The following is a 144,179-nucleotide window of genomic DNA, read 5'->3' on the forward strand; positions in this document are numbered from 1 at the left end:
GAGTTCCCTGACACCTCACATCCATTTTCCTTAAGTGTTAACACCTTACATTAGAATGGTACATTTACCACAACTGATGAACCAGTATAGATGCATTGTTATTAACTAAAGACCATATTTTATCCAGATTTCCTTAGTTTTAGCCTGATGTCCTTTCTTGGTCTCAGGATCCCACCCAGAGGACTGTGTAAATGTTTACCTTTATGTCTCCTGAAGCTCCACTGGGCTGGGACGGTTTCTGAGATGCTCCTTGTTTTTGATGACCTTGACAGTTTTGAGGAGTACGGGCCAAGTATTCTGTAGACTGTTCCTGAGTTTGGGTTTTGTTGGATGTTTTTCTCATCATTAGATTGGGGTTTGGGGAAGGAAGACCACAGGGGTAAAGTCCATTTCACCACATCATATCAAGAGTACACGCTAGCAGCATGACGTCATTGTTGACGCTGACCTTGACCCCCTGACTGAGGTCGTGTGTAATGTAATGTGGTGGCCTAGATGGGATTCTTGGACAGAAGAAGAACATTAAATGAACATAAGGTAATCTGAATAGAGTATGGGCTTTAGTTAATAATAGTGTATCAATATTGGTTCATTAGTTGTGACAAGTATACCATCCATAAGTAAGATGTCAGTAATAGGGTGTGGGTATATTAGGTCTCTTCTGCATTATATTTGCCATTTTTCCTGTAACCCCAAACTATTTTAATTAAAATAAACATTACTTATTTATTTAAATAATTAAGTAAAATCACGAAGGGAAAGAAAATCCCCTGTGCTTCATGTATTCAACACTTTGCCCTGACAAGCACTGATCTGTTTTCAATCTCCATGGTTTTGGTTGTTATGAAATGTCACGTAGTTGGAAACACACGGTATGTCTCCTCCTCAGACTTGTTTCTTTCACTTAGAATGATGTGAATCTAAGATTCCTCTACTTTGTCGCCTGGGTTGACTGTGTATCCTTTTTAAAGCTAAATGATGTTCCATCGTACAGATTCTGCTTGTTCAGTTACTGAAGGGCATTTTGTCTGCTTCGAATGTTTGATGATTATGATTATGGCTGCTATAAGTATTTGCATGGAGATTTTTGTGTGGACATACGTTCACCAGTCAGTTGGATAAATACCTAGGAGCATAATTGTTGGATTGTATGATTATACAATGTTCACCTTTGTAAGAAACTGCCTTCTGAAGTGACTGTACCCTACGGCATTCCTACCATCAAGGAATATAAGTTACTGTTGTTCCCTGTCCTCTCTAGCAATAGGTTTTTTTTGGGGGGGGGCGGATTTTAGCTCTTCTAGTAGGAGTGTAGTGTATTTCACTGTTATTTTCATCATAGACTTTTTGTGAGAATTAAATGAATGGTTGACATATAGTTTTGTATTGTTATTGTATTTTATCCAAGATTTCTATGTGTTTTAGTGGACTGAGTCTCGTCCACCGTGTACATGTTTCCTTCATGTAATTTTTTTTTGCCATTTAGCACGAACTCAGGCAAGGCCATTTGTCACGTCTCTCTACAAGTTACTGTTTCACTGACAGACACCCCCCAAATTAAACCTTGGGGATATTTTCTACTCATATGGTACCCAGTTCTCCGAAAGCTCATCAGTAAATGTTTGCTGAGCGATCCGGTTCATGATCCGTTTCTTCGTTCTTTAATTTACCCCGTCTTCTGTCCTCAGCTCTCTGTTTTACACTGAGTAATTCGAAGGATTTAGGATTCTGAAGATTATTCAGGTGAATTACACACACGCAGATGAAGATTGCGGACACCATCAAATCTGCCTGCAGGCGATGCTGGTGCTTTGAAAGCTGCCCTTGTCTCTTGCTAGTTTGTGATGAGTCATCCCCTGCCGCATCCTTACAAAATGACGAGTTTGTTAAATATGCCATCTTGTCTCTGAAGCTTTGATCTATTGTAGCTAGTGAGATACATCACAATACCTGCTCATCCCGTATCGAAACTGACATCAACACACTATCCTATTCTTTTCTGTTTTTATTTTAAAATGCAACAATTATTTAAAAATGCTTTCTGTCAAGCAGCTTTTCAATTAACCACTCCAGAGCTCCGCTGAGAGTGCTAGAATTTAGACTTTTGTCTACCGACATTAAGGAAATGCGAACATTGTGACAATGTGAAGTCTTCAAGGTAAAACAACACAGTGTCCAAATTCAACCAGCAAACAAGTATGAACATTCCTTATCCAAAATACGAGACGTGGAAGCAATAGCTAAATAACATTAGCGGCTGCTGTTAGCCCTGGCAAAGCAGTGGTGTGGGAAGTTCTTGTTGACTTCTCACGGGGGAAAATCAGACGAAAGCAATGCTCTGATTCACTGTAGACAAATAAACTTGGAACATTTTGTGCACTCCTCTAGTCAGTGAGAAAGCTAGCGTTTCCTGCTATGTCAAGACAGACCTGCAACAGGGAGTAAAGGCTAAATCTAGAGTTTGCCAGGACTTTGTATCTGCAGCAATTCAAACCTTCTCTTCATTAAAGTCATAGAGATATGAGTTCTCAATGTTCCAAAGAACTTAGAGAAAAGAGCAATAGAAAAGCAGGTTGGTTGAACTATGGTCATTACATCATGGGTATTGGTAAAGCATTCCATCCCAGGTAAGGAGATGAGCTTCATCCTATTAAAAGACTGAAGCCGAGAGATAATCTAGTCAGAAATAGTATATAAAGGAATTATTAGAAAACAAAAGAGAAACAACAGAACATCGATAGGACTACATCATCAGTTATCCACCTGAAAAAGCACCAACTCACATAAACTTTTTAAAAGTGAATAGATCAAAAGCTGAAAATACAGAGGAGGATTTTATTCCAAAGAATGGTGTAAGCTGGGATGGAAGAGATTAATCTATTATGTCTGAAGTAAGATCAAAAATAATTTTGTTTTGTTTTTTTTGTGATACGCGGGCCTCTCACCGTTGTGGCCTCTCCCGTTGCGGAGCACAGGCTCCGGACGCGCAGGCGCAGCGGCCACGGCTCACGGGCCCAGCCGCTCCGCGGCACGTGGGATCTTCCCGGACCGGGGCACGAACCCGCGTCCCCTGCATAGGCAGGTGGACTCTCAACCCCTGCGCCACCAGGAAAGCCCTATACATGCACTTCCTGAATTAACTCTGATACTGCTGAGATATTAAAGAAATCTTTGAAGAAAGCAACCAACATTTCTGTGTTTAGTTCAGGTGACCTACTTTGGACCCAAGTACGTGTATAACAAACGTAAAAGACAATACATGAAGGCAGCATCATAGTTGAGATTTTGTACACACAAAACCCCAGAGAATCAAATTTATGGTTCCCATGGCAACTGTAACTCTGCCACAGTGCATATTATAGTAATCACAGCAGTGAGCTCTATAGTTATAGTTGCAAGGTATTTGGGGCTGTAACTCTTTATTTTCCAATGCTTGCAATCATTTTCAGAAAAAATTCTCTTTCAGGGCTCTAACTTTTAAAGTTTGTCTCTACTGAATGGTGAATAATATTGGAAAGTTGTTGCAAGACTCCTGTGGAAGAGAAGCCTGAAAGTTTTCTTTTTCAAATGTATATATATATAACATACATATTAGTTTATATATATACTCTCTATATATTTGTATATATATATATATTTGTGTATATATACATATATAGAGAGAGTTTGTCCCTTCTCCTTGCAAGGTACCGTGTGAGCACAAATTGGGAGTATAAACAGTGTTGTCACCCAGCAACACAGAGCTGATATATATACTCACACAAGAAATACACAGAGGCATGCACCTACACCTAGAACATGAAATATAGTAGGCAAATCCATATAATTTTGCTGGAATAATAAACAAAGATAATTGCATACAAAAATGTCAGAGGAGCGCAAAGAAAGATGATTTTTATCTACATCTTTATAAAGAAACCAGATGTCATGTTCGGGAAGGTGGTACTTGATTATGACGGTAGATTGCAGGCTTTATCACCAACTAGACTGTGAACTCGGCAGCTCTATGGACACTGCCAGTTGCTTATCCATTGCCCATCTTTTCTTCTCTAACAGAACACCAAATGTGTTTGGATCTCTAGCTTGCTCCAGCGGAGCCCAGAGGACAGGGACTCACCCCGAGCACGAGGAGAGGATCCGTTTACCTGAGTCAGCCAAGCTATCCCATTCTCTTGCTCTCAGGTGTTCTGGCCTTGGACACATGACCCAGGTGTGGTCAGTGAGAAATGAGGTCAATCTCAGGGGGAGTTTCTGGGAAAGGTTCCTTGACCCTAAGTCATGGGCCAGGAGGAGATGTCTTTGCCCTTGCGCTGGCCATTGTCAAGTCCAGCTGGACTGCCTGAACCAGCCTGAATATCAAGGCAGAGTGTCCAGCCAACACCAAGAACGTCAGAGGAGAGAGGCAACGAGGAAGGGTGTTTAAACTCATCATGAGGGACACTCACAGTTCTGAAACCTGATTTTCCCTTTGGTGTCCCCGTTACAAAAGATATTAAACTCCTTATTTTTAAGTCAACTGAAGTAAGGGGTTTCTGCTATTGGCTGCCAAAATCATCCTTCTTGATACCATCAGTCATTAAATTCTCTGAGTTTTAATTTCCTCATTTATTAAACATCAATAATAATATTTCCGTGTCTTCCAGGAAATCTGTACAAAATATTATGAATTGAAAGGCATTATACAAATAGGAGGCCAATAAATTGACCTTTGTACGTCCATTATTTATATCCAGTGGCGTGCTAAAGGCAGCTTGTACCAGCTGACACAAGCCAATTTTCAAATTTTTAGGAATTTTGAAAGCTAGTTGACATCACATAGTTTAAAATCAGCTATGATGGGCCATTTCTACTACAGGCAAATGCTACATATTAAGGCTCGTCTTCGTTTTATTTTTCTTTACTGCAGAGAGCCAGTTGTTAAAAATGTACCAATGTGCCATTATTTATTTCTGTCTTGGAAACTAAAGGGCGACAACCTGGGATGTCTTGAGTATCCCAAAGAGAGTGAGAACTTCTGGTTTTAAACCATGCTTAGTTAAAGGGTAGTCCATGTCCTTTAGCACCTGTCCTCTGTTCAGAAGTCCCCTTTCTTTCTATTTTTCCCAGACCCTGACTCCTAGGTGTCATGGCCGCCATTCATGCCTTAGCCCAAAAGGAAATAAAAGGAAATATTAACAATAATGACTATAGGTAGTTCCCATCTTGATCTTCATTCATCCACCAAATATACGCTGAGGTCCTCCTACGGAGGGCCCTGTAACAATGGGCTGAACATCTGGTGCAAGATAGAAAGTGTATGACACCTGTCCTCAAGGAACTCACATTCCTACAGCAGAAGACACATAATGCAGAAGTTGCTTTAGGAACACAGATAGTTCAGAAACCCAGCCAGAAATGGTCTGGAAGGCTTCCTGGAGGAAGGAGCGTTTAGTAGGTTAAGAATAAAGCGAAAGGGGAGAGAAAGCAAAGCCATCTTCCATTCAAGAAATTCTAATTTACCGGCTGTCTAGTGACCTGGACACATATACCAGATGGTTGAGAGAAGAGAAAACCAACAGCAGGACAGGAGTGGCAAATAGAACCAAATTTCACGTACAGTGTAATAAGCTGTGAAAATTATCTATGGGATTTATTACCTGGGGTGTCACCACTGATCTCAGCGCAGTTTGAGGGAAATCATGGGCATGAGAGTCTCACAGTCATGACGGATGGTCATGAATTAGACAGGGAGTTGCAGTCTGTGCATATCTCTACATGTATACGTATATACGTGTGTGTATGTATAGATAAAATCACAAACCGTACGTATGTGTATGTGTATGTGAAAGAGAGGGAGACAGAGAGAGAGAGAGAGAGAGAGGGAGAGAGGGAGAGGGACCCAGGAGATAAAGTGATGGAAGTAAGAGAAAATATTTCATAGGCAAAGAAAAGGAAGTTTGAGGAGACAGCAGGGGTGTGAAAGGCTCAATCTTAAACGGAGAGAAGGATATCTTTTTCTCCAGGATGCAAAAGGAAATGGTAACTTTTTGTGTTGACATGGATATATTTTTACATTAGGTGGGTAAGGTGTTGGGGAAACCAGAGATAAAATCACCTAGGAAAGCATGTGACTCCTAGAGAACTAACATGAAACTGAATCAAGTGCATAAAATGCACCATTTACATCACAGGAAAGGGGGCAAGCTTCTTCTTCTTCTTTTCCCTGTTTTATAAGATTGATTTTGTGTTTTGGTTTTATTTCACCCCTACCCCCCCGACACACACACGCATTCACCCATATTCACTCTTTTGCAAACATACACACTCTATTTCTATCTTAGCGATTATCAATAAAATTTTTATCATCAAAATCTCATAGTTATTTCAACTCCAATCAGTATCTCCAACCTGCGCTAGAACAGTAGATGTGTTTTAGGACGTTTTAACTTTGGTCAAACCCTTTTCCCCTTACATTTATTGTTGACCAGTCTTTTAGTTCTATCTTGTTTATTTTTATTTTTAAAATTAATTTTTATTGGAGTCGAGTTGCTTTACAATGTTGTGTTAGTTTCTGCTGTACAGCAAAGTGAATCAGCTATGTGTATAAATATATCCCCTCTCTTTTGGATTTCTTTCCCATGTAGGTCACCATAGAGGACAGGTTTATTTTTCTAAATAAATTTCACTGCGGTATAATTTACGTACAGTTTTTTTCTTTTGTTTGTTTTTTTGTTTTTTGCGGTCCGCGGGCCTCTCACTGTCGTGGCCTCTCCCGTTGCGGAGCACAGGCTCCGGACGCGCAGGCTCGGCGGCCACGGCTCACGGGCCCAGCCGCTCCGCGGCACGTGGGATCCTCCCGGACCGGGGCACGAACCCGTGTCCCCTGCATCAGCAGGCGGACTCTCAACCCCTGCGCCACCAGGGAAGCCCTTCCGTACAGTTTAAGTGCACAGTCTGAGTCTTCACAATTATGCCCAGCCATGAAATCACCAGCCCATCAACCTACAGAGAATCCCCATAAGCCTCTACCTTTGAGCCCCTCCCCAGGCAAACTCCACCCCATCCCTGGCCCCCAGTGACCACCGATCTGCTTTCTGAAACTCCACGTTAGATTTCCTTCTTAGACTTTATATAAATGGAACTCATTCTTCATACAGTACATACACATTTTCGTGTGACTTCTTTTACACACCATAAGCTCTGTAATGTCTTTGAGGATTATCCACGTTTCTGCTTATAACAATAGCTTTTCCTTTTTATTGCTAAGCAGAGTTCAGTAGTATGGATACACAGTAATTCACGTATCCAGTCACCTGTTGATGGGTATTTGGGGCTATTATGAATCAAGCTGCTATGAACATTCATGTAGAAGTCTCTGCATGGACACGTGTTCTCATTTCTTTTCAGTAACAACTCAGAACCTGCTGGGTCATATTGACAGTCTATGGTTAACTTAAAAGAAGTTGCCAAACTGATTGCAAGCCGATTGTACCATTTCATACTCTCCCCACCAACACGGGAGCGCTCCAGTTTCTCCGTATCTATGCTCACACTTGGAACTTTAATTTTTCATTTTAGCCATTCTACTGAATTATAGCGGTATCACATTTGGGTTTCTATGTGTGTTTTCCTAATGCTACTGAGCATATATTAATGAGTCCATTTGGCATTCACATATCTTTGAATGTTCAAATCTTTTGCCTATTTTTTTATGGAGTTGCTTGTCTTCTTATTATTGAGTTGTGAGAGCTCTTTTTGTATCCTCGATACAAGTCCTTCCTGAGATGATACGTATTGCAAATATTTTCTCTCAGGCTCTGGCTTGCTTTTTATTTTTTTAAGTATAGTGTCTTTCAAAGAATAAATGTTTTAATTTTGATAAGGCTTATTTTATTGTTTTTCTTTTATCATTCATGACTTTTTTTTTTTTTTTTTTTTTTTTTTTTTGCGGTATGCGGGCCTCTCACTGTCGTGGCCTCTCCCGTTGCGGAGCACAGGCTCCGGACGCGCAGGCCCAGCGGCCATGGCCCACGGGCTTAGCCGCTCCGCGGCATGTGGGATCTTCCCGGACCAGGGCACAAACCCGTGTCTCCTGCATCGGCAGGCGGACCCTCAACCACTGCGCCACCAGGGAAGCCCTATCATTCATGACTTTTAAGTGTTGTCTATGAAATCTTTACATACCACAAAGTTACAAAGATTTGTTGTATTATTTCCACTATTGCAGTTTAACTTTTATGTGTAGGCGTATGATCCTTTTTAGTTCATTTTGGCACATGGCATATGAGGTAAGGGTCAAGGCATACTTATTTATTGTCTGTACAGATGTCCAGTTGTTCTAGGACCACCTGTTGAACAGATGACCTTTCTCCACTGACTCATAGTGCATAGTAAGGATCAAATGAGCTAATACATGTGAAGTGCTTAGACGATTGCCTGGTACATAGTAATTGCACAATAAGCATTTACTGCGGTCTTTGGCATCTACATTCCGTCTTGTAAATTCGACCTTTTGTCCAGCGTTGCACACTGTTCTCCTGAAATACTTTCTTTACAAAGTCCTTTAGAGAAAGTCTTTTGATGATCTGTTTTCATTAGTCTAAAAATGTCTGTATTTCACCATTCTTGCAAGACTTACTGTGAATAGAATTTGAGGTTGACAGCTGCTTTCTCTCAGCACAATCGAATATACTATTTCTCCATCATCGGAAACATCTTCCAATATCTGAAGAGAAGAGCAGCAAGCCTTTCCTTTGTGGTGATCTGTCTTCTCTCCCTTGTTCTTTTATTCTCTCTCTTTCTCTCTCTGTCTTTCTTGTGTGGATTTATTTTTATCTGGAGTCATTAGACTTTCTGGGTCTGAGGCTTAGGGTTTTTTTTTTTTTTCCTGCTTTTATCTTTTAAGTGCTTCCTCTCCTTTATTCTTTCCATTTTCTTTATCTAGAATTCCATTTAGACATATCAAACCTATGCATTTTATTTTTCATTTCTCTCTCATATTTTCTCTCTCTGTCTCTCTAGCCTGCTTTATGGGGAAGTGCTTCACATCTAACTTTCAGTTTAATACTTCTTTTATCATCTATGTCTGCTTTTACGTGTACTCATCCGTTGGGGATTTTTTTTTTTTTTTTTTTTTTTTTTTTTTTTTTTTCCGGTACACGGGCCTCTCACTGTTGTGGCCTCTCCTGTTGCAGAGCACAGGCTCTGGACGCGCAGGCTCAGCGGCTGTGGCTCACGGGCCCAGCTGCTCCGTGGCACGTGGGATCTTCCCGGACCGGGGCACGAACCCGTGTCCCCTGCATCGGCAGGCGGACTCTCAACCATTGCGCCACCAGGGAAGCCCGGGGATTTTATTCCAAGGGAAATGTTCTGTTTCCAGAAGTTGTATTTGAATCTTTACCAAGTTGGCTTGGTTATTTGTGAGAATAAATTATGCCTTGCTCATATATACTATTTTCTCTTTTACTGCCTCAAACATTTAATCCTACTTCTTTTATTTAGTATCACAGAGTTCCGAAGGCTGAATCTCTTAGCTAGTAAAGATCTGACTCCACGACTCTTTGTTATTTCTTTTCTCACTCATGGTGGTTTGTTTCCTTGTGTGTGCACGTGTGTGTGTGTGTGTGTGAGAGAGAGAGAGAGAGAGAGAGAGAGAGAGAGATTTGATTAAGAGTTCATCATATTCTGGCCACTATCTGTGAAGTGTCGTTTTGAGTTCAGCATGCGAATGTACTGAGGTTTTGCACCCTTCCAACCCAGGAACACGCTGTGATCAGAAGGCAAGTCAGCTCAAAATTTAAAACCACATAAAGTAGTTGTGGTTATAAATGAATTCTCAGGTAGATTTTTCTCGCCAGAGCCAAACCCAGATGGATTAATGCCATTTGAATCTCCCCACATTGGCAAGAAGATTTCTTTCTAGTCTATTTTTTCACAGAAGGTGTAGCTTATCAAAGTTCCTGGCTCTTTGTGTGAAGTTTCCTTTCTAAATCTCCATTTTTCTGTGTGTCAAATTCCTGTCTCCTCTGACCTACGTGGACCTGAAAGCCCAGTCACCTTGGATCACAGAGATCCTCACACATTTGAGGGTAGCAGAAGCTTCAGTGTCATTTTGTGGCTTTTTTGTAGCAAAAAAAATGTTCTCAGTTTCCAAACTTGCTCTGCCCTTATTGTCTCCAATCCAGTAAGTTGGGTAAAGCCTCCAGCATACTGAGCCCAAGTACTAAAACTTATAACTGATTCACATCTAAGTGATAACAGCTAGTAGCTAGTCAACCTTTCCAGAAGCATTTGGATCTTAGACTAGGAGTGTCTTAGCCTGAACCAAAAAAAAAAAGGTCTCTAATGAAGACGTTTCTATAGATACATTTGAGGGGAAGGAGATTTCTGGAACCCACACATTTTACCAGCTAATCCTTGTTGTGCAAGGAACGTTTCATTGGAGCCATCGCATTTCTTTTTCACATGTGCTGTGATGGAGATCATGGCACCTCTCCTTCAAATGTTAGCTTCTTCACTAATCTGTTCAATCAGTAAATATTTATCAAGTGCCAGCTCTGGGCCAGGCACTGAGCTGGAATAATGATGAGAAAAGTAGTGCTTGGTTCTTTCTCTAATGAAGGCTTTGGCCTTGTGAGGAAACAAAGAGCCTGATAATCACATAGATAGGAAAAAATGTAAAAGGACCCCTGAGAGATGCTTTGAAGTAGACGTAGCTGTGCTAGGAGAGCCGTGATGACAGATCCCAGGGTCAAAACCCGCTCCTTGGGAAGTGATGCTAGTGGCAGCATGGGAAGAGAGAGGGAGTCTGGTGAGCGCGTAAAGAGGGTGGCTGATGTGAAGGGAAAAGAAAGAGTGATGGAAATGATGCAGCCAAGGCAGCTGGGTCACGAGGGGAAGACGTTCCTCTATTTTCAGTCTCTTAATCAGGAGACAAGTATTCGGCTCTACACTAGAGGAAAGGGCGAAGGGAAAAAAAACGTCATGGTTAATGTCACCAGGACTTCCTTTCCCGTGAAAATAATTTAGTTGTCTTAGCCATGTCTTAGCCTTGGCTGTACCATGACACCCCATCTTGCTCTCTTTTAAAATATTAAAAGATATTGTGAACCTAAAATTAAAGGAATCTGATCAGTCAGTCAAAAATCCTTTCATATTTTCTCACATGCAAATTCTGCAAAAGAAGCCAACTGAAACTTTGCAGAGAAAAGCTACTTGGATACATTTCATTCCTCAAATACTGTGCAATCGAAGGGTCTGTCTCTCTCGTTCAGCATCAGTCCTGGTCCAAATGGTAGCCAAAACGGCTCATCAACTAGTCCACTGAAAAAAAACCTAACATTTAAGGATAAAGGAGCACGAATTTTACAATCATCGTGCATTTATCCATTCTTTTAGTTAGTGACAATAGCTCAGTAACTACTATGTGTCGGGCTCTATTCTCTACCCTAAAAAGGAAAGTTAATTAACTTCCAATAGTTTTATTTTTATTAGCAAATTTGTCAAGGTCTGCCAGAGCTGTCATCCCTCCAATAACAGCTTGTACCAAATTCCTTTCATCCCCTGTTTGGTGAAACAGCAAACGAATAGACACCAAGAAGACAGAAGCCAAAGCAGAGATAACTGCTTATGTTGAATTGCGTTATTCTGAGACAGAGCAGGGACATTTCGGGCCAGCACAGAGGTAATTAGTGGCTGGTCATGGACACCCGAGTATTGTATCAATCTGAGTTCTGTGCTTGTCTCACTTTGGGAAATGGCTCAGAAACAACCTACATGCCTGTCAATGCTCTGTGAGCAAAATTTTGCACAGGGCAAGGGGAGAGAGTAAATATCACAAAAGTGGTCACTTCCTGGTCCACAAATTTCAATAAGTTTCCTCCAGATGGACTCCAGCCTCACCTTATTTTTGTACAAGAAATTAGCTGAAATTAATATATGGGCTGACAGTTCAGCTTCAAGTCAAAAGGAAGAGATGCCAGGAACAAATACTGGCTTAAAAAACACAGAAAGAAACAGTTACGTCTCTACATTCCTACTGCATTTTTCTATTTTTTGTACCCAACCGAGACGTAGAAAGTGTGTGCACTACAGGTGTGGTTCCACTGCAAAAGCACATTTGGATTTACCCACTTATTTTGCAGCTGTAAGTTGCCTAAATTCCAACATCTTCAATCCTGGCTATTGATTGGGGCTGAATATGGACTTAGCTTTTATAAGGAGAAGTCATTTCTGTCCATGACAATCTTATGTTATCGTACAGTTAAATCTATCTACTATTTTTTTTCCCCTTGGCCATAAAGAGAAATCACAAACACATCATTTCTGATTGTCCTCAGGAAACGTGGAGCTGACTGTTCCCTGGAAACATTCAAACAGAGAACGTTCTTATCGGCAGTGAATCGTTTCTGTGGAGTCATCCCTGGGTGCAGGGGAAGGGCATGGAAGACCCCCTCAAATCCCATCCAGCAGCAACCTTCCTGGTAAGTCAAATGGAAGCATCTTTCCTCTAAGCTGCCTAGTGAGAAAAGCAATAAGCCGCGACTCCTATGGTGATTCCAGAAATGGAATAGCTGCCCACAGAGCGCTGTTGTCTGTCTCTCTAGGAGTGTCGCCTGTCGCCTTTGTAGGAATTTGCAGTAATGCAGATAACTGCAAAGAGGCAAATGCTTACCAGGATTTTCCCTGCCACAAAGCCCTGGACCTTGGCAAGATTATTTTCCTCCCACAGTGATGAAATAGAGTATTAAATGCATATCTCAAAATGAAAAATACGATAACAATCCCTTCTTAGCTGGCTGTTTATAGAAACTTTTCATTCTGGGTTCATTACTGATCTTTTCTTTCTCTTTTAATTGAAGGCAGATAAAATTAGAGATGCATGAACCCATGGCAGAGAATGTCTCTTTCCATGAAAAATGGGAGATCTAAAACTCATATCAAACAGAAAACACTTTCAGATCACAGATAACATCTCTTACCAATTTGTATCTCCATAAGCTAAAAGAATGGCAGATATAATCACTTATAAATGATATTGACCAGTGGACAGAAATGTTATTAAAGAGAGACAAAGAAAAAAGGTTGGGAGAGATGGAGACACTTTTCACTCGGTGGTTCGTATTTGACAAGAGTCTCTAATATAACACTTGTGGGAGCTGGAGGTGAGGGGGCTGGACCACCTCCCAAGGTGTCGAGGTGTCGCTGGAGTCGTTTGAAGTGTCCAGTCCCTGAGACACGTAAAATCATAGAGAAGCAGACTTTGGTAGGAGTTGTGGAGGAGTTAAAAAGCCAAAAGCTCAGTTTGGGAAGTTAATTTAGAGACGTCTATTAGCGACACGAGTGGAGTGGGCGTGGTTGGAAACAGGAGCTCTGGGGAGAGGGCGAGGCTGGGGATAGAAATCTGGGAGTTGCTGGTGTGTAACACACACTTAAAGGTGTGACCCCGAATGCAATCATCTTAGGAAGGAGAGAGACTACTGACGGGAGGTGGGGACATTTATCGCTGAGATGAGGAGGAACCGGGGAAGGAGACCAAGAAGAAGCATCAGCCAAGGGAGGCAAAGAACTAGGAGAGATCGGAGTCAAGACAAGAAAGAGCCTCAAGAAGCAAAGAGCAATCAGCTGTGCCATGTACCGCTGAAGATGAGTGAAGGGGACCCTTGGCTTTGGAAAGGCGGGGCTGGCTGGTGGTCTTGCTGAGAAGTGTTTTTCCACCGGCTCACCGGGGACCATGCCTGAAAGAATTGGAGGCGGAAGACAATAAAAGAAGAAAGATGGAGAGGGTTGAGTACACATGGACATTTCAAGAGGGGACCCAAGCAGGCAACCGGATGCAGACACTAAGTTGGCCACGGATGAACCATTATTGTAGAAAATTGGCCCACTGGAAATTGGTGATTCACGAGGTCCATTTGATGTGAAGACACAAATACTGTCCAGGAAAAAACGGGTGGAGAAGTTCTCAAAAGAATTATTCAGTATTCTCGCATCTGAAACACAGCCATGGTGAAACCAACCACAGACAACAGGGTTGAGTTAGAGGGTCTCCGACATCAGGATGTAATATTCAGATGCAGATAGACACTCAGCTGAAATGATACTAAAAATTAGTGAAAGCAGAGAAGTTAAGCAAGATGGCCGGGGCAAAGTGAATTTGTCCTGAAAGAAATTTCAGTGGGGGGCTTCCCTGATGGCGCAGTGGTTGAGAATCTGCCTGCTAATGCAGGGGACGCGGGTTCGAGCCCTGGTCTGGGAAGATCCCACATGCCGCTGAGCAACTGGGCCCGTGAGCCACAACTACTGAGCCTGCGCGTCTGGAGCCCGTGCTCCGCAACAAGAGAGGCCGCGATAGTGAGAGGCCCGCGCACCGCGATGAAGAGTGGCCCCCGCTCGCCGCAACTAGAGAAAGCCCTCGCACAGAAACGAAGACCCAACAAAACCAAAAGAAAAGTAAAATAAATAAAAGAAATGCATTTCCATTTAAAAAAAAAAAAAAAAGAAAAGAAATTTCAGCGGGGCTGAGTTCTAAAAATCAGGGCCAAATTTGTACTTCCAGTTCTGTCAATGTTAAGGAAACATGAATCAAAAAGTTAAAAGTTTGGTGTGATACTCCCTCTAAGAGGATAAACCTATGTGGGCCTACAGAAAGCAGATGCCTATCAGATGAGGTTGAAAGTCACAGGGCAAGATCCTGCCAACAAAATGTCCAGGGTACAAATCATAAATGTGAACTTGGACTCGTTGATTTTTCTGGACTTTGAAGCACTTGCTGGAAGGGTTAATACCTTAACCTCTTACCAGGGAAAATCTGAGCGAGGGTTAGTCTTACTCTGGTGGGAACTTTTTGTAGCTCATACTAATTCCCCAGGGAAGAGGTTAATCTGGAAGGAAAGAGAGGACAGGACGTGAATCTGCCACGGGTCTCAGCGCTGCTGAAGGCGGGTCGGTCCTCCAGTGGCTGCCCCCTCCTCAAGGTTTGGATGTGGCCGGAAAGCAATGAAGCAGACAGTCACCAGGGAAGCTGAGTCAAAGCACAACAAAGTCACCAGGGATTTCAGTGACAAAGTACAGGAAAAAGAAATGTTGTTTGTGGTGTGGTGAAACGCACAGCCTTCCAGCTGGATATTCCCATGCTTTGAAACGAAGCTGCCAGGAAACAGTTAACTTTGCATATCATTCAATGAGATGACTAGGGAATCTTCACAAATAAGAAATAGAAGAATAATGTTGTTCATCCTTTGTTGTTTGTTTTGCTTTTAAAATTGTGATGGAATTTTATTTGAGGCTTAGGAAGAAACCTTGGATTAGAAAGAGCTAGCATGCAGCAGGTATAACGCCTTTCAGGGAAAATCTAATATCCCATACCTCATAATAAACAAATACATCTTGCTTCTAAAGGGAAAAAAAAAAAAAACCCTGAATTGTTTATTTTGTCTATGGGGATATTCAATCCCTAGACCCTTTTCTTTTTGAGCATCTGTGTTTTCCATCACCTTCAACACCCATCTTGATTTTTCTCTTTGACTTCAGTGATTCTTCCTGGTTTTCCATTACTATATCCAACTTTCACTTACTTTTCTGCATTCTGGTTTCACCCGAAACCTCTGATGCTACATCACCTGGTTACACTAACTATAAGTTATGCTCCGTGCTCGGCGCAGGAGCTGCAAATAACACTTCTATCCTGTTTATACTTATTTTGATCTATAAGGCAGGCAGTTTCATTACTTTTGTTTGTATAGAGTGTCTATTAAATGCCTACATTACTTAGATTCCTCTACTCTACCTTGATGAAAGCACACTTTGGGGGTAATTCCTATCCATATGTTTCTTTCATTTTACAGGACTCTTTCTTCATTTAGGAAAGATTAAATTTACATCAAAATGTGGGAGAAACAAATTCTTTAAGAACAGCAAAAAGCAAAGGCAAGACAGTATGTCTGGATCTTAGAAGAGTCAACTATTCCTATATTTTAATTTCACGTTTTGTTTTTTACCTCATATTTCGAAGGGTAAAATATACCCTCTAGCTTGAGACTCTAGTTTCCTTTACATTGTATGGTAATTCCTTCCGTTTCCACATTGCTTTCCGCATTCTTCCTGATTTCTTCGTCTTCTAAAAGGATGCATTTTACAGTTTTGTTATTTTAAAGGTTTCTTTGTGTTTGATAAGTTCTCTTTCAAGATTATCATCTGTCTCTTCCATCTTGCTGGTTTCCTGTCCATCTCTCAACACACATATTCCTGTAGGAGCTTCGGAGCCATAGTTTTACATTCTGTCTGGGCTTCTTACCTGGACACCCAACTGGCTTGACGTACCAGGTCCGAATAATGTCATCATTTCGCTCCCAATCTAGTCACACGCTGATTTCCTTAGATCGGTCAGTGGCCACACAGGGAGGGTAGCTGGCCCAGGGCTGCCACAACGACCACCAATGAGATACACACACTAAAAGCAGTGTTTGCCTCTGGGGTGAAGCAAAGAACGCAGCCTTCAGAAATAGGGGCTCTTGGCCTGGGGGACGGTCTTAGGTAACGTGATACCATGGGAAGTACGGGGAGACTCCCAACCTAGAAAATAAACTCCAGGTGAATTCCAACTTAGTTCCCATCCTACTTGTCTCCTGACATCACCGAATGTGACATCCTTAATGTGGATCTTCATTTCTTCCCAGGAATCCTTGCTGTAAATGAGAAAACAGATGACACCTAGGAATTGATCCACCTTAGACTGTTATCTACAGACATTTACACATAAGAATCAAAGCCTAAGAGCAAGAGGTCAAATAAAAAAAAAAAAAAACCCTACAAAAACAAAATTAATAGAGTGGGAAAGAAAAACCCTGAAATAAATAGGCTTCCTCAGAAAGTGAGATATAATCCATTAAAAAAGAAACCAGGGCTTCCCTGGTGGCACAGTGGTTGAGGGTCCGCCTGCCGATGCGGGGGACGCGGGTTCGTGCCCCGGTCCGGGAGGATCCCACGTGCCGCGGAGCGGCTGGGCCCGTGAGCCGTGGCCGCTGGGCTTGCGCGTCCGGAGCCTGTGCTCCGCAACGGGAGAGGCCACAACAGTGAGAGGCCCGCATACCGCCAAAAAAAAAAGAAACCAAGGAGGGGGAGGAGCAGGAGGTAAAGGAAGAAGAGAAGGAAAAGAAGAAACAGATGGAACAAAAGTTGTTAATAGGAAGAAAAGAAATCTCTCAAGGGTTTTTGTTTTGGAGCTCTAAAATATTGCTGTGGAAACAAAAGACTAAAGATTTAGTGAGTGGATAATAAAGGGTCTTGGTGAGAAACTAATTTGTAAAGAGGAAACGTGTGTGAAGGAAATAAAAGGTGGGTATTGAAAAAAACATTGAAATATGGACAATAAATTTATAAGTTCTAAATCCACCTCTAGGAGTTCTAAAAGCCGGGTAAAAAGGTATGTAAATGATGAAAACATCACAGAAACTTATAGAAACATAAAATAAAACTTAAAAGTGCAGAGGAACGAAAGGGTCTGTCCACAGGGTGCAGAGCAGAGTAAATTCACATGCTCTGCAGAGTCTAACTATATGGCAGATAGTAGGATTAGGAAAACAGAAAGCAGCTGCTAAGAAATTATTTCTGAGTACTTAGAGGCCTAATGTAAAAATAATTGTCATCTGGAACTAAAATGCCACTGGATTTTAAGGAAACACAGGAGGTGGCTGAGTTGGAAGGAAAAGTAAAAGCATGTCAAAAATAGAGTCTTTCAGTGTGCAGCGGGGAGAGACACAAAGGAATATGTAACCAAAACATATTTTGTATAAAGCTTCTGAAAACAATAAACAAAAGGAAAACAACTCAATAGAAAACAACCAGGCAAATAGTATACAATCACAATTCACAAAAGTCCAAGGGCCAACGAACAAGTAGTTAAAGAAACAAAAATCATATAAAAAGTGACGAAATAGTACTTTTTGTTCTCCGGATTTCAAAACTTACAAATTATACTGCTTAACGCGTATTAAGTGCTTACTGGGTGCATGGTCCTGGAGTGAACGCTCCAAAGACATGACCTCACTCAGTGCCCGCGCTAAGCCTGCGTTATTTATATGAACAGCCCATCTGTGTGGATAGGAACGCTGCAGCGAAGATTGTGGAGATTTTCCACTCCTCCAGACATCCTGTCACCTCCTCTGCACAGCTGAAACTCTTGGAAGCCAACTCAGAACGTGTTACATCCACTCCTCACCTCCTTTTTCTTCACTCATCAATTTACAGCAGTCTTTTTCTCTACCTCCAGTGAAATTTTTATTTCCAAGCAAACCACTATTTTATTGTTCTGATTCCTACATTTCAGCCTCATCTTTACTGGTATCTACAGCTGTTTGACATTGTGTTTTTCTTGAAGGACCTTCCTCCCCGACTCTGTCCCAATGTTTGCATGTTTCTCTTGACCCTCTTTGCTCAACCCCTCACCCCCGCCTTTCCCTCTTTGCCTTGTCCCCCACCTCCCAAGCCCCACAGTGCTCTCCAAGAATTCGTTTTAAACAACTTTCCTTAAAATACACAGACTCTTTCAGACAAACATATTATTATATGAAATAGAAAATGAATATGCACTGGGGCTTCCCCGGTGGCGCAGCGGTTGAGAGTCCGCCTGCCGATGCAGGGGACGCGGGTTCGTGCCCCGGTCCGGGAGGATCCCACGTGCCGCGGAGCGGCTGGGCCCGTGGCCACGACCGCTGAGCCTGTGCATCCGGAGCCTGTGCTCCGCAACGGGAGGGGCCACAGCAGTGAGAGGCCCGCGTGCCGCAAAAAAACCAAAAAGAATATGCACAGAAGACAATTACATTTCTTAAGATAAAAAAATAAGTATGGCAGCTATGACCTTAGGCCACAAAATCAGACTATCTCGTATTAAACTTGTTTATGTTCAAAAATATACTCTTAACTATGATGGTTGTTTTGGTATAAATGGGGCTAGAAAAAGAATACAGCACAGTAACTTCCTGACTTGTACCAGATAATAATCTAGTAAATACTCCAAGAGAAAGAAACTAAAAAACAGAAGCAAGATTTTATCTTGTTAAAATCATGAAACACTCAATTTACCTCCATTTTTTTCAAAACTGGTCATGGAATTGAATCACAGTCTTTTTAAAGGAACGCCTCACTGGACCATCTAATACTATATAGTGCAGCAAAAGTTCAGAAATAACAGAAGTAAAAACAATAAATCACCAAATAATAGTTAATCAAAGTTTACTGTGCACACACCAAAGAGACGGTGTGCGTCCAGGGAGCACACGCCAACCAAAACAAGGAAAGAAGCTCTGGGGTGTGTTGTTATAAAGCAGCTTATATAGTGAAAAGCAGTGACTGCTTATTCTTCACGGTGATTGATTATAATAGTAGAATTTTCTTAAATGATAGGAAATCGGTTAGTGTTATCTCATATGAACCTTGGGGAACGCGGGTTTTCCTCATGATTTACAGAGACATAAACAAGAAATGACCCGGGTCAAGGTAGTCTTGCAAAATAAGCTAAATTAAGCTTTGTTTGTATGACTAAAATGGTATTGCACACTCAGGGAATTTTCGAGGCTGGTCGTCATTGGTTTTTTATTTTAACACCTGCAATCCAGCATTCTTGAATGCTATCTGTATAGGTAGCAAGCTTCAGAGGCTTTAGAATCTTGTCATAAATTGTTGACTTGCTTAGATCCATATAATTGAGATAAATAATATCTCAAAACAAACACAGCAAAGGGTAATCATTGCTTCTGTCATTGATTGAACCCCAGGTTAACGGTTGAAAAAAGATTGAGAAATATTAGACTCTATTGTTCCAGAGGTGCCGACAATAAATAATATTTTACCATCAAACTGCAGATTCTAGAACTGTGTTTAGTGTTTTTAAATCCCCAGTATTAAATATGAGGATTCAAGAAAGAGAAATTAAAATTCCCAGAAATTCTTTTTTTTTTTTTGGTGGTACGCGGGCCTCTCACTGTTGTGGCCTCTCCCGTTGCGGAGCACAGGCTCCGGACGCGCAGGCTCAGCGGCCGTGACTCATGGGCCCAGCCGCTCCGCAGCACGTGGGATCTTCCCGGACCGGGGCTCGAACCCGCGTCCCCGGCATCGACAGGCAGACCCTCAACCACTGCGCCACCAGGGAAGCCCCCCAGAAATTCTTAATATTAAAACTTACTCTTCATTTTTTGTAACTCTTTATTTTTGTATCTTAACATAACAAGTGACTGTGATGCTAATCTGTGGCAGAATTTCACTAAACCTTCTAGAGTTTTCTTTAAAAAAATTATAACTATGTAGAATATAATAAAAGCATGGCTTATTAACAAATAGATTTTGATGTATTTAAAAGTACTAAAAAACAAATATTCAAACAGTAAAAATATTTGGAAATATAGAAATGATCTCTACTCGATAGAGACATCGATTGGCTATAAAGGCAGTAATAGCAGGGAATATTGATACTAAAAACAATTTTGTAAAAATTGAAAGCTAATACTACAAATATTTAATATTAGAAGATTTCATTACCTTAAGTACAAAGGATTCATTGCCCTATCCTATAATGTTGATCTTTGTTTCATGACAAATATCCCAGGTATAGAAAATGTCCCATTTTGCGTTGAAGTTGGTGAAAAAGAAACATTGGTGAGAGAAATTAAAGAAGATCCAAATAAATGAGGAGCTATATACCGTCTGACTTCAAGACAATATAAAGCTGTAGGAATCAAGACAATGTGACTTTTCGGGCATGAAGAAGAGCAAATAAATTAATGGAACAGTATAAACAGGACATACAGCCCAGAAATAGAAACAAACTTAGTCATTTGATTTTCAGCCAAGGTGCCAGAGCAATCCAAAGGAAATTGAAAGTCTGTTTAAAGATGGTGATGGTAAATCTGCACACCCATAGGAAAAAAACACAAAGGAGCAAACTTTGATCCATGCTCTACCATGTACACAAAGTTATTTTGAGCTTGATTAACCTAAATATAAAAGCTGAAGTTATGAAGACTTTAGAAGAAAACATAGGAGAACTTCTTCATGACATGGAGGAGGAACAGCCTCTTGGCCAAAGACACAGAAAAAGCCATAAACATCACGGGAAAACAGCGATAAATTATACGTCATCAAAAGTAAACGCACCGACACATCAAAATACATCCTTAAAAACACATGGCATGCCACAGAATGAGAAAATATTTTCAAAAAACGTGTCTGACAAAGGATTGGTATTTATAATATATAAAAGGTTCTTATAATGCAATAAACAGTCAATTATAAGATCTTAACAAAAGATTTGGACAGACACTTCATAAGGAAAGAAATACAAATATCCAATGAGCATATGAAACATCAGAGGACATTAAGTAAAGGGGAATGAAAATTAAAACCATAGCAAGACTGTTTGCAGGAATGTAAATTGATACAGCCACTACGGAGAACAGTATGGAGGTTCCTTAAAAAACTAAAAATAGAACTACCATGCGACCTAGCCATCCCACACTACTGGGCATATACCCTAAGAAAACCATAATTCAAAAAGAGTCATGTACCAAAATGTTCATTGCAGCTCTATTTACAATAGCCAGGACATGGAACCAACCTAAATGTCCATTGACAGATGAATGGATAAAGAAGATGTGGCCCATATATACAGTGGAATATTACTCAGCTATAAAAGGAAACGAAACTGAGTTATTTGTAGTGAGGTGGATGGACCTAGAGTCTGTCATACAGAGTGAAGTAAGTCAGAAAGAGAAAAACAAATACCGTATGCTAACGCATATATATGGAATCTAAAAAAAAAAAAAAATGGTACTGATGAATCTAGTTGCAGGGCAGAAATAAAGATGTAGACATAGAGAATGGACTTGAGGACACAGGGTGGGAGGGCGAAGCTGGGGTGAAGTGAGAGTAGCATGGACATATATACACTACCGAATGTAAAATAGATAGCTGGTGGGAAGCAGCCACATAGCACAGGGAGATCAGCTCGGTGCTTTGCAATGACCCAGAGGGGTGGGATAGGGAGGATAGGGAGGCTCAAGAGGGAGGGGATATGGGGACACATGTGTGCATATGGCTGATTCACTTTGTTATACAACAGAAACTAACACGGTATCGTGAAGCGATTATACCCCAATAAAGATCTATTAAAAAAAAATAAATAAGTAAAATGGAGAACCAACAAGGACCTACTGTATAGCACAGGGAACTCTGCTCAATATTCTGTAACAACCTAAACGAGCAAAGAATTTGAAAAAGAACAGGTACATGTATATGTATAACTGAATCACTTTGCTGTACACCTGAAACTATCACAACACTGTTAATCAATATTTGCAGGGCAGGGATAGAGACACAGGCGTAGAGAATGGACAAGTGGACCCGGCGGGGGAAGGGGAGGTCGGGACGAATTGGGAAATTAGGCTTGACATGTGCACATACACTACCATGTGTAAAACAGAGAGCTAGTGGGAACCTGCTGTACCGCACAGGGCGCTCAGCTCGGTGCTCTGCGGGGACCTAGATGGGTGCGATGGCGGGGGGGGGGCGCGGGGGAGTGGAAGGGAGGTCCCAGCGGGAGGGGATATAGGTATACATACAGCTGATTCACTTCGTTGTACAGCAGAAACTCACACAACATGGTAAAGCCACTATACTCCAATTTAAACAACTGTACTCCAATATAAAATAAAAAGTTAAAAAACTAGCTCATGGTATGTGCTGATCTTGTCTACGACATAGCCTCTCTTGACTTCGTTTTCCCCATGGTGTCTATTTCGTAGGGCTGTGGAGAAAAGGAGCTAAGATGCCTCATCCAATCTGAGGACAGGTGAACATGCGCGCACGTGCTAAGATCATTGGGTATTAATACCACCTCCACGATCTCAGAGAGCTCTTCCATGAAGAGCAGCTCCAATTCTGCGAGATTCTTCACAAATATAAAGTGTAGCTGTGGTTTATTCGTGCTTGTCAAGCCCATGATCTCTTGCCTCCATGGCACCCCAAACCGAGGCTGGTCAAGCATGGGGACCGAGCGTGGAAAAGAGAAGAAAAAGCAGATCAGATGGAGAGTTTAGGTTTAGGCCTGGGTTTCAGAAAGTAAGCGCTCTGTCCAGGAGCCGCCCAGGGAACGCGGTGACCTTCTATTATGCTACATTGTATTTCATGGCGTCATTCCTGAGACTAAATTCTCTAGTGACATTTCATTTAGAAAGCAAGTCGCCTGAGTTGAACCTTGTCCATACGCACGCATCCGGTTTCAAAGAACACGGTCCCTTATTTACACTTTCCAAGTGACAGAGTAGGTGGCTTTAGCACAGGCCATGGAACGCCTGGAAGTTACAAAAGCTGCCGCCTGTGCTTCAGACAAAGGCAGCTGTCGAAAGTTCTCGGGATTACGCAAACTCTCTGCCACTGTCGGGCCTCCTCAAACAGCCAGTATTTAGTATGTGAAAGGTTGCCTCAAAATGAGCACTGATTTCACCCCCAGCAGTGAAGGACAGGACCCCCACGGGAGGCCAGAGGCAACAAGGATGTTCTGTCTGAGCCCAGGTCACTCCGTAGAAGGTTGCAGTCAGGACCGGTCTGGGCTGACATTTCAACACGAGAGACCTGAGACACAGCTACCTTTCTTCCTTTACAGAGTGTAACCCAAGTACACTCGCTCAAAGCACCGCTCTGAAAACACCCAGCAGACATTTTCCCGTTCCTTTGGCGGTGGGACTCTATAATTAAGCGCCCCCCGCCCCGGTTCTGTCTGTGATCAGAGATCGGCAGCCGGTGTTTAGCCCTGTGCTGTGAGGACGCCCAGCGCCAGGCCTGTGTCCCTGCTGGGGGGAGGGGGAGGCCCTGGTGTTAAATCACCCATCCCCCCTCGTCCAGGCCTCTCCCTGCGGTGGGTGCTTGTGAGGACATCAGCCTCGGGAGGTATCAGGGTGCGACACTCTGTCAGCGGACTTTAAAATAAAGATGAAGACACAGCAGGGCTGTCTGTCCACCGTTTCAGGAGAGGAGATAAAGCTGTCTCTTTCGTGGTTCAGTGGAAAACGTGTGGCAGTAACCGTTGGGGGGGTGTGATGAGTGCAGGCTCCAGAATGTTCTGTGCAAACCCCTTGGCCTCAGGACCCACTTTCCCTCAGGGTCAGTGGTCCCAGGGGAGGTTGCTAGCAAGCCATGAAGACAGGTCTTACTCTGTCATCTACGGCGGGCAGACTCTGAGGTTACCTGGGTTATTTTCTTCAGGAGTTCTCAAAGCCTTGAAAATGCTGAGTATAGGATGCTGCCGAAAGGCGGCTGTAGAACATCCAGCGCCACTGACGACACACGCTCCTCCCCACAAAGCACCCCGTGTGCCCTCAACAGCGCTGTGGACACACAGCCTCAAAAATACATGTGGAGTAGCTGATATAGTCCCAGTAACAGAAACAGGCTCCAGTCAGCTGGGACAATTGAAACCACAGGCTTCAGGCTGATTGCCCAGATCCCATGTGGGAGGCTGTCTCATAACCACGGGGGATGGGAAAAGCCAGTGTCCAGAGGACTGTCCTTGGGTGCGAGTGAGGTCACGTCTCCCTGGATGTCCAGGGAGTTAAGCCTGCGGTTGCACTAAGCACACAGGTAAAGAGGGAAAGGAACCGGGTTCTGACCCAGTCCCTGAGCCTGCGCTGCCTTGCAGCTGCCCACAGGGCCCCAGGCCCATGGGTCCATTGTCTGTCCTGATGGGAGGGATACTTCTGACTCCCTGGATAAAACCAAGTGCAGAGAAACGTTCAAAGGAGCCAGAGAAAATTAAATTCTCTCCTTGGACTTCTGTCTGTGTGATGGGGAGGACTCTGGGCTTGGCCTTAGGAGACCTACATGGTCATTTCCTGGTCTTTATGATGAGAAGATCACTTAAGAGAATCTCCAGGGTACCTTGAAGGTGAAAAATCTAAAACTCTGTGTCCGTATCAGACCACGTTTGCTTACCTTTGCCTACTCAACACCTTGTTGCTGTTTGTTGAGCGACAGTTACCCTGTGGTCCATTAGGGAAGGAGAAAAGGAAATAGAAAGCATGAGTTTTACAAGGAATTTCTAAGCTTCTCTGTGCAGTGCACTGTTCAGAGAAAGAGCTATAGCGACGCTGGCATGTTCCCCGAGGGCGTGACTTGGGTTAACACAGTGGCTCTTATAACGTCACCGACTCTTGTCTACAGCCATCGCCCTTTGGGGTGCTTAGGGAACAAGTAGGAATTCCCCCCTTTCCTTCCTTCCTTCCTTCCTTCCTCCCTCCGTCTCTCCCTGCCTTCCTTCTTCCCTGCCTTCTTTCCTCCCTCCCTGAAATAAAATGAATAAAATAAAGTGATAAAATAAACCTATAGGAAGTAATCAATTTCTTTCATGGCATTATTATGAAATTTTGTATGCTCTTGATTAAGGCTTGTGTCAGATTTCAATGCGAGTTGAAGCTCTGCACTTGATATAAGGCTCATATTTCTTCATCTCATATACTGTAGAGAAATAGGAATTATTACCCTCCTGATATGACAAAAAGTACTGGACTGAGTGTTCTAGGATTAGATTTCAGTGTGGCAAACGGCGCACCGCCTTACAGCTTCTTGGTAACAGCCATGTCCACAGAAACACACGATCACATTTACCCAAACACTGCTCCTAATGATCTCGGTTGCTGCTGATAGCAAAAGTTGGTGTTTCAGAATCACCTTTCATCTTGAGACTCAACTTCCTGTGAAATGTAAGTAGCCCCTCCACTCCCAAATGGCATTAGTGCGGCAGGATTAATACCTCACATGCTCTCCTTTGCGCTGGGTTGAGAACAATGTTCTCATGCAGTTGAACTGTTCATCTTGCTAGTTAATACGATTGCTATAACCTCCACAAATCGTGCGTCTTTCAGGATGCTCCCACCACCTTCCATGTTCCATCTTTTTTTTTTGTGGTTCGCGGGCCTCTCACTGCTGTGGCCTCTCCCGTTGCGGAGCACAGGCTCCGGACGCGCAGGCTCAGCGGCCACGGCTCACGGGCCCAGCCGCTCCGCGGCACGTGGGATCCTCCCGGACCGGGGCACGAACCCGCGTCCCCTGCATCGGCAGGCGGACTCGCAACCACTGCGCCACCAGGGAAGCCCCATGTTCCATCTTAATGGGTCTGACATTCAATTTTGTAAAGGGTTATTTCCAATTATTAGCAAAAAGATTTCTATTTCAGCATTTGATATCATTGCTGAGATGTGCTTACGAGGTGATAAAATAGGCATTCTGTTTCCCCAACAGTCTCTGTGAGGATGTTCTGTAATAAGACAGCCATTTCTGGATGGGTGTGCTCTCCGAGTGGCTCCGTACACCCGACTGACTTCAGAAAAGCAAACTGACTTCGATTCACTCATTAGGGAACAATATTCTACAACCCGTCAGAGAATAAAGAGCTTGAGTCATTGGATTCTGTTGCCAGAATCCAAATATCAGGACTATAGCTGGTGGATGCGTGCAGAGAGCAGGTGTCACTTCGACGAGGGCACTTGAGGAACTAACTACCAGATGCTCCTGATGCCTCTAAAATAGCCAGGAAATAATAAAAACTCTAAAAGCACGGTCACCGTTTGCTAGGGGATAGGATTTCCCATTACAGGTTCATTCTGTGGGGTGAGGGTCTCACGCCTTTGGAAGGGGTATCCTTACATCAGATCAGCCTTGGGTACCTGACTCTGAATGAGGTCAACTCTCCTTAGAAGAGCTTTTCCTGGAGGAGGCTCAGGAGAAGCACGGGGTTACTGGCGGGCATCTAAGGACCCAGAGCTCCCAGACCTAAAGCGAAAGGCCACCCACACCTTCTGACAGGATCCTGCTCTCACCCGGGGCAGCCTTATCCGGGGCTTCCTCGTGGCTGGAGAGAAAGCACCGTCCGGGGCTCCCGTGCCCACGAGGAGCTGCAGCTTTCCGTGACTTGCTGCTTCAATCGGAGGGCTTAACGGCCCCATGGCAGGAGGGCCTTTTAATGGGAACCGCTCCAAAAGCACTTTAAAGACCTCTTTAGAATAAATACTCTAGAGCTGAAGTGGCACTCAGTCCATCCCGCACAGTTGCACGTACACACACGCACACACGCACACACGCACACACAGTTACTCACCATTGTCCTATAATCAACCCCAGTAGTTGGCCAACTGTTCTAATAAATGCTGATGTTTGTCTACGCCCACACTGCTTGGCTCATGGCACACGGTTCTGACTCACCACTGCACCCCTGAGCCCAAGGCACCCACGTTTGCTGTGCAACCTAGAGGTTAGGGTCTGGGTCAGGTGGGCAGCACCTTGGCATAAAGGAGCACATCGTGTTGTGAGGGTGGAGGAGGCGAGGTGTAAGAAGAGCAAATAATTGACCAGAAAACCTCCTTCTTGCTTTTCGTTTGTTTGTTGGAAAGGAACCGTTAGGAAACATTTTAGCTGGCTGACTTCAAAGAGAGATTCGGGAAGCCAAAGGCCACTCAACAAAAATGTAGGATTCGAGACTGAGTTCGAGACCACAGCTGCCCCTCCTCCCCGGTCTCCTCACTAACCCTTCCTCCCTGGTCCCCATAACACTCCTGGCTCTGGTCCGGGGCCCTGTGTCCGCTCCGGGTTACACCAGGAACGGGCAGCGGTGTTTCATGCCAGGGCCCCGGCTCTGCGGCCGTTGCAGAGCTGACGCTATCGGAGCACGTGGCATCTGTGTTGGATAAACCACACGGCTTCTCATCTCACTGCTTTCTCTCAGCTCTGGCCTCTTGAGCCAGTGGTCTTTGAACCACGAGGAGCCCACCTGTCAAGTCAGAGCATCACGCAGGTGCCTGGCCCGGTTCTCAGAGCTGGGAGCTCAGGACCAGGAGGCCTGACGTCACTCCAGGTCACAGCCCACCTGCTGTCCACCGAGAAGGCGAGCACACCCATCACAAGCCTACCCTCGGCTCTGAACTTCTGGGGAGCACGAGGGACCCCCGGCAGCCTCTAATTTGGAGTCAAGGTGCTGAAAAGAATAGATGAGCAGTGAAGCACAGGCACATTGCTGTTACTAAAAATGCAGCCCTAAGCCTATGTCCTGTGGATGGCGTGTCCTACTGAGGGATCATCTTGGCTGTGGTTAAAAGTGACGTTCACTTCCTAACTCATTACAGGAGGCAAACATCGTCCTGATACCAAAACCAAAGCCATGACAAGAAAGGGAGGCTACAGGCTAATATCTTGCATGAGCATGGATACAAACATCCCCAACAAAATTCTAGGAAAACAAACCTAACAATGATTAGAAAGAATTACACACCACGACCAAGTTGGATTTACCCCAGATGTACAAGGCTGGCTCAGCACCCTGCAGTCAAGTCTTGTAACCCATCACGTCAACAGACTGAGGAAGCAAAGTCACGACTGTCAGTAGAGGCGCGACATTAATAATAGGGAAAATGCAATGGAGTGCGGGGAGACATTTGAAAATATAGGTTTTATAATCATTTAGTTAAAGCGAGGCCAGCAGACCAGGAGACGGTTGCCAGTGAACCATAGTTTGATACAGTTCCCGAGAAGCAGAGGGCGTTTCTCCTCCCTGAACCGTGGGAAGCACTGGAGTCTGTGAAGAGGCCGGAGCTGCCAGCAAGGGGCTTATTACAACTTCCATACAAAGGAACAAGCAAGGCAGGGTAGGCAGGCTTAGGAGCAGCCGGTCTCAGTGGTTCCGGTAGGCTCTGGGTCGTGGGACTGTCCCTAGCTGTGCAGGGCCTGCCGCGGTGTGATGAACTGTCGAGACTGGCGGGTCGGGGTGTGGACCCTGGACAGGGGCTGTGCAACTGGAAGGAGTCGTTTATTCTCCAGAACCGACCAAGGCTGGTGGAGGGCGGTGCTCTCTCCAGGGTCAACCAGGCCCCCAATGCCAGAGCATCCGATACAGGAAACAAGAGATGCAATCGTTAGAGGAACTCTCTGTACTTTCCACTCATTTTCCTGTAAACCTTAAATTGTTTTAAAAAACAAAAGCCTATTTTTTAAAAAAAGTAATGTACAACGAAAGACACATTTTAACAAATTAGTCTGGAATTTCCTCTGTGTTTCGGAGCTAAAAGAGGCACGTCATGCCTGGGCCTTTGCGTTTTATCCCCTCTCCCACATCTCTTTAAAGGGTGGTTGCTAGACCACGTGCCAAAGCTAGAATCCACCCTACCCTCCCTCCAAACTACGTAGCAAGGACTGAAGGGGCCTTTGATCCTTGAAAGATATAAGCAAATAAAAGTGGGGACCGATCCGGTTCATCTGTCCCATTTTTCTGGATTCCACATATATGCATTAATATAGGATATTTGCTTTTCTCTTTCTGACTTACTCCACTCTGTATGACAGTCTCTGGGTCCATCCCTGTCTCCACAAATGACCCAGAAATAGAGACACAGATGTAGAGAACAAACGTATGGACACCAAGCAGGGAAAGTGGTGGTGGTGGATGAATTGGGAGATTGGGGGTGACATGTAGACACTAGTATGTATAAGATCGATAATGAGAACCTGCTGTAGAGCACCGGGAACTCCGCTTCGCCGCACGCTAGAAACTAACACAACATTGTAAAACAACTCTACTCCAATAGAGAAGAAAGAGGGAAAAAGAAGTGTGGGCCGGGCGTGTGGTGTGGTAACAGGACGGCACTCAGGCTGCGTCTATAGGGGGTCTTCACTGGGATCCGTGATCAGAGAACCTCAGTGCAGCTCTTACAGGAAGGAGCAAAGGTGGGACACGGAGAGGACGCACCCCCTGCTGTCCCAGGTCTCCTAGACAAACGAGCTTCTCTCTTCCTTCTCGAAGTCTTGCTAGTTAATACTTCAGGTGAAACATTCCGGCTCCTACACACTTTGCAACGTTAAGTATTTAGCCTTTCCCCTCTTCCGCTCCCCTGCAGAGAGAGACAGAGACAGAGAGACAGACGATGGTATTTCTTTCCTGTGATTCTCGGCTCTGGAATCCCAGAGTTCTTAAAATCTCCTAATCTCTCGGCATTAACTTGGAAACCCTTTGGCTCGCAGAAATCCCTTTTCCGATGCGTTTCACACAGCCCTGCTCGCCAGGCAGGAAGAGGGGTTAAGAAGGTGGCTGACCGGCAGGTTCTGTTCTGCTGGGGTGGAATGTGTTTCCATTTGCTTCTTTTTGTTTTCAGAGAACAGCACTGGAGCCCGTGAATAAGACCCCTGTAATCCCTTCTTGGAAAAGTACATCTTACCGAAGGAAAATGACGGAATCTGTACAGGCCTCACTCCTTTCTGCTCAGAGAAGCCCATGTCCCTGAGGGAGGAAGATGTGGGTGTCTCTGAAGGGAAAGAAGGAGAAACCTTTAGCTACACTGCACCTTAAGGCGGGCTGCCTTCCTCCCAGCGGCTAGAGGGTCCTGAAAGCCTTTGTGGGTAAAAGCCCCTGAAAGTACTGACAGGCTCCAGTTCCGGAAGGATGATTAAGAGGAAAATGGAAATAGATATGGAAGGACAGGTGGGAAAAGTACAGGTCTCTTGTTAAAAACAGCTTTTTAAAAGATCAAGAAAAGAAGGGGTTCCAGGAATCAGGGCTCCCAGGAGGTGGGCGCTGGCCTCCTGCTGGGGCAGGAGAAGGTACCGGAGAGGCCCCTGGCATCGTGCAGGTATAGGGGGCCGCGCCTTCCTCTGCTCTCCCGTCCACTCCTGTTCATCTCACAGCGGGTGGAGGCATGCCCCGGTGCTGGACATGTGGACCTGGGCTCCCTTCTCCCTGCAATGCATTCTCGGTAAAAGGTGCCTCCTATAATCAGAAGCATTAGCTGTGCTCAGAATCCTATCAGATGGCAGCAGGCTCTTAATCCGTGTCTGAGGCTGAAGATTAATAACATTACAGACGCCTGGGTTGCGGTCCCCCATTCGCTTTCCCTGCGTTTGCTTGTCACGGCGAAGACCTTAGGAGGAGCTTTCCTTCTCCTGGAAAGCTCGGACCCCAGTGCCGCAGGGCTGGGTGGTTTCTGGGTCGATGCAGCTGCCCAGAAACAGGTGGTGGCCACTCCTCACGCCTGCAGGGACCTTTCCTTTCCTTCCATGAAGCGCTTCTATCTCCTGGAGTCGTCTTCATAGGCTTAGATGCATTCTGTGTTCATCGTTCATGAAATTCGGAAGGTGGAAGCCATCCTCGTGTCTTGGGCTACCCTGAAAGCAGAGGTGCTGTTGCTGGGAGACCAGGAACCCAATTCTTGGCTTCACTGATGGAGGGGGATACGGATGCCGTCCCGTGTACCCGGGATGGAAAACAACCCACGAGAACATTGCACGAGGGGACCCGGCCACGCAAGAGCGCTTGTGAAGGGAACTGAGAGCAAGGTGTTTGCAGCAGGGCCCCGGGGGCTCTCATCCGGCTCTTATTTGTGTGTTTCGTCTCCTCTTTTGATGGAAGAGAAGGATTTGAGAGAAGGGTAACTCCAGGAAGCTGCTTTTACCAAACTCGAAACTGGAACACTTTCCCAGGGAGTTGCAAGATACTTCAGGAGTTCCTGCTTTCACTTTTATTTTTGCGTTTTTGACATTTACCCTCATTTCAAAAATGTTCAATTAAAATACTCGGCGAAGACATTCTGTTCCTACGTCCCATTCCCTGCGACGGCAGGTCCCGGCTTCAGACCTGCAAGCTGAATTTTGCAGCGACCATTTTGTCTCCTAACAGCATTTAGTTGCTTTTATCTCCTTACTTTTGATTTAAAAAAAAAAAAAAGAATGTCTCTCTTCCACGTGAAATTTCATTTCAAAAAAAAAGACTGACGGCAGATGTTGAATCTGGAAGCTCTTCCACCAAGAATGACAAAAATAAAGAGTGATGCTGAAAGCTGCACTGCATGAAATCCTCTCTCTGCCATCCTTTCCCCAAAACCCTAACTGGCTCTTAAAAGATATTCTGAGAACAGAAATTGGGCATTGCCCGGACAGGCTTTTATGCAACGATCAAGCGATACCTCACCTCCTGCGTTTTCCAAATAGACAGCAGGGCTGTTTTCTCCAAAGTGAAAGAAAATATTGGCAAAAGTCTCACATCATCTGGTCATTTTCAAGGTCACTCACAGCCCTGTTATCTACTGCTTCCTGGTAGCCCGAGGGATGGGCTCAGAGGGCAGGAAAATATCCTTTAACCTTGGTCCGTAAAGGCATATCGCTGGACTTGGCCAGGTAGAGACAGGCAACCACAGACTTCTTTCTTGATGCAGATAAGGGGAGTCAGTCCCTTTGTTACCCGCTGGTGGCTGACGTTGGCATGTACAGCAGCAGGTAGGCGCTGGCACAGAGCAAACAGAATGGCCATTTTAAATGCTTTTGTGCGGTTGGGGCGCGTCCACAAATTGGAGTAGCGAAATCAAACCTCATGCATAGTAATGAGCCCAGAGGTCGAGTTTAGAGAGAACGCCCTCTTGGGTTAATGCAGACGGGCGGACGTGGGAACGACCTTGGAAGCAACACAGAGGTAGTGAGACAGAGAACAGCGGTGAGTGCAGGGGGGGGTCCTTCCAAAACGCTCTCACCCACTGTGTGTCGCTATCTGTGATGGAATGTAGGACAAGTCAGAACAGCTGCCTGCACTTCTCTTCGCCCTGATTACTTTCACCAAGGATGGAGATACATATGCTCATGGGAGACCTTGAGGGGTGGGGCAGACATCTCCCGATCGACAAGGATGATGACTTCACAAATGGAGAGAGACCCCAAAATGTCCCCCGACAGTGGATAATTCCATGAAAGTCCGCTGTCCAGGAACACTGAGGCCGACCTGGACCTGCGGAGCCGACAATCTCACGTTCACGTCACAGAGTGTGACAGCGGCAACAACGCATGCGTGATATCCTGGTTTCCATAGTAATCGAGGATTGGCTCTCCGATCCTTAATTGAAAATAATAATGGCCAACAGTTACTGAGCCCTCACTGAGTGCCGGCTGCTGTAACAGGTACCTTATGTACCTCTAATATCACAACACGACCACGAAGAGTAACTATTTTTATCTTCATTTTAGAGAATAGGAAGCTGAGACCCGGGAGGATAAATAAACCGCACAGCTAGAAAGAGGTGGAGAAGAATTACAAACCGAAGCAATTTCACTCTAAAACTCACGCTGTCAATCACTGCGTTAAATTCTCTGTCATCACGACTTTACAAACGACCCCAAATATATCTAAAATTACAAAAATTTGAAATGCTTTGACTTTGCAGTATTGCATTCTGATTTGATACGTCTCCAGATTATCTCCGTTACTGAATCTGGCTGCGTTGCGTTAGACGTTCACGAAAATTGAACAACGCTAGAACCTTGCGTCTCTTAAAAGAAACAAGCGAATACCCTCACTGACACCGTCTTAATCCTCCCTGAGTGTTGACTGAGCCGAAACTATTCTGAGTGCTGGTCAAGAAGACCTCACAGACCCCTTGCTGATGGGGTTTATCCACTTCTGATGCCACTTCAGGTGTGCAAACACGACAAGTGTGAATCACACAACTGGAAGTAAGTTGCTGGAGACCAGGCTTATTTCATCAGCCGTACTTATGCACGTGGCCGGAGCCTTTTAAAGAAGGTACGAGCTGTTTCCCTCAGCATCTCCCAGCCCTGATACCCGAAACGTGCTTTCCACAGAACTGCACGCTTAGTTGGCCGTGAGCTACAGGGAATATCTGTCCTTCCTTGAGAGAGGGAGTCAGCTTCCTCCGCCGTGCGCTGACGGACGGCTTCCTTCATCCTGACCTTGTACGCTATCAATGCAGCAGGCGTGCAGAGCTGGGCGATCCTCTGCAGAACTAAGGACAAATGGAGCATTTAGGGTAGGGGTGGCTGCTGTCACCAAGGTGCGACATGACTGAAGCTTTGGTGTGATTTGCGTAGCCGGACAGAAGCAAAATGGAGACCGGAGCGGTAGCCGTGAATCGTGAATCGTAGTTGATCTTTTTACTGATGTTGGTGGCAGATGCGCAATTCTATTTCCCATTCCATATGAACTAAAATAAAGAGTTTTGCTATCAGGCGTCAGGCAGAGATGCTCATAGACAAACTGAGCTTGTCTTAGTGATTTTGTCTTTTTCTTGCTATTTGTGGACCACAAAGCAATGTTTTAAAGAATATCCATAATATCTACTTACCCAGGAATTTCTGTACCAATGTATGCTAGGCTCCAGCCACTAAACAGGGGGAAGAGGGGGAGGTTATTAGGTCATGCGAATCACTTATTAAATCATCTTATTTCATCCTCTTGACAACCCTAAGAGTATGTAGTCCCGCTGTCACCAAGTACAGGCAAGGAAACTGACCCGCCCGAGTCAGCGACCCGTCCGAGTCCCATAAATAAAAAATAGCATAGCGGACCCTTAACACCTCTTTTACTGGCCTCAGAGCCCTCCCGTGGTCCTGAGCACTATTGCCCTGGCTCCCTAAAACACGGAATTGACCATGCAGTAGAGGAGAATGTGAACTGAAGGATTTTTCAAGGCTAAGGATATATTTACTTATTAATTTAAAATATCTATCTAGACGCTATCACATGCAGGCCATGTGCTGTAAGCTGAAGATATACAATCAGAGCATCAAAAGTAGTTCATAGTCATTGAGAACTGACTACGGACCAGATACTTTAATTCTCTATCTCATTTAAATCTTATAACAATACCGTGAGGTTGTTACTGTTATCTCCCAAACTAGTTTGTTATTTTTTCAGGTAAAGTCTTTATAATTAAGTTTAAGAGAGAGAGTAATAAAACATAATGTAACTAGACACAGAGACTTGATGCGGGATGTCCACAAGTATAATACGATTAATTTCTCATTGACCTAATTCATAATTTAGTAATTACAATTATCATATTTATTCTGACTTAATAGGATTAACTTTTACGATTTTGAGATTCTTTGGCTGCTCAGCCTGAGGCTCACATCAGCTGTTTTCACAGCTCCGATCGCTTACGTGCTTGTTTTCACAAACTTTAAGATTCCCTGAACTAAATACATTCTCAGTGGTGTGGACATGATATCTGAATAGAAGGCACACATGTTTTCCCTCCACCTGTAGCTGTATCAGACATCACCACTGTACTGAGGGAACATCGCTCCGGACCCAGGGAGGTAGTGACGAAAAATAGTAATACAGGCCTCTTCCCGGGCCCCAAACGATTTTGTTTACATATAGACAATGGAATACTACTCAGCCATAAGAAAGAACGGAGTAATGCCATTTGCAGCAACAGGGATGCACCTAGAGATTGGCATACTGAGTGAAGTCAGCCAGACAAAGACAGATATCATATGATATTGCTTATATGTGGAATCTAAAAGAAGTATACAGATGAACTTATCTACAAAATGGAAATAGAGACACAGATGTAGAAAACAAATTTACGGTTACCCGGGGTGGGGGAAAGGGGAGGCTTAAACTGGGAGATTGGGATTAACATTTACACACTACTACATATAAAATATTCAATAGATAACTAAGAAGGACCTACTGTAGAGCACGGGGAACTCTACTCAATACTCTGTAATGGCCTATATGGGAATAGAATCTAAAAAAGAGTGGATATATGTATATCTTTGCTGTATACAAGAAACTAACACAACACTGTAAATCAACTATATTGCAAATCAAATTAAAAAAATAATTTTGAAGGTAAGATAGTTTGGCCACTTGCTCAAGGCCAATGAAGTTGCAAGTGGCAAAGTCAAATCTCTGCAAGGCCAGAATCCAAGGTCTTCAATTTCAAATTAACAAAATGAAAACTCAGGAGGTGGCATGAAACTGGATGGGCATATGGAGAATGACTGGTGTCAGCGTTGAGACCTGAGTCTGATTCAGAGAGAGTTTATGCTGGGATACGGAATCATCAAAAGATCTGCATGCAGTGTAGATACATTGATAAGGTCTATGTTTTACTTTTTTATGCTATAGGCTTATGGTCAATACAGCCTAAATTTCAAGTTCTCTGTTCAATAGTGGTAATAGATTTTTATAACTTCACTCCTCAACTAGTGATCCATTTGTGCCTGATTCTTCTAGCTGTTTGTAATATGAATCCCCTCAAACCCACTTAAACTGAGCAGAAAAATAGACAAGCGCTAGATCCCACATCACTGTCTCTAGATGCTCAAAAGATGCCCTGAAAATCTCTCTCTCATTCACTCCATCTCTTGTCTCTACTTTGCTCTTCAGGGGACGGCAAAGGTGATTCACAGGCTTACCTGGTCCTTGGTGTTCAGGACCAGAATGAGATACGTTTCCTCTTCCTGGGCTCATATGGCTACCCGGTGAAGTGGTCTGCTTGGGTCACGTGTCCACCCCTGTCCCAGTCCCAGGGCAAGGAGGATTATACTGCTAGTGAGACTATTACATTGGTGAAACTTCCTTGGAAGGGAATTTGGCGTTATTTACCAAAATGTAAGATCACATGTCAATTGACTTCATCTTCAATATCAGTTCTACTTCTGGAACTTCATCCTAAGGATATATCCTCGTATTTCTCCAAAGATGCATTTTTTTAAATGTTCATTTCAGTCCCACATTTAATAATAAAAATCCCTAAAATAACCTGAGTTCCATCCATAGCAAAATGGATAATAAATCCAGTGACTCCAAGTAGGATGATACCCATCTACATCAGCAATTCAAAAATCCACACATTCTGGACTCTGAAGTTTTAAAAAGAGTTTGCAGTGTACGTCTTTGTTGGTGAATGTGTTCTGTGTTGTCGATAGCTTTTATTCATTCCAGTCAGTGTGAATATTCATTTGTTACGCTGCAGAAATATCAGTATGGCTGAAAAAGAAGTGCCTCCCCAGACCTTTCCGGGAATTTATTATGAAGAGTATTATCTTTCCAAACTTTGAAAAATTGTGACTACTGAAATACATCTGACCCTAAGGATGCAGAATAGGGGACTGTGGGCTTGTAGTCACAGCAGCCGAAATTTATGTAATAAATATATGTGGTGTTGATGGGATATTATTACCTGCTAAAAAGCAAAGATATAGAAGAGTGTATAGAAAAGATCTTTGGGCAAATGCTTCTATGTGCATAAACATAACTGGAAAAATATATAAAAACCTAATTCTGATGTTTCACTCTGGGAATTGGGATGGATCCCCCCCTAATTCTCTGCCAAAGCTGCCCTCGTTAACTACACACTGAAGTAAAGCAGGTCCGTAGCTCCCTGGGTTCTGGCTTCGGCACGAGGCTTTTACTGGCTGAGAAACTTGCTCCTCTGCTTGACCCTGGCAAAACTTAACCCAATTTATCTGACAATACATACCTTCTAAAATAATGCCTCCCGGGTATTAATAAGTTGCCTTCTTTGGGGATTAATATACATTAAATAAGCATCTCTAAAGAAGTTGATAAATAGTATTAGCATGTAAAGGAAAACATATTAGCTTATTATGCTCAATATCACCAAAAAAATAGAATACTTAACAAATGCTACTAAAAGAGGAACGTTGACAATAGCAAATACACACACACACACACACACACACACACACACACACACACACACGGCCCAGGAGGTTGTAAGAGCCCACTAGTAACAATGGAACATCATTTCTTACTATTTTGCCTTTACATGTAGTTGCTTGACAAGGACTCACTTTAATTGCATTGAGCCCCTGAGCCCTTAGAGACAGTCCATTAAGAAGGCACACGATGGGTTATTAAACAGGTATAATGAGGGAATTCCCTGCTGGTCCAGTGGCTAACACTCTGCACTCTTGCTGCTGAGGGCCCAGTTTCGATCCCTGGTCAGGGAACTAAGATTCCACAAGCTGCAAGGCGTGGCCAAAGTTTAAAAAAATAAAACAAACAGGTGTAATGATACAGATTCACCCTTGGAGGTTTAGATCTTAGAGATAACAGAGGTCAGCCCTCTCAGCTTCAGGATAGGGAAACTGAGGCTCCCTTGCGAAGGACCCAGCAGCCCGCTCAACCCCTCCGTCCTGCGCACCTGAGCTTCGGAAACCTGAGCAACGTTCACAGCCGTGAAAAGCTTGCTGCAAGTGCCACTCAAGCCCACCTGTCCCCAGGCACCAGCGCTCGAACGAGGCCCCCTTCCCACCCCACTGCTGTGAGTGGACTGGCTCCCACCTCAGCGTGTGCAAATGCAAACGGGGGTTGCGTTTGTTTGTTCATTTTAACTTGCAACTTCACTCCGGGATCTGGGACACTGCAGAGAATGAGATTATAATCTTACATGGAATAATACTATTTTCTGGCTGATATAGAAAAAGAAGTCTTTACCTCACGCTGACATTTTTTGGACATAAACTAGCTATTGGCTCAAAGCCACCTTTCACACTTCCTACTGGCGGTCCTCTTCTTTATCCAGGAAGTTAATTATATTAATTATAATAATATTATATATATATTATATATATATTAATTATACTTGCTCATGGTTTGGCTTTAAAAAAATCTCCATTTCTATGCTATGCCATTAAGATACTCTATGATTCTTTAATCCTTTCCTCACTGACTTTGATGTGATGTCGTGTTACCTCCAGGTACGCATTTCTTTTTTCTTGCTTTATTCTTTATTCTGGTCTTATGCACTCCCAGACCCACCTCCTGCCCATGCGGTCAGTGCCTTCCCGCCCATTTCTCTCCCCTCCCTATCCACACCCGGCCCCAGTCACACCTGTGCCCCAGGGCCCAGCATGCCCTTGGCCCTGACCTCCCCTCTAGGACTTTATAAGGGAGACACGGACAGACCACAGCCTCTCCTTGCTCTGTTCCTTCTTCTGTTGCCCTATTTAGTTATTTTACAAGCAGGCTTCATGAAATCCGCTAAAAACTCGCCTTTATTCTTTCATAGATCACACAAGATTCCCAAGTCTCTTTGTCTGTATCATCCGAATGTTTAGATTTTCCTACAGTGTCACCTAATACTTTTCTAACAGACCCGACCGGCCTGTGAACTCTTTTAGGGACATTGCTGATCATCGTGATCGCGGGGGTCACCTGAGCTCCCTGCCTCCAGCGAATTCCCTCCGGACACGCCAGCTTTTCCCCCAGTTCTGCGAAAGTTGTATTTGCGAACCTGAACACTACACAGCATTACAGACACATCAGACGCTGTACATGCTTTGGGACTATCCCTTCCTTTTCTCACAGCTGTGTGATCAGGAGTAGCTAAGGGGCACTGCTGTAGCTGCAGGATCCCGTCAGAAACACCGTGGTCCGGAGACAGCGTTTCTCATCCTTGGTTCTTCTTTTTCTTTGCCAGCTGGGGTCCTGTGGTCCCTGACTGTAGCACAGCCCATGGGCTCTGATCAGCACTCTGCCCGAGCTCTTTCTAAGGAGGATCAGGCTATGTGGACTTGAAAGTCAAAACACTAGACTTTATATCCAGCCTGTCATTGTTTCCTTCTGGGCTCCCAGACTCTGCGGATGTCGGAGTTCCTGTGATTAGGCCTTTCTGCGCTAAAACCCACAGAGTCCCTAAATGAAAGGGCTGTCTTAGCTGTGGTAAATGAGAACCCCCCAACTTAAAATGCCTAAGTCTTCTCCCCTGTTGCCTCTTCACCTATTTTCCCATCTCTTTGAAGAGCATCAGTATCTAGGCATTAAAGAGAAACCTGGAGGGGATGCAGACAAAAAGGGTAAGTTTGCACCATTTGGGAAACAGGCCAAATACAAAAGGACCTCGGGTAGATTAGCAATACCTGTACGAATTAATACGTGTAATCATTTCATCTTAAAAGTAAATAAAGCTCATTCCTGTGATTGTAGGTTAAACACCATTATAAAGGTATTTTGATGAAGCAGGTAATGTCTAATGTTGATGGACTTGAAAGGAAGCCTCGGATGTCCTTATACAGAGATTTGGGGGATTTATCAACTCCAGGGAATCTCGATGAAGTCCGCTGGTGTTCAGCCCTTTGTGTCAAGGAGCGAACAGGCCGTCCACTAGACATCGGGAAGTGTGTTCAATGTGGCACTCGGCCTGCCTGTCTTCTGATTAGCTCTTCTGGAGGAGGGCCGTATACTTCGTTTCTTAATGTAAAATTGTAAGGTGGTATACAACATGGATTAATTTTGCAAACTGAGAGATCTCCAGTGCAATGTGAGCCCTCGCTGTACTGGAACCTCAGGGACATTTCTGCAGAGTCTCTCTGGACTGACCAGAATGCCCAGTGCAGCCCCTCCTGCCCCTGGACGGATCCTCACACATCCTGGGATATAACCAGAGCAACTGGGACTGTGGACATCTCTGTCTGCTACTTAGACTGCTACTGGGGGGGCTCTGCTTTATTCCCAGTGTCTAATGCAGCGCCTGCCACGCTTGTGTGCTTCCTTAAAATGAAGTATTTACTGAATAAATGAAGAAACGCTTATTCCAGGCAAGTGCCTCCTAGCAGGTCAACACCACGCCTCAGCTCTTTAGGAATTGTGGGCGCACAAATGAGGTACGTTTCTGGCTCAGCAACTGTTATGTCCCTGGGCGCTTTGACAGAGATACCATTTCTCTGGTCCAGGCGACAGGATATGAGGGCTGGGGGCAAGTCAGTGCCACAGAAGCCACACAGAGTCAGTGAAAGTGAGAGGCTGTGAAGATAAAACTGCAGCCAGGCCAGGCTCCTGGGGGCCTGCCGGGAGTCTGCTGGGAGGTCATCGCCTCTTTTCTCAGTCATGGTTTATTACATAGAGAACACGCAGGAAGGAGCCCAGTTTTCAATCCTAGTGTAACCACTTCGTAGATCTATCACCTCATAAGTCACTTAACTGCTCTGAGTCCCCAAATCCTTATGCGTTTTTTCTTTTTATAAATTTACTTATTTATTTATATTTATTATTTTTGGCTGCGTTGGGTCTTCGTTGCTGCGCACAGGCTTTCTCTAGTCGCGGCGAGTGGGGGCTACTCTCTGTTGCGGCGCGTGGGCTTCTCTTTGCAGTGGCTTCTCTTGTTGCGGAGCATGGGCTCTAGGTGCGCGGGCTTCAGTAGTTGTGGCACGTGGGCTCAGTAGTTGTGGCACGTGGGCTCAGTAGCTGTGGCTCGCAGGCTCTAGAGTGCAGGCTCAGTAGTTGTGGCGCACAGGCTTAGTTTCTCCGCCGCATGTGGGATCTTCCGGGACGAGGGCTCTAACCTGTGTCCCCTGCATTGGCAGGCGGACTCTTAACCACTGTGCCACCAGGGAAGTCCTCCATATTTGTTTTTAAAAAAATAGTAACAGCTTTATTTTTGTCATGAAAAAAATAAATTTCATAACTGATTGTTGTAAGGATTAAATTTCATGAAGTATGTGAGCATTCCTAAAACACCACCAGACGTTTTTTCATTGCTCAGCCAATAAACATAAATAGAATCTGAATCTGAATGTTGTGTCTGGGGAATTTATAGTTTCTTTATAGGAATATAACGGCCTCAGGACAAGTTTACTTATTCAAGGAACTTTTGGTTATTCCTAAAGGTTAGACATATGTCTGAAAGTTTTCTTTTTAAAAATATTCTTTAATTTGGGATTGAAAATTCCCCACTGGATCTCTCACCCATCCCCCTTTACTTCTCATCTCCAAAGATGTCTGGATGGAAACTGGGTTCTTCAGCTACAAAATATTTGAAAGCCACAAACCTGCTGAGCCCCGTTTTTAAAAGTTAATTCTGAAAAGAGCCATGCAGCAGAAAGTCTAAGGGTGCATCTCTCTCACATACACCCATATCTGGCTAAGAAAAGGGTATTATTGTGGAGCCCAATTGAGACCATCAGATCTGAGACTATAAGTGCAAACCTCTTCCTCATCTATCGCAGAGGCGTTTTTCACTTCAAAACAAATAATCAAAGAAAAATTTTAACTAGATCCAACCAAGCCTCAAATCTATACCTGTGGTTTACAAACGAGAACAATATTGCCCTGTAGTGGACATGTGGCACCATCTGGGGAAACTTTGGTTGTTCCAACTGGGGTTGGAGGGTAGGTGGAAATCTGATGGGTAAAGGTTAAACATTCTGTCATCCACGGGAATTATCTGTCAATATGTCAATAGCCAAATGTCAGTAGTGAAGACTGTTGGGAAACCCTGATCTACACACATTGCTTGTGACAGTGGGTTGGTGTCCAGATACCTGGAAAGTGACTGAAAATTTAGGAAAATACCAGCATTAGGATGTTAAAATCTGATGTGTCATGATGGGATTGTGTGTACTAATCTCAGAGGTAAATTTTTGGTCTCTGATTTTCTTTTTATCTTTTCCTAATGGAGCTTCATAATCATTCTTTCATACTCCATGCAACCGAGAATCAACAGCAGAAGCTAATCAGAGCGTCTTTTTCAAGGGATCTTGAAACAATCCAGATAAAATCAATTATATGCTAATGTTCCATTCAGAGTCTTATAGTTTTGCAATATCTTGTCACCCATCTCATCACAACATTCATCTGAATTTTATACCAAGCTGAAGTAATCTTCCTGGGTTACACACAAATAATTTTTGTCAATGAAAAACCCATAATCTAAGTGAGAAGACAAGTAACTCGAGGTTAGTCACAAGACAACTAGCATGGTATTACAGATTAACCGTTCTGATACTACTACACATGTATAATGGATTTGAACAGTTAAACAAATCAATGCCAGATGGAGGGGGTCGCGTTCCTCATTGTTGGAGTGCGAAATTTCTGTTAAACAAGGGAGAAAAGCTAGAATGAATCATTTGTTCCTAAACTGGATGCAGAGGCATCAGTGTAAACTCATGTTTAACCTAATATAGATACAGATGGATAGATTAAATAACTTACAGATATGTGCGTACACATGCGTTAGTAAACATACATGTATTTTCCAGTTCTGTCCTCTGAGAGAGCCTAGACACAGTGACACTGCATTAGAAATGAGCACAGTTCTTGCTTTCTAATGTCATTCTCCAATAAAGGGAACCGGGACTCCTTAGAGAAAGCTGCTGCTAGGGCTGGAGAAGGAAATGTACAAGATGAACTGGGGATCCTTGTAGGTCCAGGAAGTAAGAAAGTCCTCAGAACACAAAATGATGGCAGCACGTGAAAGGGACACAACAGCTAAACTGAAAGAGCTTGCAGTGACCAAAGCTGGAACAATTTGAACAGCAAAATACAGTAGTACTGGATTGTAATGCAAAGTATTGAATGGATATCCACGAGTCCATGCGGAAATGGACAGGAATCAATGTCAGCATCGTATAGTCTCTGTCCTTAAAGAGGAGGTGCGGGCTTCCCTGGTGGCGCAGTGGTTGGGGGTCCGCCTGCCGATGCGGGAGACGCGGATTCGTGCCCCGGTCCGGGAGGATCCCGCGTGCCGCGGAGCAACTAAGCCCGTGAGCCGTGGCCGCTGCGCCTGCGCGTCCGGAGCCTGTGCTCCGCAATGGGAGAGGCCACAGCAGTGAGAGGCCCGCGTACCGCAAAAAAAAAAAAAAAAAAAGAGGAGGTGCACTGAAGATCAACGCACACCAGTGCTAAGGGTAGCAACTGAGGAACAATCGTGTGTTAAACAAAGAGAGAGGAATAAATAATGGGACTGCTCTTCACTCATGGCAAATAAACACAAATTCAAAGTGTAATCCATGAGAAATGAGTCGTAGGATTGTCACAAGTATTGTTTTACACACTGTAGGAAGATCCTAAACAGGGTTTATGAATTTTAACCACAATTAAGGTAAGCGTTGTCTCATTTCTCATCCAATAAATATTCAGTGAGCATTAAATATGCATCAGAGGATAAAACAGGTAATAATTTTCAATATATGTTGACATTTTATGTACACAACTCTCTGTCTATGACTATATGAGGGCAAGTTTTAAGAAGCCGGCTTGACAGGTAGGGGTAAATTCCCGCTCGTGGGAGGCCCCTAGTGATGCGGGGGGTCAGATCGAGGCTGGTCCCGCCGTCCTTGACATGTTTACGTGTTTGCTTCTAAGCAAGCAAATAAGGTCGTGGCTTCTCTAGCCATTTAGCTGGTTAAGGGGGGAAAAAAAGATCGTGGCCTCCATCACTTCCTCTCACTTTCTAGGACAGAACTTGAACATTTGGCCGAATCCATCAGCAAGGGCAGGGGTTGCAGGAGTGCTGGGGAAAAAGATGAGAATGAGAATGGAATTGGAGCCATTCTTGATACCTAATATGATAGATGCATTCTGGTGTGGACGGCTTGAAGTCCACACCACAGCACATCTGTCATATTAGGTATCAAGAACATGCCTTAGTTAAAATGTCTCAGTGGGTATGGTAACTCCTTTACCTTCTGAATACATTATTTGAGCAAATTTACCCCTCTAAATCTGTTTCTTGTCTGTCTATCTATCTATCTATCATCTATCTCTCTATATATTCATATACTTTAATATTTAATTATATAAAATGATATTTAATATTTAAAATTTATTAGCTAATATATGTTAAATCATCACATTAGGTACCTTAAAAATCACATTGTACATCCTAAATACATACAATTTTTATTTGTCAATCATACCTCAATAAAGCTGGGATTTAAAAAAACGTAGAAAAGTAATAAATACAAAAATAAAGATAAAACGGGACTAATAGCATTCCTGCTGTGCCAGTTTAATTTACTGCCCTCAGCTGGAAATCCATCCTTTTAAAAGTTCCTTCTATATCTTTTTTTTTAAATTTTTTTAAATTTTTTTTTTCTTCTATATCTTTTTTTTTTTTTTTTTTTTTTGCGGTTCGCGGGCCTCTCACTGCTGTGGCCTCTCCCGTTGCGGAGCACAGGCTCCGGACACGCAGGCTCAGCGGCCACGGCTCACGGGCCCAGCCGCTCCGCGGCACGTGGGATCCTCCCGGACCGGGGCACGAACCCGTGTCCCCTGCATCGGCAGGCGGACTCTCAACCACTGCGCCACCAGGGAAGCCCCTCCTTCTATATCTTTAGTCCTCTTATAATTGTTTTAAACTTCTTTATAGGAAATTTCTATTCAAATTACTGTGAAGTTTCTTTCTCCTGATTGGACCCAGACCAATGAGCCCAACTTTTAATGATTCTGTATTTCATAAATTCATTCACTCTAAGCCCCGACCACAATCGCCGGCCTTTATTTAGCTTCTGACAATGCCGTCATCACCATCATTATCAGCACCACAAGCCTTATCTTCATCTTCATCAAGAGCTGCAGAAGTGGCACGGATTCCTTTATTCAGATGACTACTTATGGTTTTAAAAAAGGTGCTTGTGAACAGACATAGGAAGCAAACTTATGATTACCCAGGGGAAAAGGGGAGGGGGAGGAATAAATTAGGAGTATGGGACTAGCAGAGACACGCTACTATATATAAAATAGATAAACAACAGGACCTGCTGTATAACACAGGAAACTACATTCAATATCTTGAAATAACCTGTAATGTAAAATAATCTGAAATATATATATATATTATTATCAGTTGTATACTTATATAACTGAATCACTTTGTATACACCTGAAACTAGCACAATATTATAAATCAACTATACTTCAATTTAAAAAAAGGTATTTGTTGAGAGCTACCTAAACTTGCCTTTCACACCCCTTGGCCCCTACCCCTACCATAGCCACTGTTGATACTGTGAAAATCACCTCCAATACCACTGTCAGGGGAATTCACTTCTAATAATTAGTACGACCAACGCAAATCAAATTGCTCTATATTTCAGTGTCTTCATTTTTTAAAAAAGCCTTGTAAAGCCTGCCTGCCTCCCTGGGTGAATAAAATGAGTTAATTCTTTATGTAACAAAGCTTGGAGTGTGAAGTGCTGTCCCTACACAAGACCTTATTACTAAGGGACGAGAGTCCATTTAGAAAGAAGGGTCCCCTGTAGCAAAAAGAGTTCCCATCTTAGCTGCCTTTTGATTAAAAATCAGTATAATGGATTTTAGATGATTCACTTTTGAATACAAATCAGCCGCACCATGAATCTTTTTTGTTTCCTTGAAAATTTTACTGTGTCTTTCTGTGTATGAAAAACTCATGAAACCTGAATGAAAGGAGAGGAAATTCAGTCTGGATGTGCTGGAATTTCCATAAGTACTGTAGGGGGTTAACAGCTAAGGTAATGAAACGTCCTCTTCATCAGGACACGAAAGGCAAGGTCATACCTGGCCCTTCCAGGTGAATGAGAGGGTCACTAGGGACCAGGATAGATCAAAATGAGATTTGCATCTACGATGTCCAGTGGAGCAAAGCGTCATGTTCAAGCTGATTGGGTCCTTATAAGCATCCTGTCATTGTCTTTTTTACTTCCTTTGTAAATATGGCTCACACTGCATGTATATTATCCAGCTCCACCAGTAAATTGTGGTGTGCGCTTATCGTGTTTGTTAAGTAAATTAAACACAATCTAGGTCATTATCATTAAAAAAAATTAACTCACCATCTACTACATACTGAATATCTTTTACTTGCTCTCAAGAAACTCATAGTGTAATTAGACCTTACACATGAATCATACTCCATGGTATAAAAATGTGCTGTAGGAAATTTTATGTAAGGGGGAACAGCAATGGAACCTCCTGCACATAAATGTGACTGTGAATATTTAATGGAGCAGGAGACTAAGGTTGAGTGGGTAATTGCTTCCAAAATAGGTTAGACCTTATTACATAGAAGCAATTTTTTTTGTTTTTATAGACATTTTGATGAGTTTGGGTATGTAACGGAGAGCCTGAAGGTGAATCGCGGGATAAGAGCTGAAGAGAACTGACTAACTGATCATATTGTCTGAAAAGAAGTAGGAGATATTGGAGGAGATTCAGCAGGGAGATGGTAAGGAGGGAAGTAGAAGTGAGAGAAAAGAGAGGGCCAGCCAGATTCTAATGGCTGCAGCATCTTGGAGTTGCCAGTAAGCTGTGAAAATCTCTGATGGTGATTAGACAAAGAGTTTGATAGCTGTGGGGCTCAGAGTACTTGGGTGCACATTTCTGGTGTGAGAAATTCTATGTTTCATTTCAGGGACTAGATTGATGCCATGACTGTTAGAAATAATCCAGGATAAGGAGAATACATGCACAAAAAATAAAAACAGATAGTCTAAATATCTTGGATCTGACAAGATATCAAATGGCAGAAACCATAGGGGCCAAAGGCAGTGAGTGACTTATTAAAAGCCCTGAAAGAAAAAAAAAAAAAAACAAAAAAAAACTGCCAAACAAGAGTCTTGTAACAAGCAAAGCTATGCTACAGAAAATGAAGAAGAAATTAAGAAGTCCCAGATAACCAATAATAATCAGACAATCAGATAAACAATATTTAAGAGAGTTCAGTGATAGCATATCTATCCTACAAGAAATACTATAAGCAGTCCTTTATTTTGAAAAGAAAGAACACCAGACATTAACTTGAATTCATTAAAGAAATAAAGAGCACCCGGAAAGATAATTACACAGGTAAATACAAAAGGCAGTATAAATACATTTTTTTGTCTGTAACACTGTTTTTCCCTATCTGATTTAAAATACAAATGCATACTGCAATAACTATAAGCCCAAGTTGATGGAAACAATGCATAAAGATATATTTTGTGACAATAAGTGGGGAAGGGAGACCACATCTATACAAAGTTTTTTGTAGAGCATTGACTTTAATTTGAGAGTAATCCAAATAAGATTGGTATAAATAAAGATGTTGACAGTAATCCCCAAAATAAACATTAAAAACTTTAAAAATATACAGTAAAATGAACAGTAAGGGAATTAAAGTACTCAGTAGAAAAATATCTAGTTAACAAAGAGGGAGGTAATAATAGAGAAATCGAGGTACAGAAAAGACATGGGGTATATAAGAAACACATGATAAAATGGCATACATAAATTCTACCTCAGTAATTACACCAAAAAAAAAAGGTGTATTGGCAGAATGGATATACAGACAAGATCCAACTACATGTTGTGTAGAGGAGATAGTTTATATTCAAAGGCACAAAAGGTTTGAACATAAAAGGGCGGAAAATGATACACCATAAAACAGTAACCGAAAGAGAGCTGGAGGGGCCGTACTGATATCGGTAAGAACAGGCTTAAGACAGCCACTAGAGACAAGGGCACACTGTAATGATGAAATGACCGATCACCTAAGAAAATATGACAATCATAAACATATACGCACCAACAAGAGTCCCGAAATACAGAAAGCAAAACCAGACGGAACTACAGGGAGAAATAAACTAATCAGCAACAAAAATTGGAGACTTTGACAAACCACTTTCAATCATAGACAAAACAACCAGGCAGACAATTAGCAAGAGAATAGGAGACTCAAAACAGCTCTGTAAACAAAGACCTGACAGACATGCAAAGAACACTCAACAGCAACAGAATCCACGTTCTTGCCAAGTGTACATGGGACATTTTTCAGAATAGACCATATGTTATGCCGCAAAACAAGTCTCAATAAATTCAAAAGGATTGAAATCATAAAAAGTATGTTCTCTGACCACAAGGTAATGAAATTAGGAATCAACAGCAGTAGGAAATTTGAGAAACTTACAAATTTGTGAAAATGAAGCAACACACTTCAAAGTAAACAATGAGTCAAGGAAAAAAAAATCACAAAGAAATTTAGAAAATAATTTAAGATTAAAGAAAACAAAAGCACACTGTACCAAAAATTATAGGATGCAGCAAAAGCTGTGCTGAGGGAAATCTGTAGCTGTAAATGACTAAATGAAACAAGAAGAAAGGTCTCAAATAAATAACCTAGGCTTTCATTTTAAGAAATTAGAAAAGCAAGAGAAACTAAATACAAAGCAAGAAGAAGGAAGGAAATAAGAAAGTCTAGGGTGGAAGGAAATGAAATGGAGAAAATCAGCAAAAGCAAAAGTTGGTTCCTTAAAAAGATCAATAAAACTGGCCAACACTTAGCTCTACTGACCGAGGGGGGCAAAAAGACTCAAATTACTAAAATCGGGAAAGAAAGAGGAGACATTATTGTTCATCTTACAGGAAAAATAAGGATTATAAGGAGATACTTACAAAAACATAACGAGACGCCACTACACAACCACCAGGATAATAATAACGTCAACGCCGGACAAGGCCGTGCCCTGGCTAGGGTGCGGAGAAATCGAAACCCTCATGCCATGATGGTGCGAATGTGAAACGTCACAGCCACTTTGGAAAAACCCTTAGACAGTTCCTCAAAAATCAAACGTAGAATTAACCGTATGGATTCATTTCCCAGGGCTACCAGAACAAAGTATTATGTTCCGCCACAACAGAATTGTATAGGCTTACAGCTGTGGAGGCTGGAGGGGTGAGACCAAGGGTTGGTTCCTGCCTAGGGTTCTGTGGGAGGATCTGCTCCCTGCCTCTCTCCAGGCTTCTGGTGTTTGTTGCCGTGGTTGGTGGCCCTTGGGTTTGTAGACACATACATCCCTGTCATCTCTGCCTCCTTGTTCATGCAGTGTTTCTGTGTCCAAATATCCCCATTTTGTATGGACACCAGGGCTACTCCAATGAAGATGACTTTATCTTCACTAATCACATCGGCAATGACCCTATTTCCAAATGAAGTTGCATGAGGGTTACAACTTTGACCTATGGATTGGGTGTGGGGAGGTAGACAGAATCCCATCCCTGATACCTCATGATCCAGCAATTTCACTCCTAGGTATATGCCACTCCAAAGCATATACCCATGAAGACATATGTTTATGTAATAACTTGTAAATGAATGCTGATAGCAGCATTATTCAGAATAGCCAAGAAATGGAAACAGTCTAAATGTCTATCAACTGATGGATAGATCAACAAAGCATGGCATACCAATACAATTGAATGTTATTCAACCATAAAAGAAATGAAGTCATGCTACAGTGTGGATCTACCTTGAAAACACTTTCTACCTGTAAGGAGTCAGACACAAAAGGCCTATTATGTTATTCCATTTTTATAAAATGTTCGGAATAGGAAAATCCATGGAGATAGTAAATAAATTACTTTTGTGCTCCAGGAGGGTGGGATAGGCGAGTGGGGAGTGACAGTAACGAGTGCGGGTTTCTTTGGGTGCTGAAAACGTCCTGGAATCAGACAATGGTGATGGTTGCACAACCTCGGGAGTATATGAAAAACCGCTGAAATGTAAACTCTAAAATGGCGAACTTGGTGGCATTAGAATTCTATCCCGATAAAAATACATACATACGTATCTTGCTTCTGTATGATTCCCTTCCTTAGTGAAGCCCGTAGCAAATCCAGCTGCACTCACTGCCCTGTGTGTCAAGGGTACCCCCACTTCTTTGAATATATTTCGCTTTTGCATAAAGTAGCTCCGGAACATTATCTTCTTTGCAACCCAATAATTTGTAATTAAGAATGGAATCTTGGGACATACGTTCACGGCAGTTTGAAATGAGTAGCTGTGTGCCGTGGAGAACTATTGAAGTGTTTTGGGCAAGGTCCGGTGTGCCCAGGCTGTCTTGTAGGAAGATGAACGAGGCCCTGGTGTGGGGCATGAATTAGAGGCATACCCTTCTTGCCCTTAACTTGCTCTGCAGGCTACTTGTCAAGTGCATTACTTTCCACAACTGCCATATGGAATTTTTCATCTGGAATAATCTCCAGGGATCTGAATATGGGTGACAGAAGAACTCTGCTTGTTTTGATAAAAGAAAATCCCTGTCTTTCTTCAAATGTCATTTTTGCCGGATGGGAAACTCTGTCAGAATCACGGCATCAAGCTTTAGAACAGGAAGGGAAAGGTTAGCTTAATTTTCTCATTTTCAGATAAGGAAAGTGAGGTCGGGGGGGGTTAAATGACTTTTTCAGAGTTATAAAATAAATTAATTATTTAATATTTAGCTTAGGAAAAAAAAAAAAAAAAACCTGTGAGAAACCTGTATGTCTTCAACCCAATTTTCTTTCCTCTTCATTTTCAACCTTCAGTGATTCTGAATAATTTATCTTCAACTTGATTTCATGTGCTTGTACTTTATTTTTGCTCCTTGAGTAAGTTTTATTTTTCTTTATAGATTATAATCTTTGAAGTTAGACCCCTTATGCTTTATTCATTTATTATTTAATTCTTCACATTGTTTAGGATATTAGTTTACCTGCAGTCACTGCTCAGTGAATGTGAATTAATGAGTGACTGGATATAATTCAAGACGGTACAGTTTCAGTGCCTAGGCTAACACCTTAATTTCCTGAAAGCTCTCCTAAGTATCGTACAGATTAGTGAAACACTGGAGAACGTGACGTGTTCCAGGTTCACAGTTCTTACTAGGGGAGTTCTGAGGTTAAATGTACGTGGACAGTAGCTGGACAGAATTAATCAGGTTTTCTGGTCCAGCGTGGCAGTTTCTCAGAGCTTCCATGCATCACAATTCGTCATGAAACTCCAGACATCACCGACCAAAAGTGGTCTTTGGCCACTTTTCACGGAACAGCTTCTGAAAGTCGTGCTTTATGCAGCATACTTTTGGAAATGTTCATCAATCTTTTTTATCTTCATTTCCAGATTTCTGTATTTGTTAGGGATGATGGCAGCAGAGCAGATGTGTCTGTTTTTATCTTTTCTAGTCCCCGATGACCCTATTCATTCATCTGGAAGGAGCAGAGCTTCCAATGAAGATTTTTTTTTTTCATTTTCTGATCTTTTCCATAAACGGTGCTGAGTGAAGTGTCAGCCCTTTAAATCAGCGATTTCCACACAGTAATAAAACTACCCAGGCTATTTTGTGATAAGGTTTTCATTTCACAAGTAAGAGCTTATAAAAGAAATCAGAAAAATACACTGCACTTCTCATAAAGCTAAACTCAATTAATTTAAAAATTAAGAAATTTTTTTAATTTAAATATTCTTATTCTGAGATCATGCTTTTTTGTTGTTTGGTGTGTTAATTTTCCTCACTTGTTTTTTCTTACTTAGTAAAATCAAAAGTAGGTAATTTGGTTCAATTCCCTTGAAAGATTTTTCCAGGTGTTTCTGGTCTATGACTCCTCCAAGCTGGAAACCACCATGGTAGCTCATGACTGAGCATGTACTTTCCTGCCTTTCCTATTTGAATATGTGGTCTTGTGAACATTTTAATATTTTAAAAATAATTTATGGTATTAAAACTTGAAGAAAAAAATTTCAGTCCAACTGATTGAATTTTTCAAGTGAATTTCTTAAAAGCATATTCAACTGACATAATTGAAGAGACATGTAAGTTAGTTCTTTCTCTTTCTCTCTCTCTCTTTCTTTCTTTCTTTTCTCTTTCCTTTTCTTCCTTCTTTCCTTCCTTCCCTCTTTTCCTTCTTTCCTTCCTTCCTTCCTTTCATTCCTCCTTTCTTAAAAAATTATTGGCAGTTCCTAAATGACTTGAAAGAGTTGGTGGAGTTAGATTTTTTAAAAGTTCTTTGTTTCTGAGAGAACCCATCTAAGTAAATTTTTGTCTTTATTTAACAAAAACATATTAATTGTACTTCAAAACTGTTCAGACACTGTGATACTGAACTTCACTTTCTCCTTGTAGAGAGGAGGTCAAGAGAATGTCAACTTAGAAAAAGCTAAAATCAACATATTTCCCCATTATATTAACAGTGAAAACTGGTACGAGTATTATTTCCCCTGTCACACACCTACAGGTAATGAGAGGAAGACACATTCAGACAATGGGTGAGAGTGAACTTTGAAACAGATCATCCACCTGACCTCCCTGGTTGTAAACAGCAAGGGCTGCTATTGCCCCCGATGTCTCAGGAGACAAAAAGCCTTGGAATATGCAAACAAATGCTGATTCCAAGGCTCCAACAACAATGACTCTTATTCTTATTGAAAGGTGGAGAAATAAAATGGGATTTAATTGATTCACAAGTTGTCAGAAATTTTACTTAAACGTTACTCAGCAGGATTTGAAGAAAACATGGAAAATAGGGCAAAAGCCATCGTCACCCCGGAGCTGGACACATCATAGGTTTTCAAGAGATGAAGGAAAGAAGATTCTGCTGACAGCAGGCCCGTGAGCCTGAGGATAGAAGTGGAAAGGATTCTGAGTTATTTGTGAGCCTACTGACACAAAAGCAGAGACTACTAAAACAAAATACTGAATCAATAATAAGTGAGGAGAGAAAATTTTGATTTCACTTATGGCTGGATTACTCAACTGATGGGAAAACAAAATGGTGTCATGGACACTGATGACGTGACCATCAGATGCTGGGCATTTCATCACTTCCCTGATGGCAGCCGTGTGGAGAAGACTGAGAGTAATTACACAATTCACTGACAACGTTCTCTGAAGTTTGAAACAAAACATTAGCCTTGGTCTCAATGTTTTTACCTTACCTGTTCCTCAACTTCCCATTTCTATGTCCCATGACTTGTCACCTGGTACATGCCTACTCCATCTTTTCTCCTGCGTGGGAATGACAAGTTTTCTTGTCTTTTTTTTTTTTTTTTTTTTTTTTTTTTTGCGGTATGCGGGCCTCTCACTGTTGTGGCCTCTCCCATTGCGGAGCACAGGCTCCGGACGCGCAGGCGCAGCGGCCACGGCTCACGAGCGTAGTTGCTCCGCGGCACGTGGGATCTTCCCGGACCGGGGCACGAACCCGTGTCTCCTGCATCGGCAGGCGGATTCTCAACCACTGCGCCACCAGGGAAGCCCTCTTGTCATTTCTTGACAGCTGATATCACGTGTCCACATATGATACATTATCACCAACGTGATATTCTTGCCCAAACTGTGTAACATGAATCTATACTTTAAAAAAAAATTAGAGGACATTTAAAAAAATAACTGGCCTTGACTCCTTAAAAATGTCAGTGACATGGAAGATAAAAGAAGTAGGGAGACCGTCTTGGATTGAAAGATGTTAGATGTCAGGCAATGATTGATCCTGGATCAGGGCCATAAAAAGCTATAAAGTGCCTTGCTGGGAACACTGGGGAAACAAGGCGAGTGACCGTGTATCACCTACTAGGAGGCTCCACATACTGTCACCTGTGGGTCTCTTGCCGGTGACGGTGCTGAGGTCATGTAGTAGAACATCCTGGTCCTTAGGAGACACATTGTGGATCTGGAGTACTGATGAGAAAGGACCATGATATCCATGACTCACCACCTGATCATTCCGATGTACGTGCACACACACAGGTGGTAATACGTTAACAGTTATTAATGTATTAATAATTGTCGGATATGGACAAAGTGTATTTGAGTGTTTATGCTACTAGCCTTTCAGTGTTTCTGTAGGTTTGAAAATTTTCAAAATAAAAGTTGGGGGAAACCTGTTACTGCCCCAGATAATTTACTTGAAATAAATGGCTTTATTTATTCAACTTCCCAAATCCTTAATCGCGCTCACAGGTCCTGTGGCAGGCCATCGCACTCTTGCTGGTAAAGACAAGAACGGCATTGGCTTAGTTAAAACAAATTAACAGTTTTATTGAGATACGACTCACATACCACACAATTCATCCTTCTGAAGTGTACAATTTTGTATTTTGGTTTCTTACTTTTGGTATATTTGCAGAGTTGTTTAACCTTCACCATTATCTAATTTTAGGATACTTTTTCACTTGAGAAAAAAAATCTCACACACATGAGTAATCACGCCCTGTTCTCTCCCTCGCCCACCCCCTGCGGCTCCTAATCTACTTGCTGTCTCTGCGTACTCGCCTGTTGTGGCACGATAAACGGAAACAGCGTAGACTTTGGTGAATGTCTTTTCACCAGAGACTTTTCTTTCACTTGGCGCGATGTTTTCAAGGTTCAGCCACGTGGTAGCGTGCGTGTTGTTTATTCTTCTAATTGCCGGTTATATTTCGCAGTATAGATATGCCGTATTTCTTTTATCCATTCCTCGGTAGACAGATATTTGGGTTGTTTTTATTTTTTATAAATTGGTAGTTGCCAGAGTCCAAGGGGTGGGGGAAGTGGTAGATGGTGATCAAAGGGCACAAATTCCTAGTTATAAGATGAATAAGTTCTAGGCATCTACTGTACAGTATGATGGCTATCGTTAACAATACTGTATTATATACTTGAAAGTTGCTAAGAGAGATCTTCAATGATCTCACCACACACACACACACACACACACACACACACACACAGATGGTAACTATGCAATGGATGTGTTAACTAACCTTACCGTAGTAATCATTTCATAATGTCAATACATAGCAAAGCATCACAGTGTATACCTTAAACTTACACGTTATATGTCAGATATATTTCAATTAAGGTGGACAAAATTCACAAAGAGCTTGAATAGACATGTATCCAGAGAAGATCTATAAATGGCCAATCAGCACATGAAATAATACTCAAAATCATTAGTCATTAGGGAAATGCTAATCAAAACCATGATGAGATACCACTTCACATCCACTAGGATGAATAAAAAATGCAAACAGTAACAAATGCCAGCAAGGACGTAAAGAAAATGGAACCCTTATACATTGTTGAGGGCGTTGTAAAAGGGTGCAGCTCCTTTGGAAAGCATTTTGGCTGGCATTCAAGATGTTAAACATAGAGCTTCCTATATGACTCAGCAATTCCATTTCCAGACATATACCTCAAGGTGATGAGAACATACTTTCACTTAAAGTTTGCTTAATTTTGTATGTAAATATGTTGCCATAATTTTGTTGTATTAATATCAATCATGCAATATGTACGTGCAAGAATATTCAGCCCTTTTAAAGTAAGAATATTTTATTTGGGGATTTTTTTTTTAAAGTTCGAAGTTATTTAACTAGACATCAATAGATACTTAAAGAAGGCTGTGCTGTGAAGAATAAAAGCAGACACAGTAGCTCACAGAAGAGACAGTATCACAAGCAGCGGCTTCGTTATGTGTGCGTCAGGGACAGACATTGGGACCGATGAGATTGCAGGTCATACCGGTAACCACAGCTTGGAATCTGAATAATAGGATCATTTATGAGGCATTTCTAGAAGTAAAAATCAATTGAAAAAATGCATTGCCTGCAAAATAACTAATGATAAAATAAACAAGTATACCTATTACTGAAAGGACCTTGTAGGAGAAGGAACAATAAAATGAAAGCATGAAACACAGTATATAATAAGACCAACAAAACAGTTGGCCTTGAAAGACTGAAACGTGGACCCCTCACCCTCTCCTACCCCAACCCATAGTGAGATGATCAGAGGTGGTAGACACAGGTGCTGTGGAGTGAATTGTGTCTCCCCGACCCACTCCCAAGACATTCAGATGTAGAAGCCTTAATTCCCAGGAAGGTATCTGGAGGTGGGGCCTTTGGGAGATAATTCGATTAAGTTTAGAGGAGGTCATGGGGGTGAGGCCCATGATGGGATTAGTGTCCTTGTAGAAGAAATACCAGAGCATCCGTCCTCCCCCCACCCCTTTCCCTCCCTCCCTCCCTCTCCCTCTCTCCTGCCAGGTGAAAACACAGCAAGACAGCCATCTGTACACCAGGGAGACAGCTCTCACCAAAATAAATTACCTGACCCCTTGATTTTGGACTTTCCAGCTTCCAGAACTATGAAAAATAAATATCTGTGGTATTTTGTTATCAAAGTCCAGGCTAAGACGCCAGATGAGGAAATGCTAGTGATATTTTATGACATATACAAATATCAGCGTCTGGGAGATTTAGACCAAGCGGTAAACACTGTCTGTCTTTCATTCTCAGAGTACATATTTGATTAAATGTATATTGACTGGTTTTTAAAGTTGGACCTTCTATTGACAAAAGACCCTCAGGGAGTGTGTCTGATAAAGGCTCATTAAATACAACAGCAGCGCACAGCAACATCGTAACACAAACACAAAGAGAGCATCGCAACACAGATGCTGTGGCCAGGCTTGGATCTGGACAGGCCACTTAGAGACGGGGGCTCTTCTGTGTCGAAAGCAAAACAGTGACGGCCTGTGTCCGCCCAGAGCAAGCGGGGGTGGGGTGGGGGGGCTTTCTAGTCCCAGGACGTTGAGTATCACTGTGGACTTCTAAGTGCTATTGGCCCAGAGAACTGCATGGAGAACCGTTGTTCTGCAAGCCTGGCATTCACAGTGAGAGGCCCCTACAGCTCTGGCTCCTGATATACATGCTGTCATGCACTGCAGCCATGGCAACATCTATAGCCACCCCCACCGTAATCCATAACAGGGACCAGCATCCGACATCGCCCCTCCCACTGTGTAGTTTACACACAACGGACGTTTATCGCTTCAGGCGAAAATCCATGTGGAACTCGATAAAGAAAACGGCTTTTGTTAACTGAAAAACTTTAATTCTTAAAATTATAAGAATAAAACACGTTGATTTTTAGAAAACATATGGAACTTGTAAGGAAAAAAACACATACAATTCTCCAGCAATCTCATTAAAGGGAGAAAAGCAAAATTTCTTTAAAAATCTTTTTTCCAGCATGGATTACAAAGTTCAAATTTCACTAAACTCAGAAATCTACTTGCATCAAAGCCGTATCACTCAGAATGATTATATTACACTGAATCATTGTTCTGAGCTCTCAAATGCCTCTTTAACAAGGAAGAGATCCGGGTGCATTTTTTTCTCCCGTTGCAGTGTTAAGCTTCTAAGCTCCCTGGTAGCTTCTCAGCGGTTCAGGTCATTAGCTCTGTTGAAAACACCCAAGGCCTGTAAGTCCTGGAGGTGGGAGCATCAGCACGGGCTGAAATGCTAAGTCCCAGTGGGACAGACACCACATTAATTCACTGTCTTCAGATTTTCCACGATTGTTTCAGCTCTGGAGCCAGAGCCTACTGAACATACAAGGCAATAGAATAAGTAAGTGCAACAAGGACCAACAATAATTTTTTCTAACATCTTTATTGGAGTATAATTGCTTTATAATGGTGTGTTAGTTTCTGCTGTATCACAAAGTGAATCCGCTATGCATATACATACATCCCCATATCTCCTCCCTCTTGTGTCTCCCTCCCACCCCTCTAAGTGGACACAAACATCAAGGTGATCTCCCTGTGCTATGTGGCTGCTTCCCACTAGCTCTCTATCTTACATTTGCTAGTGTATATATGTCCATGCCACTCTCTCACTTCGTCCCAGCTTACCCCTCCCCTTGCCCTTGTCTTTTATTCCTGTCCTGCCCCTAGGTTCATCAGAACCATTTTTTTTTTTTTTTTTTAGATTCCATATATATGTGTTAGCATATGGTATTTGTTTTTCTCTTTCTGACTTACTTCACTCTGTATGACAGACTCTAGGTCCATCCACCTCACTACAAATAATTTCATTTCTTTTTATGGCTGAGTAATATTTCATTGTATATACATGCCACATCTTCTTTATCCATTCATCTGTTGATGGACACTTAGGTTGCTTCCATGTCCTGGCTATTGCAAACAGTGCTGCAATGAACATTGTAGTACATGACTCTTTTTGAATTATGCTTTTCTCTAGATATATGCCCAGTAGTGGGATTGCTGGGTGATATGGTAGCTCTACTTTTAGTTTTTTAAGGAACATCCATACTGTTCTCCCTAGTGGCAATTTACATTCCCACCAACAGTGCAGGAGGGTTCCCTTTTCTCTACACCCTCTCCAACATTTATTGTTTGTAGATTTTTTGATGATGGCCGTTCTGACCAGTGTGAGGTGATACCTCATTGTGGTTTTGATTTGCTTTTCTCTAATGATCAGTGATGTTGAGCATCCTTTCATGTGTTTGGCAATCTGTAATCTTCTTCGGAGAAAAGTCTATTTAGATCTTCTGCCCATTTTTGGATTGGGTTGTTTGTTTTTTTGATATTGAGCTGCATGAGCTGTTTGTATATTTTGGAGATTAATCCTTAGTCAGTTGCTTCATTTGCAAATATTTTCTCCCATTCTGAGGGTTGTCTTTCTGTCTTGTTTATGGATTCCTTTGCTGTGCAAAAGCTTGTAAGTTTGATTAGGTCCCATTTGTTTATTTTTGTTTTTATTTCCGTTACTCTAGGAGGTGGGTCAAAAAGGATCTTGCTGTGATTTATGTCAAAGAGTGTTTTGCCTGTTTTCCTCTAAGAGTTTTATAGTGTCTGGCCTTACATTTAGGTCTTTAATCCATTTGCAGTTATTTTTTGTGTATGGTGTTAGGAAGTGTTCTAATTTCATTCTTTTACATGTAGCTGTCCAGTTTTCCCACCACCACTTATTGAAGAGGCTGTCTTTTCTCCATTGTATATCCTTGCCTCCTTTAAAAAGATAAGGTGACCATATGTGTGTGGGTTTATCTCTGGGCTTTCTATCCTGTTCCATTGATCTATATTTCTGTTTTTGTGCCAGTACCATACTGTCTTGATTACTGTAGCTTTGTAGTATAGTCTGAAGTCAGGGAGCCTGATTCCTCCAGCTCCATTTTTCTTTCTCAAGATTGCTCTGGCTATTCAGGGCCTTTTGTGTTTCCATACAAATTGTAAAATTTTTTGTTCTAGTTCTGTGAAAAATGCCATTGGTAGTTTGATAGGGATTGGATTGAATCTGTAGATTGCTTTGGGTAGTATAGTCATTTTCACAATGTTGATTCTTCCAGTCTAAGAACACGGTATATTTCTCCCTCTGTTTGTATCACCTTTGTGCTATACACAAATCCAGATGTTAGCTCAAATTATGATTATTTAGCATTAACAGGGCCTCTGGGTGTACAGAGATCAGCACTTTGTATATATTTCTCTTTTATCTAAAGAGCTGTCTGGAATGAGAATGTCAGGTCATTTTCCTACTAAACTAGGCTGAGCAAGTATGTATGGAATTGTGGCATCCTCGAACACCAGGATGGGGTCTCGTTATTCCTTGTCACAAACACCATAGTTAGATGATATTTTGCAATGTTAATAGAAAGAAAATATTGTGTTTAGAATTCATTATGGGCTGGAAAGAGAAAAAGTAGAAGCTTTCTTTCATAAGATTACATAGTCCGGGATTTTCAAATTTTAGTGTGATTAGTATCTGCCAGGAAATGTATTTAAAATGCATAAACTAAGCATTCCCAGAGCTTCTGTTACAGTATACCCACCTCCGATGAGAGCCAGGAATCCACATGTTTAAGAAGCATCCAAGGGTTTCTGTTGCGTGTTGTTCTACTATCACACTTTCAGAAACACATTCTTGAAGACTTCTGAGCAGAGATGGTGGGGTGCGGCCAGATCACAAACCCCCCAGCCGGGAACTCAATGGAACAGCAACTGCAATGTTTTAAAACATGCCACCAGCACCCAAACAAGGAGCATGGATGGTGTCATGTTGCAAACTTCCAAAGGGGACAGCTAAGAAAAGAAATAAACAAAATTTGAGAACGATGACTGATGTCTAAGTCTAGTAAGGTAGTCTAAAGTCAACTTGCAGAACTCAGGAAGGACCCTCTTGTTTTTCATTTTCTCAATGGGACAGTGAGAATGCTGCACAGAATTGTGGCTGCCTCACTCTTAAAGGAGCAAAGGCTTTAGGACCATTTGGATTTGGGGAACGATTCAAAGCTAATAGGTATCTTTATTTGAAAATAAAATACACATCCCACTTGATGAGTGAACCCCGACACACTTGCCAGCATCCCAGAAGGAAGTATAGAGCCCCCATTTCTAATAATGACTCTGCATGGGCTTCTCTGTGCCCCATAACCATATCCATCCCCGGCCCGAGTGGCCCAGCTTAGGCCTCAGCAAAACAGATGAAACAGCAAATAGCTGGCTTACAATCAGACATAGGAGCAGGAGGATGGATTAACATGCATGAAATTAGAGAAAATAGAAAGTCTGGGCAGGGGAGCCTGTTTCAGTGCTCAAACAAGATGAAAAGAAATGTGAGGGCACATCTGCTCACGCTGTGTGAAGAGAAGGAACGAGAAGGGGAGGGGAGGGAGGAAAGCATGCAGGACATGGGTCAAGGATCTGGGCTGGAAAAAATGAGAGAAGAAAAGAAAGTACTTCTTGAGTTTTTTATGTTCAAGAAGAACTTATTAAGTTCCTAATATCATGAGAACCGGAGCTCAAAGGAGAGATGGTTCAACAACAGGATGATATTAAAGGGAGATTGTGGAGAATTTTAAGGACTTATACTAATGCTTTTATAACACTAATTGCATACCTTAGGAGCAGCTAGACAGAATAGAGTCATCAAAATTCTAATCTGTTAAGACAGAGGAAAGGTAGGGTAATCGTGGTGATTTCAAAAGAAAAAAAAGGAGCAGTTCAGAGGAATGAGGAAAGTAAAAGAAAACATGATTGTATGTAAAAGGATCATTTGTGTTGAGAAAATTCAACACGTGAAATGGAGAAAATGGTCAAATGAATAACAGAATTTAAAAAGTGTTGAAGAAAAGGAAAGATCTGTTTGGTTTTAAAAATATTCTAGGGAAAATCAATATTTTGATTTGCATTTCTCTGCATTTTATTTTATTTTTAAAATAAAAATCAATATTAAGAACCACTTATGTAGTACTTATTCTAGTTAAGATCTGAATTTCAAGAAGAAAAAAGGAAGTTTGAGGCACCTCGGAAACAAAAATAACACCTTTCCCCTGACCCGCAGGTGCAGGTAGTTACAAGGTCCAAACCTCCTGCTTCTTTGCCAGCCTCCTGACAGTGAGGTAAGACCAAGTGACGAGTTTGGATAAATGACAAGAGATAAGTGACGTGTGTCACCGGAGAGCCCAGGCAGGTGAGTGATTGTGAATTTTCCACCTTCTCTCTTGCCCTGTGTGATAGCCGAACCAGGCACGTGGACTGGGCCCTCCATAATCCTGGCCTTGGAGTGACGGGGTAGAGCAGAAAGAAGCCTTTGCTGGGGTTAGACACTAAGATTTCCAGGTTCGTTTCTTTCTGCGCTGTAACCTTTGTCCTATTAACATGACCCAGTTTTATTACCCAGAATAAAGGCAGCCTCCAGACACTCTCCAGCATGACAACCTCAGCCAAGAGCATCCCAGTGAGAACTTTTTGACAAAACAACTACACGATGAGGGCCATTTAGCGTATGCATCAAAATAACTCGAGTGGAAAACGCATAATAGCATAACCGGATGGAGAGATTCGAATCCATTTGAATATAGAATTATAGTGAACAACTGTGGGCCATATAGTTACAGCACAGATGAAAAGTGCTATAAACCTTGACAGATTAAAAAACATAATCCTATCTAATGAAAACAACAAACAAGAAAGCCAGGAAGCAGAGGAAAGAGAATTAGCAAGAAGAATGAGAGTGCTAAGTTTTCATCACGAGCAGCAGGTAAACAGTGATAATCTCTTTTGAGAATGACCCTAACGTCTAACTATTATTTTAAATATTTTCTTTATGTTAAAGAGAACTTTTAAGAATCAATATTTCTACTGATGCAAGAGATAGTTCTTTCAGTTTCATGTTAGTTTTCATGTTATTTTTTCCCTCCATTAAAATAAGAAAAATGAATCTGACTTTAAAATGTAATATACAGCATGAATAGAAACATTCCATCTTAATAAAATTATTGTATCCAGGATTTGAGCCACTCTTTCTCCGTCTCTTTTTATATTTGCTGCATAGACTGAATGATTTTATAGTGAATGTGTGCTAATTTTATTGCAAAAATTATAAGGTCATTGACGGAGAGGGAGGAGACAAATAGAGGAAAAGAGAGTAAGTTAAATTATAAATTTATGCAAGCCCAAGGAAAAATACTCTCAGATTTTTTTTTTAATCCTGAAGCCAGAGAAGTTGACAATAAAGTTCATTTGGAAGAACAAGGAAGCAAAAGTAGCCAGGAAACTTTGAATAAGAAGGCTAGTACGACTAGACATAAAAATAATATACAAACTCTGGAATTAAAGGTGCTGAAATCATATGAATAACCAGAAAGACCAAAGGAACAAAATCCAAAATCCAGGAGAAGACGCAGCTGCACCTAGAAATTTCTGTAATATGATATGAAAGGGCTGCATTTTAAATCAGTAAAGGAAAGATGGACTTCTGAAAAAAACAATGTTTGGATAACTGGAAACAATGTGGAAAAAGATAAAATTGGATCCATTTCTCACAAAAAAACATGATAAACCAAATGGTTCAAAGAGTTAAACAAAAAACGAATGAACTAATGAACAAACGAATAAACAACACCTTAAGAGCATTAGAAGAAACAGGGGTGAATCTCTTAAAAATCTGGTAATGGGAAATCTTTCCCATCTATAACTCACAAATCAGAAGTAATAAGAAGGAAAAGGATAAATTCTACTACAAAAACAAATCCCAAGAACCTCTACCTGAAAAAATCAAAATAAACAATGTAATAAAATATGAAATATTCATTTGTAATCCATATCACAAAGCATTATTAGTCCAATAAAGTTTCCAAAAGTAGACCAGAAAACTATACAAGTAGAAAAAAAATGTGTAGAAAAAGGAGCAAGAGATAAGATCAGATAATTCAGAAATAAAGAAAGGCAAATGGCCTTTAAAAATTAAAAGACGTTCAGTCTAACTCATTATTGGAGAAACCAGAGTACAAAATTGTGTAAGAGAAACTTAAATCGACCCCAGCTTCCTCCCTTGGAAGAGTCTTGCTGACAATCATCTCCTTGCCAGAATCCTGTTGTTGGAAAGCTCCAGAATACTAACTAGACCCCTCTAGACCAGAGCCTAACCCACAGACCCCTTTTCAGAATAAAGTTTCAAATGGATAAAATAAAATACATAAGTTTACAAAGGAACACTTTAAAAAACTACACTGAGATATAATTTTTCACTAATCAGACTGAACAAAATCTGGAAGTGTGTCTTTCTCTGAGGAAAAGCCTTGGGGATACGGCGCTGTCATAATTATGGTGAGGATGAATTGATTCAACAACCATGGAGAAAAATATGGCACTACCTAGTAAAATTACCTAGAGAGATCTAAAGACAGAAAGAACTGACAGTGCTATCTTAAACTGCAACCAATAACTAAAGCCTTAAGGATAAAATCACATTACTGTTTTGAAAGTATTATATATGAAATAGGATAAAGCAAATAAATAATCATGCGAATGATATTAAACATTAACATTCTAAGCACAACATCAGAGAGGCTGCGTAAGAGACTATAATCTTCGCTCCGAATGGGAAATATCCATATGAACTCATTATATAACTTTCTTTTAATTATATACATTTTCTACCTCTCTGTACTGGAAAAGCCCAGAAGCAAGCATTAATTCAGTTACAATGAGCATGCCTCGCTTTCAGATTGTGGTCTCTTAATAGTATTTCCCATGAAAAAGAACTAAGGCTCCTTGACAAATGACGGATCCCAGGTCTGCAGCAGAAAATGCATGAGTCTGGGATATAGTGTAACTGAAAGCAAAGACACTAGTAAAGAGCTCTGAGGTCACCAGCACACATGAGCCAAACGAACGGGCTCCATCAGCCAAAGCTAGGACAATGGGAGCATGAAGAAAGCAGTGAGTACGATGAATTGAAAGCCACCAAGTATGTCAAAATCCATGTGATGCTAATGAAAGAAAATGAACCCGAACTCTAGTTAACTCTGGAAGTTACTAGGCCATCACTGTCGTCTGAAAATTGGCAAATAAAAGACAAGTATCAGGGATGTCTCCTGCCTCTCCCACAAAACATATGGTAATAGAAATTCTTCTTGATGGAAAGGTTTCAATTATTAAATGCAGAAGGAAGAGCAAAACATCGTCATTTTGCAAACCCAAGCGAAAATAACACCCCGAACGGCAGTCATCGGCAGCTGACAGTTCCCTTAGATGAAAGTCCGCTGGGAACCCTGGAGGAGCTGGATCAGGCCGTTGATAGGAATGCCTTGTTCAACGTTACTATCAGAAAAGAAGGTACAACCGACCACCGTGTGCTTCCTGATGGCACAGCAGCACCAGCGAGTGTTCTTGCAAAAAGACTGACTCTGAGTCTGACAGCCTCTAGAGCCCAACTAGCAGATTAAAAGAAGGGAAAGGGTTAAAGGATGTATCAAGTAACCTCACAGGGATGTGATTACCAAAATCTAGTTGCAAAATAGTCCACAAACAATGAGCTGGTTCCTTGACGACTGGAGGAGAGAAGGAGAATAGAAAGGGCGCAAGTCTTTGCCCCTGGGCCGAATGACCAGCCCCCTGTTTACCTCGGAGGGGTCCACGTTAGCTCTGTTTATTCAGGCACTTAGGACAGCACCCCTGATCACTGTCAAAACATTTGTATGATGGTAATATGATCACCCATCAGCCTGGATCGGTTAAAAAGCACGTGGCTATCAGATGTCCACCTGTATTTGATATTTAGAAAGATCGCTGGGAATCGATCAGAATCAGAATCTGTGTGCCCGGGCTTAGTCCTCTAGGGCAGCTGCAACGAAGTGCCCCGGGCTGGGGGGTGTGAACAACAGACATTTATTGTCTCAGAGTTCGGGAGGCTAGAAGTATAGGGTCAAAGTGTCAGCAGGGTTGGCTCCAGGCCCCTCTCCTTTGCTGCAGGCAATCTTCCTGCCGGGGCCTCATGGTCTTTCTTCCACCTGAACTTGCGTCTAAATAGTCTCTTCTCATAAGGACACCGGTCATGTTGGATTGGGGACCACTCTAATGACCTCAATGGTCGCTTGATTACTTCTCTAAAGATCCTATCTCCAGGGCTTCCCTGGTGGCGCAGTGGTTGAGAGTCCGCCTGCCGATGCAGGGGACGCGGGTTCGTGCCCCGGTCCGGGAGGATCCCACGTGCCGCGGAGCGGCTGGGCCCGTGAGCCGTGGCCGCTGAGCCTGCGCGTCCGGAGCCTGTGCTCCGCAACGGGAGAGGCCACAGCAGTGAGAGGTCCGTGTACCACAAAAAAAAAAAAAAAAAAAAAAGATCCTATCTCCAAATCAGGTCCCTTCTGTGGTGCTAGGGGTCTGCACTTCAACATATCTATTTGTGGAGGGGGGCACAAGTCAATCCACAATAATCACCATGACTCTAAGTGAAGCAATTAAGATTTTGTCCAAACCCTGGAGGAAATGTGAGATCTGCTTTGGAGACTTAGCTACGCTGGGATGAAAATCCTCAAACATCACAGCCTCTGAGGAAAGGGCCCTCAGCGTCCAGACCCCTATCCTGAGCCAGTGGAGACTCCAGCTCCATCTTGAGACAGTGGTTGATCCCTAGGGAACTCTCTGAGATGCAAACCCTGTGGGTCCTCTAAGTGTCCTCCTCAGCCCTGTAGGGCTTTGCTCCCAGGTCCTTACAAGCTAGTCCAACACGACGCCGAGATTGAGGTCACCATTGGGAAAGAAGTTTCTGGTGGAAAGGAAGCTCTCTCCTGTGCCCCTGAGACCAGCCTCTACAGCTGTGGGCTGAGAAGCCCGTGGGCACAGGCAACCAATCATCCACGGGGCATCGGTAGAAGCAAAAGCACCCATTATGTCCAGGCACCAAACGGTGAGACAAGGAAGAGAAATCTGGACATCAGAATGTCTTCCTCCAGGAAGACGGCCCCGCAGGGATGGGGGAGCACTGGAGTCAAAGTCCCAGGAGCTCCAGGAGCTCCGTTAGCTGCAGAGTTGCACTTCAATATCGTTTTTAGGTTTTATTGTGATTATTACTTACATTTACTTGCTTTCCCCTGGCGTGATTGGACTGAGAGAATGAAGGATTTCACAAGGAAACATGAAAACTCTAATACAGAAGAAAATTAATATTTTTATCTTAATGCTGAAGATTTTTTTACACCTGGTAACTCTATGGACAATTTGTTTTCAATCACTGGAGGATATATCATAATCTTCTAATTTGACTTGACGCAAGTTCTCTGTATGGTTCAGAGCTGGGGGCATATTTAAACTCACAGGCAGGCACTTGAATTGTTTATGCTGGTTTGTTATTATTTCTATCAAATATTAACGCTGGCAACATAAAACAGGGAACCTGATGAGAAGGAGAAAATGCCATGTCTCTATCATATTTTTATATATTTTAGGAAAATCTCAACTTCTCTATCTCCAGTCGCACCTCATCACATCCGATTGTTATATAAATACTGTTCGTTTAAAGTCAGTGGACAAGCTCCTGGAACAGCGGTTTTTAAAGACGTTTCCCCCTTTTATGAGCAGATATTCTTTGGCTGACTCAAAGCTTCCCACATTTGAAACGAGATTCACGTTACCTTAATATTTCAATAAATAGAGTAGGAGTTGGAACTAATGGATATGCCTCACAGACTGGTAACGGTCTCCCAAAGCACTTATTCTTTCAAGGCCGCCTCTTTACCTCCAATCGGGTGCTCCACAATGCCACATGCAGGTTGAAGGGCAGCTCTCCCTTTGCCCTAAGGGACAGCAAAGTGTCACCTGCCTTCACTCCTGGGGCATGGCGCTCACGTCCCGACAGGGCACCTTAGGTACCAGCCCCTCCGGTGACACAGGCTCACTTCAGTGAACGCTGAGCCCGGGAATCAGGTAACGATTAAAAAGTAAGCACAGCAAATGTTCTAACACTGCTGAAGGAAAACGTGTGCGGGCGTGCCTCTGTGAGGAGCGCCGTCAGACTCAGCGGTGGTCTCCTTCACCCCAAAGCAGAGGCGCAGTGGAGACACCTCCATCTGCCTGTATGCAAACACGGTGAATCGGGGCAACGCTGCTCCGTTGCTCTGTTTAAAATGGACGAGACCGAGGCTTCTGAAAGCAGGATGTCGGGGGGATGCACACACAGAAGAGAGACACAGAAAGGAAAGCAAGTAGGTCTCCGCCAAAACGGTTAATGAAGGGCTGTGTCTGCCTAGGGCTGTTTTAAGCACTTCTTCCTGTCCAGCAACATCCACAAATGATGAGAAAGCTTCACTCACATACGGAACAGAGATTATATTCGCTGTCAGCTGCCTACCAAATAGGGGCGTTGAGAGGATTAATGAGGCTCCGGGTGCTCCACTGATCGTTGCCATGGAGATGCGTAGATAAGCAGGGCAGTATAAAAGCCGTGCCAAGTGCAATACTTTTTATCCCACGGCTGACAATCATGGAAAGGCAGAACGTCTCTTTGCATTAAGGAACCCGATGGATTAGCACACCCGCGACCTCTGTGCTCCTGCCACCCTCTGTTGTGCGTTTGTGACTTTCAGACCCAGGCTGTCAGTTTGGATGTAAAGGGGCACTAGCGGGATGGAGACCGCCCGACACATCAGTGCATTTCGCTGACCTCTGGCAACCTTACGGCTCAGCAAATGACTGGGGCGTGAAATATTCACCTCGGCCCACACAGGGTCTCCATAAACAATGCGCTGTTTACTCTGCTTCTAGTTTTCCTGACTTACAGTGGTGTGGGGGGCCTTTTTCTTACCTTGTCTACTATTTTCTTTTCTGGAAAATAAACCCAAGACCCTGCTTTTTCATCAAATATCCATGTAAGTCCATTCCACACCTACCGCAAATCTTTCACCTATGTCTCCTGGTTTTAAAAGAGCAGGAGTCACACCAGCCCAGGTAGAAAGAGGAGTGTTCAAGGAGTGGGAAAGTGGCCACCACCCTGTCTCAGGACTTTGTGGCTTGGACTATTCTCCCCACCCAGACTATACCTGCATCTTAGGACCAGGGTGATGTGGTTGTCTGGGAGTGCCAGGGAGAGGGGCCAGCAGCAAGGGTGGGGTCTGCGGAGTGCTTTTCAGAGGGAGAGGTGAGCAAGTGCATCTCTCCCAGAGCCTCGTGCTGGGGTCACAGAGCTGCTTTGGGCTTGAATTATCTGCATGCAATTCAGAGCAGCAACAGCAGCATTTTAGTGTGGATGTGTGGGTGGGGCAGGCAATGCACATATCAGGTGTGGGAGTGGAGGGGATGCGGCAGTGACCATTTCTTCAACCTCTTTTGATCCCCAGCACTGAATACAGGCATACATACGGTAGGCTCTCTCAAAATATTTTAATAATAATGAGACTTGTGATTTAAGTACACACCGTGGCCACAATTTTCACAAACTGCTCCCAAACATCAGTCTGAATAATTTATAGCCATCGTGTATCTGTATAGGCTTTTAAAGCCCCATAAAATCAAAACAAACCTTATGTTTTAAAATATAGGTTATAAAAATAATGAAAATGTAAACAGATGTGATTTTTAGAGTAGCAAACATTGCAGCAGAGCCCAAATCTGAATAAACAGTGCATTTTCAGCTATAAAAAAGTTGTATAGACGGAAGGCGAAACTCTGGCCAACACAATTTATAGTTTTCTACGTGTACCGCAGACTTCAAATGTCAACCCAAACTTTATCTGAAAGCTTATTGCTAATACCTCAAGCCATTTGCTGAAATGGCTTTCCATTAAAATATTTACTGCATTTCCCTGTTTTACTTCACTTTCTTAAAAAGGCAAATTCTCTGTTGAAATAAATATTTTCCAGCCAATTTACATAAAGGATTAAGGGACATCCATCTGTATCGTTCCAAGAAAGGTAAAGAGAATATACAGTTGGTACAAAGCCATAATACGAATCCTGGGGCACTTGGCCATACATCCTCAGGCTGCAGCTGAGGCCACCAGGGCGGAGGAAAGTGGAATAAAACCTGTCTAAAAACATGTGTGTTCGTTAAAAAAAAAAAGCAAGAAACGTTGAGGGGGTCTGAGGCTGCCCTGTCAAGCCAAATCCACACAGGCCTTGGTATTCTCAACACCTCCAAGCAGGCACCTCCCTAGATGAAGAACGTTCACTGGGGTCTCCCCGGCGGAATTCATCACGAGCTTCTCAGCACGCCGTATCCGTCTGTCTCCCACCTGTTTGCACACGTGCCCCCCACCCTTGACCCAGGTGGCCCCCTGCAGCCTCCCCACCTCTTCCGACTCACAGGCAGCCCCCTGCCTGACCCTCCTCTGAAATTATAGCTCCTTCAAAATCCCTGGCGGATCCCACGTGACCTCGCTTCTCTCCAAACCCTCAGACCCTTTCACGAGGTGTCGCCTGTCTCTTCGGTGCTGGTTCCTTGTGTGTACACGACTCATCCCTCTGCGGCTGGGGGCTACGTGGGAAGGAAGAAGGTCTGCTTTCTCAGCATCACTACGGTCCTGCCTGGAGGCTCAAAGACCCGTTTGCATATAGCAGATGCTCAACGCACATTCATCGAACTCGGCTGGACTTGGTACATCTTTAAAGGGTCAATACGTGGTGCATGATGAAAATGATTGCAGTAAGTTCAGAACTGAGTGGCTTAGCGAAAGTGTGAATAAGGCATCGAAAGCTCATTGAAATACGAGGAACATGTACCACTCACCGCCTTCTGTATCAGACGAGTAGCGTTTCCTTTCTCCGGGGTCACCCCGTGGTTTGCAGCGCTGACTCAATCCTCCCCCCGCCGCTCTGCTCCGGCCCCATCCACCACCAGCACTGACGGCACCAACCTGTGAATACTTAGAAAGGCAGAAACCCCCGTCAACTCATCTCTTTGTCTGGACACAGGGCTATTCATGGAAACTGCACAGTCAAGGTACCAATGAGAGTGAGAGGAGAGGGTGAACAGGACAATTGATTGCCCTTTTCTCCACAGGAGCATGATTCCGAACAAAAAGCCTGATTATCAGACCACTGCCACAAAAATAGAAGGAGCTGATGGCATCTTCTGATGATGAACTGGAGGTTTTCTGCTAAATTCACCCTGAGTGTTTCCTGCCCGGGCATCCGGGTACCATATGATTACACTTGATTGGCTGGCCTTTGGACCAGGGGGTGTTAATTTATAGATTAGCCACATAGTGGCTTATGAATGGGTTGTTGGGCTCCCTTGGGCATAAGCCTTTGGGAGCTCAAGGACTCCGGCCCACTGGGTTTGGAGAGAGATTTCTCTATCAGCTCAGCACAATCTGAGGAGGGGTGTGCAGGCTTGGGAGAACACATGCCTCCGATGGTCTCGTCTTTTGATGGAATTCAGGAATCATCTGTTGTCTCCAGCTGACCATTTCCAAAGCTTCAAACTGTCATAGCTTCTTGAAGCCATGAGCTGGAATTGGTGTGCACAGAACAAAGACAAGACGTATAAACGTTCATTCCTCTCATAAAGAAGTGCAGCACATTTTCTCGGCAGGCAAAGAGATAAAGTATTGCAACAGGGATGTTCTAGTGAGATCAAAAATATAGTTTTTACCTTTTCCTTTTTTAAAAAATACACTTACGGTTGCAAATATAGAGCAAGATGAAAATAATGTGTGCAGACAACCAAGAAGGTCAATAATTCTTTACATTATTTTTGCCCTTTTTATTGATCTAAACGCAGGAAACAAGAAGGAGTTTCATCTGAGTCTGAGGCAGAAACACTCAGCTCTCTTTGAAGGACTTGGTCCAAGTACAAAGTTAGCAGAGAAGAAAAGAAAAGACCCCGGGTCAGAAAGTGTGATGGATTATGGAGCGCTCCCGCTTTGGGGGAAGAGATGGAAGGTCTATCTGTTGGTCCGCCTTGTATGGGGCTCTAGGGTGGGCGGTGCTAGTCTACACCTCCTCAGTCTTAACCTTGACCTTTGTTCTCTGGCTCCACCTAATCTGTCTGCCTTTCTCCCTGCAGAGTCTCCAAGAGTTCCTAACAGACTTTGTGCCTAGGTTTTACATTATTTTTTTCACATTTCTGTGTAGAATCCTCTCAATGTCAGAGAATGGGAAAATATAGGGTACAGTAGGGATACGGAAAGATGAGGGTCTCTGGTTTGAGGATGTTTGAGGATCAATCCGAGTAAACTTTCGGGAAAGCAGCTTTGGAAATGGTGCCGACTTTTAACTCAGACAGTCTGCTTCTGAGAATCCAGCCTAAGGAACAAGCCCTGAACGTGAACACATGCTCAATACCAAGAAGGCCCCTGAATCATCAGAGACAGCGCTGCTTCCTTGCAAGCTCCAAGCTCGCCATCTTCTCTGGGGGGAATTCGAGGCTCATGACGGCCATGAGTCTGAATGAGGGTGTGTTTGCACATGTGCAGTGGGAGATTCTTTTGCAGTAAAAAAAGTGGTTAAATACTCAAGCTCTGGACGGACATGCCTGGGTGCAGACCTCTGCTCTCTCTCTCTCTCTTTTTTTTTTAGAGAACCCACAGTTCAATTTTATTCAGAGCAAAGAAAAAACAACTTTTGATCATACTAGAAGAAACTGAGCCCTAAGTTTGGAATCTGTACTGAAACTACACATGCAATGAGGACAACATTCTGCTAATACAACTGATCTGCTGCTGCATTTGTGGACTGTTTTTTCTAATATTAACAATGATAAACAAAGCAGTGCAACTAGTGTTTGGGACAATGCTTATAGTGTGTTACAGCATCAGACACAAAATTTGACTTCTCTTCACACCACTGGCTCTCTTTGCATACCTGGGCTGCTTCTCCTTCAGTAAAATCATTTTTGATATTGAACGTCTTTTGAATCTCCTCAGGAGTTTTCCCCTTGATCATATCGGCAACAGTCTTGCAGGTAACATCAAGCAAATCTTTGATGTCTACGTCGTTTGCTGTCGTTTTAGATGTTGCTGCATTAACATTTGGCAAGGGGACTGGACCATCATCTCCTTCAGCATCCATTCCCAGATCTCTCAGCGTGGTCTTAGTAGACACAGATTGTTTCACAATTTCAACATCAACTTCAAATATCTCTCCGTCAGAGCTCTGCAACTTTGTTGAAGGCATGGTGTTAGGACTCAAGGAGATGGAGGGCCAGAGGCCGATGAGAGCAGGGCAGCGTCTGCAAAAAGAAAAACAGAAAAGTGGAGAACAAGGCCAAACCTTTCCTTGTTCTTAACTGTGCCCCTAAGTGCAGCGTCCATCAGTCAGGCATTCTTTTCAGTACAGATCCTGGCACTTCATCAATGGTTAGAGGTTATTTCTGTTGCTTTGAGACAGTTTTCAGAACAGTTGTAAAAGGCAGGCATGCAACTGGGGAAAGCCATCCTTCCCGAGGACACCGGTCTGTCTTTTCTAAAAGATGAGCAGCTGTAGGCATGGGGGTAGCACGGCCCCTTCTTCAGCAGGGGAGGTGGAAACAGAGAAGCTCCACATTGTAACAATGATTCACCAGGGAAGCACCGGTTTGGGGTTTAGTGAGAGCTTGACTCAGCATTTTCTCTCACTTTTACTCTCTCTCTCACTTTTTTTTCTTTTATTGATGAATGTAATACATGTTCACTGTAAAAAATAAAATCTTAATGTATACAATGTAAAACTCGAGAATCAAATTAACCTATAACTAACCCCCCAAAGATTATGACAGTTAATAATTAGGTGGATTTTCTTCCAATTCTTTAGCACTTGCTTTTAAATATTAATATCAGGGTAGAGTTTTTGATCATTATTTCTTTCTTTTTTTTTTTTTTTTTGTGGTGCGCGGGCCTCTCACTGTTGTGGCCTCTCCCGTTGCGGAGCACAGGCTCCGGACGCGCAGGCCTAGCGGCCATGGCTCTCGGGCCTAGTTGCTCTGCGCGGCATGTGGGATCTTCCCGGACCAGGGCACGAACCCGTGTCTCCTGCATCGGCAGGCGGATTCTCAACCACTTCGCCACCAGGGAAGCCCTATGAGCTCCTTTATATAGGCTATTAAATTTGTTTTTCTCCCGTTAATCTGTCTTATGTCAATTTAATTACTAGACAGGCCAAAGTACAGAGAAAAGAAGAATGTAAATGCTTTCCTGCACTATAGTAGCAGCAAACTCAAAAATTGAAATAAAATATCCTTTAAAATAGCATAAAAATATGAAATACTTATGGATAAAAATGACCAAAGGTGTGGGAGAACTGTACACGGAATGATATTCTTAAAAGAAATTAAAGGGTATCTAAATAAATGGAGAAATAGCCCATCCATGGGTCAGAATGTATTGTTAAGGTGTCAATTCTCCCCAATTTAAGGAGAGCTTTCTTAAATTCGACACCAAAAGCACAGGTCATAAAAAAACAAATTGGTAAATCAGATCTCATTAAAATTAGAAACTTCTGCTCTTTCACAGACATTGTTAAGAGAACGGTAAGATATACCACAGATTGGAGGAAAATATTTGCAAAACATATATGTCATAAAACACCTGTGTCCAGGACATATAAAGTATTTTCAAAGCTCTAAAATAACTTAAAATTCAGAAGTCATATACTATATTTGGTTCTAGAGAAATATGGTGGCTGTAGAGAAGGAAGAGGGTCTAGAACCTGGTACAATGTCTCCGGATGGTGTCCTCACGATACAGTAGATGTGTCTTCTTTCCTCTTTTTTTTTTTTTTTTTTTTTTTGCGGTACGCGGGCCTCTCACCGCTGTGGCCTCTCCCGTTGCGGAGCACAGGCTCCGGACGCGCAGGCCTAGCGGCCATGGCTCACGGGCTTAGTTGCTCCGCGGCACGTGGGATCTTCCCGGACCGGGGCACGAACCCGTGTCTCCTGCATCGGCAGGCGGATTCTCAACCACTGTGCCACCAGGGAAGCCCCTTCTTTCCTCTTTTTGATACATTAAGTGTTTCATCTTTTTTCCAAAAACAAAAATAATTCAAACAGTAGGTGCAATTTGTTTGGTTAAAAGACTAAATGTAAGTAGAAGAAACCGAAAACAGCTCCAAGTGTTATTAGCAGAAGTTTACTACATGGACTCTTTATAGGGATTTTGATTAAGCGATTATCAAAGTCAGGAACAACTACAGGAAATTCTCAAATGGAGACAATCTATAGTGAAAAGGGACGGTGAAAGGAAACCACGTGAGGTGGATGCGAACACTCACTAAAAATAACCTCCAGTTGCTGTGGCATTGAGACCTAGCTCTCAGTCGGACAGCAGCTTCCCTTCAGGAGAGGATATTTTACATTTTTATTTATTTTTAAAAGACAGCTGTTATCCTATAGAGGAAAAGAATCTTTTTCCTGTAGAGCAATCCGGTACCGTATACATTTATGGTTAGCAAATATGTAAGCCTACAAGAGAAAAACATCACGTTCAGGGTTTCTAAAGAAACAGGACATTTCACATTTCTGAGAATATTTAAGAGTGTGCCTTTCTTTTTTAATATTTTATACAAGCGTATTGATTTCTCAAAATAAATAGTCTGTTTAAATGCTTCCAATCTTCCAGCCCTGAAATGTAATTTGCAGGGGCAAAGCAGTGAAGAGTCATTTAACTGTGTGTATCCTGTGTGCTCTCCAGGCTGTGCTGTAGCCTTTGGGGGAAGACAAAGAAATAGAACATATGATTTCTGCAGGCAGAGTTTACAGAATGTTAAAAAGTTAAATAACGATGCAAGGGATGTAATGAATGAAAATATGATTAAATGCCAACAAACTAATATAGGCTATAGGTAATAAATTTGGCAAACTTAAAAGAGAACAATGTTTGCTCTAGGGTAGCACAGCTACGAGTAGAATTTACCTAAACAGGGAAGAGAACTGAAGTCTTGGAAAAAGCATGGTTAGAAATGGAGTGACGTAAATGCAGGGAGAGGTGAAGGACGGTTGAGTTGACTGATTCCATGGAGGAAGAAACAGAAAGCAAGTTGGATAGACACTTGGGTTGTGGGGATGGACCCAGGAGTCCGAATTGGTTAGACTCAAGCTGAATCAATTAGCTTAGTTCACCTCTCTCACTGAAATACCGCAAGACGCAGCATAGGTATTTCTAATGAAATTATATCTCATCCACAGTTCTGGGATGAGGTCCTCCCTGGAATACCAAAGGGAAGCCAATTATAACAGCTCAAACAGTGCAGTCTGGGACTTTTAGATCTTCCAATACCTCCGTTACCATGTGTGCAAACAGAAAGAAAATAGAAAGAAAGGAAAGAAATGCTAGATGGAAGCTGCTTTCATAAACGGTTCACAGAGCCCTTCTAAAGGGTACGTCCCGGGGATGCTGGCTTTGCTGCGAAGCCCAGACCAGCATCGTGAAGTGACATTGTCGGCTCGGGACGCTTGCTCCTGAGGCGGGGGCTGTGCGTGTGGCTCTTCCCCGGAGGAGGATGAAGGCAGCGGGGTCTGAGCCGCAGGAGACGGGAAGCTGGGCCCAGGACCCTGCTTTGAACAAGCATCCCAGTGGCTGCGGAGCTCCCCGTGTTAACTGCCACCAACAAGACAATACAGTGAAGGGGGAAACACGGTGCACATATGACTTTTAAATCAGCACCAGTGACATCGGTTTACTAACTGTGGAGGCCTGTGTCAGCCTCTGGTCACTTCCTGAACTCAGGGCCATCTCAGCACTTACTAAAGATTGTTGAAAGAAACCCACAGGTAAAGAACCAAAAACAATTGGATGTGGTGACTACAGCCGTGCATCCATGGCGGCGATTTTAAAGAGCCCAATTACTGGCTCCGTTCTCTGCTTTTCTACCTGGTCTCGACAAGCTGTAAAAACAAGGTGATACAGAGAGGAATTACAAAGAAGGTCACCTAGATAAAGGTCCAGGATATTTGTTTGTACCATCCTTTTCTCAACTCCATCTCCAAAATTATGAACTTTATTTCATGGTTTCAGAAGCTACATGAATCGATCGGTGCTCAGGGTAATGCATTAGAAGATAAACGAGACACATCTTTCAGATTCAATATATTTTATTTGCTTTACTAACAGAGTCTTTTAAAAACTTCATACTAAAAGTTCGAAATATACTTCAGAAATCATAAAAAAAAAATAAACATGAAAATAAGGTGATAAATGGAAATGGGTCTTCCTAGCCAAGTTTTTAAAGAACCCAAACACCGCATTGATTTCTTAAATCATTTACTATTCCCAGGAAACCACCACCCAACGGCAGCCTCTTGTTTTATCCCAGATCCTGTGCACTGGGTGTCAGTTGCTCTCAGCCTAAGTCCTTTCTCCATCCATTTGTGCTTTCAACCTTTCCATCCATGTGGGACTTCTTCGGACAATTTTTGGGGAAGTAGAATGGATATGGGCCTTAGAGACATGTCAGCTGGCTGTCACCGGGAAGATGAAGATACTAACTCACTTTTTTTTTTTTTGCGGTGCACGGGCCTCTCACTGTCGTGGCCTCTCCCGCTGCGGAGCACAGGCTCCGGACGCGCAGGCGCAGCGGCCACGGCTCACGGGCCCAGCCGCCCCGCGGCATTGTGGGATTTTCCCGGACCGGGGCACGAACCAGTGTCCCCCGCATCGGCAGGCGGACTCCCAACCACTGCGCCACCAGGGAAGCCCCTAACTCACTTTTTCAAGCAGGCAGAACTCAGCCTTTGAAAAGGTAAATGTGGACCGAGGCCCATCAGGGAACCAGGAAGTAACCCCAGGAAAAGGGAAACTAAAGTCAAGCTTGTCAGCAGTACCATCTGTGCTGGGCGCCCTGGTCCCCTCTGGACCCCTGTCATCTGCCTTTTCCATCATCTTAGCTTCTCTCTCCTCACACTGACCACTCTGGTCCCCAAGATCTATAGTGGGCAGGCAGTTCACAGCGTCGGGGGGTAGTGTGAACTGGGGACCAGACAGTCCTTTGTACCGGGTCACCCAGAAGATGGGGGCAGCTGCTGAGTTAGGAGTAAACGTTAGCTCTGTGTTAGCAGGGGGACGTCACATCCGGGAAGCATTTCTGTGCTTGGATCTGGAGAGAGGAAAGAGGGACGTGTTGATCTCTTTCTCTTGCTCTGTCTGCAAAGCTACCAGGTTAATGGCCTTTCCCTATTTATAACTTGCTCTTCATATTTTAAGATCCACGATTACTGAAGGCATTTAGGGACTGTATGTCTAAGTATCTTGCGTGGAGTCGGCTGTGTCTTCAAAGCACCGCCTGGGACAACTCTTGTCTTTTTTACAAAGAGTAACTTTGGACCGGGGTTCAGCCAGTTGGCTTGACCTTGCCTTGAGCCGGGCACTGTCACGGGCTGGAGGAGGGGGGCACCCGAGGGTTTGCTTCCGAATCCAGCCGCCCGGGCTGCCATCTCCATGCCAGCCCGGCGCCCGGGCTCCTGCTGCAGCTGCTGTCGAACGCTGCTCGGCAGATAATGACTTTGCTGGGTTGGCAAAGGGGCTGAGGTCTGCCTTCGACGTATTCTGCTCCCAGCCCCAAGTGGCAACTTCGGGAAAGCAGAGAAATGCTCCACCAGTTGCCGCTGTGGGGTTTGCTGTTAAGTCATTAAACACTGACAAGGCGAGAATTCAGAGCGTGGAATCCTGCGTGCTTCTCTCGCTCTGTTCTGTGGAGTTCGGGGGGCTCACATTCATAGGCTTACGTGGACACATGTCAAAAGCAGCTACGCGTAAACACCGATCTACTCCAGAATGGAAACTTTACGCTTAGAAAGACAGGCTTTCGCCCTTCAATAAAACACTACTATAACGTTTTCCCAAAGACGAAATGAAATTGCTCCTAACGTAGCAAGCGAGGTCCAGGAGAATGTATGCAATGCAGGGCTCTTCTCTACTCCTATTCCATGTTATGAAAGACTCACATTCCCTTGTTTTAGAGTTCGATCTCACAGATAAATTTGCGAGGAAAAAAGTTTACAGAAAAAAAGAAAGAAGTGTGTTTATGCACATGAATTGGGTTGGAATTAAGACATAATTCAGTACTAATGAAATAACAAATATTTACTGGGCATCTGGTTGGCGCTCATTATTTGAAAAATAAGACATAGCTGTGATATCAGATTACTCCCGAAGCAAAGACGCAGACAATTAGAGAAACGTGTTTATCTTTGGAACAACGTGCCCGGCTGGCTGTGAGCCGGTGGAGATCAGAGGACAGGAACAGATCCGACAGTCTGGTATCATCCGTCACTAAGGGTACTCCTGGACCAGAATTCTTTGTATATAATTCCAATTACTGTCCTCACAACTGCAAAAGTCAAATAGGTCACCCTCTTTGAAGTTATCGTTGCCAGATCTTTCACGGAGGGGAGGTGAACACGCATCTGCATGTTTACTGAGGAAGCCAGGCCTCCTGCAGGAAAACGCCCATCTGATTCCTATTTGGGGCCATTTGCTCGTTCACTGCTTTCCCCCAGGCCCCCAGGTCTCCACCCAGTGGCTTCTCTTTCCTCACTCCCATCACTTATTCTCCCACTTGTGTTCTTAGACCCCAAAGTTGTGCCTGCGGATTAGATAAGAGATTCTCCAGGTCCCTCTGAAACAAACATACATGGTTTTAGGAGGGATTTTTGAATTTTATTACAAGATAATACTCTTTTTTTTTTAACTTTTTATTTTATACTGGAGTATAGCCGATTAACAAAGTTGGGATCGTTTCAGGTGCACAGCAAGGGGACTCAGCCATCCAGATACATGTCTCCATTCTCCCCCCAGTTCCCCTCCCATCCAGGCTGCCACGTAACACTGAGCAGAGTTCCCTGTGCGCTACAGTAGGTCCTCTTGGTTGTCCATTTTAAATATAGCAGTCATGGCAAAATATAGTGTACATGTCAGACTCATGGTTACCGGGGGGAAGGATCGGGAGAAGGGATAGTTAGGGGGTTTGGGATTGACAAGATAATATGCTGAGGTAAGCAAAACTGAGATAATTGTAGAAAACCTCCCACAGTAGCGGGGAGGTTCGTTCTGAAGTCAGGGGGTTAGATCTGCCTTCTCTGACACCTGTGGGAAACCTCCAAGACATGTGCGGTCAAGCTAGCCAAGCCTGTCTGCCTTGGTTCTGGCTGGCGCTTTTACAAGCTGGTGAGATACTGATTTGTTTATCTCTGAGGAGGGATCTTCAGAGATCGTCTGTCTCAGGCATCACCACCCTTCCCTCGGCAGGCATCCGACTCTTGGATTCGTTGATAACCCAGGAATGAGCGCCCGCTGTATGTCAGACATACAGTGCTGGAGATTCTGAAGAATTAAGTCACATGAGTGCCTTCTTGGGTAAGGAAGGTAATGCCTTTCTGGCGCCCACACAGAACTCCTTTAGTCTTCAGACCTCACTACACAGATTTTGCATTTATTTCTTGAAGTGAAGTCTGAATGGCTCTTACCTCTTGAAGACCTCACTTTTCACTGCCTTGATTTGCTCTCTCCCATGTGGCTTTCCTATAAGTGGATCTTAGCTTTTCTTCAATATTCTTAAGTTGCTACTCAGGTTCTATTTTCTTACAATCTAAGTGGCATCCTGGGATTCTGACTGCTTTAGTTATAACTCTCACAAATAATCTCAATCTCCATCTCTTCTTATGTCAAAGCTCTCCTTGTCAGGCTCCCACTAAGTTCCGATTTCAGACCCGAGGGACACCGCAGCTCTCAATTCACGGTAAGAACAGAAATAGCAGATGTCTTCTGAGTCCAGTGCAAAAGTACACGTTTCTTGACTCAGACTGTGAATTCCACACATTACTGAGTTCCTGTGGACTCAGCTCAGAAGGTCATCCAGAATTACCCTCAGAGGCTCAGAGGCTGAAGAAGATAGAAAATAATACACCAACAGTATTAAAAAAATTTTTTTTAAGATAATACTAACAAGTAAAAATGGAAGATTGATTCTCAAAATCTTTTCTACTTGTCCTGAAGAATGTATTATCATCCATAAATCCTAAATCAGAGAAGAATGGCTGTAAGTCTCCACCCTACCATTGACTGAAGGATGAAACTCATAACCAGATTCATTTATAGATGATGTTTGACTCCAAAGATAATAGTTAGCCATTCTTTGCCTTCACCGACAACAGACTAAAGCATCACATTTTAAGATGCAGCGTAAAAAATTTCTAATCTTCAACATGAACGTTTTTGGACACTGGAGTATTATGAAATCTCCTACATAGCTTGAAGTTCTAAGTAACGCAGTGGAGATTTAAGTGTAGTTTTATCCATAAATGGATGGCTTACTTCTCAAAATTCTGTATAATGCATGCTAACTGGCTCGCAGACATTGGATTCCATTTGCTTGACTCCTAGCTTTTGCACTGCTGTGGTTTTAGGAATAGATTTTTCAATTGCTTGATATTGTTCAATATTTTCTTCCCATTCAGATAGGTTACTTAGCCAGAGGTCATTTTTCCAGCCATACTGAAGATTAATCTGACTTAATGAAAATCAATCGTTTCCTTTTCAGGGGCTCTGAGCGGGACCAGAGGTCTAAGCTGCAGCGAAATCTGACAAGGAAACATGTTGGCAGCCACCAGGTACTGTTGATGGAAACATAGCTGGTGCACTGTTTCCTTTCTATTCTGTTGATGCTGTTTCTAATATGTGTGATTGTTTCTGGACTAGTGAGTCTGGGGGCAGTTCTGAAATGGATGGACATCTGTATGGGGTGTGGCTCCGTAAAATGGCTTTTGTTTATTTTTGCTCTCTTCAGAACTATTTAAACTTAGCTCATTTTTCTTACATAGTGACTTGGAATGTGTGAGTCCAATCATAGACAGATAGATAGATAGACAGACATATCTAGATAGATATCCCTATTTATCTATCTAGAGAGTTGTATCTATTTTCCCTAATTGGAAATAGCAAGGAAAGAAACAGTATCTATTGCTTTTACCGTATGTGTGCAAAGAAATTTAGCCTGCCTTTTCTTCCCATTCCTTCTTCTTCCTCCCCTGATGATTCTGTTTCATTACTATCACCTTGGATTTTAGGCCCATATTGTTAAATAAGATTTGTGTGATTAAAGTTTTAAATCCATCACAAGCCCTTAATAAATGGCATTATTATTATCAAGTTATGATTTTGTCTCTCAAAAAAGTTATTGGCACAATTTTCTAACAACACTCTTTATGTAACTGGTTTCATTTGTTCCTATTATTTTTTTCTACTATATTTCCCCATTCCTGAATTAGCCAGTTGTTATCTTAGTTGGCAAAAATATACATTTTTCCAGGAGAGGTCCATTGACGGTATGCTTTATACACCAATGAGAAACACTAGTTTTCTATTCATTTGCATATGACTAACAACTTGGAAATCTTGCACTGGAATAGACAGCAATTTGGGGTAGTGTGGACACTATTTGGTGGTGAAGAAGGGAAGCCTATTTAATTGTAATTGGATATTCATGAATTTTCTTTTTCCTTTGTTTGCCTTGAAATTAAAAATTCTCAGATTGGAAATTGTTACCAGTTTATTCATTTTAATTGGTACTTTGTGAGCTTTTGTGCTCTGCACTTTACTGGAAAAAGGTTTCCTCTATTAATTTGAGAGTCCTGTAAACATTAAACTGCATTTATAGGACTGTCTTCACCTTTCCTCTCAGTTCCTCTCTCTTTTTCTTACCCTTTAAATTCCTTCCGGGCTTCCCTGGTGGCGCAGTGGTTGAGAGTCCGCCTGCCGATGCAGGGGACACGGGTTCGTGCCCCGGTCCGGGAAGATCCCACGTGCCGCGGAGCGGCTGGGCCCGTGAGCCGTGGCCGCTGCGCCTGCGCGTCCGGAGCCTGTGCTCCGCAACGGGAGAGGCCACAGCGGTGAGAGGCCCGCGCACCGCAAAAAAAAAAAAAAAAAAGAAGAAGTACAACGCGTCCAGACCCTCAGCTCAAAGTTGGGGCCAGCACTTGCGGTATCATCGCTTGTGCTCTGGATCTGCCCAGGTATCCAGATGCCACTTGTCCTTGAGCCCTGGACACGGTGCGTCCATTAGTCAGTTGTAGACCAGACAACGTAAATAATACAAAGAACGCAAAGAAGAGAAGAAACTGCTAGAGAAAATGGATGGTGGGACCCAAAATTAGCTTGCCCTGCACCGATCTCAATTAAAGTTTGTCCTCTGTGGTGTCACAAACGTGCAATGAATTCAGAAGCCGTCCAGCCACTGATGACAGCCAACAGGTGTTCCTGTACCTAATTCCTGGCTTTGAAACATGTCAGCTGAAGTGTTTAAAGTTGAGAATAATATATTTTTAAATTAAGATGTACTCTTATGTATCAGAACTTTACTTTTTCATGGTGTTATTACATTTTATCATCCCCTTGGAAAAATACTTATTTCTAATATTTGGAATTTTTCTAAAAGATGTGCTTTGTTCAGGTCACATATGCATGAACACGCCCACATGGACATACACATGCATATATATAAAGGAAACAACACTTTCTTTAAACAATATTTACTCTTACTATGTGAGATGAATGCTGACATTTTCTATTTTGTTCTACTACTTGTTTAGATGAGCCATTAAACTAATTTTATAGCCAATAATAGGTGTTCAACATTAGATTAAAGGACCCCAGTGTTCTCTCAAATCCCAAGCCCCAGTGTCTATTTTAGCATAAAGAAAATTACATTTAAAACTCTACCTCGGGATTCCCTGGTGGCGCAGCGGTTGAGAATCCGCCTGCCTATGCAGGAGACACGGGTTCGTGCCCCGGTCCGGGAAGATCCCACATGCCGCGGAGCAACTAAGCCCGTGAGCCATGGCCGCTGAGCCTGCGCGTCCGGAGCCTGTGCTCCGCAACGGGAGAGGCCACAGCAGTGAGGGGCCCGCATACCGAAAAAAAAAAAACTCTACCTCTCAGGGAAAATTCCTGAAGGTCCAAGGGAGCCAAGATCCCTGAGTACTTGGTAAAACAAAATGTTTGTGGAGTCCAGCTGTGAGCTAAGCTCCTGACAATGCTTAAAAATCTAGACTCTTGGTTTTGCTCACCCATCCACCCTGAACCACTGCTCCCAGCCGTACAGAAATCCCAATCCCCTGTTTAGTTTTTGCAAACTCCGGGCTGCCTCCTTTCTTAAAAGAGCCTGCGTTTTATAAGTAGTATTGCCCCCCAAATAATCCATTCACTCAAAGCACATCTAAGAGTGACGTTCGTATTTGTGAAGGGTCCTGAAAAGGTGCTGCTCGTGGAAATGATGTGTCATCACAGGCGCCTGCATCAGAGATGCGGCTTGGCTGCTCCACACCTGGGAGTGGACCGGTCGCCACCACCCCTGGCCTCTCCCCACTTGCTGGACCCCGGCCTCCCCGTCTAGTCCTAGGGCTCACCTCCCTCCAGTCCTCCTCCCTCCGGCCCCTGCTGCTGACCTGCGCACTCACAGTGAGGACCCCGGACGGGTGGCCGTGCCATCCGCCTGTAAGACGGTTTGCCCCAGGGCAGGTGAGGCTACAGGGAGCCAACACTGCTGGCCTTTTATATTGTTTGGCCCTGCTGTGGTTATTTTCTTTTGGGGGCTTTTCTGGGTTGGCAGGGAGAGATATGTTTAGGAGATAAAAGGACCAACACCCAACGTCCCCAAAGTGGACCAAGAACACAGTAGAGCAGAACAGAAAAAGGAATATGAGATGCTTCCAACACTGGGGGTGGGCAAAGCTGAGCCAGGCATCTTGCAAGCATGGAGGTCTTCCTGGAGGAGGTGGAGGTGGGATCTGGGTATCGACGTGAGCCCGAGGGCGAGGCGGGGGCCAGGCAGTCCCAGGAGCTGGAGGGAATGAGTGACTGGCAGGGACACATGAGGCAGCTCAGCTCGGACAGAAGGAGAGGGTGCCTGGAACGCCCCAAAGAGCAGCCCACGGGCCCCAAGCCTGACACTGGGAGTCCACCTGCTGCCCAAAGAGAGTGGACTCCCCTCCCAGCTGGAGGGGCCCGGCGAGGGGCCTAGCATGGCCTGGGCAGGGCTCCCCATCTGCGTTTTACCAGATGTTCATTCCAGGTGGAAATGTGTGACACTCCCCATGTGTCTTTCATAATGAGGGAAAGAATGGCGTTTTCTCCCATTTCAAATATATAAAATAGGTTGGGCTTTAAAAAGTATATTAAAACCAACCTCTCAGGGGCTTCCCTGCTTCCCTGGTGGCGCCGTGGTTGAGAGTCCGCCTGCCGATGCAGGGCACACGGGTTCGTGCCCCGGTCCGGGAAGATCCCACGGGCCGCGGAGCGGCTGGGCCCGTGAGCCGTGGCCGCTGAGCCTGCGCGTCCGGAGCCTGTGCTCCGCAACGGGAGAGGCCACGACAGTGAGAGGCCCGCGTACCGCAAAAAAAACAAAACAAACAAAAAAAAAACCAACCTCTTTCTTTCTTTCTCAGCCTCCATTATTCTTTATTTTCTTCTTTGAACCTGCATTTGCTCCTTCCAAGAATCTCCCCTGCTTCCTGGCTCACGTATCATTTTCCTTGCATGGATTCCCCACTCTTTCAATCTGTGCTTCATCAAACAAGCGTATTAACACTTGTTTTCTTTAATCAATTTACCAATATTTGTCGAACGCTTTCTGTATGTTGGACTTTGTTGCAGGCCAAGTTGGATAAACAAACACATGAAGCTGTGTCGCCACCCCAACCCCCACCTCACAGAGAGCATCCAGGGACAGAGGGGAGATGAGACAGATGCACAGATAGCTCTCCAGTACAGGAAAGTTCCCTTTATTTTAATAAGTAATCCTGATCTTAGCTACTTTTTCTTTCTCTCTGAAGAGGAGAGCAAAACACAAAGTTTCTTCTCACCAATCCACTCTGACCAGCTCTTACGTTCTATTCACAGAATAAATTGCACCAACAGACCCAAACTCTCACTAGCTTCCCAATGTCCCGTGGACACAGATTAACCACGGGGGGTGCACAGAAATGAACAACCACAACTGTGGCTTTAGATGGATAAAGTACATTCGGTGGAGTTCCACAGACGATTATTAAGTACATTACATTTTTCACAAAAACTCAGCAAATGGCTAAATAGGAAGCAGGGGAAAAGCAAAATCTAGAAACTTAAAATCTCCCCTGAGATTTCAGCAAATGGTGAAACAAATATTTTCCTCTGCTGAAACAATAATCAAGTAATTTCAACACATAAAAAAAAATAAGTTCCTTTTCAAACAAAGGGTGAGGAATGAGATTAAAAAAAAACTATTGATTAGATCTGAGAGAAATCAACAGATGACCTCTCACAGTCAGGGGCCTGAGTTTCAAAGGGTTTCCATCTTCTGTTTTTGGTCATTTGGGGAAAACACAATATTACAATGTTTTTTTTCCTCACTGTAGCAAGTGGAGAAGGAGAATGTGCCTTTAAATCAATGAACAGACCCAGAATATCTTTTAAAAACCACATGAATATTCTCAGCATGAACAATATTTTTAAATAAAAATAACAAGGGCAATTGATTACATACTTGCTGAGTATAAATACCACTAGAAGATGCAAATGACAAGAAGACATAAAGATTATTAAGGACGTAATAAAAACATGACAGTAGGCCATGTGATAAAGTTTAAAAAGAGAAAATTCTATTCTACAGCAGGATTTTTCAAACTTCTGGTCATGAAACCAAATGGCAAAGTCGGTGGGTTAGAATTCCGGGAGATTAAAATGGTCTGATTTATTTTTACCATTGCACCCACAGAACTTGCTAAATGATTGGATGTATGTTTTGAGAGAAATATAGGGGTAAAGGAAGACTCCAAATGTTTTGGTCTGAGCATTTTTTACAACCAGTAATAACTCAGCACGAACATCGATCATCTTTATCATCAAGGTATGCGGTCCATTCTGAGTCCAGTTCCTCCACTGCGTCAAGAAAGGTGCGTGTATTTCTCCGAGACAGAGATGGAAAAACAAATCTATGTCTGATAAGCACTTCAGTATCTGTATAACCAAATTTCTGCATCCTTACTTCCTCTTTCTAGACCTTCTCGGTAAAGAAATTCACTTAAAAAAAACTCACACGGAAAAGTCATTTTCTGAGAATGCACTGGAGGCCTTTCTACCACTATCTGAACCCTTAGAAGCCCTGGCTTCCTTAGTCAGTGCTCTGGTGATGATTAAGTCACTTATTCACTGAAAATAGACACTAAACATCAATTTACACAGGCAACTATAGTACACAAAGATTAATATTTATTTAATGATCATTCCTCCAGGAAAGTGTGCGTTCAAAGAAGGCTTAGTCCAAGCAGAGTGGACTCGTGTTGATTCCTCCTTTTGGGCCGTAATGATACTATCTCACCTAGAGCAATGGATCCAGTCACGCTCCACGGTTGTTAAATAAAGGAGCCAAATGGTGAACTTCGTCGCTGGGGATCCAGGGCAATCACTCTACAGAGAGCCGAGAGGAGGAAGCGGCCACGCCCACCGGAGGGGCGGGGCACGGACTCTGGCCAACGTGGGACTTGACTCAGAGGCTCTGGGGAATCAGGGCACAGAAAGGACCTCAGGAGGGCCGGCGCCTGAAGAGAAGGTGAGCAGTACCAAGGGCCCTGGGGCTCTTTCCCTCCTCCCCTGTCAAACATCGTTGTATTTCAGTCCCATTTAAAATTTAATTGCAGTTGTACCCTCAGCCTCCCCGCGGGTACGCTGAGGGCACATCATTGCTTCTGTAGGATTCTAGCCCAGGATGCAGACTGCGGTCAGGAACAAACAGACAAGCCTGAAAGTGTAACAGGGAAGAGGTCAATGGGACTCCGCCGTGTACCTGTTTCTTTGACTTTAACCTTTGCTTTTCGTTGCTTTTGTTTTTATAATCATAGGTAATGGCCTGCCACAGGGAACCCTGCGCTCCTGGGAAGGGCTGCAGAAAAGAAGACATTAACACATCCCCTGCCCGGAGGCTGGTCATTCAGGAGGTGTTTTGCAAGACTTATGGCCCTTTTACTTGACTTCCTTATCTTCTCCCCTTCTCTGATTCTATAAAAGAAACTGGCATCCAGACCCTGATAAGCTGGTTTATTGAAGACACCAGTCTGGTAACCAAAGGAGGAATGTCTAATAAAAACAAGATCAGAGTTTCTTCAGAAATGTCAATATTGTTAAGAAAAAACAAAGGTTGTGGAAATGGTCGTCTCAATTAAACAAGGCTTAAGAGACAAGACAGCAAATGTAAGGGAAGAGGAAATATCCCAAAGCTCACTCTTGGGTCAAAGGGCAAAATTGGAATATGAACAACAGATTAGGTAAAATATGGCATTGATGTGCAATTTACGAATTTGCTGCGGTTGTTAACTCTACTATAATTATGCAAGAGAACATTCTATCTTTACAAAACACACTGAACTGTTTAGATGTAAAGGGCCAAGATATAACTTATACTCAGACAGCTCATCAAAGACTATATAGTGTGGTGCTCCAAGCACAAAGGTGCTTCAAGGACAAAGGACGACCCTACCTGAAAAAGTTTCAGCCTTACACCCCCTAGCGGACTCTTAATCGCCCTCTACGCCGTGTTGCGATGGTTATGAAATAACTGAGCCCACCTGGGTGATGGGACCTGTGTCCCAAATCAGGAGAGGCATCTGCCCTGTCCCACTCCCACCCTATAGAAGGAAACTTCTTCAGCCTGGGTTGTCCTTTGTCCTTGGAGCACGACACTAAGGACAGGTGCAACTGTTGTGACAGCCATGAAAGCTGGTGACAAACGCCGGGAGGGTCACTGTCCCTGGAGACACCATTTCCCAAAAGCGATAAATAACTCAATGACATTCCAAGCAACACAAAGTACAACCGTGTCTCAATTTACTTGGCAGTTACTGTCTTCGGAAACCCAAAGTATATTAAAATTGCAAAAATGTTTAGAACACTTACGTGAAACAGAGTTAGGTTCAAGGCTCAGATCTTCGTAAGCCCGTTTTTATCTACGTGAAAGTCTGGGGACATTTGACATTCATGATTTCAGGGTGTGGACAGATTTTTAATCAAGTGAGACTTTTTCTGCACTTTCAGGACGTTTAGTGTCCTTTGCTGCTGCCACACACCGAATAGCCAGTCCCCTGCAAATTACTGTGACGATCCAGAGTGCCTTGATTCCAAAACAGGCCTGGGTGCCCACTCTATAAAGCACCGATTTCCTGGACCTGGGAGTGACGCAGTCCCCGCACCTGGCCTCAGAAGACCCCACGCTTTGGGGTTAGCACTCTGCGGGTGCCATCTTGAGATACTTAATAATTTTATCATCAGTCTTGGGAGACAAGGAACTGAATTCTGCCAGCAGCCCTGTGCTCCCGGAGAGCCCTCCTTTGAAGGCAGCACAGCCTGGCTGCAGCCTGACGCAGCCTGTGTGACCCCGAGGAGAGGGCCCAGCTGAGCCCTGCCCGGGCCCCTGGCCCACCGACACTGTGAGGTGATGAGTGGGATTGTTTTAAGCCAGCGACACTGCAGCAACAGGAAACCAATTGCATGTAGGTATGTGTGCACGGGAGGGTGTGTATGTATCTGCACATGCACACACCTGTAAAGGCTTACACAGCACAGAACTTCACCAGAAGGATAAATAAGAAACTGTGAATCAAGTTAGCTGCTGCAGGTGCTGGAAAATGGACAGAGAGGGAACCTGGAGAGGGTGGGAAAGGAGCTGGTGATTGTCTGCCTTCTTATAATTTGTGATGTCTAAATCACGCAAGCACATTACTTACACACACAAAAATTAAAGACCCAGAAACCCATGGGGTCGATGCCATTTCAGGACACATTCCGTGTGAGAGCCAGGCTTGCTGTCTGAGTTCCAGCCTCTGACATCCTTCGAAGGGAACAGTCCTGACAAAGGAGACGGGAGGTCGGTGGGAGGGTTTCTTAGAAGTGATGCCGAGATGGCTGCGAAGGAATCAGACCAAAGCGCTTCATTTTCTAAAGATTGTTGTTGAACAACTGAAGGACGTCTAGGGGAACAGGGGAAAAAAAGGACCCGATCAGGCTACAGATGAGTGTGCGCTTCGTGGCCAAAAATTTCATTCTAAACATGAAGCTAATTTTGAGCAGTTTGTCTCACTTTATAATTGGAAAGAAAAACTTCATTATTTTGTCCCAAATTTTGTAACGGGATTTATGCCAACACACTGCCCAGCAGAATCTCCATTTCATTCCCTGTATATTTAAAGAAAGTCATTTATTCCAGTAGAAAACTGGGTTGCACTAAATAACCAGAGATGTCAGAGAAATATCCGTCCAGCAGTTTACGAGAGACGCGAGATGGAAAATGTATGCGGCTCGCTCTAGCATGACTATTTTTTCATCTTTTTAAAATAAACGGACTCACGTGTTCATAGCCAGAGGGGTTCTGCTCCCCTCGAGGTCACCTTGAGGAGAAGTGCACTTCATTCTGATGGAGCTGTTGCTACCTGGGGCTTTGCGTTGCCACTTTGAAGGGTGTCTTCAGAAACGTGCAGCCTCTTCCCTTCAGTTTCTTCCTGGCTCTCCATCCTTTGAAAACGGATTTAATATTTGTCCATAACCAACATTTATTTGGACTTCTGCCTGGGGGTGGATGGATGATAAGGTGGAGAAAGACAAGAGCAGTCAATGAGCTTCCACGGTGAAGGGAGCCAGGCCTCTGCCTTCCCTGCTTCTTCTGTCCTTCGGTGTTCTCACAAGCCAGGCGTTCCCGCGAGCCAAGCGTCATTGCCTACGCTGGAAGGAAACTGACGCTCAGAGAAGGCAAGTAACTTCCTGGAGGTAACACAGCTTAGCGGCCCGACCGGCGTTCACGTCTGGGCTGTTTTATCCTGTCACCAGCCTGTGCCGCCCCCTCCAATGTTGATCAGAAAGTTCAGGTCCAAAAATAAAGAAATAAGCAAAACGTGGCTGTGAATGAATTATAAAGGCCTGAATGCTGGGCCGATGGTCAACTGCCTTCCGTGGGTCAGCTGCCGCGTACAGAGGCAGAGGAGGATGCCCAGAAGGTCAGGACCCACCAGGCAGCCCCTGGCCTGCCAGTGGTGGGTACCTGCACAGACCGTTGCTTGGAGAACCTGGGGAGAACAGCCTCGTCCAGGGAGGATGCTTGGGCCCTCCTGGAGAGCCCCTGCTGGGCACTGGGCACGCGGGGGGGCCACTGCACAGACCTCGTCGCTGAATTAGATACAGATGGCACAGCAAACAGAGCACCTGGGTGAGACGTGCGCACTCGCCCCTGAGCGCACGGGCCGGGTCCCACGCGTGGCGCCCGGGAGCGCCGCGCTCAGGGCCGGCAGCCCGACCGCCCTGTCGGGCGCGGAGGCACCCTGCCCGGGGCCATCTGCGCTTTCAGGAGCCACGGAATATTTTCATTTTAATTTATCTTGAAATCTGAAGATAAAAATAAATATCGTGGTAATGAGTATATAACAGTGAATTCAGCCTGGAATAGATTCATCTTTATACCCATGTAGTTGTAAAATAGGATGTTTTCATATTTTTTTAATGGAGGAAGTAAGGATCCATGATGGCAAAAGAGACTAGGACTGGTGAAAGGGCTGCTGCAGCCCTGGCCGTGGTTCTGGTCCCGGCAGCTCAGTAAAACCTGCGGAGTGAACTAGGCACCCATGTCTTTAGAGCAATGGTCACGTTAGGGCCAAGGCAGTGAGTACAGACCTTTTGTTTGTTTGTTTGTTTTTTGCGGTACGCGGGCCTCTCACTGCTGTGGCCTCTCCCGTTGCGGAGCACAGGCTCCGGACGCGCAGGCTCAGCGGCCACGGCTCACGGGCCCAGCCGCTCCGCGGCACGTGGGATCTTCCCGGACCGGGACACGAACCCGCGTCCCCCGCATCGGCAGGCGGACTCTCAACCACTGCGCCGCCCGGGAAGCCCGAGACCCTTTAATAAAAGCTCACTCTGGACACAGGGATGTGTCCGAAGCATCCAACGACCAGGGGTTGAGACCCTGAGCCTCACCATCCTCTTTTCAGGCCGCTGCACTGTCGTTTACCCAGAGACAGCGCGATGTGTGTGTTCCGGCACATGTAAGTGCGTCCACAGCTTTGCTGCTGTCCTTCTGAATGGGTGCGTGTTCCACAGTTCTCCAGCTTACAACCAATCATAAAGGTGTGTCCTTAAAGGGTCTGCACCACAGCACAACCAGATGTTCAGCATTACCCTTCCAAACCCCCGAATTTTGGGGGGGGGGGGTCAACCCGGAAGCCTTGGTCAAAAGTCTACCCTGATTTTTCTGGACCCTCAATGAGAAGAAGCTGACTGAGCAGGTTTCCCTGTTGAAACTGCTCAGTTACCCTGGTCACATCTCAGGGATCACGTGTGTGACCACAGTGATCTTGTTTCCATGCACACTGTGTACAGACGGACAGTGTAGACTGTACCCCTGGACCTGCTGTTCTCCCACATGTCACACCCTCAGTCTCCATCAGACACATGTGCCCACACGTGCCTGAAATGCCGCCAGCTTCCCAGGCCAGGGTCTTCGTCTCCCTGAGCCCCCATCGTGAGAAATCCTCCCCCGTCTGTCTACCCGCTAGGCGATGCCTGATTTGGGGAACCACCCTGCTCCCACCCTCAGGATCGGATGCTCTAGGGTGCACAGAAGTGAGCAGACCCGGTTCTACAGCCACAAAGCAGGTAAGCTCTGAAATGACGTTCTCACACACTATTATAATTCCAGTTAGATTATTTTAAGTAAAATAGTAGAGGAAAAATTGAGGTGCGTTCCATAGGACCCCAGAGGGTTTCCTTACTGCAGAATGGCATCACTTGTCAGTTTGCTGAAAGTTCTCTGTCTTGACTGCAAGTAGCAGCGTAATTCTGTGTGTTTAACAAATAACTGGCTCGTCCTGAATCTCTCCTAAGAAGATAAACACTTGACGTTTAAATACACTTGAGGGATGTGATCACTCTGTCATTTGCTCGTGGATTTTATTAATGTTAAAGAAGCAGACATTCCCCCCCCCGCCCCCCAAAAAAGACTATGACAAGAGACATGCAAATAGCGGATTCGAGATTCCTAACTGTGTTTTCCTCGTTACCGGCGGTTTAGTTCTTCACGAGCCCGGCAGCCTCACATATGTTTCTGCACATTTGTAGTGTTCACATCTTGCAGACTTTATGGACTGATTTAAGTAGGGGAAGCCTTGCGCCCGCAGATGGGGACGTACGATCACGCTGTGACCCTGGGTCCCGTGATGCAGGCGCGTGGCGTCACTGAGTCTGGGCAGCCTGACGTCACTTCCACCCAGGCCACTGGGGTCCACAGCTTCAGCAACTGTGTGATCCCTGGGAGCCCTGTGGGAGACTCACGGAGCTGCAAGGACTGCTGCGGGTCTACGCGGGGCCTCCAGATCAGGTCGGCAGCTGGGACCAGCGCAGACAGAGGGGGCGGCGGAGCCAGTGGCGTGCACGTACGTTGCCGCAGGGATCTGCATAGTGGCAGGGCCAGTTGCAGACACGCTCACAGTGGTGGCTTCCAGGTCAGGCAGCAAGGGTTGGACCCCGCTGTGGACTCGCTGGCGGCTCAGAAGGCCGGGCTGTTGGTGTGTCCCCTCTGCGTGCACGATTCCCCGAGGCGTGCACTCCGCAGTGGAGGCCAGTGATGGGGGCTGGGCTGGGTGCACGCGGGTGCACGGCTGGAGGGGCTGGGTACAGATGGGCACGGCCGTGCCAGCGGGAAGGGGTCCCAGCCCAAGGCAGAGCCGGAGCCCAGCTCACTAGTAGCTGCAGGGCCCCGGCTGTCCACACGCTCTCCAGCTGCACACTCTCCCCCGTGCTCGTGTGCTGCAGTGGAGCCCCTGAGGGCCGTCAGGCTGCTGGCGTGCAGGTGCACAGCTGGAGAGGCTGGTACCCAGTGTGGGCACATGGGTGGCGGTCAGCCATGGCGGCTGGGCTGCTGTCTTGCACTCGCGCAGCTGCAGAAGCCCCGGCTGCCTGCGAGCGTAGCTCTGGGCTCTGGTGGGTCGGGAGGGTCTCAGGTGCTGGCCTCTTACACTTGTAGAGCCACAGACCTTGGACGGGTGCCCTGAGGGTCCTGGGCTCAGCGGGTGGGGAAGGACCCAGGGGGCTGGCCCCAGCAGAGGTGAACATTCTGGGGCAAAAGCTGTGAGGTCTGCAGGGCGTGCAGGGCGAGCAGGGCTACGCTGGCCCAGTCAGGGGTGGGATCTGCTGAGAGCAGGTCCCTGGACCCCAGGAGCTCCTGCTACCTGTAGGCTAACAAAGCCTCTGCTTTTCTGCCTGGTTCCCGGCCCTGGGCTCAACGCACCGCAGCTCTGCCAGCCGGTGAGGCCAGTGCCCAGGGGCTGGACAAGCTGCTCGCCCACCTTCCCGGCAAGGGGAACTCTTTCTGGCTGGGAAGATCCTTCTTGGCCCTGAGAGTTGTTTGCTGGGGGAGACAAGTGCAGCACAGAGAAGCTGTCTTCCTTTCTTTCCTGTGTGATCGTCTCAGGTTCTTGTTCTGCGGTGTTGCTAAAACTCCCATATGGACTCCAGAGGTCCCCAGGGCTGTTTTGGCCCGTAGATGGCTGTCCGGTCATTGGTCTTTGCGGGGGACAGGGAAGCTGGGTTCCCCCTGTGCAGCCATTTTTTCCACACTTCCTTTGTATTTTCTTTACCTTTGAACATGCATCTTGAATGGCTGTGGTTGAGAGTTTATCTCAGCTGCTCCGTGGTGCTGCTACCTCGGCAACTGTTCTGTGTAGCCACGCGGCCCTTGGGGGCCTCAGACGGGCGCCAGCCCCTGGTGCCAGCACGTCCCCTAGACGACAGCCCACAGGGTCACGAGCAGATGTACTTTCCTGACATGACCCCCCAGCCGCCCTTTGATGAGCGGTCTCTCCCCTGATCACAGCACCCTCCCCTTCTGAGCCCCTTAGATAAGAGTCCCACGGAGCGGACCAAAACCCCTGAGATTTTTGGTTTGAATTGACCCATCGGCCTCAGCCCAGAAACTACAAAACACTCTATCCCTGGACCCCAATAAAGACATATGCCCTGGTCCCACCTCTGTCTCTGTCTGAACCTGCCTAGACCTCCCCGCGTGGCCCCTTGAGGTGTGCTGGGTCCTTCCTGCAGGACCTGCGAGTTAATCAACTTCTCTACCTCAGTCCCCTATTTCAATGGTCTTTTTGCTCACCGTCCAGCACCCCAGGGCTCCACTTAAAAAAATGTTAATTTAACAAAGTCATAACATTTGTACACTCTCATTTATGAAAAAAATATACGACCTTGAAAACATATGTAGATATCCTCAAAGGAATCTTGTAGATGGTTTCACCACTGCTACTTATCATTCTTAATCAGGTTACAGGGCTTCCCTGGTGGCGCAGTGGTTAAGAGTCCGCCTACCGATGCAGGGGACGTGGGTTCGAGCCCCGGTCCGGGAAGATCCCACGTGCCGCGGAGCAACTAAGCCCGTGCGCCACAACTACCGAGCCTGCGCTCTAGAGCCCGCGAGCCACAGCTACCGAAGCCCACGCAACTAGAGCCCGTGATCCCCAACAAGAGAAGCCACCGCGATGAGAAGCCCGTGCACCACAGCGGAGTAGCCCCCGCTCGCCGCAACTACGGAGAGCCTGCGCGCGGCCTCGAAGATCCAACGCAGCCAAAAATAAATAAAAAATCAGGTTACAAAGATGTTTTCAGTTCTTTTCAGCCTTAACGACAGGTTACTCCAGGGGTGAGATCTTCTTGCAAGAAAACACAGGGAGCAAGAAATACTAAAGATGCCATCTTAGCAAGATGGATGCTTTTTCAGTATAGAAAATGATTCTAGTGAAGAGGCGCAAAAGTAAAGTTTTATACCAAATCATTAGGATTTTATAGTTCCCCAGTGTGACAGCAAGAGATAGTACTCATTTAGATGCATGTGTTCTATTTTTAAAATAGGTAACTTTTTATATTTTGCACAAGTTATATTTGTTTACTAAAGGAAGAGAGAAAAGGAAAGAGAGGTGATACAGATGAGCCAGATGGAGGGGAAAACATCCATCCTTGAGCTGCTGTTGAGGTAGCGTGTTGTGCACTGTTTTAAAAGCTTTAATATCCTTGATGTTACAATTCATTTAAAAGTAGTTTGTGCTGCAGAGCTATATCAATGTTTCCCAGTAAAATGTGCGATCAGCATCTTTTCATGTCAATAAATAGATTTCAATAAGTTCATTTAGTAGCTGCCTATTACCCTAGTATATGACTGTGCTGTAATTTGCTCACCAAGATCCTATCATTAGAGATTTAACTTTTCATTTACTCCTTCACTCAAAATCACTGTGGATATAAACACACACGCACATGTATGTCTTTGTGTGACCTTGTTTAATTGACGTATCAAGGGACCGCGCACTAATGTAGAGCCTCCTGCACCCGCTGTCTCTGGGACCCCGGGCTCCACCCTCCAGAGGTGCTGATAGGGCCGTGTCTTCCCAAGCTCTCCCCATAGTGGCCTTGCTCTTCCTGTTCCTCTTTGGATCTTACAAGGAAACACTTGATTCTCATTGTTTAATCAGCCTTTTCCGGTTTCTAACAAGGATGAGGAGTTGTGAGTTTCCTGCCTCCTTGAATTTGTTTCATAAGCTACTGTTCCGGCTTTACCTGACCTTTTCTAAGGAGGATATGCATTATTTTCCTAATGCATATGCATGCTTTACAGATTAGGGAAGTTAACACTTTACAGGTTACAGTTGGATGCTGGTTTTGCATTTGACTTTCATTTTTCTATGTTTGAGCTAACCCTAAAGTGTTTGTGTACGCCATTAAATATTCTGTTGTTCTTTCAAGTAGCATAAATACAGTCGCACTGCATATCCATATTCGAGCCATTGAAATTCAGGAGGAAATACGTTTCAAAAACTCTTGGAGTGGAGCGCCAAGGTGACACCTATTATCAAACAATCCTCAGCATTGCCGAAATACAGGAGCTCTGCTGTTTTTCATGAAGATTTGCTGAAAGGCTCAGTCTTTTGCAGGGCAAGCAACGAATATACATAGTAATACCCTCTATAGATCTGTGATAATCCTTTGGGTACATATTGAAATTTCTGCGAAGCAGCTCAATGCGTCTCTAGGATTTAAAAATGCCTCATACATTAGTCCGGAAGCACAGATGTCTATCTGACCAAACAAAAGGCTGCTTAATAAAGTTTTCAGTGGAGCACTTAGGGTCTGATATCTGTAGCACACCTAATGCCTTAGACGAGAAATGGTAAACAGCTGTGCGTATGGATCTGGAATGCTAAGTATCAAAATGCCAGCAAGTCTTTCCATGCGAGCCATTTTGTTTTAATTAATGGCCTTGTTATAATACAAGAAATGTGTCCAACTGGCTTAATCGAAATATTCTTTTGGTTTAAAAGGCAAATCACTTAACAAGACTTGGCTTTAGTGATTCGTCATGGTAGTTGTGTAGCGAGACCTAGCAGCCAAGCCAAACGGTTCAGGAGGGGAAAGCAGCCCTACATCAGGGAGTCACTTTGCGCTGCATGGCTTTAAATGGCACAGCCCACCTGGCCACCACACCTTCCTTGCTGCAGGTGGAAGCTTTAGAAGCTTACCTCTGCAGGTTCGGTTCCCCCAACCCAAGTAACATGCCAGGAATATTGGGTAGAGAAAAAGCAATGATCTGAGCTGTTAATTTCAGTAAGGTGAATGTCACTTATCAACTTACACACCGGGAAGAAACTATACCCATAGGATTGTTCTCTCTCCCATTACGCTATCTGGACATTTTAACATCATATGCTGGAGCCAATTACTTATAAAGGAGGCATCAATTTCGTCTTTTTCCAGCATGTAACAAAGCGGCATAAGAAATGATGGTTCTCCACTTTGTTTATATTAATTATATACAGACCCTGAAAGCTGATCGCCTAAGATTGATTGTAATTGAGCCATAAATTTAACACAGAGAAACATCGTCCATTCACTTGGACAGCTCTTTGCTGAAATACATTTCTGAGCTGGCTTAGGAGGGAGAGGGTGTAAAGATAAGGATGATAAATGTCCCCTGCCTGAGGGCCAAGTCAAGCGATCCTTAGTCTAAACTGGCAACCACTCAGCCAGCAAAGTTATTCTCCTGAGAGAGGAATCATGCAGAGTTTGAACATTTAAAGAACAATTTATCACCCAAGATTTCTATGTTTGGCAAATATACATAAGCAATTCTGAATTGGGGGAAAGAAAAGGGCTTTAACAGCAACCTCTGTGTCACCTCCAGCTGCTGGCTGCCCTCCCTCTGTGTCCAGCCATATAAGGTATTTGCAAGGCCAATTCAGGTGCCCAGGGAAGGCCACGCAGCAGCACGCTGAGGCTGGATGCCCTGGGCCGCTGAGAGAAGCACCTGCAGCCCTGAGACTGAATTTATAACTTTATATCGAGCGACAAAATAGAGCAACGTCAGCTCTCCAGACAGAACATGGTGGAGGACAGGTGACAAGGGGGGGGATAAACGCCAGCCTGTTCTTTATACTCCTGCCAGCTTCTGGCGAGCAAACGTCCCCCAAGGCCAGCAGCCCTCGCCAGGGCGAGGATGAGACCAAAGGGCAGTGATGACCACGCTATGACCCTCAGCAAAGGAGTTGGAAGGGCAAGAGCAACTGGTACCCAGGCCGCGGGCTGTGTCCAGGATAGAGCACAAATTCTGAATGGACTTCAGCTGGCGTTGACCAGCTGCTGGGAGATGGGGGACCATCGGGGAGGGTGACAGTGCCGGGTGACCCCAATGCAGGCAGATCGTTAAGGGTCCAGTGCTGTGGAAAACGTTGGAATTTCCATCTGGCCTGCGGCTTTGGAAGGATACTTAGGAGCAGCCTTAGGATCCGACCTGAAGTACAATTTAGAGTGGCCTCACCGCGGGCTACACGTGGTGGTCAAGGAAAGCAGCGAATCCACACGGAGGGCCTTTCCCCAGCCTCACCTTGTGCACCCCAGGGGATCCTGCAGAGGAGCCCGCAGGTAAAGCCAGTGTTATTGCCAGAGGGACCTCGGGAACCGCATGTGCCAGGAGACCCCTCAGGCTGGGCGGGGCCTGCTGACCCACGCGGCCTGGGAAGTGCCTGCCTGGGCCCGCCTTGTCCCACCGCTACCCCAGGCCAAAATTTAAATAAAGTTCAAATTTGAACATGAAGCGAAACAAATGACCTCACCTGTGTATCAGGTTAGTGACCCAACCATAAAGAAAAGAAATATTTTCAGTGACTCTGAAATGCAGTCGTTTTACTGGAATATACTCTAAGGACAAAACACACACAGAGAAATTTCAAATACATTTAACAATTATAGTCACTAATAACAATGATTTGTTTTGAAATTGATATATATGAACAAACATTGAATGACGCAAATAATTTTTTCAATTATTAAGCAAATAAGCAATTATGTTACTATAGTTAAAAACAAAGATTTCTAGGGTGAGAGAAAAGAGGCATAAATGTAAAACTCGATAACACAGATAAAAATTCTATCATCTTTATTTTCATTTTTAAAAAAATTTTATTAGAGTATAGTTGATTTACAATGTTGTGCTACTTTCAGGTGTACAGCAAAGTGTATCAGTTATACATACACACATATCTGCTGTTCTTTGTAGATTCTTTTCCCATCTAGGTCATTACACAGTACTGAGTAGGGTTCCCTGTGCTATAAAGTAGGTTCTTATTAGTTATCTATTTTATATATAATAGTGTGTATATGTCAATCCCAGTCTCCCAATTTATCCCTCACCTCCCCCTGCTTTCCCCCTTTGGTAACCATAGTTTGTTTTCTACATCTGTAACTCTCTTTCTGTTTTGTTAATAAGTTCATTTGTACCATTTTTTTTTAGATTCCACATATAAGCAAAATCATATGATATTTATCTTTCTCTGTCTGACTTTAAAATTCTATCATCTTTAATTTGAATTACAGAAATGTTACCATGGGCTTATAATTTACATTTCTTGTTCTTATAAAACAGACATGGGCTTCCCTGGTGGCGCAGTGGTTGGGAGTCCGCCTGCCGATGCAGGGGACGCGGGTTCGTGCCCCGGTCCGGGAGGATCCCACGTGCCGCGGAGCGGCTGGGCCCGTGAGCCGTGGCCGCTGCGCCTGCGCGTCCGGAGCCCGTGCCCCGCAACGGGAGAGGCCACAACAGCGAGAGGCCCGCATACCGCAAAAAAAAAAAAAAAAAAACAGACATGTTTCTTAGCTCTGGCCACTGTAAAGGCCAAGTAGACATAATGACGATCTAATACCAATTAGCACACCTTGCACACAAAGTGACCTCTGAGGACGATTCCCCCCTGAAAGGAACAATGTCCCAAATCCCAGAGAGGAAATACTCAAGTAAGAGCAAACATCTTGTGTGGCCAGAAGGCATGAGGGCTCCCCACGACCACGGCGCCTTTGTCCAGGACTCACCTGACAGGGTTCCCACGATCAAGATAAGCTGTTCTGAGCGTAAAATTAAAAATAATAAAAATTTTAGAATTGCAATGAACTAAAACATATCAAATCCGTAAAATCCCATGCATTTGTAATGCTCTAAAAAGGAGATCACTGGTATTGGTCAGTCTCCGAAATTGCTAAGACATCAGATTATTATTTTGAAAATTGATAAATAAAGGACAAGAATCAAGCTCATAGTCTTTATTTTCCATGCAAACATATTTCAAGTATCCACACAGTTGACAGTGGAACATTATTTTATTTTATTTTTGTTTGTTTGTTTGTTTATTGGGGTAGAGGTGATTTACAGTGTTGTGTTAGTTTCAGGGGTACAGCAAAGTGAATCAGTTATACTTATACATATGTCCACTGTTTTTTAGATTCTTTTCCCATATAGGCCATTACAGAGCACTGAGTAGAGTTCCCTGTGCTCTACAGCAGGTTCTTATTAGTTATCTATTTTATATATAGTCGTGTGTATATGTCCATCCCCGTCTCCAAGTTTATCCCACCCACCCCTTTCCCCCTTGGTGTCTATACATTCGTTCTCTACATCTGTGTCTCTATTTCTGCCTTGCAGATAAGATCATCTGTACCACTGATAGTGGCACGTTCTTTCTAGGGAGAACTCTAATTCTTAAATAAAGAAGAAGCGACAGGATTAGAATATCACTAATGAGGCAATGGATCCAGGCTGTGGTCCGCGGTGGTTGTAAACACCCTTGAAGGAGACTCTAAAAGGCGGCCCTAGGACCCTGGAGCAGGCAGACGACATTTGAAGCCAAGGTGCAAACACACTCCGGCGAAGGCAGGACAGTGGGATATCAAGTGTCCCCGTTGTTATGCAGTGGGGCGCAGACAAGACCACCTGAGATGTGCTCGCGCCAGAAACATGAAGAAAGCGCCTTCTTCTAATCAAGCTTCTAGATCTGATCACTCAGCACCAGTTACTGCACCTTGAAAACCCCGTCACCAGCGCGGGACATAGTCAGTTCTCCTCTGCGTAAATCTTCCGCTTCCCAGGAGCTGGTTCATGGTCTGCTGTGGGGGAGGGGGGGGGAGATGCAGGAAGAGCTAATACAGAAAAAAAGCTGGAAGAAACATGCCAACCAAGGCTACTACCTTGAAGCCTTTGGGGCCCTAATTCAAACAAACCATATCCAAAAAGACATTTTTGAGGAAATTAGAGATTTGTACCCACACTGACATGTCTGACAGCCTCATACAACTGAACAGCAAAATCAAACCTTAGCATCGCGAGCAGCTGACACGGATACAGAGTGCACCGGGCTCTGCTTGCGTTGGCCATTACCAGCCTTGGAAGTGCACAGGCAGGGCAGCCTTATCTAAAAGAGACTCTAAACCTAAAACAGCAGAATTGTGGCTCTATTTATGAATCTACACCACGGCTGAAGGAAACAAATGACACTTCATTAATAACTCTTAGCAAACAGGAACTCAACAAACAACGGGTTCATTTTGTTGGCGAGCTTTGACCTATCATTACATAATGCATGGGATTAAACAGGGGTTTTGCTTGTAATGAAATTGAATTGATTTCCGGGTAATGCAAAATTGTTCTTGAAACCAGAGATGCAGACTGAATTGGACGCTTTTTACACTTTGCTGAGTCTCTCACGATGTGAAGGACAAATAAGGAGAAGTACAAGGGGCTCTGAAGATGTTTGTGACAATCAGATGTGACAGTGCCTTAGGACAGGGCAGGATGAAGGATCAGTGAGTGAACCCCTGCGAAAACAGGAAGCAATGTTTCCGCAAACACGATTTAATTATCTGACTCACCTGAAGAAACGGAAAAATGTCAAGGAAACCAGTTCATATGAGGAAACGCTGTCCATGATCTGTCCTGACTTTAATAGCCATTTGGCTTTATGTCCTAAACCTTCCACAATCATGCACTCAGGGGTAATTACTGCAGAGAGAATGGTAGCAAACATAACCCTAGTACATTACAAGATCCTGAACTGTCACGGAGTCAATTCCTGGTCACTAGATCATACTTAGTCTAAGCACACTGAAGGTTTTTACAATGATTGTCACACTATAAAATGAAACAAAAGATAGAAATGAAATAAAAAAGATTATGTTCTACCAAGGTATTCGGTAATGTTTATGAATTATGATTATGTTTACCAACATATATTCTGAGAATTTCACTTTATTGTGATTTAAAAATCATTCATGTGATGTTTAGATTACATTGTAAAGATGTGTGGGTGTTCATTTAGTTCTGTCATGTTCCTTGGTCCTATAACTTTTCCTAAATATTCTGCTCTGCCATTAAAATAACTTTTTTTTTTTTTTTTTTTGCCGTTCTTAGTCCTCTCACTGCTGTGGCCTCTCCCGTTGCGGAGCACAGGCTCCGGACATGCAGGCTCAGCGGCCATGGCTCACGGGCCCAGCCGCTCCGCGGCACGTGGGATCCCCCCGGACCGGGACACGAACCCGCGTCCCATGCATCGGCGGACGGACTCTCAACCACTGCGCCACCAGTGAAGCCCTTGCCTGTTTTTTTTTTTTTTTTTTTTTTTTGTGGTATGTGGGCCTCACTGTTGTGGCCTCTCCTGTTGTGGAGCACAGGCTCCGGACATGCAGGCTCAGCGGCCATGGCTCACGGGCCCAGCCGCTCTGCGGCATGCGGGATCTTCCCGGACCGGGACACGAACCCGTGTCCCCTGAGACAGCAGGCAGACTCTCAACCACTGCGCCACCAGGGAAGCCCTAAAATAACTTTTTAATTAGCAATGAAAAAAACCTGCCAATTTTTCTTTTTCCCCTTTTAAAAATTGCACTCGTGTAGAGAAAAAGCAAGAATTCTTAAAATCCTTATTTTCTTTGTTTGGTTACTCCCGGAGTTATTTTTGGTTTCTCATTTTAAAAAGATGCAAAATGCATTTGTCTAGTTGGAGGAGTGTATTCTTCGAATATCAGAGAAAGAAGAAAGGAGCAAATTATCATCCCTTTGAATTCCCCCAGATAATGGGTGGCAGACAATGGGTAGCCATAGTTGCCTGGAAGCTGTAGCTCATATGGCCCCTTGATCACCAGTGGGAACATGCTCCTTGTCTCCTTGTAATTCAGGATTTTGAGGGGTAGCACATCTGGGGAAATGTATTTTTCCCCAAGGTGTTAGGCAAATATACACTAGATGTACATGTTAATGGCATGCCATTGCAAAATGTCATTTGGAAACTCCATGAGTTCTCTATTTGCAGCAACGTCAGTGTGGCAAGGTTGAGAGGAGGATGTGACCCGACAGTGGTGGTGACTGGTAAATCCGTAGACCTCAGCTCTCCAGCCTCACCCTCCTTTGGGCCAGGAAGAGACTCAGGTTGCAGCTGGCATGCCAAATTTCAAGCATACTGTTGAGGAATGGGGAAAGGCTCTTCTCCAGCAAGTGTTAGAATTATATTATCAAGCCTTCCTTTAGGAAATACTTTCTGCTTTTTAGCTTATTTAATTACTTTAATTAACAATCAAAGACAATATATGGAACTTGATTAGATGCTGGTGCAAAAATTAGACCAATTATAAAAGACATGCTCTGCCCTTGTCTCTCTCTCTCTCTCTCTCAATCTCCCTTGAAACCTTGAACATGTGTTTCAATAACTAATAGTTTTCCTTCTTTTTGATGCTTTAATTTCTCTAAATTTGTCTTCAACATGCTGCCTGGGTTTTTTAAAACACCCATTAGCCTTGGAGCAGTTCTTGCTTTCGGGTATATTAAGATATTTCAAGTTTGTATTATACTATTTCTGCTCCAGACATGAAATCTGCCATTTCTTCAAGAATTTCTCATTCCTTTAAGTGTAGAAAGGTGTTTAGAAACCAATATATGGGTGCTAAGTGTACTCAGTGGTGTTGGGGTGTAATTTTAGATCTTGTCAGTAGCTGGTTCTGGGGTATCACACACCCACATAAACTCACAATATACATATACACAAATATCACATATGCCTTTTTTTGCGATTCTCACTACATGTGTGTGACTATTCGGGTTAGTAACATTCAGCAATAGAGAGTCATTGATTCGGCAAAGAGTGATTGAGCATCTGCCACGAATAGTATCAGCACTAAGGATATAACAATGAAAACAAAGTTTTCCCTGAAAGTTTTCATTTGAAAGCAAAGTTTTTGCCACCATGAAGCTATATTCTAATATGAGACGACAAACTAACAAATGTATAATATAATGGCTGGTACTTATAAGTGCTATAAAAATAATATGGCAAGTTAAAGGACTACAAATCACAGGTTTGTGGAAAGAAAAAAAAACTATATTTTATTTTATTTTATTATCTTATTATTATTACTATTTTTTTTGCCGTCTGTGGGCCTCTCACTGTTGTGGCCTCTCCCGTTGCGGAGCACAGGCTCCGGACGCGCAGGCGCAGCGGCCACGGCTCACGGGCCAGCCGCTCCGGACGCGCAGGCGCAGCGGCCACGGCTCACGGGCCCAGCCGCTCCCTGTTAGACTCCCAAGGGGAAATGCAGAGTGGACGGTTGAACGTGTGCTTGGGGCGTCAAGGCAGAAACTGGAGCTGGAGACGCAAATCTGGGAGCCCTTGGGCTCGAGGGGGCATGTGAAGATGTGGGATGGGGCAGTGAGGACAAACTCAGGAGGTGAGGTCTGAAGCCCCGTTTGGGGTTTAGGACGTGCAGGAGGATGCAGAAGAGCGTCCAGCCAGGGGCCAGAAATCAAGAAGGAGTAGAGTCCCGGGAGGAACGGGAGAAAGTGGTGCACAGAGGGTGTGGTCCCATAGATCAGACGGCTGTTAAGACGAGTAAGATGAGGGACGAGGGCTGCGACGTGACCTCTGATGGGGCAGAGTGCAAATGACTGGCGACCTGGATAAGGACAATGTCCGTGCGCGGTGGGGACAAAGACTAGGGTAGTATATGTCCACTAAGAAGGCAGAGGAAGGGGTGATGTGCAGGCGAACACTGCAGAAGGCTCCTGCTATAAAGGGAAACAAGAAAAGGGTGGAAATGATCAAGAAAGGAGGAAAAACACCCGAGGAGATTAGCGGGATGGCTAAGCTTCCTGCCACCCTCGGTAACTGGCTCAGGTCCAGATGGGACGCGCACGGGGGCTGCCAGACGGTTTGAACAAAAGCACCTTGTGTTTCTGTGTAAAGGTCCATTGTGCGCCAGTTTCACTTAAGAAGCAAATCGTCATAACCGCGAATGGCGAAAGATAAGAGAATGCGCGATAAAATTAATGCTCGCGTCAGGTCAGAATACAACGGTACAAGCTTTCTGAATTTGAAAGGTCAAGCATCACGTGTCGAGTATTTTCAAAACGTTTTGCTCAGTAGGAAGCTCAAACACCAGACAAGCCGGTTCAAACCTGAACGATGCGCGGCCCTGACCTTAACTGCTCTCCCCCCCCCCCGCCCCCCCGACTGTCCAAGCAGCGTTATTGTGATTTGGAAGCGGGGGTTCGCTTGCTTGGAATGTCGTCTACCTCATTTGAAAGACGCTTCCTGCCTCTGGAACTTTCTCTCACTTAAAATTCCACTAAGGCTAGGTGTTCACGCTAGGTTTGACTAGATAGTAATAATGAAAGTAAAACATTGGCAGCCGTCTTTTACAAAAAAGGCGCTGACCGATCATTTGTCTCCTATCTCCCTCTCCCCCTGGCCCATTCCCTGTCCCTCCCCTCCCTCCCCCCCCGCCCCCTCCCTCCCCCCCTCCCCCCCCGCCCCCTCCCTCCCCCCCTCCCCCCCCGCCCCCTCCCTCCCCCCCTCCCCCCCCGCCCCCTCCCTCCCCCCCTCCCCCCCCGCCCCCTCCCTCCCCCCCTCCCCCCCCGCCCCCTCCCTCCCCCCCTCCCCCCCCGCCCCCTCCCTCCCCCCCTCCCCCCCCGCCCCCTCCCTCCCCCCCTCCCCCCCCGCCCCCTCCCTCCCCCCCTCCCCCCCCGCCCCCTCCCTCCCCCCCCCCCGCCCCCTCCCTCCCCCCCTCCCCCCCCGCCCCCTCCCTCCCCCCCTCCCCCCCCGCCCCCTCCCTCCCCCCCTCCCCCCCCGCCCCCCTCCCTCCCCCCCGCCCCCCCCGCCCCCTCCCTCCCCCCCGCCCCCCTCCCTCCCCCCCTCCCCCCTCCCTCCCCCCCTCCCCCTCCCCCTCCCCCCTCCCCCCTCCCCCTCCCCCTCCCCCTCCCCCTCCCCCTCCCCCTCCCCCTCTCCCCCCTCCCCCTCCCCCCTCCCCCTCCCCCCCTCCCAGTTTCCTTCAGTCTTGAGTCGGGGGAGGTAAGAGCTGCAAGGCCAGCTTATGTAAAGATGCTGTTTCCTGGACCCTCCCAGTTCCCCTCGCTACCCGACACCCACACCTTCCCTGTCTTTCCCACTTTGCTTTTTGCTCACTGTTTTCTTCCAACCATTCCGTTGGACTTCTTTTGGTGGATCACACTCCTGTTCCTCGTGGCTTTCACCTTTCTTTCCTTTCTCTCTCAGCCGACCCTTCCTTCCAGCCCCTCCTCTGTGTCTGAATCACCTGTTCCTCCTGTTGAAGCCTGTGGATTAGAGAATCCAAACTCAGGTACTAATCTGGACCTTTCCACCTCTGTCCGTGTAACCTCTCCTAAGCCGTTTCTTCATGTAGCAAATGGGGATGGGAGTCATATACACTGCAAAGGACTTGGGTGAGATTTAAGTGGACAAAGAATGTAAATGCTTAACAGAGTGTTGTTTTCATTATGATTTCCTTGATTTTTAAAATTATCTGAGCCATTATAAGATAATTAAGATTGAGGAAACTTAAATTCTAAGAAAGCCAAATTTTCAAAGAGGTCATTTTCAATATTGAGTTTAAAGCCCTAATGAATGTCTTTGATTTTATATATATATATATTTATCTCAGTCAGGATCCAGGCAAGTCACAGATAGCTAACTCAGATCGGATACTTTGAGGAGAATTTAACAAAAGATTATTTACAAAAATGTTTACGTAGTACCCTGGAGCTAGCAATATCAGAGGGCCGCTGCCCAAGGCCCCAAAGGAGCGAGGGCAGGGAGGAAGTGGAAAGGGTGGCCAGGTAGCCAGTACATGGGGAGGGCTGAGAGATAGGAGTCATGGCCATAGGTAGAGTGTCACGTCGCCCAACTGGAAGGAAGGGTCCAAGGAAGTAGCTTCTCCAAACTCTCTATCCCACTCTGGCCTTTGCTTCCTTGACCATGTTCCCTACTAGCCAAATCCATCACAGAGGTCAGCTTCCCGGGACACCAAGCGGATGAAAAAGGATGTAAGATGGGTCCAGAGGAGCAGGAATCCTGATTTGGTGGCGATTCTTTTACACAAGGCTAGGGCTGTTAGTCTAAATCCACCAGTGGTCGTGTTGTACAGGCTCAACTGCAATTTACACTATTTCTATGTGCAATTGATTAATACAATAGTCCACGTTCCTTAGTGATTATGTCCATCTTTAAATCTGAACTAGATACTTCACCATGAGTTATTCTAGACGCTACTTACAAATTCAGAACCACATTCATGCGGGAGATTACAGCTGCAATTGCCATTATATTTACATGCTTATTATAATGATGATGCCATAAGTGTGAAATTAGATGATGAGACCGTAGCAGACGAGCCATACCACTTAATTCACAGAGAAGATCAGAAACAAATCTCATATGCATTGACTCTCAAAATCATACCTACAAACTCGGCCTTCTGGTTTTAATTATCTCCTCCCGATATACCTTGAGCTGGCAATTGCTATTTGCAGTTGAGGAAATTGCTGTTTGAAAGATATGAGTTAAATGTATATATTCATATAAATGTGTGTGCTTGACAAGATTTAAATTCTCAGTGGCCACACAGAACCACCTGAGAAGGAGAGGTTTATCTCTCTCTCAAAGGAAAACCATATTTCCTCTTTTCCCATCCTTAGTTACTTAATTCGACACATTTCCTTACTTGCCTTGGCCGGAAGAAAGCTTAAGACCTGAAGTGGTTTGCTTGCATATAGCTAATATCTAATAACTGAAATTGAAATGCTTCTTTTTCTTCATTACTTTACTTGCTTGCATTAGGTTCCAATGTTAGTGTTCTTACTTTACATCCCTTTAAAGAAGCCTATGTTTTGAGGGGTTTGGGCAACTATATAACGTAAACAATAAATTTTTTAACATTTGGAAATTCCGTCTCAGGCATGTTTTTAAGCTATGTGGGTTATTTTCTGATACACACCAGTCACCAGACTGCAGAGCTCATTTCTTCACGGAAGGTTGATTTGCTGATCAAATCATATCAAAATTGGTGCATTTAGCATCTATTGCTTTTCTCAGACTGAATTCAACCACAAACTCATTTTTATGGTTGCACAATTATAGCAACAATAAAAATATATAAGAACAAACGCCCAAATAAGAAAGGCTTTAAAGGAAACCCTCAAACAGTTCAGTGAAGAACTTGGTAATTTCACCCAGATGCTATTTATAATCGAGAAGATCAAAATGTTTATGTTGCCAAGTTCACCAAAGGGGTAGACAGAGCTTTCAGGAGAAGGGAATTCTGCACTCATGCAACATTAGACACACTGAGAACAAATTTCGCTGGTCACGATTCCTTCCTGTTGGCACCAAACACTATGAAACTTGTCCTTCATATTAATAATAAAAAGGAATGCTGATACCCCCAGAACAGTTTAGGCTAGAAAGTTATTTGAAGGTGCAAAGCTTTTATGAGTTCGCCAGGTGTTCCATGATGAATTATTCCAACCAAAGGAGCCAAAAACATTTCAAGTTAGTGCTGGGAAATTAGCTCTCCTTATTGCTGAGAAACGAGAAGGTGTTGACTTTGAGTCTCTACAGATACATCCATCCACCTTTTGATAGAGAGCGTGCCCAGGAGCCTCTCCTAACAATTAGCTTTCATCTAGAAGGATGAAATGTCAGACTCTGAAATATTATAAGTGTCCACATTCAATTCTCAGAAGGGAAAGCTTTTTAAAACAGCTAGCTACAAGCGGAACCTCCAGGAAAAGCGATGGCCTACCTGCTACTGCACCGCGCAGCAACACGAGACTTGCCTCGCCAGGACCGTCCGCTTTCTGAGTGATTCAGCAACCCAATGCCTCCACGGTGCGCCTAGGTGAATGCTTTGAGAGTATCAGCATTGGCCGCTCTTAGTATTAGGCCATGCAACCCCCGTTTTGACCACTTTCTACAAGCACTCCCTAAGCGAGTGGGGAGATTTAGGATTAAAGGTTTACACCAGTAGATGAGTTAAACTAAGATGTAAAATATGCATTAGGCTTCACACCACTGACTCTGCCTCATAAGGCATTATTTTCGGCTTCTCGTGCCAGGATAGATTTTTCAGACTTTGGGGATTGTGTATTAGTGGCTTTGATGCAGAGAACACGTATGAAGAAGAAAGCAGCCGTTCCCTGCCCGGTAAAGTATAAGATAGAGAAAGAGCCATGCTTTTACTTTGAAAATAAATGTTTAACTGTTTTCTTCAGGATGCTTGTCAATGCCAAGATTGGTTGAGAAGCAGTGAGATCATTTCCAATAGGAACAAGACCTTAAGACGCAGTCTGTCAGGGTCTGGCCGTCAGGATCCGTCTGGCTCAGGAAAGCCCAGCTTTTTACTAATAAGGAGAGAGTGACCTGTGGCCTGCGGTCTTCTTCTCCAGCTAGCGATTAGTGTCCCCGTGGACTTGAGAAGGAGAAAGACAGACTGTGCGTGCTTGACCCCAGCCCTGTGCTGCCCTGTTGATGTGGGCTCGTTAAACTCCTCTAGGCTTTGTGGATCTGGTTCAGCATCTTCCTTAACGGTTTGTTTAAGTGTAACTTCCAGGTCCTGACCAAAGCTACTATGTGAGTTTAAAGTTCTCTATGGATGTGGCTACAGGGAGCCTTGTTTCAGATATCTTTATTATAGCAACGACGGGAGAGAATATTTGAGATCAAGAATATCACGGGAAAGCCCTTAATTCAACGGCTGGTGTAGGTTCTGACCGTGGTCCTCAATTCATGACCCTGAGCCTCGTTTCCAAGTCTCGCTTTGCTTCTCAGACCTCTGTTCAATGTCTCATGACTGATTTTTCTTTTTGTATTTTCGTGAGGGGCTCGGTTTTAACTTCCCAAAATAAACAAACAAAAAACCATCATTGTCACCTTAAAGCAAGCCATTTAATGGTGTGAGAATCGATAACCCAAGAGCTAACATTTTTAAGCTCTGATTCTGTACGGGCAATGCATTAAATGCTATGCAAGTATTGACTCCTTTAACCTTTACACCTTGATGGTATATGTACTATTACTGTCCCAATTTTATAAATGAGAAAATGAAGGCAAAACCGGGCATTGTAACCTGCTCCAGGTCATGGAGTTAATATAGGACAGAACCAGGATGCAGACCTATGATGCTTGAGTCTAAAACCCAAGCCCTTACACATTACTGTATAAGCGATAATGAAATTCTCCTTATCTTGGGTAAGTAACTTCATAAATAGTCAAAGGGCTCACCTGATATCCTTTTATACAGTGATCTCTAATGCTCACACTGTGCCGGCACTCTAGGGAAAAAATTAGAGGGCTAAGCATAGCATCTGCCCTCGAGAACTTAGTAATCTGCTGTTAGCCAAAGATGAAACCTGAGGGTGAAAGGTAAGGTTATTACACGTTGGTAAACATGGTGTGTTGTATTTACGTATGGGTACATAGGATAGACATGCACTAAAACACTTCCACATGTTTTATGTTTAGTTTCTATAGAGACGATACTTATATAAAAGCTGGCCATCACATGATTGAGTGAAGACCAAGTAGCAAACACTCACATCGAAATTATTACCAAAATCTTCCAGGTTAAAATGGAAAAGGAGTAAAGTAGTAGCGGGGCATAATTATTAATACGACAGAGCCACTAGATTTTGAAGCAGTGACGCAGATACTTCTAAATATGGCCCCCACCAGACCTGGGAATGCTGAGTAATAAATTTGAGGTTATGGAGGAAATGTTTTAATGAAAGCTTATTGGCTTGGGTATCACAAAATTGGCCTGAGAGGGGCTCCCTGAGTGTATCTGTTGGGCTCCAGGCAAAGGGGACCATCACAGTGTAATTATAACTCAGGAAGACCAGGCATGGAGAGCGGTATTATTACCATCCAGAGACCGACTGCCTCTCGGTTACCATACCTGTCCTTCCCAGGCTAGCTCCAGGATTTAGACTCTTGGAAGAGAGAAGGACGGAAGTCAAAACTGAAAGTGTTGGAAGTTTTCATAACAATAAGACACAAGAAGCATGGCTCTGCTGTCATCCAAAGGGAGACGCTCAAAGGCAGAGACTCGTTCTCCCAGGGAGACAGACCCCACAGTGCTGGCGCTGAGAGGTCCCAGCCGTCGGTGCCAGCCAGGCAAGGAGGTGGCTGCCCCAGGAGGGAGCCGGGACGCCCAGCGGGAACAGCTTTGGGTAGGAACTCACGCAGCATTCCCTTTTGGGGTCCCGTACTTTGGGGGATGAAGATACACATGGGAAGCTGGAGGTCAGACTGAGTGGAGCTCGGGTAGCTGCAGATTGAAGTGAGGCACCAGGAACGAAGTGTTTTGAGCCTTGTGCAGACATGCACGTTGGCTGTGCGAGTTATCTTTCAAGACCAGTGTGATGGGAAAGCTATTACACAGCAAAAGCTTAAAATTAAAAACCTCATCCGTTCCGTTCTTTGTTTAAAAAAAAGATAATTTCTTATTAATTTTTGCATTCTGCTTCTACGTTATCATTCAAGAACACTGTAAAAACTTAACGATGAGCATATGCAGCGGAAATTGCAAAGTCCAAAAATAGTTTGTATATAGCCGTAGGGCACTTACGCACTCAGTCATTGAAAAGGACATTAAACAGGTACAGAATCTAGATGGCGAGCCAACAGGGACAAGCGTGAGGCCAGGTTCACTGCTGCCCTGGAGTCCCACATTCTCCCAGCATGCAAAGCTCTCTTAAAGCTTGCAAATGAGGTACCAACCCCGTAGAGAGAAAGAACTCCTTCACTGTGCTAAGGAGAGAAATGCTGAAATTTTCAAAGTTTCTCTTGGCCCTGGGAGTTGAGTGCTGGCTGAACCTCCAGATTGCTTATAAAAATGAGCTTTGAAGACACCCCTTTTTATTTTGGATAACAGATTGGGATAAAGCCACTCTGCAACTGGCAACGTTTTCAACAGCTGACTCTGAATAGCCTCTCTGACCTTTTTGTAGTAAGTTATGTACAGACCGTACTCATTAAGCATTTTTCTTCATAAGGTTGAATTCATTAGATTTTAAAGCTGGTATGGTTGCATAGCTGTTAGTCATAATTAGCTGCTTAAAAGGGTGTGTGGGGGGGGTGATTAGCACCTCATTAGCGCCTTGGTTTCTTCTAAAATGCTAGCAAGTTACCAACGCAGCAAAAAAGAGACCACTCATGTTCTGGAGAAGCTGACCCATACTGCTAAATCAGTTTTCACATTTTACTTTGTCTTTCTGAGCACAAATTATGGAGCTAGAGAAACAGGGACAGTGTCTTTTCCCTGCATATAAAACAAGGGGATACAGGGGCGGGTGCTCTACCTTTCATCCCGAACAGACAATTACTGTGTCCTTGTTTCCTGCCAACCACTGTGCTTATTGTATAGAATACATGAGGATGTCATCACAGAAAATGCCTGTAGGAAGCAGAAACCTCTCTTGGAGATTATATGGAAACGCTCACAGCCACGAAGCAGTCAGAAAACAGCAGAGGCTCACGCTAGACCCATCGTGCTTAGAGTGGACAGCTCGGCCGCACAGGGCGGGCAGAAGATGGGCTCCTTAGACCCACTGGGATGTCAGCCTCCAGCCCTGGATCTGCAGTCTTACATCACATGGAACTCTGTCCTTAACCTTCCCGAGTCTCTTTGTTTTTTTTTTTTTTTTTGCTTGTAAAATTCAAGTGCTGAGAAAAAGTTCAGAAAGCTCTCTTAGCACAGTGCCTAGCAATGGAGGGCCTTGGCGGGAGGGCAGTGTGGCCTGAGTTTTATCAGGAGCTGTGTGATGTGCCCTTTAGGAAGCAGGTGGGGACGGCCACATAGCATCCAGTATTCATGGGGCCTGGGCCCCTTTCTTTGCTGATTCTCTTCTCCCACTTGGGTACCAGGACTAGTGAGAAACGAAATGATAACAAAGTATCCAGCGGTCAGATCCTGCATCCGGGCACGCAGAGGATTCCATAAGCTCGTGGAAAGTCATTAGCAGATGTGAGGGGCCCACAGCACACCCTCAACAAGTGTGAGCTGTTCTCTTTCTTGCTGTTGTCACTGTTATTTAATAGAGTGTCTGGTTCAAAGTAGACATTCAAATTATAAGAACATATTTCATGCAGAAGCATGTGAGAGCCTTTAGCGGTTCCACAAGCTTAGTTATAAAAAGGGGTGGTGGAGAGGACCCATTCATATATAGGAAGACGGATCTAGGACCTTTCCACCAAGAAAGGGGTGTCTTCCACAGAAAACAGCTCTTTTCTGCGACTGTAGCAGCCCCACAATTCAATGGACCCCCTGGAAACATAGGGAAGGCCCATCTCTCACATCGGGAGAGGCTCCAACAGAGAGGACTTTGTTCTGATGACCTCTGGGTGCCCTTCCCCCTGGCAGGGCATAGATGTCCAGCACACACAGAGGACATGCAGAGCAAACCAGATCCTGTTCAGGAAAATCTGTGTAGACCACAAAGGGGATGGATGCCAGGGTGTCCTCTGGACCCCGGGAGGCCGAGGTCAGCCCTCAGCTGAGGCCACGACCGGCTGTGCTGACCTGGGCTCCTCGAGCCTCAGTTTCCCCCTGTACAAAGTTCAGGGAATAAAAGTACATTCTTCTTGCGAGGCATTAACGCAAAATACTTGGACTGGCTAAGAGTGAACAGTGCTGTTCTCCTAATCTAGTGGGGAAGTAGGAAGGGGCATTCGGAAGAGGAAAACCCCGACCGTGGACCAGCGTGGTACACGGCAAGCGTTTAAAAGGTGTTTTTGGTTGAGCAAGATGAGAGAGAGTGTGCGTAGACTGGCCGGGCCTGCAGGGTCACACAGAGGTGGGAGTCAGGTTACCTAGGGTCTGGAGCCCGGGCAAAGGCCGTAGACTCAATTTTTTTAAAAAAGGACGTTACGGGGCTTCCCTGGTGGCGCAGTGGTTGAGAATCCGCCTGCCGATGCAGGGGACACGGGTTCGTGCCCCGGTCCGGGAGGATCCCACGTGCCGCGGAGCGGCTGGGCCCGTGAGCCGTGGCCGCTGCGCCTGCGCGTCCGGAGCCTGTGCTCCGCAACGGGAGAGGCCACAGCAGTGAGAGGCCCGCGTACTACAAAAAAAAAAAAAAAGGACGTTACGGATTGTTTCCAATGAAGACATAGCAAGGTAGAGGCCCGATTTTAGGACGATTCTAGCAGAACTCAGGTTCAAGAAGCACATTCATACCCAAGTTCTCGTCAGATCTGCACAGACTCCCCTGCGGGCTTGGTAGCAACACCATCTCACAAGAAGAGTGAGGTCCTCGAGGGCTTGTCATTATCACCCTGTTATAAGAGAAATGAAGGCTCAGGGGAACGAAGCGCCTTCTCTGACGGCACAACTATCGAGCGACCTATAACCCTGTGTCCTTCTAGGTCCTATTGGTACAATTCAGCAGCGGGCATCACAGAACAGACGGGGTCGCTGGAGTTCAAGGTTTCACACGTGTTTGACGGCTCAGCAACAATATTTTTATTTCACAGAAATTTAAGAAATCGATCATCATCACAGTAATATTCCTACTCTATAGGATTTGCCTCTATACTTTTGGTACTATTTATTGAACGAGATAGATATAACTCTCACTTTCTTCCACGTCTGCAATTTTGAAATTAACTGAGGCCTTTACAGAGTGCTTCTGTCCATTCTTTTAGCTTTCAGCCACCAAGTCTCTCCTATCTCCTCTTCCAAGATTTCTTAGCATCAATCCGAGTTATCTTATGATGATTTTAGAGCGCAAACGTCTTTCTTTCAGAATTCGAGGACAGGATGGATGTGAGTGTCACAAGCACGTTGGCTGACGTTCACAGAGGACTTACGGAATATCAGGCCCTGCTCTAAGCTCTGTTTATATGTGGTGAGCAATTTAAAATCCGCAACAACCTGAGAAGGCAAGTACTGGTCTTATCCACACATCGCAGATGGGGAACCCAAGACCCAGAACGGCTGAGAGATCTGCCCAAGGCCGTGCAGTGACCGGGTGGCAAACGGAGGGCGCAGCTGTCCAGGCCGTGCGCGGTGCCTGCCGTGACTTCTGTGGTCCACGGGAGGGAGGGGGGACCTCGACAAAGCAGCGTGCACGTGTGTGTCTGACAGCAGCGGTGTGACGTCTTCTAGGAAGCAGGGCCCTGGAGCCGATGTCCACAGGCCTGCATCCGAGCTCTCTGAGAAGAAGAGCCGCGGGGAGAAGCTAGCGGTGAGTGTCCTCGCTGAATCCACGTGAGACTAGGGAAGTGGACACAGCTTTCCTTTCGGTACCTCGTGGTGGTCTAGCACAAACAGGTGTCTCCCTGTTAGAAGGGAGGTGTCCCCCCAGTGGCTGCCAGCCCCCGAGTCTCTGGCATCATCCAAGGTTGGAGGCCCCCCAGGAAGAGGCACGGGTGGGGGGGGTGGTCCTTGGAGCTGGCGGGACAGCATCACCAACGGGAAAGAGCAGGAACGGTGAGTGAGGCGGGCTGTGTGTGGTCCACTGTTTGGACCCCTGGCGGGAGGTTGTTGGGCGAGCCTTTTGCAGAGTGAAACAAAAGCCACACGTTCGCTGCTGCGGGGATGCAAGAGGGAGAGTGGGGGGTACCCGAACTTCAGTGGGCATGCATGCCGTCCGGAGACACCGCCACCCGCCTGGGCCCCTCTGTGCCTTTTCGAGGGAGTCACGTTACGCACCCTGCAGCCCAGCGGCAAAGGGCCGCAAACGTGCAAATACATCTTCAGTCACAGGCTGGAGATGGTTGATGAAGCTTTGGGTCTCCAAATTAACGTAGAAAATAAGAAAAATGATTCTAGCCAAAGGCCTTTCCCAACCTAAAAAAATCACCTTTTAAATGAGCAGGCATCGTTTGCCGAACTTGGCAGGAAAGCCATTCTTGTCTGGGAAGCAGCGATTTTAATAAATTCCTACGGAGGTATTTACCGGCCTTTGACAAATCCAGAGAAAGCAGAAGATTGACTAACGGGAAGGAATAACTTACCAGGTACCTATTGTTTCCGGAACCTGTCCTGGTTGTTTTCGTGAGAGAATAAGATTCTAAGAAAAGAGACGTGCGACTCTTTCGAAACTCGCGGTCTAACCGGAGAGGGATTCACGTGCTCTGGCAGGAAGTCAGGTCTGTCCCAGACGAATCCGCTGCGTCTGACGTTTCCGCCCCTCTGCCCCCGGCTCTCAGGGCAAAGAAACTCTGCGTGGCGACAGAGACGCTAGACACGCGCGCCTCCCCTTCCGCCAGGGCCCGTGCTCGGGGGCTGAGCCTCTCTGGTACCACCTGCTCTTGCGGCCCAGGGAGGGCGAGTGTCTGCAAAGCCCGTGTCGCCTGGGCTGCGGGACACAGAGGGGAGAAGATGGCAGGGGAGCTGGGCTGATGGGACTGGAGGGGCCGCCCCCCTCCGCCAACAAGATCCCCTAACCCACTTTGTCGCAGTGCCTGACCAACTGCTATTCAGTCATTTTGGTCTGAAAGGCAGTGCAATCCCAGTTATTGAAGCTATAAGCCCTGGGCTCAAGGTGACTTGCAGCTTTTCATAGAGTGACCGCAAGTCTTCCTTTGCTTAGAACAGCGTGGGTTTCACCCACTGCCCCAGCTTCCTTCTGAACAGGTCTCCTTTCACCCTCAAAGTATCCCAGCTGGGAGATACGTTGCATGGACAGGCTAGTTTCTAATTGCCTAGAAAAGACCAGACAGAACAGGCGTAAGATGAGGACGTGTCAGCCATGGCGGGAGGGTGAGCTGAACGTCTGACCCACCGAAGGAGTTGGGTAGAAACAGGCCCAGGAAGCTGAAAGCAAACCCTTTTAAGCCTCCCAGCTTTGCTTTGGAAGAGGCTGGAAGGGATCAAGACAAATTTAAAGTCTGGTGAATTCACTGTTAGGACCTAACATTATAGTGAGTAATCTGGGTTGTTTTGCAGGATCCCGATTTGGGTGTTTTCACCAATCTTTAAAGTTCTGATGTTCTATTTACTGTTTTGGTTTGGAAGACTATAAAATCTTAAGTGTACCGAAAAAAACACTTTCTTTTAAAAGTATGTTAAGGAACCTTATACTCTTGGAGGTTTTTTAAAAACTAAAAATAGAGCTACCATATGATTCAGCAATCCCACTCCTGGGCATATATCGGAGAAGACTCTAATTCGAAAAGATACACGCACCCCTATGTTCATAGCAGCACTATTTACAAATAGCCAGGACATGGAAGCACCCTGTGTGTCCATCAACAGGTGACTGGATTAAGAAGATGTGGTACATATGCACAGTGGAATACTACCCAGCCGTGCAGAAGAATGAAATATTGCCATTTGCAGCAACAGGGATGGACTGAGAGATTATCACACTAAGTGAAGTAAGTCACACAGAGAAAGACAAATACCACATGACCTCACTTACATGTGGAATCTAAAAAATAATACCAATGAATATATACACAAAACAGAAACAGGCCCACAGACATAGAGAACTGACTTATGGTTACAAAGTACGACACATAAAATAGAAAAGCAACAAGGATGCACTGTCTAGCACAGGGAACTATATTCAATATTTTGTAATAAGCTATAATAAAAAAGAATCTGAAAAAATATATATATATATATAACTGAATCACTTTGCTATACACCTGAAACTAACACAATATCATAAATCAGCTATACTTCAATAAAAAAATATTTTAAGAGTTACAAAGTTCTGTAAGAGAGCGAGGACATGACGGTGTAAGGTGTTACGAAACCAGACTTTGTGATGAGGGGAAAACCGAGAATCAGATTAATCTATTTCACATCAATTTGCCACTCGCATAGATTTAAGATTTATATGCACAAAACAATTATACGTCATTTACAAAAAGTACGCAGAACAACATGAACCACATTCAACACCTTAGAATAGTTGGCTGCGGTCAGTGGGTGGGAAAGATCACGGGATACAGCTGATAAATAAACGGAAAAAGCATGAGCCTCAAACGTGGTGAGGAAGGGGGTAAAAAATAAAATGAGGAGCAACAGTTTGATTGGAATCTATGTGTTATTAACTTTACAACCTTGAGCAGAGAAGTCTTGTTGGAGCTGATGTATTTCACGGCTGTTTGTCTCTGTGTCCCTCAGTAAGATGAAAGAGGATAATTACCGCTGTAATCCCCGAACACAGCTGGAAAACTCGGAACGTTGCTTTTCGAGATTGTTCCACTCAAACGTTAGAAACGAATTGAGCTTGAAATGCAGCCTGTTCAATTCCACAGGGGAAGAGTCATTGATGCAATCTCTAATGAGATGCGAGCTTCATAAACTTTAAATCCAGAACGGGAAAACCTGACGATTTAGATGAACACTGGGAGAAACCAGTCTGTGGTCGTTATAAGGCAAAGGAACAGCACCAAGAAACAGCCGACCCTGGAGGTGACAGAAACGCTCCAGAGAGAAGACTTGGAGAACTGAACGCACCGCCCAGCGGGGCCGCTTCGCCCCGGAGAGCGCGCTCGCCCAGAATCCCAGGTTTACAGTTGAACTGAAGTTAAACTGAAACTAAGATGAGTTAAAAATTGGATGAAACCTTGAATCTGTGAGACTCCAAAGTCCATGCATTTCCTAAACAGGAAATCTGCTATGAGACCAAGGAAAGGAGAGGCATTTCAGATTTTTATGTAAAATTCATCTGCAACTGTTATAGTCGCTCTGTCTTAGCAGTGGGACAACCCAAGACACGGCCAGCTGACACTGACTTTCTAAGCACCGTCCCTTGAGGACAGGGTGAAGCTGAGACCCCGGGCTTGGAGGGCGGAGTTGGTGGTGCGTGGTACGTCCCTGGGCACTGCCAAGCAAGGCATGTCGCCAAGAAGTGGAGCCCGGGCCCCCGCTCTGGGGCTGAGCACCTTCAGAGTGCATTCCATCCCCCACCTCATTCAGACTCTCGGCGTCAAAGTCACTGCCTTGACGAATGGCAAAGCCGAAAGGGAAGTTGCCGGCGGGAGAGGAGGAAGTGGCGGGTCGCAGGAGCCACCAGTGCATAACGGGCGCCCTACCAAGGGTAACACATGGGCCTGGTGAACGTCAGTGACGCGGGCCCCATGGCCCTTCGGATTCGCTGGCAAGGCATCTCCGATGGAGAGACGGGTAGCATGGCAATTTATTTGAGAAAGGTTGCAGAGCTTGACAGAGTCTCTGTTTCTCTTCTCCTCCAGAGCATCCGTGACACCACAATTAGGGCAAGAACCGTGCTAAAGGCCAGCAGAACAAAACTCCCCTTCGGCAACGCCCTTGCTCACTCCTCGTTTATCTTACCTGTGTTCTGTAAACAAATGCTCTGGGCTTCCCTGGTGGCGCAGTGGTTAAGAATCTGCCTGCCAATGCAGGTGACACGGGTTCGTGCCCCGGTCTGGGAAGAGCCCACATGCTGCGGAGCAACTAAGCCGTTGCGCCACAACTACTGAGCCCGTGCGCCACAACTACTGAAGCCCGTGCGCCTAGAGCCCGTGCTCCGCAACAAGAGAAGCCACCGCAGTGAGAAGCCTGTGCACCGCAGCCAAGAGTAGCCCCCGCTCGCCGGAACTAGAGAAAGCCTGCGCACGGCAACGAAGACCCAACACAGCCAAAAATGAAATAAATAAATTTATACAAACAAAAAAACAAAAAAACAAACACTCAAATTTTCCAACAAAACCATCTTTACAGCTCATTTAATAGCAAATGCTACACGGAGGCAGCTTTAGCAGATGGATCCTGGATTAGATGCTGTACATAATATGTTTTCAAGACTCAAGATAATACAGGCTCTTCAAAATGAGTATCAGTCAACCAAAATCGTATAAGCAAATGGTCCATGTGGTGTCAGGTCCCAAAGTCGTCTTGGCTCGCTTTGAGAGAGTTTGAAGTGTTTTATTATGCACGTTGCGATTCGCACACAGTGAGTGTTCACGAGGACCAGGTCAGCTCAAAATTAAGTCACACTTTGTAACGAACTTTGTAACTGATTTGTTTGCTGTGCTCAGATGGGCCCCACGTCGGATACAGCTTTGTCAGAACGTACAACAACAGAGGAAGTCTGGGGTGAGCGGGTGAGAAAGGGGAGGGTGGAGCTCAGCAGAGGAAGCGCAAAGGGGCAGCGGAAAACAGGGAGAGGACAGAGCTTGGAGGCGAGAAGGTGGAGGAGAGGGACCTGCGCTCCGCAAGGAAGACGCCGCCGCCCCCCCCCCCCCCCCCCCCCGTCCAAACGGTACCGGGACTTTGCAGCTGCAGGAGCGTCAGGCGCGCACGGGCCGCTCCCAGCCCGGGGCCCCGGGGCACTGTGCGCGCTGCACGCCCGCGAAACCAGCTCGCCGCGGATGAGCCTTGGGCGCACCTCCAGCTCGCCTCAGCTCTCAAAACCCGGCCGAACCGGTGACCTCCTGGGATGGTGGACTTTACGGGTCAGCTTGAGCCACCGTGTGTCCAGATGAAACGCTGCTTCTGCGTGTGGGTGTGAACGTGTGTGGTGAAATTAGCATGTGTATCGGTGGGATCCGCAGGTGGGCCTCCCCAAGGGGGGTGGGCATCCTCCAATCCACTGGGCCTGAATAGAACAAAGGAAGAGGGGGGAAAGGGTCACCCTTTTTCCTGCCTCCAGGCTCGAGTGGGTGCCTCTCATGCCATCTTCTCCTGCCCGGGACGGGGATTCACGCCATCGGCCCCCCTGGCTCTGGGGTCTTTGGACTCAGACTGAATCACGCCAGTGGGCCCCCCCAGGTCTGCGGGACGCAGATGGCAGATGATGAGGCTCGTCAGCCTCCAGACCCACGTGAGCCAGTTCCTGTAACAGCTCTGCTCCGGGTTCTGTCTCTCTGGAGAAGCCTGACTCACATGCCTCCCCAGCAGGGGACACTTGTTTGGCATTACACACAAAAGCATATGTTTCCTGAGAGATCCGTGTCCCTTCCCCGGCTGAGAAGGAAATTGTGCACCTCGTCCTCCGCTTTAGGCCGACCTTTCTGTTAAGTCTCAGGCCACCTCGGCTGTCCCTCACCTGGCTCCCAGAGAACTCCTAAATGGAGGCGTTGAGCTTTTCTTTCTCATGAGTTCCCGAGTTTTCACTCCCCTCCTACAGCCTGAAATGGCGAGGGAAAGGAGATGGGGAGGGTATTCTTTCTAAAAGACCTTTTCAATCTCAGAGTCTACCCTGAGGATATAAGTATATCCTATTGGCTTATAGTCTAAAGATAAAGAGGGGGGCTTCCCTGGTGGCGCAGTGGTTGAGAATCCGCCTGCCGATGCAGGAGACACGGGTTCGTGCCCTGGTCCGGGAAGATCCCACATGCCGCGGAGCAACTAAGCCCGTGAGCCATGGCCGCTGAGCCCGTGCGTCCGGAGCCTGTGCTCCGCAACTGGAGAGGCCACAACAGTGAGAGGCCCGCATACCGCAAAAACAAAAAACAAAAAACAAAAAACAAAAAAGAAACAAAAAAAAAAGATAAAGAGGGTTCACCTGGCATCGCATTTGTCTTCTAACTACACATACAGCTTGACCCAGTCTTCAGAGCCATCTTTACGGAGAGGGGTATATTTAGATTCCAGCTCTGATGACTTAGAGTCAAGTGGATGGGTTTTGCTGTCATAAGTGCAGTTCTGGGAGGGCGATCCCAGGCTTCCTTTGCCCCCCCCAACCTGAAGCCTCCTCTCACCCCTGCTGTGCTTTCCCAGTTGTTATGCTTGCCTTCCAGACTTCAGCTTCCAGATAGAAATGTCGGCTTCCCACGGAGACCAAGCTCTCCCCGGAACCCTAGAACACTTTTCTAGAGCCGATTCTCCTTTGAAGCACAGGAAGAAAGCACAACAACTTCCGTTTACATTTATTTTAAATTTTAATTTTTAAAAACTATGTTCAGTCTTTGTGCTTTTTATGATGTATATATATGCTATTTTCTTTTAGATGTAGGGTAAAATATTTATATTATTTAAATAAAAATAAATGTGCACATAATGAGGAAGGGGCTGATTTTTTATTCAGATGGGAGTGCACCGCTAAAATATATTGGGACCACTAAGGGGCTGGGTCCTTCCCAAGTCTTTGGAGCTCAGCCTTGCCCTCGGACGAACCAAGGGTTGGCAGAAGTCCAGCTCCCAACAGAACGGACCACCCAGAACCAGGCCTTCTTAATGCCAGACGATCTGCTGCTCTGCTCCAATCTGCGGCTGTGACCCAGTTGGATGTTAGCCTCAGCCCAACTGAAACCAAAGCTTCTATGTCCCTTTGCAAATCACTCCCCACTCCCAGCTCCCTGGTAGCAAAGCAGTGCCATAGCCATTAGACCTCTTGGTTAGTTCCTCTTCTCTGCACACCCAGGCTTCTGAAGCCCCAATATTCCTTGACGAGCGCTTACAAATGGTGACAGACTATACACCTTACAGGCTGCTGGGTGTGTGTAGCTGAAGGTGGAAGTTGTGCAAAGAGGTAAGGCAAGAAACAAGAGCATGGATCTGGGGAGGGGGAGGCTATAGCCACACTTGGTCTACATTTTGCTACTTTTCAGCTTGCTAAGAGGCCCCCATATATCCCGCGTTAGCACCCTGCATTTGTGCCCCTAAAACGTATCTTCCACGTCCTCTTTCCCTCGGGCACCACTGCTCTGCAGCTACGACGGACACCTTGGACTGACTGAGGCTCCAAAAGCTCCACTACTGAAGCGACGTGGCATTTCAGGCTCTTAAACACAGAACATTAATCCAACCATTAACCGTCTCATACTAACCCCATGTCTTGAAACCGGTTCAGAACGTATCTTACTCACTTATGTGTCTATGTGCAAAATGCTTCAGAAATTAATGTTAAACTGTGTTGTCAACAAGTATCCCATGAATTTCTATTCTCGATACAATAAGTCCTGCCAAGTTATATAATATTCTACCGCTCACTTTCCAGATATAAAATCTATAAGAAGCCGCGTTGTAAGTGGCAACAAGTTAATCACTCCTGAATCTGCACCAAGAACGTGGGCAATTTTTGCTGAAATTTTGGCAGAGACCTTGAAATAGATTTACTTCATCTCTAATTTTCAGGTTTAATTAGCTTTTGGAACCAGAGCCAAATACATGGAAGAGTTTCCTGGCATCAAAAATACGTAAGTCTGAAAGGGAAGGTGGTGATGTTCCGGCTGGATGTGCCATCCTGACACGTGACAGGTTTACTATCTGGGTGGTTCCTGATGTTACAGGACAGGGCAGGCGTCTCTCTACACTGTGGATTTCCCATCAGTCCTTTTCCCCCTCTACACACTTTAGAGGATGCTTTCCAACGTGGCACCAACTGTCCGTCATCTTTGAAAGAAGTGACTGCGGCACAAATGAAAATTACGAATGACTCACACAGGTCATTTTTAGACTGGAATTTAAACCACCCTAGCAGAATTGAAAGTTCACAACTCGCTATGAAATTTCACTTTGCCTTCCATGACTGGACCTGTCATCACTTCCAGAGCAAGAGATGACAGAACCACCGTGGATGCCAAGGCGTCCTTAGCCTGGGCCATCATCCCGGGCCCAGAGTCCCATGCTCAGCATCGGATTCCTGTTATCTCAAGCAATCCCTTGTGAATCTTACGAGTAAGGTATTGTTACTCCTACACTTACACAAGGGTAAGGAGGCACAGGGCTTTACGTAACTTGCCAAGGTCAAGAAATTAGTAAGTTGTGAGGGTTTAATTCTCTCGTTGAAACCCAACGCTTTTTGCTGCTGGATGGATTGTTTTTGTTGAGCAAAACTAGAGCGTGGAAAAGGCCCAACATTAAACCATTGGCATATGTTGAGGTGACAGTGGGCTCCCTAAGCCACGGACCATGTCGGCAGGTTTCGTCTCCTTTGAAATAAGAAAGGAACAGGTTTAAATAAGTCAAAAATGCACCCAGATATTATGGTCATCTGGTTCGGGCACCAGTGAACAGAGCCAAAGGTAAATAATGGGCACACGGGGGCCAAGAGCTGGCCCAGCCGACGCCACGTGGGAAATGCATCCCTGCAATATTTAGAACTAATTGTTCTAAATAAGAGCTTACCTTATAGCAGTAGAAGTGGAACATTAATAGCAACAGAAGTGGAACATTCCTCAAAAGAGGAAAATGATTCCAGGTAAAACTATTTGAAGTTGAAACACAGTATATTTATAATGTCTGTACTATACTATACTCATTTGAAATGCATACAAAAGCTACCAGTGGGCCATGAAAATGCATTGGTGCAAAAATAGCACTGACTTCTGTGCTGCCGAAATTCGCTAGCGTGTTCATGACTGGGATAGAAATACCTGCCACAAACTGTGGAAGACACTCAAATTACCCACTTCAGGAATGGTGCAGACTGTAAATATTCAGTAATAGGCCCTAATGTTTAATAGCTCTAGCTTGAGCTTGCCAAGCGCCCTGTGTTTTTTGGCAAGTATGTGCCCTAGATTTAACATCTACTTGTGAACGTTAAGTATTTCTCTCTATTTTATTGGTTTTGAGAAAACTAAGAGGTTTCTGCCCTCTGTGCATTCAGACAGAACAGACTTAGCCAGTTTGTTCCTAAGGATTATGCTAAAAATATGAGGCAGTTTTCCAATTACATAAAACCGAGTCACAGCACGGAAAACTGCAGATGACCCCCTACAAAACTCTTAGCTGGATCCCTCCCCCCCACCCCGTCACCAACCTTATTCTGTGCTATCCCACTCGGCATCCTTTGTTTCAATAAGCTGAGCTGCCCTGGCTGAGGTCTCCGTATGCAGTCTGTGCATTGCCAGCTCCAGGCTCCCGAGTTTCACTATCCAACCTCCTGGGACATTTTCCATTTTCCTCACACATCTCCCTGTTCCAAATCTCCTCATGACTCATGTTCTGAATGTCTTACTGCTTATATGGAGCCTTTCCTCATTCTGACCATTTCATTTGGAAGTAATCTCCTTAGAGTTATTTTCCTCTTTATAAATGTAACATTTGCATATTATCCAAAACTTGGAAACTTATAAAGAAAACCAAAAGAAGGAAGAGAAAGAAGAGGGCAAAGGAAGAGGAAGAGCAGTAGAAGAAAACTACAAGGAGGAGATAAAAATGAAGAAAAAGAAGAATGCGGTGATGAACTGCATTCTGGTAGGGTTTCTTCTTTGCTTGTTCAATTTATATTGGAATAGAGTTTTAATTGTGCAAGACATATACTTGTCTATACTGCTGTCTCCTCCCGTTCTCCCCCAAATCCACCTCCACCTCCTCCACCCTCAATAGCTACAATATGGTACATAAGAACTGCCTCAAAGGATCACTCTTTGTAACACGGTATGTAATGGATACATAGTTTCCACCACCAAACGCTAGCATGATTCACATACTCATTTTCCCTTTTGTGAAGCGTGCAGATGATTTCCTGTTTTTCCGTATTTGCAAAGGACTTTGTCTGAAGTTCTCTTACGGCAATACGAAATAGTGTTTGGAATTTGGAATTAGAAGATCTGAGTCCACGTCGTTGATGGTCTGCTACATCGTGGCTATTTGGTGTGATAAACCTCTAACCAGGCTCAGCCTGAGTTCCTTTCCTTGTAAAATGAGAACAGTACTGACTACATTCTCTAGATGCGTCCAATCACATCGCTCACTGCACAAACCAGTTTGTTAGTCAACCACAATCACTGAGCAGCTATGATGCCACAGCACTGTGAGGAAAAACGGGTTAAAACTATACATTATCAAATTTTAAAATTACTTATGCTTAAGGCCTATATTCTTTTTCAGATGGTCATCGCCTAAATCCATGTATCCATCTTCATTATACCCTCCCCAAGTGAGTATTTGGTAAATACTCAATGAATAAATTAATAGACTGACTCATTTGCTAGATACCATCATAGCAACAGAAATAGTTGCATATATGTGTGTGTATACATATATATATATATAGAGAGAGAGAGAGAGAGCCACACCCTGTAATCTGTGCTGTGCTAATCATTACCTACATACCTACCTACCTGCCTGCCTGCCTACCCACATCTATACCTGCACCTACACCTACACCTGCATCTACAGTTCAACATCTCCCTTAGTTGCCTCAGCCTCATGTTTTAATTTAGAAAATTAATATCTTCTAAATAGACCATAACTCACAAGTTCAGGAAGCTGATAACATTTTCTATGACATAGACTTCTATTGAAGGGACTCTGTGGTGACTTTCTCCTGAGCTTCTGCCAATCCATGTTTGCATTTTTAGAACATATGAAGAAAATCTAGGCCTTCTGTAAAATGCCCGTAAGATGCCTGTGGCTGTGGCCTTACTGCTGCGGTAGACTCCCACTTCTACAACTGTTTCTCCCTGATGACCTAGCCACCTGCAAGGTCAATTTCCCCGTCCATTCCCCTCGACTACGTGAGGCCCAGAGATGAACCGCTGTGCCCTCTCCAGCTAGAGCAGACACGTCAGGCCTTAGCTTTAAAGACGCTGCATCTTTTCACACCGACATGGGGGCCTACCGTCCATGATGGCTATGTGCTACTTGGGGCTCCCTGCTGGTGGCCCCAACAGGTGCAGCCACTGATGAAACAGTTAATTTCAAATGGAGTGACTGGATCTGACAGTAGCAACAGATTAAAATTCATGCAGCTGCACAAACAGAGTAGAAATCTTATTTAGATGATTCAGCATTAAAATTCAGATGATGGCCAAGGCTTGGAAAAGGAGAGGCAAAAGCTTTACAGAAACCAAATGCAAATACACACCGGGCAGATGCCCCCTTGCCCCTGGGCAATAGCTGATCAGCGAGGCAGCTCACACAGGAGGCCACGCGGCAGGGTCGGCGACACTGCTCCTCAGGCTCGAAGGCCAAGTCTCTGGCTCTCCTGCCTGACGGCAGACGGAATGAGAGTGTCCGTTGCCGGGTGGAGGCTGACATAAAAAGTATCTTAAAACATAAATTTCCATCTGTGCAATCTTATCCTCATAGCAGAAACAGTGAAAATCATGAAATATATCAGATATATAGATTATAAGCTCACAAATTACTCTCGTGTTCACAGTTTAGGGAATTCACTGGAAACTCATGAGAAACCCACTTGGAATTCTGCAGCTCTCCAGCCTCGGAAGAGATAACTCCCAACAGATCTCTAACCTGGACTGTGAACTTCAATACTTCCTTCAGTATCCGTGGTCCTAGGGACCCTGGAAGTTAATGTGGCATTGATGCCATCTTTAAATTCCTAAAAATTACTATCACATTGAGCCCTTTATCACTTATGGCTGCAAGCACTCACTCACTTGATGTTTGATTCTTAAGTTAAACTCTCCTACTGTAACAATAACTCAGACAATAATCAGTGGTCTGTGGTGTAACCTATTCTGTTTGAGGATTTTTTGTTTGTTGTTTTTTTTTTTTTTTTTTGCGGTACGCGGGCCTCTCACTGTTGTGGCCTCTCCCTTTGCGGAGCACAGGCTCAGCGGCCACGGCTCACGGGCCCAGCCGCTCCGCGGCACGTGGGATCTTCCCGGACCGGGGCACGAACCCGCGTCCCCTGCATCGGCAGGCGGACTCTCAACCACTGCGCCACCAGGGAAGCCCTGAAATACTTTTTTGTTTTTGATTTTTCATGAGGGAAAGTAACTTGGAACATTATATTTGCATGTAGATGATTTGCTCTCTAGGTGTAACTTTCCCTTCTAATTTAACCTGTCCTACCCATAGACCCTGGAAGGCCGGCAACACATATCACGTGGTCAAAACCCACTTCCTTCCTAGCTCTACACGTCTGACCCTATGGGTGGTCCCCTGGTTTAACGGGCATAACCATTCCAATCTGGAATTAAGATGCTGTAGGTATTTGATGCTGCGGGCTAGAACTATAAGGCTTGAGTAGACCTAAGGGTGGGGGGCTCCATCCGGAACCACATGTAAATGTAAGTTACCAGATCTGCAGACATGGAGACCACCTCCCTCCTGATGGTTCTAGAACACACCACCAGCCCCCCCGCCTGACCTCTTCTGGGACTCCGGGAGGCAAGTACACTTACATTAAGATGCCTTTCTAGACTTAAGCTTCTTCAGGTACATCTCTGTTCCTTGCACCAAAGAATCTGAATGGAACAACTTGAGAGACACAAACGTACTTTGGTTTAAACTGTAAATTATGCATAGTTTTTACAACTTTAAAGACGCTTTGTTTGTGGAGGGCAATTTCATACTACTAGCCTCTCTTACCTTAGGGATTCAATCTCCTCAGCCATGTGGGGTATTTTTGTGAAATCACATGGGAAACAAAGAAGGTCCCGCCATCCACGTGTGCTAATGCCTCCTCGACAAAATCCACAGCAGATAGAAATGCAGTTTCCACCACGTGACTGCCCCCAGCAAGCTGGCAGCCCCATGCTGAGCTCGGTGATGCACCCTCCTCCCCCAGGGAAGCAGCAGGTTCAGAGCAAATGGAGAAAGCTCAGCAAGGCTTTTACTCAAGGGGCCCGTTCTGTCTCTCTGGGGTGGGTCACTCTTATATACACTCAAACCGCAGCACAACATACGTGCGACAGCTTGAAACTTCCAGATAGACAAATCAACAGACTCCGGCTCTAAGGCACCTCTGGAAAATTGCACGGGGCTTAGACAGAGTGGTATCAGCAAGCTCAGGAAAAATTTCCATCAGATGAGCCGGGCTTGTCACCTCATCCACGTTACTGCCCACCTGGAGGGGTATTTAGCAAAGCTTCAGAAGTCGTGTCCCACCGGCCTTAAGCAAGGACATTTGTCACTGCTGCTCTGACGGCAGCCACAGCGGGAGGCGTAAATCATTATTAACTGAGCGTGTGCACACGAGGAAATGGCTCTATGACACCACTGCTGGGTGAGAGCTGCACAGGGACAGAGCTCAGAGCCAGAGTAGCGGTGAGCAGTTGGCCTGAGGTCTCTTTCCTACTGAAGAGGAAGTTCAGTCGGATTACCAGACTCCCCATGGCCAAGCGAGCTGCAGGCCCGCGGGCGGCGGAGGTTTGGGGTGAGAATCGCCGAGAGCAGCCGTGCCTGGATCCCCGCCTCAGCCCGACGCCCGGGGACCCAGAGCGGTAAAGCGGCCGATCAGGCCTCTCCTCGCCGTCGGCAGGCTCGTTGCTGCTTATCAGTCTCTCCCGAAGCCAAAGCACGTTCTGCTGAGGCCCTAGTTTGCCGTCTGATGACGCATCACGGGAACCTCGTTCCGCGGAGGCGCGGCTCTGAGCCTCGGCGCTGCTGCTCTACGCTCTTCTCCTAAAATGGGACTCGAGAAAGTAAAGGCCTCGGGATTCGAGGAGGAAAATGAGCCTGTATTCTCCTTCATGGGAGACATAAAATTCTGGTCTTATTGCTTCTGAGTTGATCCTAAGGGTAAGAGAGCTGCCCAGTGCCGGAAGGCTGGCGGCCCCCTGTGCTGCTTAGGGTGAGAGAAAGGGACATGCTGCCTCCACGACAGATGCCGCGTGGCCTGGCTTCTGCTGCCCAATCTCTCTCTCTCTCACACGCCCTCTCATGCACACACGCACACACACACACACACGCACAAACCCGCACACACACTCACTCACTCCATTTCCCTTTGCAAGTCCTACGGATGCAAAAGACTTGCCAAGCTGGATAAACTCAAATGGCTGTGGATCTGTCTTCCTAGGACGTAGAAATTACGGTTTCGTTTCTTGCCATAAATTCTAAAGGGAACAATAAACTGCCTTAAGACAATGGACATGGGATTCTCTCTGTGGTCAGGACAGGGCCCGAGGCAGCAATGGGCCGATCATGGTGGGAGGGCCGGGGTGGAATGAGAAAGGCAGGAAACGAGGCGGGAAAACCCATGGGAGTCAAAGGAAATAACCGTGCGTCTCAGCAACCCATCACCCGTCACGGCCCCGTGGAGCGCGGCGCTAACATCTCGGGCTCCCCTACCCTTATTCTCAGCTCCCACCATAGCAACGCTCACAGCCCCTCACACAAATCAGAACAGTCACGGTGAAATAGGCAAGAAGGCAGCATGTAGAATCCTGCGTGGAAAGGAAAATCATGAATAAACTGCTCTGCTAAAAAAATCACAAAAGCCTCTGGCCTCTACATTATAAACGTAGGGCTTATTTGTCACTGGAAGGTGAACCCACCTTAAAATACAAACCCTCACATCACTTTTGTTCATGGGAAGAATTATTTTCATTCTCATAAGAGGAAATACAGAAAGATAAGGGCTTTGCCTGTGCCTCAGGAAATCTCAGCTCACCCCTCTGCTGCTCACCGGCGTCTGAACGGGTCTCCTCACTCAGGCAAACGTCGGAGGCCGCCTACACCCGGATCCTTTGCTCCTCGCAGACCCAGCCTTTTGTGATCTTACAGGCCTCAGCTTGTCCCCTTTTCAGAGGCTGTACTGAAATCCTTTAAGAGCAAATCAACTGCGTAGCCGCCATGTATGAAGCGCTTACTCTCTGCCTGGTGCTTGGCACATTTTTCTTCAAAGACACCACATGCGTCCAACACAGATTGCTCTTATTATATAGAGGGATGGCAGAGCTCAGGAGGCATGGCCCTCACTCCTTAGCCAGGTCCGCCATGTTCTCACAGCCCCAGAACGTGTGCTTAGACCAAGTGACTTATTCAGAGGCTATACACTTTGGAAGATGGGAATTAATGTGACCTCAGAACTTGTTTTCTTTTCAAGCTCCTTAACAAGTAATCATTTTGATGTTCCTATGATATTGGTGTTTTACATGAATTGCAGTGTAGTGGGTACAGGTATTGAGTTTGGAAACAGACATATTTTGTTGGAGTTTGGCTCAGTATTTGTGCTCTGTCCAGCCTGGGCTAGTGACCAGACCTTTACAATCTTCAGTTTTCTCGTGGGTAAAAACGAGTATAATTGTACCACCTTGTTCAGTTATTGGGATTATTAGATGAATTAATGCATATAAAGTTGCTTTATAAATAATAAGCAGTCATTCAGTTTTGTTTTAATGGGATCCTTGGCATAGTTGTTTTTCTTCATTGCTGTAAAATATGTAAGAAAGCATATTGGGAAGATATTGCATTCTTCCAGCCCTACGCGGATAAGGCTTGGTAAGCCTTTCCATGAAGCCAGGCTCTCCAGGATTTAGGGTCTGATCACCACACTACTTAAAAACAAGCATTTTCCTGCTGATAATCGACCCTTATACCTACTCACATATCCCCACTGACTTGTGCCCCATTGGATTTTGAATGCATACGTAGCTTATTCATTCTGCATTTATTGCACATGTACTTGGCTTGGCCTAATCCTTGCCTTCTGTGAAAACACTTGATTCTAAGAGGACTGGCCTCAGCTTCAGGTCCTGTTCTCTAAATGACCACATTATGGATACTCTGACCCAGGGTCTCCAGCCGGAGAGGACTGGACCAAGGGATGCCCCTTAACGAAAGGACAGGCACCCAGATCGTGGCTGGTCACCCACCTAGGGCCGACCTGCAGAAGTGAGTTGGTCTGTCCCGTTACAAGTTCTGGAGAATGTGCAAAGCCACAGGACAAAATCTGCATCAACACCATGCTGCCCCCAGACTCCTCCCCTCACCCACTTAGGTATCTCTATTGGCCCCTGAAATCTTGCCCCTTTAGAGAGAGGTCTGCCTCTGCCAGAAAAGTTCCTTTGACCTTTTCTGCTGAAGAATACAAAACACTGTCAAGGAATCAGATGACAAAGAATTCATAGGGATGGATTTCGGAAGAAAGGCAACAGGAACAGAAGGGAAGGTAAGAAGCGGCAGGTGGTCAGGGAAGAGAGCTGGTGTGAGATGGGTGGGGAGCAAGAAAGGGAACGAAGGAAATCTTCTTTGGGGAGGAAAGTGAAAGGTCCTTCCCAGACGCAGAAGGTTATAACAAGACACAAAATCTTTTAAGAGCCATTGCTGAAAACTGGGGGGGGAGGAGGGTCCATTGATATGGATGGAGACTCTGACTGAAAATGGGACTGAATTTCTCGGATCACATGCCAGTGGCAGGTGTGATTGCAGGAAGTGTGCAAGACCACAGCAACGGGAGTTGATGTAAACTGAGGGAGGCCACAGGTGGCCTCGACGGGCCACGTGCCGTCCAAGGATGGGAGAGACAGTAGGGGTTTTCCAAGCAAGGAAGAGGATTGGTAGAGAGAGGGGATCCAGCAGACAGCCAAAGAAAGACTTGTATTGGTGATGCTGGGCCAAGAATTCCCTAAAATCAACTCCAGTTTTGTGGAGGTGATGTGGAAATTCTTTACTTTTTGGTACCCAAAAAAGTCTAAAAGAGAGCGTCAGTGGTTGAAATACGCCAAGGGGCTAATCCCTGCCCTTAAAGAGCATCTCTCCTAGAGCACACAGTTTTCCAAAAAGTCACAGCAGGTGTGGTAGGACCCTATAAGACAGGGTGCAAAGACCCCCACCTTCTCTGTGTAATCGTCTCCCCTTGGGTGTAGGTTGGACCTGGTGAAATTTCACGTCTCCGGTTAGGTTACCAAGACTGGGACTTCCATCTTGGGTTCCCCCTGTCTCTCCCTCCCTCTCTCTCTCTCTCCCTCTCTCTCTTTCTCTCTCTCTCTCTCTCTCTCTCTTTCTCTGTCTCTATCTCTGTCTCTGTCTCTGTCTCTGTCTCTCTCTCTCTCTCTCTCTCTCTCTCTCTCTCTCATTCTCTCCATCACTTTGAGGGAAGCCAGATGCCATATTATGAGCTGCACTGTGGAAGGTCCACGCGTCAAAGACCTGGTGTTCCTGCCAACAGACATGAGGCTCCAGGCCTCTGGCCTCCACACATGTGAGCCGGGCGTGGGTCTTCTCCCCGCTGAGCCTTGATATGACAGCAGCCCAGCAGACACGTCAGTCACACCTCTAGGAGGGGCCCTGAGCTTAGCTGCACCTGGATCCCTTCCCTTCAGGAAATGTGAGATAAGAAATGTTTCTTGTTCAAGCCACTGAATTAACAAAATGGTTAATTTTAATGCAGCAAAAGATAACTGTCACAGGAGGATTCATCTTTGCAAAAGAACACAGATTTCATGGCGGAAGGAAAGATAGTTGAAAGGAAAGGAAAGAGTTCGGCTGACTTTTTTCAGAAAAAGATTCAGCCTTAGATGCAAGGCTGGTTGAGTTTGCTGAATGGCCAGGAAAGGTACATCAGTGTGGCTTTGATCACGGGCTTTGTGTTGATGGGGGTGGTGTCTGCAGAAACAGGGACTGCATCTCCAGGACCCCGCAGAATCTCTAAATCCCACAGTGGTCCTTCACAGGGAGCACTTTAGCTCTATAGAAACCATGAGAAGGAACACAGTCAACGGAGGGTTAGAAAAGCCAAGGACACAGCAAGCAGGAAAGACAAGTCATGCTTCTTTCCTGCCCTGGAAATAAAAAAAAAACCACAATTGCCTATGGGAATTTTCCTGCCTAACATGGAAACTTTCTTCCTTTCTTTCTCTTGCAAATTTCCATTTTATTAGTGTCATCTGATGATGCGAACTTAGTCTTGAAATCTAATTGAAGTCATACCTGGTTATTCAGAACCTTACCTGAAAGTCTTTCCTCGTAGCAAAAGAAAACAGAGATACCTACCTATTTCCACGTTGAGAAACCAAAGGTAGAAGGAATAAGGGCCATGAAACAGAGAGAGAGGGAGAGAGAGAGAGACAAGCAAAATGCACATGCTGGACACATATCAAAACCCCCAAACACAGAACTTACAAACCGTAGGGCAGTCACGTGACCTGCAGAAATCCATCAACTCCCTGGACGTCTAGGGCCTTTTGTCAGATTTTGTCTTTATCAGCCCAATGCAAAGTTTTATTTGGTAAGAGAAATCCACGCACTTGACCTCAGCACCAGTCAGCCTGAGACACAGCAGAACTGGCTCATGAAGAAAGCCAACAATAATCAACTTGTGACATGATGTTTATTTATTCTTTCTCCTCCCCCTCCTTTTGATGAAGTACTCTTTGAATTTTGAAAAGAGCTACATGAATCGTTCTGCGTGGCTTAATATTGATAGTAATGGGATTTATTCTATTGAAATGGGTTCATTATCCTACCAGCTGCGGAGCTTGTATCTACAAATAGGCTTCTGGAAATAGAACCTTCTAAATACCTTTCCTGCAGGAGAACTGCAGACTCAACGTGGGAAAATATACACACATTGCCAGGGCTCACACCAAGGTCAACATAAACTGACAAGTCAACCTCACCAAGCCACTCAAAGCGGCGCCCCTCTGCTCCATCCATGGCTTTGTTCACCCTCTAAGATCCCCTAAACTTTCTGTGTGTTGCTCAGCTCACAAATAATCTGTTAACCTCTCCATAAAGCTTTGCTCACTCTCCTTCATCAGAAATAATTCCTCCCCTCTTTGTGCACATTCGGGTGAGGGGTAGGGTCCTCTCTAGAACATTCTACGCTCCTTGGAGACAGAGTCTGCATCTGTGTAGCAGCATCCAGCACCTGGAGCAGAGCCATCCCTCCGCACACCTGTGACGAGTGTGCGGATGGACACTTGCCCACCCACCGAGCTCCCGGGCCTCTGCAGCCTTTCTAGGTACGTTCCCTCAAATGCAGCAAACCAGAATTAAATTTCACAAACCAACACTGCAGGACACAGATATATTGAGTCCATCAAGTGATTGAAAAAAATAAAATAAAAAACTTCTAAAAAGGAAAATCACAAGAACAATGAGCTAATTTGCAAATTCGCTCACAAGGTAGAGAGCTTCTCCCGCCTTCAGCACTGGAGGATTTACTGCCCAATCACCTGCATGTCTGTTTCCAGGTTCAAAGTTCCCCAAGGCAGGAACCAGTCTTCTTATTTCATTTCTGTCAACTAGCACCTCACATAGTTCTGAACACATAGGAGATTCCCAATGAGTGTATTTTTATGAATTTGTGCTGTCCAGGAAAAGGAAAGAAAAAGGAGAGAAGGCAGATAGGACATGCACAGGCCCCAACAAAGTCAGCTTTAAATGTAATCATCTCTCCTGTGATATTCCTTAGGCAGGTGGTTTCTCGACAAGCGACAGACTGACTTATGGGGCTTGGCGGGGGGGGGGGGGGGGGGGGTAAGTGTGTATGTGAATTCAGTCTCGTTTCGAGTGTATAAGAAGGACTGAGTGTTTAAAGGAATTCTTTATCCCTTGTGCAAGTCTGTGTGTCCCCACGGTGGGCTGGCTTCCTGTGACACAGTCCCACGTCCACTTCCATTTTTACTTGCCTTTCCAAGGAAGTGGAGAACGTGTTGCTTCTTTGGGGAGAAGCATCGGTCTCACTCAGCCGGAACCTTATTCAGAGACCACACAACAGTGATGAGGCCAGAGGGCAGCTGGGAGGAGAAACCTAGATTTCAAAGGGCGAGTGGGAGGGACAGGTCACAGTTCAGCTGCTAAAACAAGTGGGACAGACGTCAGCAGCTGGCCTGGCCCCTAGCCACGGTCCAGCAGGCCAGTTTGACATCTGGGACCCTCTCTCTCTAAGGAAACAAAACCCTGCTGTCATCACAACCTTTTCTCTGTTGTCTCTGTTGGTCTTGTTTTCTGGGCAGGAAAGCCCTCTCTTTAAAAAAAAAAAAAAAAATGTTATTAAAACAACGTGTACATGTGGACGTCTCTGGATGCTGATAGATGCTAGTGGCCTCCGATGAGCATCATCTCTGCTCTTTCCTCCCCCAGCCGCTTGCTTTCATCCTTACGTGGCCCGCTGGGGAGATCAAGAGACTGACCTTCAACTCTTGAACTACCTCTTTGGTCCTCTCCCCTTTTCCCTCCATTTCTTTCTGTTGCTAAAAATGAAAGAGAGGGAGATTGTGGCAATAGAAGAAACAAAAAGTGGAAAAGGAAGCGGGGGAGAAGGCCATCCTGCAGAGCCAGAGCGGGAAGGGAAAGAGGGAAAGGAAGTGGGTGGAAAGGCTTTGAAATGGAGCTCAGGTTGCCTTTGCACCGTTAAGTCCTATAGCCCTCCCTTCACTGGGTGTAACGTTTCTTAGATTTTTTTTTTTTTTTTAATGTTCTCATGAAAATTTTACAGGGATTAAGTGGTTCTGAAGATCCTAGCGGCAGGACAGGAATAAAGACGCAGACGTAAAGAATGGACTTGAGGACACGGGGAGGGGGAAGGGTAAGCTGGGGTGAAGTGAGAGAGTGGCATGGACATATATACACGACCAAACGCAGAATAGAGAGCTAGTGGGAAGCAGTTGCACAGCACAGGGAGATCAGCTCGGTGCTCTGTGACCACCTAGAGGGGTGGGGTAGGGAGGGTGGGAGGGAGATGCAAGAGGGAAGAGATATGGGGATATATGTATATGTATAGCTGATTCACTTTGTCATACAGCAGAAACTAACACACCATTGTAAAGCAATTATACTCCAATAAAGATGTATAAAAATAAATAAATAAACAATGCCAATAGGACATAAAACATAAATAAATAAAATAAAATTTTGATATTTTGTTCATCATGGGAAAAAAAGTGACTATTGATACTGAATTCTCCGTTTTGCATGTAGTATTGTTTATTCACTGTCCGAAGGAATGCCCCTTGAATTGCTACATGAAACAGAATGCATATATAACCAGGTGCACAAGCAAAGGAGGAGCTAAAATAAACGTTTATTGAGCACCTACTCAGCGCCTGTATGTTGTCTGGTCAACCAGCGCTACCCTCTGAGATGACTGTCATTGTCACACTCACAGGAGAGAAGAGAGAGCTCAGAGGACACAGGAATACCAAGGATATTGCATAACTTGCCCTGGGGCAGAGTAAGACTTCATATTTGCCTCCACTGACCCTGGAGCCCATTCATTTGTCTGTTTGTCTGTTTCCCCGACAAATCACTGCCAGGCTCCTACCAATAGGTGCCAGAGACACAGTGGAAATCTAGCCAGACAAGATTCGTGGTGTTGACACTTGAACCTAGGCCCCAGTTCAGTGGGATACAAAGAAGAAAGCGTTCTACTTTGTCCTGTCCCTGCCTTCAGCTATACTCATCGAGTTCCCGCGTTGTCAGATGGCTCCCAGGCCCTTTTATTTTTTCGTGTCACGTCCCCCAGCTTTAAATCCCAATCCTCACCCAGTTAGAGTCCATTTCTTGCCCTCCCTGCTGCTCAGCCAGGCGTGAGGTCTGGGGCTTGGGGAGGACAGAGGGCAGAGCTCACTTCACCCCTCCTCGTCTTTCTGTCTAAGGAGGTGCTGGTGCTGGTGCCTGCCACCCGCTCCAGAGGAGAGGCGGGGACGCAGGGGGCTCCCCTAACCTCTTCTGGGAGGGAGGGAAAGCCAGCCAAGGCCAGGCTGCCACTTCCTGCAGGCAGAAGTCCACCCTCCCAGGCCTCGGGGGTTTTGCACAAGAAAGCCTCCTGAGTGAGACTTGCCTGACAAAAGCCGTCTGCCCAAATCAAACTGCAAGCATAACGAACGGGCCATGACATTGACTCAATTCCATCATTTGGCTCAAGCTGGCGTGGGAGAAATGGATACAGAGAGACACCAGAGAACAAGAGAAAAACCAAAGAATTAAGATTGAAATGAAAACTGTATCGGCAAGTACTTTTCATGCGTCCTTTTCAATGGTCCAAATATATCCCCCTTATTTTTGCAAAATCTAAAATGAATCCTCCATTTAGGATTATTGGGTACTAAACGGCTCTGTGTTCAGATCCACTGACTTTTAGGCAGTGCGGTATTTTTAGAGCTGGTGAGAGAACAGAAAGAGAGGCATACATTTTCTTGAAGGAACTTAATGAGGTGCTAAGTTTAAAAAGCTAATGGTAGGGCTTCCCTGGTGGCGCAGTGGTTGGGAGTCCGCCTGCTGATGCAGGGGTCACGGGTTCGTGCCCCGGTCCGGGAAGATCCCACGTGCCGCGGAGCGGCTGGGCCCGTGAGCCGTGGCCGCTGAGCCTGCGCGTCCGGAGCCTGTGCTCCGCAACGGGAGAGGCCACGACAGTGAGAGGCCCGCGTACCACAAAAAAAAAAAAAAAAAAAAGCTAATGGTAATGATGAGAATCTCAGTAGCAGTGAGAAGGTGTCCACAGGGTCTTGAGACCGTCAGCCTCAGAAATGCTGAGTGGGGCTCAGTGTGGATTCTGAGGCCCGGGAATAAACAGGACCCGACTCAGCACTGGAGACAGGACCACAGAGACGGTAGCCTAAAGGGGGCTTCCAAATTCAGGGTTCTACTAGTCTGCCTGGTAGAAACAATGTCTTTAAAAATAATTATGTAAAATAAAGTGTGTAGCTTTGAAATGGATCTGACATAGAATCAGACTGCAGCCACAGGTGAAGGGGACGCCTTGGTGCCATTAAGTGGCCTCAGTATCCACGCCCTTCGTCTCCATCCACGCATGTTTAAGCTCTTACTTGGCAGCACCTCTAACTGAGTAGCTTAGGGAGAATGTTCCCTCCTCTCCAAAGACAAGCTCGCTTAATATAGCTCCCCTGTGAAATATGACCATGGAGGATTTAGTACCTTAGAGACCTCGAAAGCTTTGTCTGTTGCTTGTTCTAAAGCAAGTTTCACGATGAATAATTGGTTGATTCTTTTAGTGCAGTATTTATACCAATTCAAGATTAGGAGCTCCTGCGACTGCCCTGGTGCTCCAGTGGTTAAGAATCCGCCTGCCGGGGGCTTCCCTGGTGGCGCAGTGGTTGAGAGTCCGCCTGCCAGTGCAGGGAGCGCGGGTTCGTGACCCGGTCCGGGAAGATCCCACGTGCCGCGGAGCGGCTGGGCCCGTGAGCCGTGGCCGCTGGGCCTGCGCGTCCGGAGCCTGTGCTCCGCAACGGGAGAGGCCACAGCGGTGAGAGGCCCGCGTACCACAAAAAAAAAAAAAAAAAAAAAGAATCCGCCTGCCGATGCAGGGGACACAGGTTCGAGCCCTGGTCCGGGAAGATCCCACATGCCGCGGAGCACCTAAGCCCGTGCGCCACAACTACTGAGCCTGAGCATCTGGAGCCTGTGCTCCACAACAAGAGAGGCCGCGATAGTGAGAGGCCCACGCACCGCGATGAAGAGTGGCCCCCGCTCGCCGCAACTAGAGAAAGCCCTGGCACAGAAACGAAGACCCAACAGAGCCAAAATAACTAAATTAATTAATAAACTCTTACCCCCAACATCTTAAAAAAATAAAAATAAAATTCCCATATGATCTAGTAATCCAACTACTGGGTATATATTCAAAGGAAATGAAATCATTAACATAAAGAGGTATCCACACCCCCAAGTCCATTGCATTACTTAAAATAGCCAAGGTACAATGTGGAAAGTGTTCACCGACGGATGAACTGATTAAGAAAATGTCATGTATGTATGGCCCACAGCCTCTCTCAGAGAACCCAAGCCCTGCACTTTCTTCCACCATAAAAATCTTTCCCATTGCTCTCTCTGCCTTTGAGTGTGGAGTCTCTGCCAAAACACAAGTGACAGTGCCTAACTCCCAGCCATAAAAAAATAGCCTCTGTTTGTTTTCATTCAGTGACCTTTGTTTACTACCACAAGAAAAACAAAAAAAAAAAGTTGGGGAGTTAAGATGATAAATACCTATAAAATCAGAAAGGACTTGAGTAGGGCAAGCAGAGACTTAATCAGTACATTTTTGTCCGTTGAGAAGGACATCGTAAGTTACTCAGTGTCATTGAAACTTAAAGTCAAGGTCAGGAAATGTCCCCTATGGAAACAATCATAACAAAACAGACATGTCAGGTAACCATGAAGGAAGCCATCTTAGGAGATTATTTGTAAAGTTGATATTTACTAAATACAGTGCTGCCTCTGTTTCTTCCAAGATCCGGCTATCAAAAACATTTGACCAAGAGCTGAGTAAGTAATAAATCCACAGTGAGAGGCAAAAACTGAGATATTTGAGGGTCAGCTCTGATCCACATCCCGCCTCTTCCTTGAAGCTGGTGCAGATCTTTGAAGCACACTCAGCCCTCTGCTTGCCTTCAGGATCACCCTCACAGCCTACGAGAGCCCATGACCTTAAACTACATGTCCTCTCTGATGCATAGTTAAGTAACTACTGTCCCTGGTCTTGCTAGGGTTTCATGAGTTAATATCAGATCCCTCAAGCAACGGTTCATTTTCTGAGGGCAGAAGTACAGATGTACATACTGGACCACTCACTGTGGTAGCAACACAACTGGGCTGACCACGGTCACGAGTCCTCGTGAAGCGCCTATATCTTCCTACATCATAGCTCTTCCCGTAGTGTGTGCAGCCGCCTGTTTTCTTAGGTGTCCACCGCCCAACTAGAAAGACCCTAGGGCAATAATTGGGTTCTTTCATCTTTATATCCCTGGTATGTAGCATAGGAGCTGGCTCATCGTAGGGTTTTATGCTGATGTTTCCTAGGCTGTCGACTCCCATCTGAGAAAGAGCTACACGGGAGTCAGCAATGACGAGGTAGCAGTGGTGTGTTTAACACACCAGGGATTGCAAAGTTTTCCTTAAAGGGACACATGGTCAGTTTTACATTTGCAGGATACGGGGTCTCTGGTGCAACTACTCAACTCTACCCTTGTCAGACAGAGCAGCCCTAGACAACAGAACACAAATGAGCATGGCTGTGTTAATACCACTTCCTTCGCAAAAACAGACAGAGGGCCGGATTTTGAGACCAGCCGTAGACCTACTCTTGACATAGAATGTCAACATCTCAAAGGGATACGAGCATTAGAAACATCCAACAAATCTAATGATACTTCAGCCCAAGGCTCTGTCTCTGGACCAATCTCAAAGGCGATGTGATTTGTTGCCTGCATTCACAAAGGAAGGAAGCACATATTTTCACATCAGTCAGGGAAGAGGAAAGTGGAGGCTGGGAGAAGAGCCCGCCCAGGGAGGAGCAGGAGGTACCTTGGTCTTCAGTCTCCACAACGACCATGAGTGAGGCTCCGACCACCTCACTTAATGCTCAAAGAGCCCCGCAAACCAGGGGTTATCATTTCTATTTTACACCTAAAGAAACAGTGATGCAAGTTTGCAAACTGTCTTGTCTGAGAACACAAGGCTGGGAGGAAAAGACAACGTCAAGTCCAGGTCTACCCACTTGAAGTAGCCCTGGGCTCAGTTCCAGGACTAGAGCCAGTGTCTCAGGACAGGTGCTGTGTGTATGTACAACAGTGAGCTGCAGTGACCAAACAACCCTAGCCTCCATTCACAATATGATATTTGATATTCCCTTAACTCTTGAAATCTGTCACCCAAAGATGCGAAGAAACCTTGTATGATGGAATTAAACAGCTTGGGTTAACAACTGCACTGAAATTACATTCATGATCTCAGCAAAATGCAACCCATTGCACGTTTGTAAAGAAAGAAGTCTTCACGTTAAAACAGTACCATCTATTTCAAAAGTAGAGAATATAGTTTTTCTATAATTAAAACGGACTATTTTTATTACTTAAACACATTTTAAAGGTATATAAAAGTTCTAGATTTCAAGTTCTCACCAAGATGAGGTTGAACTTTTAAAATGGAATGAACGTTGATCCATAACATTCATACAACTTGCTATGTCCTCTATTTCTGGCAGACCTTATCTTTTCTTCTTGGCCACAGTCTTTCTTTATACAGATTTCATTAAAAAGAAGCATGAAGATTTGGGGAATCAAAATCACACACACACACACACACACACACACACACACACAAAGCCTGTTAATATAACTGACTCAAAATATACACTAAAAAGATGACAAAAGTTCATTTGTTCTCCAGTGGATTTTGACCTAAGGCTGTCTCCTTTCAAAAGATGCAAACTTTTCAGAGGCAGTGCAGAAACAATGCGTAGATTCTCAAGTGTGCCAGTGGAGGTTTTCCTTTTGAGATGCTGATAAAGAGGTTGTTTTGTTTTGTTTGTTTGTTTCTCAAGTTTTAAACATACACACACACACACACACACACACACACACACACACACACACACACACACACACACACACACCCCAATGGCTGGAACAAATTCCTTGTTAGAGTTCAAGGGCAGCGAAGCTCTCATGCTTCCTCTTAGGAAGTCTTTGCACTGACTGTGCCCCTGCCCCCAGACCCTCTCCTTTGCTCGGGCATCTCCCCGCCACCAGCTCTGCAGAGTTCTCCTGGCCCTGTTAGCCTGTCCTGGAGACTTGAAGAAATTCTTGGCTATGGTGTTTTTCCTAGGGTTTTAAAAAGTCATTTTCTTAAAAAATAGCAATTTAACATTCAGGTTATTTTGAAGCCTTTGCAATCAAAGACTGCACAAGCAAAGGTTCTTATAGCACTCTCACCCACATGTCCATATGTTATATTTTGGATAGCCAAGATGTTAAACATAAGCTTCAATAAATGCAGCAAGGCTAAATGAAGTCAGCAAGCCTGACATTTGCATTTACCGTTTAACCATGATTTAGCCTCCCTGTTCCAAATGAAGACAGACAGGCCTTGAGCGTGAGAGGGAAAAAATATCAGCCTCCCTGGATTTTTACCAGTTTGTGGACATATATTATAATTTTCAAGTCTACCATCTCATTTCTAGTCTTTTTTTTTTTTTTTTTTTAGCTTTTCTCTTACCTCATTCTTCTTTCTTCATAACCTCATTTCGTGGCTCAAATGAACACAGAGGAAGTAGGGAAAGAACATTGCTAACGATACGTCTCAGGTTATGTTCGCGATAAGATTAGAAGGCAGAGGATCAGGCTTGCCTGGGACTCAGGACTCACGTAATGTTAAGTCATCATCCTGATGCCTGTGGCTTGTTTTGTAAAACACAAAGTCTTCAAGAATACTCACATGATTGGGGAGTCAGGGGAAGAGCTACAGAAGAATACATCTTTGTTACTTGATTTCAAGTATAATCGCAAATAGCGCTCGACACTGATAAGGGAGAAACATGCAGACACTCTCCTTGTGGAGCCGAGCCAAACACCTGGATGGAAACTGAAAAAGAAAAATCAAGCAAATTACCTGTCATTGAATTATCATGAAGTGCAACACTCAGGTCTTTGGAGACATCAAACACAACCTTTTGATGAGTGGATCCCTCTTCACAGCTAAAATTCTCTTAAAACGGCCCTGTGTTTCTTACATAAAAGTCAGAGTGTCTTCAAATGAACTTACCTACGGAACAGAGACTCACAGACACAGAGAACAGACTTGTGGCTGCCAGGGGGGAGGAGGGGTGTGGAGGGATGGACTGGGAGTGTGGGGTGGGCAGATGCAAACTATTACATACAGGATGGATAAACAACAAGGTCCTGCTGCATAGCACAGGGAACTTTTATTCAGTGTCCTGTAATAAACCATCGTGGAAAAGCACATTAAAAAAAAGAATGTAGGGCTTCCCTGGTGGCGCAGTGGTTGAGAATCCGCCTGCCGATGCAGGAGACACGGGTTCGTGCCCTGGTCCGGGAAGATCCCACATGCCGCGGAGCAACTAAGCCCGTGAGCCATGGCTGCTAGGCCTGCGCGTCCGGAGCCTGTGCTCCGCAACGGGAGAGGCCACAACAGTGAGAGGCCCGCATAACGAAAAAAAAAAAAAAAAAGAATGTATATATGTATATAACTGAGTCACTTTGCTGTGCAGCAGAAATTAACCCAACATTGTAAATCAACTCTACTCCAATAAATTTTTTTTTAAATCAGAGCATCTGACGTCACAGAAGGGCGCAGAGTTACAGAGAAATGGGACAGCGGTGGGGAGGGCACTTCGGGGGCTGGCCTGTCCTCCAGCAAGAAGACAGGAGGTGAACTAGGACACACCGCCAAAGACAGACTGACGGCCAACATCTCTGAGGATCCACTCCAACAGGTGGGGGCCAAGTGACTCACCTCATTAAGCCTCAAAATACCCCCGGCATGTAATCTGTACTGCTCCTATGATACTACTAGCGCTACTGCTAAGAGTAGCTATGACTTATTGATTGATTGCTGTATATCAAGAACTGTTCTAAGCCCTTCGTGTTTACATCTATGCATTTAGTCCTATGGCAGCCTATGAAATCAGTCCCACTTACTAGATGAGGTCACCGAGACCCTCAGGGATCCACTTACCCCCATCTGTGTGGACGGGGTGGTCCTGGAGAGGACGGTAATGTGGAACCTGTCCCCTCAGTCTCTCATCTGAAAACCGGCGACGTTCCAGTCTAGAGTGTTCTGTGCAGGGATCCCTCCCACCCACTCAACACGTGACTAGTTGAATGACCACTGTTACAGGATATGCTCATTGCTCTCCGGCAGAGCCTGTGCCCTCTGTCGGTCTTGTCTTGTCCATGGCTCCTGTTTATAAACGCTGACAC

The 144,179-nt window shown here is 44.9% G+C and overlaps 1 long non-coding RNA gene and 1 pseudogene across 1 annotated transcript; one reads left to right on the forward strand and one right to left on the reverse strand.

Moving 5' to 3' along the window:
- The first annotated feature begins 12,280 nt into the window (after positions 1-12,280).
- Positions 12,281-95,235, forward strand: LOC136792058 (uncharacterized). The gene is made up of 5 exons (XR_010835220.1): positions 12,281-12,461; positions 61,440-61,568; positions 80,822-80,891; positions 91,845-91,944; positions 94,612-95,235. It is a non-coding gene; the product is annotated as an uncharacterized lncRNA (long non-coding RNA).
- On the reverse strand, positions 72,092-72,490 carry LOC131765731 (S-phase kinase-associated protein 1 pseudogene; annotated as a pseudogene).
- Positions 95,236-144,179: the final 48,944 nt, after the last annotated feature.

Source organism: Kogia breviceps, chromosome 11 (assembly GCF_026419965.1).
Source record: "Kogia breviceps isolate mKogBre1 chromosome 11, mKogBre1 haplotype 1, whole genome shotgun sequence".
NCBI classification, from domain to species: Eukaryota; Metazoa; Chordata; class Mammalia; order Artiodactyla; family Physeteridae; genus Kogia; species Kogia breviceps.